This window comes from Eschrichtius robustus, chromosome X (genome assembly GCF_028021215.1).
Source record: "Eschrichtius robustus isolate mEscRob2 chromosome X, mEscRob2.pri, whole genome shotgun sequence".
Lineage (NCBI taxonomy): Eukaryota > Metazoa > Chordata > Mammalia > Artiodactyla > Eschrichtiidae > Eschrichtius > Eschrichtius robustus.
In genome coordinates, this window is record NC_090845.1 from 40,746,395 (window position 1) to 40,890,573 (window position 144,179).

Genomic DNA, 144,179 nt, shown 5'->3' on the forward strand with positions numbered 1-144,179 from the left:
GTTTGTTAATATGGTGTATCACATTGATTGATTTGCATATATTGAAGAATCCTTGCATCCCTGGGATAAATCCCACTTGATCATGGTGTATGATCCTTTTAATGTGTTGTTGGATTCTGTTTGCTAGTATTTTGTTGAGGATTTTTGCATCTATATTCATGAGTGATATTGGTCTTTAATTTTCTTTTTTGTAGTATCTTTGTCTGGTTTTGGTATTAGGGTGATGGTGGCCTCATAGAATGAGTTTGGGAGTGTTGCTCCCTCTGCAATTTTTTAGAAGAGTTTGGGAAGGATGGGTGTTAGCTCTTCTGCAAATGTTTGATAGAATTCACCTGTGAAGCCATCTGGTCCTGGACTTTTGTTTGTTGGAAGATTTTTAATCACAGTTTCAATTTCATTACTTGTGACTGGTCTGTTCATATTTTCTATTTCTTCCTGGTTCAGTCTTGGAAGGTTATACCTTTCTAAGCATTTGTCCATTTCTTCCAGGTTGTCCATTTTATTGGCATAGAGTTGCTTGTAGTAGGATGCTTTGTATTTCTGTGGTGTCTGTTGTAACTTTTCCTTTTTTATTTCTAATTTTATTGATTTGAGTCCTCTCCCTCTTTTTTTGATGAGTCTGGCTAATGGCGTATCAATTTAGTTTATCTTCTCAAAGAACCAGCTTTTAGTTTTATTGATCTTCGCGTTTCTATTTCATTTATTTCTGCTCTGATCTTTATGATTTCTGTCCTTCTGCTAACTTTGGGTTTTGTTTGTTCTTCTTCCTCTAGTTCCTTTAGGTGTAAGGTTAGATTGCTTATTTGAGATTGTTCTTGCTTCTTGAGGTAGGCTTGTATAGCTATAAACTTCCCTCTTAGAACTGCTTTTGCTGCATCCCATAGGTTTTGGATTGTCGTGTTTTCATTGTCATTTGTCTCTAGGTATTTTTTGATTTCCTCTTTGATTTCTTCAGTGATCTCTTGGTTACTTAGTAACGTATGGTTTAGCCTCCATGTGTTTCCGTTTTTTACGTTTATTTCCCTGTAATTGATTTCTAATTTCATAACATTGTGGTCAGAAAAGATGCTTGATATGACTTCAATTTTCTTAAATTTACTGAGGCTTGATTTGTGACCCAAGATGTGATCTATCCTGGAGAATGTTCCATACGCACTTGAGAAGAAAGTGTAATCTGCTGTTTTTGGATGGAATGTCCTATAAATATCAATTGAATCTATCTGGTTTATTGTGTCATTTAAAGCTTCTGTTTCCTTATTTATTTTCTGTTTGGATGATCGATCTATCCATTGGTGTAAGTGAGGTGTTAAAGTCCCCCACTATTATTGTGTTACTGTCGATTTCCTCTTTTATAGTTGTTAGCAGTTGCCTTATGTATTGAGGTGCTCCTTTGTTGGGTGCATATATATTTATAATTGTTATATCTTCTTCTTGGATTGATCCCTTGATCATTATGTAGTGTCCTTCCTTGTCTCTTGTAACATTCTTTATTTTAAAGTCTATTTTATGTGATATGAGTATTGCTACTCCAGCTTTCTTTTGATTTCCATTTGCATGGAATATCTTTTTCCATTCCCTCACTTTCAGTCTGTATGTGTCCCTAGGTCTGAAGTGGGTCTCTTGTAGACAGCATATATATGAGTCTTGTTTTTGTATCCATTCAGCAAGCCTGTGTCTTTTGGTTGGATCATTTAATCCATTCACGTTTAAGGTAATTATCGATATGTATGTTCCTATTACCATTTTCTTAATTGTTTTGGGTTGGGTTTTGTAGGTCCTTTTCTTCTCTTGTGTTTCTCACTTAGAGAAGTTCTTTTAGCATTTGTGGTAAAGCTGGTTTGGTGGTGCTGAATTCTCTTAGCTTTTGCTTGTCTGTAAAGCTTTTGATTTCTCCATCGAATCTGAATGAGATCCTTGCTGGGTAGAGTAATCTTGGTTGTAGGTTCTTCCCTTTTCATCATTTTAAGTATATCATGCCACTCCCTTCTGGCTTGCAGAGTTTCTGCTGAGAAATCAGCTGTTAACCTTATGGGAGTTCCCCTGATGTTATTTGTTGTTTTTCCCTTGTTGCTTTCAATAATTTTTCATTGTCTTTAATTTTTGCCAATTTGATTACTCTGTGTCTTGGCGTGTTTCTCCTTGGGTTTATCCTGAATGGGAATCTCTGCCTTTCCTGGACTTGGGTGGGTATCTCCTTTCCCATGTTAGGGAAGTTTTCGAGTATAATCTCGTCAAATATTTTCTCGGGTCCTTTCTCTCTCTCTTCTCCTTCTGGGACCCCTATAATGCGAATGTTGTTGCATTTAATGTTGTCCCAGAGGTCTCTTAGGCTGTCTTCATTTCTTTTCATTATTTTTTCTTTATTCTGTTCTGCAGCAGTGAATTCCACCATTCTATCTTCCAGGTCACTTATCCATTCTTCTGCCTCAGTTATTCTGCTATTGATTCCTTGTAGTGTATTTTTCATTTCAGTTTTTGTATTGTTCATCTGTTTGTCTGTTCTTTAATTCTTCTAGATCTTTCTTAAACATTTCTTGCATCTTCTCGATCTTTGCCTCCATTCTTTTTCTGAGGTCCTGGATCATCCTCACTATCATTATTCTCAATTCTTTTTCTGGAAGGTTGCCTATCTCCACTTCATTTCATTGTTTTTCTGGGGTTTTATCTTGTTCCTTCATCTGGTACATAGCCCTCTGCCTTTTCATCTTGTCTATCTTTCTGTAAATGTGGTTTTTGTTCCACAGGCTGCTGAATTGCTACTACAAGAAACTGTCCTCTACACAGCGGTGATCTGGAACCACCTTGTACCAGCTTGCAAAAGCCAAGTGTTACATTTTCAGAAAATTTTGAGACAACTGACATCACGTTGGTAACTTGAAATTGGCCATGATGAAAATATTTATACCATGGAAATTAGCAAATGGTACAAATCAGGGTCTTTATCCTCAGAGGGTCAGTTGTTAAACATTTAGCAGTATACCACTGTCAACTCTTCCAGATGGAATTTATTCCTCCTCCCCCTATACTCTCTTGACAGTCTGTAGCGCTCATTACTGTTTACCTTGCATTTTAGCTTTTAATGAATGCCTCTGTCATTGTTAGCTACTCTAGGGCAGAGAGGGGTCTCATTCATCCTTATATCTCCCACAACACCTAACAGAGTCTCTTCAATATAACAGGTACTCAATAATTTTGATGAGTTAAATGCAAAAAAAGATTCAAGTTTCCCCCTTATCCAACCTGGAGTGAACTGGTGATGTACACTGATCCCATAGGAGGTATGGCAAGTCATATGGCAATGAGTAGAGTTAGCTAATACACTTATGAAAAGAGGGGGAAAAACAATTTTAAAACATAACACAGTTTATAAGACTCCCACACATACTTTTTCTTAATCCTAATAATCATTCAATTGCAACTATCAGGGGAACATATTTTTATTCTTATAAAATGTACTTTTCTACTTGTACAGATCAAATATGAGACTTGGATTCTTTTAAATTTCTTACAGTTTGAAACAACAAAAATTGTTAACCATTTTACAAAGTTGCCTGAAAAAAATACAACTTTTAAAAAAATCTAAAACAAAATACTTATAATTGAGGAAGTTTGAGAATAAAAACATGTGAAAATCACTTTCCTACACAGCAGCATAGCAGTCTACATGCCCTAAAAAAAACTTCCCACTAAATATAACTTTAAAACCTGTTACATAAAACATTTAATTATTTGTAATGTATCAATAGGCCTTCAAATTTGTAACCATTGCTCAGAACTGAAAATTAAATTAAAGCAGAAACTCAGAGAGGTGAAGGAACCATTAATCTATCTTTGATCTTGAGAGCATTTGCCAAATCAGGTGAACTTGTGCTTAAGATGTCCTGGCCTCATAGACATAAAGGATAGGATACAAAGCTCTGAGCCCACTCAGAGCAAAGGGTCTGATAGGAGAGCACCCATATGCCTACATACATGCTTACTGTTGGAACCCAACAGACTATACCTTCAAAATAGAGTGTTATTAGACACCCCTTCCTACAAGGAGACTAAAAGAAAATACTTATATTAAAATTTGGTAATGAATGGAGGGGGAAAAAAATCTCCCTTGAGAATACATGTAACAACAAGTTATTCCTCATGTACATTGTAGCTGGAATTCACACAATCTGGATGATCCGATAAAACCTAAGGAGATTTTGTTAATGTGGTCCCCAGCTACACATGTCCTTGGTGCTTAACAGAAATAAATGCAAATCTCCTTTGAATAAACTGTTTCAACCACTACCTCAAAGAATTCTCTTAAATCAAGTTCCCCAAAATACGACCTCACAGTCAAAAGGAGTAAAACATCAAACATGTAAAGCATGGTTAAGTGCAAAGCAGCAAAAACAATGAGCAGAGAATCAGGCCCAGAATGATGCACATGTTGAATTAGAAACACCATAGATTTTTTAAATAGGTTCAATACTTTTAAAGATATAAACGAAGGGGTTAAAATATAAATTAGGAACAAAAAGCTATGCAAATGGACAAGCAGATTTGAAAAAAAACAAAGCATTTCAAAGTGACAGAAATATAACTGAAAAAATTTTAAAAACTCAATTAATGGATATAACAGCATATTATAAATAACTGATAAGAAAAAAAGTAAAATAGAAGAAGATCTGGCAGAGCACTCACTTCCGAGCTCAGGCAAAGTGCGGAGAGCGAGCTTGGGGTGGAAGCGAGCTAGGCTGCGCCCCCTGGAGCCGCAGGGGGCTCGGCGGGGTTCCTGGAAAGCAGCTGGGAAACCCAAGCGAAAAGGTTACAGAATGCCCAGAGCCAATTAATATGCACACATTTGCAGATGGTTTTGAAAGAAATTAATGCCGTGTGCTGACAGGGTCTTGGTGCTCCGGCCTGGTGTCAGGCCTGAGCCTCTGAGGTGGGAGAGCTGAGTTCAGGACACTGGACCACCAGAGTCCTCCAAGCCCCACATATTATCAATCGGCAAGAGCTCTCCGAGAGATCTCCATCTCAACCAAAAGACCCAGCTCCACTCAAAGATGAGCAAGCTACAGTGCTGGATGCCCCATGCCAATCAACCAGCAAGACAGGAACACAACCTCACCCATTAGCAGAGAGGCTGCCTAAAATCATAATAAGTTCACAGACACCCCAAAACACACCACCGGATGCGGCCCTGCCCACCAGAAAGAGAAGATCCAGCCCCACCCACCAGGACACAGGGACTGTTCCCCTCCACCAGGAAGCCTACACAACCCACTGAACCAACCTCACCCAATGGGGGCAGACACCAAAAACAATGGGAATTATGAACCTGCAGCCTGCAAAAGGAGAACCCAAACACAGTAAGCTAAGCAAAACGAGAAGACAGAGAAATACACAGCAGATGAAGAAGCAAGGTAAAAACCCACCAGAACAAACAAATGAAAAGAAAATAGGCAGTCTATCTGAAAAAGAATTCAGAGTAATGATAGTAACAGTGATCCAAAATCTTGGAAATAGAATGGAGAAAATACAAGAAACATTTAACAAAGACTGAGAAAAACTAAAGAGCAAACAAACAATGATGAACAACACAATAAATGAAATTAAAAATTCTCTACAAGGAATCAACAGCAGAATAACTGAGGCAGAAGAACAGATAAGTGACCTGGAAGACAAAATAGTGGAAATAACTACTGCAGAGAGAAATAAAGAAAAAAGAATTAAAAGAATTGAGGACAGTCTGACACCTATGGGACAACATTAAACACACTGACATTCAAATTATAGGGGTCCCAGAAGAAGAAGAGAAAAAGAAAGGGATTGAGAAAATATTTGAAGAGATTATAGTTGAAAACTTCCCTAACATGGGAAAGGAAATAGTCAGTCAAGTCCAGGAAATGCGGAGAGTCCCATACAGGATAAATCCAAGGAGAAACATGCCAAGACACATATTAATCACACTATCAAAAATTAAATACAAAGAAAAAATATTAAAAGCAGCAAGGGAAAAACAATAAATAAAATACAAGGGAATCCCCATAAGGTTAACAGCTGATCTTTCAGAAGAAACTCTGAAAGCCAGAAGGGAGTGGCAGGACATATTTAAAGTGATGAAAGGGAAAAACCTACAACCAAGATTACTTTACCCAGCAAGGATCTCATTCAGATTTGACAGAGAAATTAAAAACTTTACAGACAAGCAAAAGTTAAGAGAATTCAGCACCACCAAACCAGCTTTACCACAAATGCTAAAGGAAGTCCTCTAGGCAGGAAACACAAGAGAAGGAAAAGACCTACAAAAACAAACCCAAAAAAATTAAGAAAATGGTAATAGGAACATACATATTGATAATTACCTTAAATGTGAATGGATTAAATGGTCCAACCAAAAGACACAGGCTTGCTGAATGGATACAAAAACAAGACCCATATATATGCTGTCTACAAGAGACCCACTTCAGACCTAGGGACACATACAGACTGAAAGTGAGGGGATGGAAAAAGATATTCCATGCAAATGGAAATCAAAAGAAAGCTGGAGTAGCAATACTCATATCACATAAAATAGACTTTAAATAAAGACAGTTACAAGAGACAAGGAAGGACACTACATAATGATCAAGGGATCAATCCAAGAAGAAGATGCAACAATTGTAAATATTTATGAACCCAACATAGGAGCACCTCAGTACATAAGGCAACTGCTAACAGCCATAAAAGGGGAAATCAACAGTAACACAATCATAGTAGGGGACTTTAACATCTCACTTTCAACAATGGACAGATCCTCCAAAATGGAAATAAATAAGGAAACACAAGCTTCAAATGATATGTTAAACAAGATGGACTTAATTGATATTTATAGGACATTCCATCCAAAACCAACAGAATGCACTTTCTTCGCAAGTGCTCAAGGAACATTATCCAAGATAGATCATATCTTGGGTCACAAATCAAGCCTTGGTAAATTTAAGAAAATTAAAATCGTATCAAGTACTTTTTCCGACCACAACGCTATGAGACTAGATATCAATTACAGGAAAAGATCTGTAAAAAATACAAACACATGGAGGCTAAACAGTACACTACTAAATAACCAAGAGATCACTGAAGAAATCAAAGAGGAAATCAAAAATACCTAGAAACAAATGACAATGAAAACACGACGACCCACTAGAGACGTGGATGGATCTAGAGACTGTCATACAGAGTGAAGTAAGTCAGAAAGAGAGAAACAAATATCGTATATTAATGCATATATATGGAACCTAGAAAAATGGTACAGATGAACCGGTTTGCCAGGCAGAAATAGGGACACAGTTGGAGAGAACAAACGTATGGACACCACGGGGGGAAAGTGGTGGTGGGGGGTGGTGGTGGTGGGATGAACTGGGAGATTGGGATTGACATATATACACTAATATCTATAATAAAATGGATAGCTAACAAGAACCTGCTGTATAAAAAAATAAATAAAATAAAATTCAAAAGTTCAAAAAAAAAAAAAAACCCACAACAACCCAAAACCTATGGGATGCACCTAAAGCACTTCTAAGAGGGAAGTTAATAGCACTACTATCCTACCTCAAGAAACAAGAAACAAGAAACATCTCAAATAAACAACCTAACCTTACACATAAAGCAATTAGAGAAAGAAGAACAAAAATAGCCCAAAGTTAGCAAAAGGAAAGAGATCATAAAGATCAGATCAGAAATAAATGAAAAACAAATGAGGGAAACCATAGCAAAGATCAATAAAACTAAAAGCTGGTTCTTTGAGAAGATAAAGAAAATTGATAAACCATTAGCTAGACTCATCAAGAAAAAAAGGGAGAAGACTCAAATCGATAGAATTAGAAATGAAAAAGGAAAAGTAAAAACTGACACTGCAGAAATACAAAGGGTCATGAGAGATTACTACAAGCAACTATATGCCAATAAAATGGACAACCTGGAAGAAATGGACAAATTCTTAGAAAAGCACAACCTCCTGAGACTGAACCAGGAAAAATAGAAAATATAAACAGACCAATCACAAGCAGTGAAATTGAGACTGTGATTAAAAATTTTCCAACAAACAAAAGCCCAGGGCCAGGGCTTCCCTGGTGGCGCAGTGGTTGAGAGTCTGCCTGCTAATGCAGGGGACGGGGGTTCGAGCCCTGGTCTGGGAGGATCCCACATGCCGTGGAGCAACTAGGCCCGTGAGCCACAACTACTGAGCCTGCGCATCTGGAGCCTGTGCTCTGCAACAAGAGAGGCCACAATAATGAGAGGCCCGCGCACCGCGACGAAGAGTGGCCCCCGCTTGCCGCAACTAGAGAAAGCCCTAGCACAGAAACGAAGACCCAACGTAGCAATCAATCAATCAATCAATCAATTAATCAATAAATCTTAAAAAAAAAAAAGTTGCCCTTTATAAAAAAAAAAAAAAAAAAAAAAAGCCCAGGGCCAGATGGCTTCACAGGCAAATTCTATCAAACATTTAGAGAAGAGCTAACACCTATCCTTCTCAAACTCTTCCAAAATATAGCAGAGGGAGGAACACTCCCAAACTCATTCTACGAGGCCACCATCACCCTGATACCAAAACCAGAGAAAGATGTCACACAAAAAAGAAAACTACAGGCCAATATCACTGATGAACAGATATGCAAAAATCCTCAACAAATACTAGCAAACAGAATCCAACAGCACATTAAAAGGATCATACACCATGATCAAATGGGGTTTACCCCAGGAATGCAAGGATTCTTTGATATATACAAATCAATCAATGTGACACACCATATTAACAGATTGAAGAATAAAAACCACATGATCATCTCAATAGATGCAGACAAAGCTTTTGACAAAATCCAACACCTATTTATGATTAAAAAAACCCTCCAGAAAGTAGGGATAGAGGGAACTTACCTCAACAAAATAAAGGCCATATATGACAAACCCACACCCAACATCATCCTCAATGGCAAAAAACTGAAACCATTTCCTCTAAGATTAGGAATAAGACAAGGTTGCCCACTCTCACTGCTATTATTCAACATAGTTTTGGAAGTTTTAGCCACAGCAATCAGAGAAGACAAAGAAATAAAAGGAATCCAAATTGGAAAGGAAGAAGTAAAGCTGTCACTGCTTGCAGACAACATGATACTGTACATAGAGAATCCTAAAGATGCTACCAGAAAACTACTAGAGCTAATCAATGAATCTGGTAAAGTAGCAGGACACAAAATTAATGCACAGAAATCTCTTGCATTCCTATACACTAATGATGAAAAATCTGAAAGAGAAATTAAGGAAACACTCCCATTTATCACTGCAACGAAAAGAATAAAATACCTAGGAATAAACCTACCTAAGGAGACAAAAGACCTGTATGCAGAAAACTATAAGACACTGAAGAAAGAAATTTAAAATGATACAAACAGATGGAGACATATACCATGTTCTTGGATTGGAAGAATTAGCATTGTGAAAATAACTATACTACCCAAAGCCAACTACAGATTCAATGCAATTCCTATCAAACTACCACTGGCATTTTTCACAGAACTAGAACAAAAAATTTCACTATTTGTATGGAAACACAAAAGACCCCGAATAGCCAAAGCAATCTTGAGAAAGAAAAATGGAGTTGGAGGAATCAGGCTCGCTGATTTCAGACTATACTACAAAGCTACAGTAATCAAGACAGTATGGTACTGGCAGAAATACAGATCAATGGAACAGGATAGAAAGCCCAGAGATAAACCCAGGCACATATGGTCACCTTACTGTTGATAAAGGAGGCAAGAATATACAATGGAGAAAAGACAGCCTCTTCAATAAGTGGTGCTGGGAAAACTGGACAGCTACATGTAAAAGAATGAAATTAGAACACTCCCTAACACCATACACAAAAATAAACTCAAAATGGATTAAAGACCTAAATGTAAGGCCAGACACTATAAAGCTCTTAGAGGAATACATAGGCAGAACACTCCATGACATAAATCACAGCAAGACCCTTTTTGACCCACTTCCTATAGAATTGCAAATAAAAACAAAAATAAACAAATGGGACCTAATGAAACAGAAGCTTTTGCACAGCAAAGGAAACCATAAACAAGAGGAAAAGACAACCCTCAGAATGGGAGAAAATATTTGCAAATGAAGCAACTGAGAAAGGATTAATCTCCCAAATATACAAGCAGCTCATGCACCTCAATATTAAAAAAACAAACAATCCAATCCAAAATGGGCAGAAGACCTAAACACACATTTCTCCAAAGAAGATATACAGTTTGCCAACAAACACATGAAAGGATGCTCAACATCACTAATCATTAGAGAAATGCAAATCAAAACTACAATGAGGTATTACCTCACACCAGTCAGAATGGCCATCATCAAAAAATCTACAAGAGGGAGGGGATATGCGGATATGTGTATACATATAGCTGATTCACTTTGTTATATAGCAGAAACTAACACGACATTGTAAAGCAATTATACTCCAATAAAGATGTTAAAAAAAAGAATAAGATCTGATGAAATTATTAATATCTCATTAAAACTAACACAAGGAGAAATGAAAACTAAACAGCCCTATAATCATTAAATATTTTACATCAGTAGCTAAAATGTTTACCACAACTTTTGTTCAAGGTTAAATTCCTTTCACAGTTGACTTCAAACACACATGGAATATATATATTTTTAAATTTACCATATACTGGCATATAAAGCAAGTCTCAGTAAAGTCCAAAAGATTCCTTAGACCAGTGGTCCCCAACCGTTTTGGCACCAGGAACCGGTTTTGTGGAAGAGAATTTTTCCACGGACGGGGGCGGCAGGGGGAAGGATGGTTCAGGTGATAATGCGAGCGATGGGAGCAATGGGGAGTGGCAGATTAAGCTTCAGTTGCTTGCCCGCTGCTCACTTCCTGCTGTGTGGCCCAGTTCCTAACAAGCTGCGGACCAGTACCGGTCTGCAGCCTGGGGGTTGGGGACCCCTGCCATCGACTATCTTCTCTGACCACAAAACAATTAAGTTAGAAATCAATGTTATAAAGATAATTTTAAAAATCCAAGTGTTACAGAATTAAGAAATTCACTACTAAATATCACATAGGTCAAAGAAGAAATAATATTAAAAATTAGAAAATATTTATAATTGAATTATAATGAAAGGATTTTATATAAAATTATGTGGGGTCCAGTTATAGCAGAACATACAGGGAGAGTTTAAGCCTTAAATACTAAAAGTGATCTACAGATGCAATGAAATTCCAATCAAATGCCAAAATGATTTCTTTTGGAAAATTGATGAACTGATTCTAAAAAATTTATGTGGGGGCTTCCCTGGTGGCGCAGTGGTTGAGAATCTGCCTGCTAATGCAGGGGACACAGGTTCGAGCCCTGGTCTGGGAGGATCCCACATGCCACGGAGCAACTAGGCCCGTGAGCCACAACTACTGAGCCTGCGCATCTGGAGCCTGTGCTCCACAACAAGAGAGGCCGCGATAATGAGAGGCCCGCGCACCGCGATGAAGAGGGGCCCCCGCTTGCCACAACTGGAGAAAGCCCTCGCACAGAAACGAAGACCCAACACAGCTATAAATAAATAAATTAATTAATTAATTAAAAAAAATTTATGTGGAATTTTATATTGCCAAGAAAATCCAAGACTTCTGAAAAAGAAGTTGAGAGACTTGCCTTATCTGAAATCAAGAGTTATTATGGAGCTACATTAATAAGACAACAAAGTTTTGGCCCACAGATAGACAAATTGACCAATGGACCAAAATAGAGGTCCAGAAAGCATCTATTTTATATGGAAACTTGGTATATGGCAAAGCTTTTATTGAAAATCAGTGCAAAAGGGAGAGCTAGTTCAATAAATGTTGATATGACATTTGGCTCTCCTAACAGAAAAAGAATTATATAGGATTCCTATCTCACAGCAACCAATTAAGTTGAATTTAAGACTCAACTGTGAAGACTGACTAATAACACTTTTAGAAGAAAATATAAGATTGTCTTCTTGAGTTCTGTTAACGGGAGAATTTCTTAAAGACACAAAAATGTAAATAATAAAGGTAAATATCTATAAATTTGACTATCTTAATTTGACACCTTCTAGAGATACTATAAAAGAATGGAGAGGGTGTCCCTGGTGGCACAGTGGTTGAGAATCTGCCTGCCAATGCAGGGGACACGGGTTCAAGCCCTGGTCTGGGAAGATCCCACATGCCGTGGAGCAACTAGGCCCGTGCGCCACAACTACTGAGCCTGCGCGTCTGGAGCCTGTGCCCCGCAACAAGAGAGGCCACGACAGTGAAAGGCCCGTGCACCGCGATGAAGAGTGGCCCCCACTTGCCGCAACTAGAGAAAGCCCTTGCACAGAAACGAGGACCCAACACAGCCAAAAATAAATATTAAAAAAAAAAAAAGAATGGAGAAAAAAAGCCACAAATTGAAAGAACGTACTTGAGGCAAACATAAGTGACACAGAGTTAGTATCTAGACTATATAAAGAACTCCTACAAATAGGTAATGAAAAGATAAGTATCCCAATTTTTAAAGAGAGAAAATTTTTAAAGAGACACTTCATAGAAGAGGAAATATAAGTTACAATTAATAACATGAGGTAGCAATAAATTTTATCAGTAACTGGGAAAAAGCAAATTCAAACTACAAAGAAATAGATACCATTATATACTGACCAGCTGGCAAAATTTTAAAAGGTTGACAATATCATACACTGATTGGTGGCGGGGGGCGGGTATGTAATACAACTTTACAACTACTTTGGAAACAAATTTATCAGTAGTTGGTAAAGTAAAAGGTTCATACCCGGTGGGCCAGAAATTGATTACTTTATATAAATGTCCTAGAGAAATGCACATACATCTTAGGATGCATTTACAAAAATGTTTATGTTTGTACTGAGCATTGTTTGTAATCTCATAAAAGTGAAAAAACCCCAAATGGAGATCAGCAGTAGGATGGAAAAAGAACATTATGACATATTCATATTATGGAATAGTGCTTAGCAGTGTAAATGGATGAAATGCAGTTGCATGCAACAACGTTCATGAATCTCTAAAGCGTAATGCTCTGCAAAAAAAAAAGAAAAAGAAATTGCAGAATGATGTATTCAGTATGTTCAAAGCATACAGTTTAAAAATCACGTGACATTAAATAATTTTATTTTTAGGAATATAACTATATGTGATAAACTAGAAAAAAAGCAAGGAGTTACTTCTGAGTTGGGGAGGCAATGGGGTTGAGATCAGAGTGATTCTCACAGAGGATCTCATAGATATTATTCTTTTTCTTAAGCTGGTTGGGGAGTTACATGGGTGTTCCTTGTATTATTGCTTTTCTCTTACATATATTTTCTAAGCATTCTTCTATATCCACTCAATATTTACTAAAACAATGTTAACAACACAGAGAAACATGAACATGAATGTGAATTTCTGTGTTTACATGGGCAGATTGCTGGAGCTGACCTCCTAGGTAGACTAGGAGTATGATCTGGATATATTACAATAAGTTCTCAGTAGACTGTGCCTGATATTTAAAACTTAAGAGTACTACCTTTGCTCAAGCATTACTCTCTCCACATTAACTTTAGAACATGCAAAAGGCCACAGGGTATGTAATTTCTGGACTCTTATTCACAAGGTCAAAATGACTTAAAGAAATCAGCATGCATTCAGCTATAATTTTTGTTTCCTGCATCATAGAAAGTAGAAATTGGTAAGTAAGGTTCTGCAGCTTTGGAGGAGAAAGTGCTGGAGGTCTAAAAAGAAAACAGCATTTTTCTGGTTGAAAATTTATGAACTATTGGACTTCCCTGGTGGCGCAGTGGCTAAGAATCTGCCTGCCAATGCAGGGGACACGGGTTCGAGCCCTGCTCTGGGAAGATCCCACATGCCGCGGAGCAACTAAGCCCGTGAGCCAAAACTACTGAGCCTGCAGTCTAGAGCCAACGAGCCACAACTACTGAGCCTGCGAGCCACAACTACTGAAGCCTGCATGCCTAGAGCCAGTGCTCCGCAACAAGAGAAGCCACAGCAACGAGAAGCCCGTGCACCGCAATGAAGAGTAGCCCCCGCGCAGCAACAAAGACCCAACGTAACCATAAATAAATAAATAAATAAATAAATAAATAAGAAAATTTATGAACTATTGACATGATTCTCTTCCTCAAACAGCTACTTTTCTCTCATTACAGTAGTTCATTCTTATTGGTACTGAATTTCTCATTTTTTTCTTGTAATCTAACACAACTTAATGTGCTTTTGAGAAATGTTGAGAAAGAAACCAATTTGCCTGAATGTTGACAGTATTAAAATCAGTAAGAAAAATAGGCATATATGGATTTGGGTTTGAATAATTAGTATTTACAAATCTCCTTCTCCATTTTTGTACTATGCCTTGATGTGAAATTCAATTCTTTACTGCCAAAACTGGCTGTAGAGAGAGAAAAAATATGTGTGTTAAATTCATTCCAAATATTGAGACAGAGTAGTATTACCTCTGCCAAACTGAGGTATTATTTGAAGGTTTGGGTTCTTAAATATTAATACATTCCTAAAGTACATATTGAAGTATAATATATATTCTATTTGGATTCTGAAACAATATTGACAATTTCCAGTATGTACTATGTTTACTAATACTCAGGAAAATAAAGAATAATTAATGTAAATAAAAACAAATGGATGTTATTCTTTTACATGATAATTCTCCTACAAGGGGTGGGGAGTGGGATGGGAGTGGTGTTTAATGGGAGTAAATATGGGAAGAATTCTACATCTGAAGAGGAATCTATTGGAAATCAAGAGTCTACAAATTCAATTATAGATTTAATTAGGTTGTGTAGCTACAGCAACTGAGGCCCTTGTCAGAAATATTCAATGATTGGCTATATAATCACCCACTTCTGCCCAACGGAGGAAGAGAGGAGAGAAAAATATTATTTTTTTAAAAATATCGGGGAAGAATTAAAGAACCATGGATTAGTCTCAATGAAATAATGTTAGATTTACCCATGATTCCAGAGCTAATGTCCCTTTTAAAAGCCTCAATTCTGGGCTGCTTAGAACAGAGGGAAAGCAGTGCCAGCTCTGGAGCCTTGTTATGTCCGTGTGGTGACTCTACCATGAACTGGCTCTGTCATTGATGGCACATGGTTCTGTCCCACTGGTATGAGTCTGTGTAGTGTCCCATCAACACCACTTGTAAACACTGGAAGCAAAATAAAGACACTAGTTGCACTTCAAGAAAAAAGATTACTGAGATTGTTTGGTTTTCCTAATAACTTTGTTTCCCATACAGTTTCCTTAAAGTTATGAATTAAGAAAATGAAAATTACACTGTCAGGAAAGGACACAACTGTTCCTCTTCCTGTCCTGGAGGTGGCCTTTGTCCCCATATAGCCTCATTAAACTCTCACAGCCATCCTGCGCAGTTATCTGTTATCATCCCCATTTTACAGATGGGAAAATGCAGGAGGTCAACAGACTTACTCAAGATCATCCAGCTCTCACTTAGCTGAGCTGAAACCAGGCATCTGCCCTGAGTCTCTAAAGGAGAGAGAAACAAGCACAAAAATATCAAATTGGGGCCTAACAGACATAGATTGTTAACTAAGAGTGGTATTTCCTCAGAGCAAGATGCTATTGATAGTGGTAACACATCATGTAATAAACTTGGCTGATATTTACTGTGTATTTACTGGGTATTGTCAAGCCTTGGGCTCAGTGAATTACATACACTATCTCAATTTATTCTTAAAAGAATCCTGCAAGGTAGGCAAGTTATCAACATCGTGCAAATGATGAAAAATTTCAGAGAGAATCAATAGCTTAAGGGCAGCCATCTGCTTTTGGATAGGAGTAGGAGTGGTTGCAACCTATGCCTTGAATCTGCATTTGCATTGTTCTTAAGGTTTTATTTAGATTGTTTATTACAGAAGCTTTAAAATATCAAAGTTTTCCAAAGATGCTTCTATTCATTCTAGGTCACATTTCACATTAGACCTAGAGAACATACATTTTGCTGTTGCAATATCCTTTTCTTTTCTTCGTGGTATCACTTTTGGAGATGGCAGCAAAAGAAGCTTTTCCTCACTCCTTGGTACTGCCACTGGTTGTAGAGCTGGGCTTCAAGGCCCAATTAGTCTGAGTGGCTCTGCCCTCTGTCCCCCAGGCTCCAAGTATTCTTGTCTTTCAAATACTATAGCTTAAAGTGACTTCAATGCATGGAGGAATTTGAGAAAAATGAGAATGGCTTTTCCATGGCATTATTTCTTGTTTTAGTTATCTATAGCTGCATAATAAATCACTCTAAACTTAGTTGTATTAAAAACTATTGCTGTTGTTGTTGTTGTTATTATTATTATTATTGTCTTTCTCAATTCTAGGGGTTGACTCAGCTCGGCTAGGTGGCTCTCACTTGGGGTATTTCTTGCAGTTACAGTCAGATGGTGGCTGGAGCTGGAGTTATCTGGAAGACGTCTCTGTGTGGCCCGAGCTTTCTCATAGCACGGCACCTGGGTTCTAAGAGCAAAGGTCCCAAGATAAGTGGAGAGCCAGGTGAAAGCCTTTTATGATTTAGTCTGGGAAGTTACACAGCACCACTTTTGTTGCATTCTATTAATGAGAAGCAAATCATTCAGGCCAGCCCACATTCAGGGAGAGGGAAATTAAGACTCCACCTCTTAATGAAAGAAGTGTCGAAGAATCTGCAAATATGATTTTACAACCACTACTCCTCTCTCACTGATGAAGACAGGAAATCCTGTTGTGATCTGATCAGCAGGGTTCTAAAGGATAAAAGAGAGTATATACCAACAAAGGAAACAACTCTGTGTGCAGTGATTGTTTCATTAAAATACTCAAAGGAAGTTTACTGTCTAACCAAGACTGTTCTAAACTTTGCATGAGAACAGCTGTTTCCCCTCTGTCCCTAACCCCAGCTACCAAAGCCATCAGCTGGCCAATGTTACCATTTTTTTCTGGAGAGTGCCCTTTATTCAATCCCTGCCTTTCTCTTATTACTATGTAAACTCTTTGCTGGTAGACACATCATACACAGCTGTGCTATCTGGCTATTCACTGGAGCTGGCACAAGGCCCACTCTCCTAGCCTACTCCCTGAAATCTTAGAATCCAAAAGGACCAAAGGCTTGGGTGATTCCAAGTTTAGCCTTGCGATGCTCATGTCTAATGGGGTTCAGAGTACCTGATGTTCATGATATTTTGTATCCTTTGTGCCTGAATAGCCTCTTGAAGTTATTTACAACTGCTACACATTTATTTTTAAATGTTGAGCAATGCACTACAAAAACATATTGTACAAATATTCAACGAAACTACCACAAAAAGGTCATCACAGGTCTGAGTGATGTGACTGAATTCTGAGACCAGTGGAATATGTGCAGAGTGGTGCAGGCTACTTCTAGGCCTGGCCATAAAACACCCTATTTATCTCACTCTCTTTCCCCTCTGTGGAATTCTTGCAGGCCAAATATTGAATATGATAGAATTACAAGGAAGCATTAAAAGATGGAAGAAACTTAGGTTCATGAATGGCCGTGTCAAGAAAACTCATCCCTTACTGACTGTATTAGACTATGATACCATGTCAGAGAGAAATACAATTTAATTTAATTAAGCCTTTGAGATTTCAAAAAGTATAGGTTAGGGCATCACATTCACTGACTACCATCTATCCCAGTTATTTTGGTAGCATAGGAGTACAGTACAGTCTGGTACATGGGAGTTGAGGGGCAAATGTTCTCCCAAAACCCAGGAATAGTCCACTGGATAAAGTAAAGAGGAAAGAAATAATACATGAACACGTCTAGTGATGATCTTTAAGTAAAAACTATAAAATTGCTTAAGAATGTATATTACCATTCCGGAGGTAAAGAAAGAGCAACCTACCTCACAGAAGAAGAGCAAGGGAAAGAAGAGAAAGTCTGTGAGTATCTTGTTAAGACACAGAGCAGAGTTTACATAACTGATTGACCTCAAGGTTGCCGGGAGTAGAGGCAGAGATGCTCTGTGGGAACTATTCCCAGGTTAGCATATTTCCAAAGTGGAAGGAGAAACAGAGTCCCCTGTAACTTCCACCTAAGTCAATGTCCTTGACTTCCTGTGAGTGTAGTGAAATGCATATATGTTTGGAGGGCGAGGAGGAACTGAGCTCCACTAGAGATCAATCACTGGGAAAAAAAAGTCAGTTTCTTTTGTCCCTTCCCAAATTATACCATGTCAGGGGTTCCCTACTCTGTCATTTTGTCATATTCGGCCTATGGAAGAGAATGTCGGGGATACCATGAAACCAAATGTAGACCAAGTATATTTTCATCCATTTGACTTGTGAGCTTTGATTAAATTATTCATAAAGCTTCTTCTTGCTCTTCTGAGAACATACCTTCCTTATGTGTTGGACATTTACACCTCTATCAACATATTGTAAAGAGAAGTAGGCATAGATATAGATATAGGTATAGATATAGATATAGATATACATCTGGAACATCTAATCAAAAGCAAGAACGGCTACTCTGTTCAACCTTGGAAAGTGCTGTGCATCCCTTGCAGAATGTCCCTGCCAGTTTCTAGTAGCAGCACTTCTACCACAGGATTAAGGACCTAATAAGACTAATAAGACCTAAATTAAATTGCTTTGCAGTTTTTCACTGTCTTTCAAGTGAAATAGTACCTCCTACTACTTTCTGATAATCAGGATAAAATTCCAGTACACATCAAGCACTTAACCAACAATTTATTCTTAAAGTAATTTTATATGGGATTTATGGACCAGAGTCCATAGCTCAATCATCTAATCTATTTCCTTATTTCCAATGTTTATTTTACTGTTCTGAGGGAGAAAAAACACAAACGTTAATAAGAGACTCCCATCAGAAATCATTTATCAGTATTTGTATTTGATGAGGCACAAAATCACACTGGAAGTTTGACCTTGCAATGATGGATGTTTGGGTCAACTACAAAGCACAGACTATCCATGGGCTCATATTGTAGAGTCTACTGGTCCCCTTCCCATTAACTGACTCCCAGAACTCAGTAAGTTTAAATTCCATCATTCCTATAAAATTTTTGAACTCTAGCTTAGTTCTGGATATTTGGACACTGTGTAGTAAAGAATTAACCTTACCCAAAAAGAGGTCTGGTCTTGGCCCTCATCTCCTGGGAGGTGATCTCGAGCTCTTGGAATGTCGTGTCTGATAAGAATGTCTTTGTTTACCTAGGGAGCCTTGTGCCACACTAGATAGTCTGACAATGTGACTTGTGGTAGAAACTCTGGGCATGTAGTATCAGCTTGACCTGCAGAGGGGCTGGAGACTAAAGGCCAGCCATGTGTCAGGAGTCAACCATGTTTCCGTGATTCAGCTCCAGTAAAAACTCTGGACAACAAGGCTTAGGTGAGCTTCCTTGGTTGGCAATATTCTGTGTCACACATATTTGCCAAGAAAAAGTAATGCTGTTTATGACTCCACTGGGAGATAACAACTGAAAGCTTCATACTTGGAACTTTCCTAGACTTTGCCCCATGTGTCTCTTCCCCTGACTGATTTTAATCTGTATTCTTTAACTATAATACACTGTAACCAGGAGTATAGTAGCTTTTGGTGAGTTCTTTGAGTTCTTCTAGCAAATTATTGAAGCTGAGGGCGTTCTTGGGGACCCCGAACACAAAATTGGTATCAGATGTGAGGGTGGTCTTGGGAGGTCCCCAAACTTACAGTTGGTGCCAGAAGTGACAGTGGTTTGGGGAATCCCAAACTCTAGGAACACCATGCCAAATGTTTCCAGAATGAGTATTTCTGATCAAGTATATTGTGCCATAAAAGGGAACAATTACTGGCAAACCTTGATTGACTACACTGTCACTTCCTAGGATACTGCATCCCTAAAAATTCCTTGCTCTCTCTGTCACTAACTCTTTATAGCAGAATGTCCACAATCTCACAGAAACATATCATAAAACTAGTTTTCAGATAAAATAATGACTCAAAGTTTTTTCACAGTGGTTTTCACCTTGTAATTGGGGATGGGTTCCTGCAAAGAACAATGGCCTCAGGATATAATTAAATTATACGTAATTGTGCAGCCAGAGACAAATGTATTGTGATAGCTGTTAGCTAATGGCATCTCATTTGCTCCCCTGTACTTTCTCCATTGAAATACTCATAAAGAAAAGCCATGGAGAGGAAAGTAAGTTGTAACAATACTGGAAATTAATCACTCCCAGACTGTAGGAGGAATTTCTATTAAAAAAAAAAAGCAGTTTGAAAAAACTTAATGTGTTAGTCAAGTCTAAGTCAAGAAAACAGAAACATCTCTAGGCTTTTCAAAAAGGAGAGATCTAATAAAGGGAATTGGTTACACAGTCGATGGAAAAACAGAGAAGCAAAACACAGGAGAGTGAGACAACTCAGAAGTTGGCAAGAGCAAGAAGCTCCTAGGAAGGGATCATCAGGTGAAGGCTGGAATCAAGAAAGGATCTGCAAGGTGAAAGTGGATGGAGCTGTCTGTTGAAAGCTGGTGCTTTGAAGGGGCTGGAGTCATGAAGGAGCCACAGTCCCTGGCAGAGGCAATGCCTGAAGCAGAGAGAGAGAGAGAGAGAGAAAGAAATACCTTGACTTCTCATTTCTTCCCATATTTCAATCTCTCAGTAGTGTCTCTCTTTCACAGAACCTAACCAGAAGCCACCTGACATGGAAATGTGGGGAAGCCAGCCTGTAAGGGTCTGTTCCCTGCAATCTAGAGCAGAGTAAGGGAAGGTGAACAGTAGAGCTCAAAGAAAATAGGCAAATGGCCAGCATACTACTGGAGGCTCAGGAACAAGCTAACTTGTGGGTTTAAAAACCAAAAATGTATAAAAGAGAAAGAAAAAATGTCTGCCAATTGCCATGAGGTACCCACCACCCTCTCTCAGAGACATGGAACCAACCCAACCAGGAAACAAGATAGCAGCCAATATAGCATGCATACAAGTTGACCAGTGCTGTTCCACTCCATATAGGGCCTCTAAAAAAAATCTTTTGAAGACTTCAAGTTCCTAGAACTGAAACACAGGCAATGATCAAATACCAAGAGAGTGGTAAATTGCCGTCTGAAATCTTAAGCTGGAAGAGATGCAGCAGGGCTAGGCATGCTAGAATCTATGGGATTTTAGGCAATATTTTAGTGAGATAAATAACTTAAATAAATAAATTCATACATACATAAAATAAAAGAACCACAAAATCCTAGAATGCTTCTATGTAACCAGGAATTAATTAGTCTCCATAATGTAAATTCACAAGAGCAAGAGAAAATCCCTTCTTGGTTAGGAGAGGCACAATGGATTAATGGTTGCTGGACTCCAGATATTTGGTTAGGAGCTACAGACATCAATTGTCATTCAGCTAAATATCACAAAGGGGGATGCTCTTAGCACTCGATTGGACAGTGAGAGAGGATAAGGGGACTCTACATTGAGCCTGGATTAAACGTTATCATTTAGTGATAAGTGAAAAAAGTGGGTCCTGACAAAGAGTTTTTGAGGATATCAGGCAACAGGAATATTAACTTGAAGGGGCAGGAGATAATCATACTTCCTTAAACCTATGTTACATGTTACAAAGACAACTTTTGGAAAGAAAGCATTGGTTGTTCTCAAAGAAAATTTAGAAAAACCATACAGATTGTAACAAGAAGATAAAAAGTGAGATGACAGGAACACTGGCTGAAGTGACAAAGGACAAAGGACTGGATGAGACATATGCTCAGTTGAAGAGGGAAGTAGCTGAGAGAGAAAAAGACATCAAGAGTTAGAAAAATGTAATGATAAAATTTTAATTCACAGCGCAGTCAGGAAAGAAAAGGTTTAACACCACAGGAAAGCAAATCAGTGATGAAGAACACAGATTTGAGAAGGATTCACTGCAGATGGGAAAAAAATAGGCAAAAGATGATATCAAAGAAAGAGAAGAAGGTCAGTATGAAGACAGACAAGAGCATGGAGACTTACTTTCCTGAAGAAAATCAGTGTTCCTGAAGAATAAACAAAGGAAATAATGCAGTAATCGGTGGTACAACAGAAGAAAACGGTCTTCGATTGCTGAGTACAAAGTATGATTAATGAATAGACACTCATATCTGACATATTCTGGTGCAAGTTTTGAATTTTGAGAAAAAAGAAAAATGTACCTGGGCAGACAAAACAGGTTACCTAGAAAAGAATAAGAATCTAACCAGCCTCATATTTCCCCCCTACCATTAAATTCCAGAAAGCAAGCAACAACATCTACACAATTTTGAGAGGAAAAAGTTTAGGAGTTAAAAGTTCTTTTTCAGGTGAATTTGCTATTGTAATAGATGCTGTAGATCTCTCACTTCAAGACAGAAACACTCATTCTATCAACTGCTGGCAGTGCTGGCTGCTGAGGCCTCATAGCTGCATCTCTCTCTAGGAATTGTCTTCAGCAGGTGGGAACCCAAGATTACGCTCCTCCAGAGGGCAGACGACCCACATAACTGGTCCATGCAGAGGTACGAAGGTCTGGCCCCTTGTTCCCAAATTTGGGGAAACTCTGAAGGACCATCCCATCTCCAGAGCTTTCCATGGGGTTGGCTGAAGTCTTTGTCGCAACTGCCTGACAGTTCATCTGCCCCTGCCCATCCTGCTTCCCTCACAGTCCTACAAATCTCATTCTCAAGATCACTCGCCAGTCAACTTCTGGTATGTAGATCTCTGTCTGAGTCTGTTTCCGGGGAACCTGCCCTAAGACAATATTCATTTAACAAAAGGAAAAGACGTATTCCAGTACCAGTTGAAGAATGAAAATAAATAGCTTAAGAAAGAAAGTAGTGGTATAATACTCTGAATTTAAGCACTGAACTGGTTAATCATACAGTTATTGTTGGAAACAGGCTTACAAAAGAGAATGAAAACATAAAAAATAATTTTTGAAAGAGATGAGATATAAATTAAATATGTATTTAGTGATGATTGCCTGGTTCTGAAATTCCAGATGACATGTTCTAAGACTGGGAGGTATGGAAGGAAGAGCTGGGAAAAGAAAAGAGTTCTACATTTCTTATTTTACATAGGTAGCAGTTGAGGTTGAAGGAGTCAAAGGATACTACATATTGCCTGAATTGAATAAGTAGGTAACTACGAGATAACTATAAACTTAAATATGATTCTGACATACTTAGAAGCACAAAAGTTGAAAAAAAATGCCCACTTCTGTTGAAAATATTGAAACCTATTTATTATCATATACTGTCAGGAGAGGTACACATTGATAAAGGCTTTCTGGAGATATATCTATCACTTCCAGTTATATGGCAATCTTTCAATGTAAATGCTTACTCTGGAGTATAAAGATGCATGGAAAGTTTATAGAAGCATTTTTTTGTGAGTGAAAAATTGGAATAACCTAAAACTTATCAGTATGAAAGCTATGAATTAAGTTATTATTTATACAATGGGATATTATGAACCTACTAAAAAAGAACCAACTCTATTTAAAGGTACTACTATAGATTGATTTCCGTGATATCAAAGAATTAAAAAAAACAGTTATAGTATAATGTATACTATATAAATACATTTATGTATAAACCCCCATTTTAAAAAACTGTATATTTGACATGTTCACATATGTGCCTAAAAGCATAGAAAGGAACTGGAAGGATAATCACCAAACTGGTAAAATTTCCTCTGGGGGAAAAATGAAACTGACAGGCTTTGTGAGACTGAGTGGGGCAATTTGCTTTATCTACATTCTTGGAATTTTTCACAATGGTAATGTATTCATGCATTACTTATATATTCCAAAATGTATAAAAAGAACATTTTTTCATAACCAGGAAAGGCTTGATTATTCAGTAGCTAATGTTAATAATACTGGCTGAATATTTTGAAGTAATGTATAGATCTTTCCATCACAAAATATATCAAAATAAACTCTTGATGGATTAAAGGGTTAAATAAAATGGAACAATGAAAAAATAAAATTTTCAAACAAATTTTAAAATATGTGTATATCTAAGAGAAAAGAATTTAAGAAAAAGAAACCAAAAAATACCCTTCAAAATAAATGGTGAATTTAAGAAAAAAAAAAAAAAACACATTTGCCCATTTACAATTAATAAGAACAAGGCATCTATTGTGATTGCATCACAACTGTGACTCTGGGAGTCCTGGTAGCCAAAACAAACATTCAAAACCAGAACAACAGCAATAACAAAAACAACAATACAATGGAATTAGAATTCCCATTCTTCATAAGTTAAAAAAACCAACAGCACTTCAGGGGAAGTGAAACATTTACTCTAAAATATATTTCTGAGATGGAAGACACTGGGTGATGTTGACAAGAACATGTCTCTCATATTGAAGAGTGGACCCTGTAACATCACTCACTGAAATCTGAAGACGTAACACCAAGACACAAGTCAATGTAAAAAGCTTCATAGTGGAGGACAAGACAGTTCAGTACAATTATGTAGCTTTAATGGTCTAACTTGAACCAGGCGTAAGTTTTAGGCTATCTAGCAGAATAGATGTCCTGAATGCCCTTTCAACAATCCTCCATAAAAACCAATTCTTTCACAGGGCTTTTGATAAAATTTGTGAAGTGGGCTCTTTATATCATACTGTGTTTGAGAATATAAACCATACATATGAGTATCACATGAGTAGCAGCAATTATTAGAAAAAAAAGTAGTTCAAAGGAGGGACAGGTCACTTTGTATTGGCATAACAGGGGTAAACTATATGCTGGAGCTATGCTTTGAATAAGGCTTTAGAGGATTAGGAAAGTTTTCAGAGGTTGAAGTTTGGGGGGATGGGAGTAAGTGATGCATGCCTAGGAGTGGGATAGCTGTAATGAAAAGCATACTAGACTTGAAGTTAAGAAATCTGGGTGATAGACTGACAATCTATGATAGGCATGAAAGAAATAGCTGAGCTGAGGAAGTAGAAGGAAAATCTGGTGGAACACTAAAGTAGATCTGCTGAATTGAAGCAGAAGACAGTAAGAGTTGAGAGTGGGTTGATTTGGACCATGAAGTGATAGCAGTCAATATGCTACTTTCTACTGTGCTTCCAGATTCCACACAAGGTTCCAGGGAAATGGGCAAGAATAGCACATTCTTTTGTAAATAAGCTGTAAAGAAGCTTCAAAATCATTTAGTCAACTCATTAATTTCAAAGAAGAATCTAAGGTCCACATCCAGAGAAGTAAAGCAAATCACTCAAGTTGACAATGTTGGAGGCAAAGCCAGGATTAGAATCCAGCAGTCTGATTTTCTTAATTCATAGGTTATTAATAAGCTTTTATACTGAGGATTTTCCTCCTGTAATGTTGTTTTTATGAAGCCAGAACCATGCTGAAAAGATGCTAGACTACTGGATGATGAGGGAGATCCTAGATGTTCCTGATTCAGCTAAGCTCTGTGCAGAAATCATTATAATTTTTGGTCTTTAAATTTTGAGGTTGTTTGTTACACAGCAACATTATCTGTAACAATGGAGAGACGTGACTAGAATATTTTCTAGGCTTCTTTTCTAGCAAGAATCTGTCCTACCCCATTCCTATCTTCTCTTATCCCAACAAGCTTTCCCCCCAAGAGGCTGATTGTCCCATTACTGTTTGCTCTCCCCAGAGCACTCCCTATTTCTCAACCCCACTATCTCAACGGAACCTTCTCTATCTCCTTTACGCCTAGGTTACACATTGTGTAAAAATGAAAACATGACAAGTAGATGCCATTTCTCACTAATAAAAGCACAGCAGGAAGAAGACTGGCCCTGCTCCATCTCATTACCACAGTCATTAGCCAGCACACAGGTAAGTAATTACCAGATGTTGGATATTCCTCAGATTTCTCCTCTCTCAGAATGCAGGGAGAGGATGCTCGGCCATGGGTCACTGACAGTCTTCAGCAAGTAACCCTTCTAACCTTTCCTCCTCCGTATCCCACCTCACCCCTCTCCCTTCATCCGTGGTGGTCTGTGAGGATGGACCCCTGATCACACCAAATGCTGCAGGCAGACCTAGTGCTTACACTGCCTATGTAGTTGTCATCACTTCAAAAGTTCCCTTGGGGTCACATCATGGGTTGATTTGGGGGATAGAGAGGGAAAGGAAGGCAGGAGTTCACTTTCTTCTATTTCATATGTTAGAGTTCCTCTACAAATAAAACATCTCAAAATTACAACCCTAAAGTTCAGTTCCCCAAAGCTCTCAAAGAACTGAACAGAGCCAAATTTTTTGAGGGAAATCAATCTTTCCTAGGGAGCTGCATACAGTGCCATGGGTCGGGGGCAACCCAACTTGAATAAGCAAAGGGACGTTGTTTCACAGAGGTCAGTTCATGACTATCCTCCTACCCCTGAGATGGCTTTATATCTTAATTTTATTTTCTGAGAAAATGGTTCTGTAAGATATCAACAGGTTTAAATAATATTATCTCACACACGGGGGAGGGAAGGATTGGGAGATTGGAATTAGCAGATGCAAACTACTATGTAGAGAATGGATAAACAACAAGGTCCTACTGTATAGCAGAGGGAACTATATTCAATAGTGGTAGAAGATGTGATCTATCTATCTATCTATCTATACACAGTGGAATACTACTCAGGCATTAAAAAGAATGAAATAATGCCATTTGCAGCAACAGGGATAGACCTAGAGATTATCATGCTAAGTGAAGTAAGTCAGACAGAGAAAGACAAATATCATATGATATCACTTATATGTGGAATCTAAAATATAACACAAATGAACTTATTTACAAAACAGAAACAGATTCACAGATATAGAGAACAGTCTTGTGGTTGCCAAGGGGGAGGGGAGGTGGGGGAGGGATGGATTGGGAGTTTGGGATTAGCAGATGCAAACTATTATATATAGAATGGATAAACAAGGTCCTACTGTATAGCACAGGGAACTATATTCAATATCCTGTAATAAACCATAATGGAAAAGATATGAAAAAGGATATATATATGTATAACTGAGTCACTTTGCTGTACAGCGGAAATTAACACAACATTGTAAATCAACTATGCTTCAATAAAAAAATATTATCTCACACATATTAACTCAAAAAAAGCATCAGTGTCTCACACTCACAAGGATCTGAAAGAAGTTTAGATGTTCACCAGGAAACTTCAGTGAGCATGGTTAGGAGGCATTTTGACTGTTCTTGTTTGTTTCTAGGGAACTTAAAACATTTGAAAGAGCTTCTCTCAGAATGTAGAACTGAATGTGAAAAGCATCTGGGATCCTGAGTTAACTTTATAGACAAATCAAAAAGGCTCAGAGTTAGGAACAAATTAGTTACAACCCATCAGCAACAAAATTCCATTTGCTGTCAATAGAGGTGTGCTTAATATTGGGGATCAACAATGCCCTGTAACTAGCCTTAGCTGGCTTCCTCACCTCTTCTGCACTTCATGCACTGACTTGGTGAAACAGGATTTCGCCTTGGGCAATTTTAGTAGGGTGTTCATATAATTTATCATACAAACTAGGGAAACTGTGAGAGTAAAAGCAGTTTCCACTAACGATTACTCCATGACAACAGGCATAAAACGGGATTGTCCTGGGAAAACCTGGATGCACAGCCTCCCTAAATTTGGGGGCTATAAGAAAGGCCTCTGCACTAAAAAATATCCCCGCAACTTCTTTCTTTTTAATTAATTTTTATTGGAGTATAGATGCTCTACAATGTTGTATTCGTTTCTGCTATACAGCAAAGTGAATCATTTCTGCGTATACATATATCTCCTCTTTTTTAGATTTCCTTCCCATTTAGGTCACCACAGAGCCTTGAGTAGAGTCCCCACAATTTCTTGTCACACTCTTTACTATAGGAGTGCCATTACAGAGAATCCTTTTAACAGGCAATACCTTCAAGGAGAACAGCACTTGTTTTTTTACCAGTCTCTCCTTAATGTAAATACGAACATGAAGTTCTTACTTTTTGACAGCTGACAAAAATCAAAGCACTGAATAAAGAAGAATTTTTTAAAAGGAAGGAAAAGAGGTAGAACAACATCACTAGGCGCTATTTTAGGAGGATTGGACTGGTAGGGTGCCCATGTTGGGAAACCACAACAGAGCTAGGTTTCTGACTCCAATCAGAGAAACTAAAAAAGGATATAAGAAGTACAGAGGGTAAACTCCATTTAGGGTACAAACTTTTCTCAAGCTATCCCAGGCAATCTTTCTTACGTTAAGGTTTACCCACCCCATATTCAGTGCTGACACAGACAAAAGAGTGTTGAAATGGAAAACCTAGGAAAAAAGCAACTGAGGTTTATTGTATTTGATAGTTTACTTGCACTAGATAAAGCAGACCTAAAAAAGCTGAAACATGAAAAAATAATAAAAATTAAGATAATTAAATTCATATTGTCAGTGGTGAAAATCTAGTGAATTAACCTGCTCTGATACCAATTTCTTAAAGAGGTCCTCTAAAGTGGTATTTTTTTGAGTTAACGCTGCTGCTTGATTCTGAGGTGGTAGAGAGGGTGGGTGGGAAGTAGGGGGAAGGAGAAGTGGGGTCCTGGAACTTACTGCAGAAGCTACATTAGCCAGCTCCATTACCACACATATTGCCAACTTGAGTAATGGAAACTTATACAGGTTGATTAATAATTCAACAAGTTGGATTCAGATGGGGTCCTTCAATAGATATTTACATATAAGCAAAGGTCTGGTGTCCATATTTAGTTTCTACCCTCTTCCCCCGGGGAACTGGTACAGCATGATTTGAATTGGCTTTAGTTCATTTTGTTAAATAAACATTTTATTCTGAAATACTTTTAGAGTTACAGAAAATTGCAAAGGGAGTACGGAGAATCCCTATATACCCCACACCCTGTTTCCCCTATTACCAACATCTTATATTACTATGGTATGTTTGTCACAATTGATGAACCAATATTGATTCAGTATTTACTAAATTTATTCAGATTTTCTTGTTTTTTACCCAATGTCCCTATTCTGTTCCAGGATCCCATCCAGGACTCCATATGACATATAGTCATCATGTATCCTTAGATTCCTCTTGGCTATAACAATTTCTCAAACTTTCCCTGTTTTTGATAATCTTGAGAGTTTTAAGGAGTACAGGTTAGGTATTTTATAGATTATCTGTCACTTGGGATTTGTCTGATGTTTTTTCTGATGATTGAACTGGGGTTATGGGTTTTGGGGAGGAAGATCACAGAAGTGAAATGCCATTCTCACCACATTATATCAAGTGTGCATACTATCAACATAACTAATCACCGTTGATGTTAACCTTGATCATCTGGCTGACATCGTGTTTGCCACATTTCTCCAGTGTAAGCTACTCTTTTTTTTTCTCCTCTCTTTCCATACTGTACTCTTCAGAAGCAATTCACTAGGTGTAGCCTATACTCAAAGAATGAAGAGCTATGTTCTACCTCCTTGAGGTAAAGTAGCTACATAACTTATTTGGAATTCTGCCCAGAGGATTTGTCTATTCTCCCTCATTTGTTTGTTTGTTTGTTTGTTCATTCAATCATGCACATGCTTCTGAGAGGGGAGACACTGGGTGATGTTGACAAGAACATGATAATGTAACACTTCTTTGTTTTATTGCTCAAATTGTTCCAGCTTTGGCCATTGGGAGATCTTTCAGCTGATTTCTGTGTCCCTTTGACATACCCCGTCATTGTGGTTCGTTTTGTTTGAGTACTTCCTTACTCTCTGGCACTACAAGATGCTCCAGGTTCATCTTGTGTATTTCCTGCCCCAGCCCTAGAATCGGTCATTTCTCAAAGGAGCCCTGGTTCCTTTTATCGGAGCATGGTATTAGAAATCAAGATCTGAATTTCTAAATTTGTTTTGAAGGAAATTTTAAGGGAGTCTTTTCAGTTGACATGTTACTAGCAGTGTTTGTATTGCCTAGCTGTTTTTATTTTATTTTATTTATTTATTTATTTGCCACACCACACGCATGTGGGATCTTAGTTCCCCGACCAGGGATTGAACCCATGCGCCCTGCATTGGAAGCGTGGAGTCTTAACCACTGGCCGGCCAGGGAAGTCCCTGTTTTTATATTTATTAAAGAAATACAGTTTTAGGATGCATGGTGATGTTGGAAAATAACTCTTTGGATGCTAAGAAGTGAAAAATTATTGAAGATTTAAAGGAAAGTTTTAATCTCATTTTAATATATTCAAACAAGAATTTGAGAAGATGAATAAGGATTGAAGAGAAGAGGGGGGAAAGAAGATGCCTAGAAAATGGCATGCAGGTGTTTTACTGATTGGTTGACTGATTACTAATATGTTGTTGGCCTGTACAATATTTGAAAAAAATGAAACATACTTCTTCAGTTGAAGGTAAATCCTGAGCCTCCCACAGGGTAAGAAAGGAATGTTTCTGTTCCTAAATTCTAGTGTTTCAATGGCAGCACCAGGATTTTTATAGGTTAGACCTAAGAGTCCCAAACTGGATGGAAAAGTGCTAGGAGACATTTCTTTGATTGAGAAGACATTCATTTATCTTTATCAAATATGTAAGCAGGGGATTTATGAGTCATCTTTACCCTTTTACTGGTTGTATAACCATGGACAAGTTGTTTGGTCTCTCTAGACTCATTTCCTCATCTGCAGAAATGTAGGAACAATAATACCTACCTCTGTGAGGATTAAAAAATAAACTAAAATGCATAAAAACTTAGCAAAATACATAGCATAAAATAAATGCTAATAGATGCTTGTTATCTTTCAACGAATGAAGGCAGGCTTTTGGTCCCACTGGCCTCCACGTATGCCAGAGCACCATAGAAACTACCGTTGATCTGGAGCACCATGGTAGGAGATTTAAGCATAAGTGAGATGAACCCCAACACCCCAATTTTTCCATTAATGAAGCCCCTTTTAGGTGGGAGGAGTGGGAGGCTAAGGGGAATGCATCTTAGAAAAATCACATTTCATAATGTAGCCAAGACATTTCCAAAATAATCAGGAATCTGACATGAAAGTCTGGGTATTAACTCAGTGCCCTTTTTTTCTTCCCCTTCAGAGGTAGAACAGATCCCCAAGATTAGTTTATTACTTTCACTTAATACAGTATCCCTAGAGACACACTTTCACAGTCTGGAAGCAGACCCACTGCTACACTGCAGTGGGGTGGGGGAAGGAGTAGAAGGCAAGAGGGAGGTTCTCTGTCACTAACTGCCCGATTGATTGCAAATGATCATGGCGTACTGCTGTGAGGGTTCCAGGGTGTGTTCATTAAGAAGATGATTTATGTTCTTTATGACCAAGGTGATTTTAGTTTGGGTTTTACAATACGGCATTTGCGCAATTCCATCCCCCCTCGAAACCACCTTAGCTGAGAAGTCTTACTGTGTTAAGAACCGCAAGCCTGCTACAGAAAAAGGGTCTTTAATATTTAATAATAGGCAGGCTGTAGCTTTTAAGAACATGCTATCATTGTGTCTAAACGCAGGCACTATAACCCAGGAGACCAAATAACACGTAGCTGCTAGTCTCTCCCCTTTTCTTTGTAAAGTATTTCTGTGAAAGTGTCCCCCATCATAAGACTTAAGACACTGCCCAGAAGTAAGTTGGAGTGGAATGAGCACGGTCTAGGAGTAATAGAGCTAATCTCTGTTCTAGCAATACTCTAACCTTGCCATTTGGGTAAATTACTTCTCTTGATATAGTTTTCTCATTTTGAAATGCTATAATCAGGACTCAAACTCCAAACTAATAGCTGTCAACCCCAAATCCAATCCTCTTTTCAGTATGCCACCTTGCCACTATTTTATAGCTATTTAAATTTTTTGCTCCTTCATCCAAAACACTTCATCTTTTCCTCTGTTATAGCTCTAGTCAATCACGGACAGTAGAATAGTTATTTATACATGACAAAGATAGTCTTTGCTTGCCTTGATAGTTCTACCATTTTGTATAGTATTCAATATATGGTAAGTGGTCAATTAATGCTCATTGAATTGATGACCCTTATGCTTTTAACTGTTTTCTGAAGTTTTTAAAATTAAAATTTGTCTTTACTCCCACCAAGGATATAGTATGCATTGTGGCTTTTCATACACACTACTGTGCTTGATTCTCTCTCTATCGCTAATCCTCAGCCATTTGCGCAGTATGCTGCTTGAGTAACCCTTGTTTCTTCAGGTCACAATATATGAATCTGGGGAGGAGTTTTAGTCATGTGCATAAGAGTAGTAATTATAATGACAGTACTCACTGGATTGGAGCAGCCCACCAGAAGAGTTGCTAGGTCCTCAAGCCTTCCTCTACCCAAATCCCCTTCATCCTCCCTGGCTGAATCAGTATAAGCTCATGACTTCCTATTAGCCTTTACAATTTCCCTATTGCATCTGTCAGTGCCACGTTTTTCTGGCTTTATGGGGCTTTAATTATCAGGTGTCACATTAGGGTTTGTTATCATCTGCACTGCCAATATGGACCCAGTGTCACCAGGTCCTTTGCTGCTCTATCCCTCCCACCTCAACACACACAGACACACACACACGGACTGTGTTCTCAATTGGGAGGACTCTCTTACCACCAGGATTTCAGCTCTTTTAATTAAGAGTTTACTTTCCCAATTTTATGCATACCTCAGCCTCCTATAGACACATAGATCAGCTCTCTTAGGACAAGTCAGGAGATTTGAGGATGTCATCTGATACTTCACCCAAAGCTGGTATCCCTTGCCAGTACCTGGGCATGGAACTTGGGGACATCCATTAGTTCTATTATTCCCTACTTCAAAGTGTGTCAACTGGCCTTTTTCAGGACACTCACTCATCCAGAGGATGAAAATAACCTTTGCTACCACTCATGTTCGAGCCTTAAACCTAAGGTCTAAGGATGAGGCCGTCAGTCCAAAGTCCCTTGCAGGTTCTTTTCCTATGGCTCATCAGGAGATCACTCAAAATGACTCCTGTTGCTCTGTCTAGAGTCGGGCATGCATATCTGCTCCCCAACCCCACACTCTCCAAAACGTTCTGTGCAAGAAGTTTTTCATCTTCCCTGAATCACTTTAGCAAAGAACTGCATAGTACATATTTTCAAAACTCAAGCTCAGATTTGCACAGTTATGTTTTCTTCAGAGAATATTTTTTAAAGGTTTTTAAGCTATTTAGATGCAACCTGAAATGTCAAAACTCTTCCATGCTTTTAAAAAATAATCGCGGTGTTCATCGCAATGCTAAAAATCAGAAACTTAGTGCTAGATGTTAAAGATTTACAAGCTATTTCTGCCATTTTCTCTGAAACAAATTCCTCTCCTCTTTCCACCCTCCAACCAAGGGCTGATCCTTGGCCTCAGTCCCTTCATTTTTTGAATGAAAGATTTTCATATAACCTTCTTCCAAAAGTCCACAAGGAAACCACTGACAAGCCAAAGAAATCTGAATGGGGAACGTGTAACATGTCACTATGATTAAGGCTTCTTATGAATGCTGGTGGAAAACCTCAGTGAGCAAGACATAAAAAACCAGTCAGTTAAACAGAGGTCCCATTACTGGTCTCTCTGTGATCATACAAACACACTTTGGGAGTGTTTGCTGTTTTCTGTTCCTCTCCCTCTATTTTCTGTGACATGTAAGTGCATAGGGCCTGACCCTGACCCACAGCAATTTACATCAGATAGAGTAGTCTCTCTGCCTCAGTAGGCATGAAGAGGGGAAGAGACGGCTGGTAAAGCAAATGGCTCTTCAATGAATGCTGAACCAACTCCCTAGAGAAGGAGGGTAGAAAATTAATATGGGGACCAGACCTTTACCTATATCTGAATATTTATTAATACAACAGACATCTGTGCCACCACAATGCTTCTGGAGAGCAAATCCACCCCTTCCCAAGATGCTGATTGCAATGTTTTCCAACGTTGGGTGCTTGCCAGCTTCTCTAGTGGTTTTTCCTTGACTTTGGGCTCAACTGCATAGGTTGTATATGGTTATATACAGTCTATTCTCATTATTCACAGTTCTATAAAGTTGCCGGGAACTCTGAATTAGCGAATAGTGAACCACTGCTCTTAGGGGAAACACAAGATAAGGTTTCTGAGGGCTTCTGGTCACAACATTTTTGTCAATTGATCCATACATAACCTTTGTTTTTTGTGTGTTTAAAGACACCTGATATTATATATATTATTGATCCACTATATTAAGCTTATGGTCAGCAGCACTATAACCCGTAACTCATGTCTGAGCAGAGCTTATCCAAACGCACATGTTTTCTCTGTAAGGTACATCACAGCTTTCTTGTACTTAGGAACCCTAAAGAGCACTTCAGCACTATGCTCGAGGGCCATTTTCAAAGTAAAATCACCAAAAAGAAACACAAAAATATGAAAAACGTGGCACTAAATAAATTGTGAAAAGGAGATTTATTTATAGTATGAGAGCCAAAACAAGAAGGCAGAGAGTCATCTTGTTCAACCTCAGCTGAGAATGTGAGTTTCAAGAGGCTCAAATAGTTCACCACTCTGCACATGTCCATGAATGACTGTGCAAGTCTCACAATTATTGATTTGCAGGCTACAAATAAATTTTAGGGAGTAGGTACATTTGCAAATACAGAATCTGTGAATAATGAGGACTGCCTGTATATTAATTGTATAAATGTGAGTTTACAATTTTCAACCAGGTACATCCAGTGCTGTTTGAAGCCCAGAGAAAGTGAGCAAGCAAAATGAAGCTAGCCCAGGAGAACACGTTTATAGCTTCATTGCTATCAACAGCCAAGGAAGAAAAATACATACCTACAGTGGTTAATAATAAAGGTTTGCACTTAAATTCAAGGCTCACACACTTAATACTTAGCTTATTCATTAATTTTCTCCGTTCTGCAAAATATGGGTGAACTAAAGCAACCATTGAAGGATGAGTGGCCTTGAATATGTCATAATAATGATAATATTTATCGCTTAATTGTTGCTTATTATATAAAGAATTACTATGCTAATCACTGTAATCATTTAATTTGTACAATGTTCCTGTGGGACAAGTATTACCATCCCCATTTTACATCAGAGGAATCCGTTCCTTAGAGACATAAAAATGTGATGAGGTCATACAATTAGTAAACAAAATATCTAGGATTGAAACCTAGGTGTTTCTGATTCCAAAAACCAATATTTTAAACCAGCATTCTTGAAATCAGCATCATCTGGGAACATGTTAGAAATGCAAATCATCAGGTACAACTTCAAACCTACTGAAGTAGAAACTCTGGGGGTGAGGCCCAGAAATCTGTGTTTGAAAAAGCCCACAAGGAGATTCCAATGCATGCTAAAGTTTGAGAACCAATGCTGTAAACCACTATTTAAGTCTATTTAATTTTACGTATTGCATTATGCTAATTACCTAAAATTAATGTATTCTTAAAATTAAGTTTATAATATAAGAATAGGTATAATACATTTTTAACAGATATATTGGAGGAAAATCGGCATAGAATAAACTGAACATATTTAAAGTGTATAATTTGTAAAGTTCTGACTTGTGTACATACCCATGAATGTGCCACCACCATAGAGATGGTGAACTTATCCATCACTCCCAAAGTTTCCTCATCCTCTTTGTAACCCCTCCCTTCCATCAAGGCCCCATCTCTCTCTCCCCAGGTAACCATTCATCTGCTTTCTGTCACTATAGATTCGTTTGCATTTTCTAGAGTATGATACAAATGAAGTCATGCAACATGTATTATTTTTGTCTAACTTCTTTCCTTCAACATAATTAGTTTGAAGTTCACCCACCTTGTTGTTTGTATCAATATTTTATTTCTTTTATTGCAGAGTAGTATTTTATTGAATGGACATCCCACAATTTATCTATTCATTTCTTGATGGACATCTTAGTTGTCTCCACTTTTTGGCTGTTACAAGTAAAACAGTTATGAACATTTGCATACAAGTCTATATATGAATTTGTGCTTTCTCTTCTCTTGGCTGGATCGTATGGTAGGTGTATATTTAACTTTTCAAGAAACTGCCAAACTGTTTTCCAAAATGGTGGTGTTATTTTACATTCCTACCAGCAATTAGGACAATTCCAGTTGCTCTACATTCTTACCAACACTCAATATGGTTAGCTGGGTGGTTTCATTTTGTTTTTAATTTTAGTGATTCTAATGTTTGTACCAGTAGTACCATTGTAGTATTAATTCACACTTCCCTAATAAGTAACGGCAATGATCATCTTTTTATTTGCTTATTTGCCATCGGTATATTTTCTTTGGTGAAGTGTCAGTTTAAAACTTTGCTCATTTTTATAAAACTTTTTATTTTGAAATAATTTTAAATTTACAGAAGATTTGTGAAGCATACAGAGAGTTCCTATATATCCTTCACTCAGCTTTTCCTAACGTTAACATCTTCTATAACCATAACACATTTATTAAAAATAAAAATTTAACATTGGTACAATACTATTAGCTAAAATGCTGACTTTTCCCAGATTTCACTTAGTTCTTCCACTAATTTCCTTTTGCTTTTCCAGTTTCCAGTTCCAGATACCTCAGCTCATTTAGTTTGCATATCTCCTTAGTCTCCTCCAATCAGTAGCTGTTTCTCAATCTTTCCTGGTTTTACATGACCATAGCACTTTTGAAGAGGACAGGTCAGATATTCTGTAGAATGGTCCTTGATTTGCGTTTGTCTATTATTTTCTCAGGATTTCATTGGGGTTGCAGGTTTGGGGAATGAATACTAGAGATACAAAGTGCCCTTCTCATCACATCACATCAGGGGTACATGATAGCAGTATGAATAATCGCTGGCATTGTAAACCTAGACCACTTGGTTAAGGTGATACCTGCAAGTTTTCTCCTCTGTAAAGTTATTCTTTTTCTCTTTTTATACTCTGTTAGTTAGAAACAAGTTACTAGGTCCAGCTCACACTCAAGCTGAGGGGAATTAAGTTCCATCTCATGGAGACAGGCATAGCTAAGAATGTGTGGCCATATGTTAAAACAACCATGGAAATTCATAAATATAATTAATTTTATACAATTGTATATATAATATAAGAACTAATAAATAATAAATATTATGGGGGAGATATATGTAGCTACTTGAATATGGTCTCTCTCTTCAAAGATTCACCTACTAACTTTAGCCTTGATTAGTGGCTCTTTCCTGCAGCAGTTTTTACTGTGTTATGCTAATGGTGGTTTTCTATTTGCCTCATTCCCTCTACACTTCTTATTTGGAATTCTCCGGGAAAGGAGATTTGTCTCTTCTCCTCCATTTATTTACTTTATCATTAATCTTTAAGTATCATTTAAGGCATGTATATTTATTTTATTCTTTGGGTTATAATTCAATGCTTTGTTATTTTATTTATTTTGCTGCTCAAACTGTTCCAGATTTGGCCATTAGGGGGTCTTTCAGGCTGGCTCTTGTGTCCCTCTGACATGCTTTTGTTTGTTCGTTTTGTGAGTACTCCCTTGCTTTCTGACACAAGATAAGCTCCAAACTGATCTTGTATTTTTCCTGACCCGACTCTACTATCACTAATTTCTCCAAGGTGCCTTGGTTTCTTTTACTGGAGAGTATTATTTAGAAACCAAGATCTGGGCACTGAGTATGCACCTTATTCCTGGGGTGTCATTGCTACTAGGCGCTTTTAGTAGACAGAGCTAGAAAATATATGTATGTACGCTGGCCCATGTATACACACATATATAATTATTCCTGTTTAAATATATATATGAGTATAGCAATATGAGTTCACATCAATACCTCCAACTCTAATCCAGAACCCCAAGGTTCATTTTCACCTTCTCCCTTTGCCTATCTGTAGCTTCTCTGACAGTGAGAAACCTAGCTCCCATTATCTACAATTTATTTACTTATATGTTTAATCACAGCATACAAGCAACCAGCTTCAAAATAGCACTCTCATGTGAAACACATTTACCTACTAGAGTACAGTATTTATATACAATTCTTTTTGTTTTTAGCCTTGCAATAACCAATCAAAGCACAGCATGGTTGATATTTTTATATTCACATATAGTAATGTTCACTCTTTGTGCTGTACATTTCTATGAGGTTTGACAAACGCATAGAGTCATATATCGATTACCACAATATCATATAGAACATTACATCACCCAAAAAATTCCCTTGCACTTGCTCATTTTTAACTGGGTTGTTCATTTTCATATTATTAGGTTTTGAGCATATATTTTAGATTCAAGTCCTTTAATAGATATATGCCTTGAACATATTTTCTCCTAGTCTGCTATCTGCTTTTCCATTCTCTTAAAAGAATCTTTCTAAAAGTAGATTTTAATTTTGATAAAGTTTAACTTATCAATTATTTATTTTATAGGTCATGCTTTTGATATCATATTTAAGAAATCTTTGCCTCACCGAAGGTCACAGAGATTTTCTCTAATGTTTCTTTAGAAGTTTTATAGTTTCAGGTTTTACATTTAGGTCTGTGAGCATACATAATAGCATATCCTATTCTTTCAGCACCATTTACTTACTAGAGTAATGTAACTACTTACCTTTTTTTCCACTGAATTACCTTTGTATTTTTTTCAAAAATTAGTTGTCAGAATATGTATGGGTCTGAATATAAATGCACTATCTTATTCCACTGATCTAATTGTCTATCTTGACACCAATACCACACCATCTTGACTACTATAGCTTTAGAATAAATCTTGAAATGAGGTAGTGTTAGCCCTCTCATTTTTCTTCCTTTTCAAAGAGGTTTTGCCTATTCTAAATCCTTTGAATTACCATATGAATTTTAGGATTAGCTGGTAAATTTCTACAAAATGGTTCACTGAGATTTTGATAAGGACCATACTGAATCTATAGATTAATTTGGGGAGGGTTGAAATATTAATATTGGGTCTTTCAATATATAAACAAGCTATATCTCTCCATTTATTTAGGTCTCTAATTTCTCTCAGCAACATTTTATAGTTTTCAGTGTATTTTTGACAGATTGATTTTGAAGTATTGATATTTAATATTTTATGCTTTTTAAAAATTCTAGTTATTCATTGATAGTGTATAGAAATAAAATTGATTCATATATACTGATCTTGTGTTCTATTGTACAACTTACTAAATTCACTTTTTAGTTTTAGTAGATTTTTAATAGATTCTATTGGACTTTCTACATAGATGATCATGTTTTCTGTGAATACAGTTTCAGTTCTTCCTTTTCAATATGTATGCCTTTTATTTCTTCTTCTTGTCTGATTTCACAGCCTGGAACCTTCAATGCAGATTTAAATAAAATGGTGAAAGAATGAGGCAGGAAATGGTTGGGCCCCAGGCTGAGCAGTTGGAGTTCGTCTCCTGTGGACAGATACTCCAAAACAGCAGGAGGGAGGAGATGCTGAGCCCTGCCCGCATAAGAGATAAAAGACCACATATTCCTGCTTCTCGAAGTCAAGGAGACCTTCCCGACTACACATGCACACAAAGGCTCCTTGAAGGTCAAAAAGGGAGGGGGCACCACCCCATAGTAGGTGATATCAACCTACCCATAGGCCTCTTCGCTAGAATCCGTCCTGGCTAAGAGATGCGCATGCACACGTGGGAGGTGCGAGATAAACCTGAGATAAACCAAATACGGACTCAGAACCAGGCAAAGCAAGACGATTGGCCAAAGGAAACCAGGAAGGAATGTTCCATATAAGTGATTCAAACTACCATGAGGGCGCGATTCCCTCTCAATCTGCCGTGTGTCTATCCACACCTACCCTTTTTCCTCCTAATAAACACTTCACTTGCTTCATTACTTTCCGCCTCTATGTGGAAATTCATTTCTACACAGCTGATGGGCCAGGGCCTTGTCACTTACCGCTGGTGAATGGTGGTCTGGTGGCTAGGATTCAGCACTCTCCCTGCTGCTGCCCGACTTCAATCTCTGGCTGGGAACCGAAATCCCGCTTCAAGCCGCTGCAGGCCGAGGCCACCCGAGATTAAGAAGACATTCTGTCTTTTTCCTGATGGTAAGGGAAAAGAATTCAGTATTTCACCATTAAATATGATGTTAGTTGCATCAATAGATTATTCATAGATGCTCTTTATCAGGTTGAAGTTTCTTTCTATTCCTAATTCTCTGAGAGTTTTATCAGGAATTGACATTAGATTTTGTTATATGCTCTTATGTGTCTATCTATATGCCTTTTATATTTTTAGCTTGCTAATATGGTGAATTCTATTGATTAATTTTCAAATGTTAAACCAGCCTTGCATTCTTGGGCTATACCTAATTTCATCATAATGTACTATAATTTTTATATATTGTTGAATTCTGTTTGCTAAAATTTTAGTTAGAACATTTACATCTATGTTCATGGAGAGTATGGGTCTGTTGTTTTTTGTTGATTTGTTTTTGTTTTTCCTGCAGTGTCATTGTCTGGTTTTGGTATCCAGTATTTGGTAATACTAGAAACATATAATGAGTTGAGAAGTATGCCCTCCTCTTAGATGTTCTGAAAGAGTTTGTGTATGATTGGTTTTACTTCTTCATTATATATTTGATAGAATTAAGCAGTGAAACCATCTGGGCCTTAAGTTTTCTCTGTGGTAAGGCTTTGAATCATAAATTCAATTTATTTAATAGATATAGAGCTCTTTGGGATATATTTCTCTTCTTGAATGAGCTTTAGTAGTTTGTGTCTTTCACTGAATTTTTCCATTTCATCTAAATTGTCAAAATTATAGGCATAAAGTTGTTCACAATATTCCCTTATCATTCTTTAAAAATCTAGATTATAGAGTGATCTAACTGCTCTCATTTCTGATATCGGTAATTTGTGACTTCATATTTTCTTCCTGAACAGGCTGGCTAGAGGTTTATCAATTTTATTGATCTCCAAAGAAACCTTTTGGTTTCATCCATTTTCTCTATTGTTTCTGTTTTCTAGTTCATTGATTTCTGCTCTAATATTTGTATTTCCTTTCTTCTATCTATATTGAGTTTTTTGTTCTAATATTTTAAGGTGGAAACTGAAGTCACAGATTTGAAAATGTTTTGTCTTCTAATATAAGCATATAGGACTGTAAGTGTCCTCCTCAGTGCTGCTTTAGTGGCATTCAACAAATTTGTATACGTTTTGTTTTCATTTTCATTCAAGTCAATAAACCTTTGAATTTCTCTTTTTATATCTTTTCTGAACCATGGGTTCTTTTGAAGTGTGTTATTTTGTTTCAAAATATGTGGGGTTATTCCAGAAAGCACTCTGATATTGATTTCTAATTTAATTCCCTTGTGGTCAGAGAACATGCTTTATCTAAATTGAAACTTTTAAAATTTATTGAGACTTGTTTTATGGCCTGGAAAATTATTTATCTTGATAAATGTTCCATATGCACTTAAAAATAATATTACTTGGAAACAATTTGATCTTTTGGGTCTTGTTTTTATGATTTATAGTGCAACTCCAGAGCAGTGATCAATCTAAGGCTAAATATTCCCCACCACTGAGTCAAGATCTTCCTGAGTACTTTACCTAAAGTTCCATGAATTATAAATTTTCCAGTCTGGCTGATGGTAGCAGGCACTATTCTTGGCCCTGTGTGAACACCGGGCATTGTTCTAATTCTTTTGGAGGGTCCTTGACCAGTCTGGGAGAGTTTCCTCACACACATGTGCTCATCAGTATTCTGCTGAATAACTGGGAGAGACCCGCTGTAAATCTCTGAAGTTCTTTTTCTGCCCATTTCTCTCTTCTTTGGTATTTTGTCTTCTGAGCTTTATCTGTCTCAATGTACCTAGAGAGCTGGATTCTTCTCTGAAATTCTCTAAAATTCAGAGTCTGCCAAGCTCTATCTCAGTTTCCCTTCTCTTTACCATGGCCTGGAGACTCTGAAGGCTGTAAACTGAGGGAATCTTAGGGCTCACTTTGTTTCCCATTTCTTAGGGCTCACTTTGTTTCCCATTTCTCAGGGATCACTATCCTTCATTGCCTATTGTCCAGTGTCTTTAAAAGCTTTGCTTCATATATTTTTATTAACTTTTGGGTTGTTTCAGGTGGTAGAATAAATATAGTCCCAGCTTGACTAAAAGCAGAAGTTCCTCCTTCTCTGGTATAAAACTTCGGTTTTAAATGAAGAGTTGAATTTTCTGCATGTCCTATATCAAGAAGAAAATCTAAACAGAACTACCTGATCTAACATGCTGTTAATCACCTCTTCTATAATATTAAGAAGAATTTCTTTAAGAGCACTTTCCAAGATTTGGTCATCTTCTGCAGATTCAGATTAATAGAATAAAATTACTTATTCAGATGGACCATTTGCCTGAGTTGGATGAGATCATATGTCTATATTTAGCTGAGATTTAGTGTCTGCTTGCAATCAAGGATAAATCTTCCTGAGCAGAGTTACTGGCAACTGTCTGCTCTATTCAGCTCTATGGAAGGTAACAATTCCCTGTCATGGTATAATTTACATTCCATACCTTCATTAAAAAAGGGTAAAGAGCTCCTTTCCCAGCCCAATTTTCTCAGAAACATCATAATCAGTTTTAGAGCCTCGCTTCCCTTCATGGAAACCCAAGAACTATAGAAAATGTTTTGCTCAAAACCAACAGCTATATTCATTGTTATGAACTGAATGTTTGCATGACCCCCAAATTCTTATGTTGAAGCCCTAACCCTCCCCCCCGCCCAGGGTGATGATATTTAGAGGTAGGGACTTTGGTAGGCAATTTGGTTTAGATTAGGTCATGAGAGTGGGATCCTCATGATGGGATTAGTACCCTTATAAGCAGAGGAAGAGGTAGACAGATCTCTCTCTCCATGAGCACACACTGAGGAAAGGCCATGTGAGGATACAGCAAGAAGGCTGCAACACAGGAAATGGGCCTTCACCAGACACTGAATCTGCCAGCACCTTGATCTTAGATTTCCCAGACTCCAGAACTGTGAGAAACAAATGTTTGTTGTTTAAGCCACCCTGTCTATGACATTTTGTTTTAGCAGCCCAAGCAGACTAAGACATATAATATAAATGCAAGGAATTCTAATTTCAGAACTGTCCAGAATTCTGATGGGCGAATTAAATACTCAGCCTATAACTTTTTGGTCAGCAGTATTAATGTAGCAATATTGGACTAACTTACAGAGATGCTGTATGGAGTAATCTATAAAACACTTGCATAAAGCAAGGATAAACAAGACTGTTTTAAAATTGGGTTACTGATATTTTCTAAAAGATTTTACATAAAACCTCAACTTAGGACCCAGGAATTCTTACACAATTATTAGTAATATTGCATTTCTCTTTATTCCTCCACAAGAATGACAAGAATGTTCTATTTATCGAGAAGACCCTATTGCCATGTTGACTAAGTGCCAGGTAACCTATTATACTCACTCGAGTGTCCAAGTTCAATCAGAACATCACAATTCTTTACCCTCAGGAATTCTGGCCAAGTGACTGAGGTGGAAGTCCTTATACAATAGGAGCAAAAATACTTTGGTTCTACCCTATCAAAATGAAAAAAATAAGAGTATCTAGAAGGGAACAGTTTACCTAGTTGGTTACGAGGGATTCATAGGCCTAGAGCTGGAAATGACAGCTCCTGGATTTTAAAACAGCTGTCTTTTTCACAGTCTGTTTTATTTTGCATTTGAGGTTTGAAATGTCCACTGGCTATGCCAAGTGGAAATTTGAGGCAATTGTCAAAATGATTCAGGGAGAAATGCATGCAACCAAAACACATCACAGAAACACAGCCAAACCCAAACATTTCACTAAAAACAGTGAACTATGGATTTGCTTTTGCCTGAATTATTTAGATAATTTCTTCATTTTTTTTCTCTTTGATTTTCCAGTAAAGACATGGCAAGAGAATATTCATTTCAACAATGACTCCTGTGTCACACAGAAATATAATTAGAATTAAATATAATTCTCCAATAAGGAAATAATTCATTTAGGAAGAAGTCTTTTTTTTTCAGAGAGCATTGGTCAGCTATATTTTACATCATCTTGAAATGATATTCCTGGTTAATTCAGAATTTAAATTCTAAAATTAGTTAAAGGTAACCTGGCTTCACCTATTTTCATGCTGGCACAGTTTGCCTATCATTATAGTTAAAAATGACCGTCAATAATGATAATCAAGACCTGTGTCTTAGGTCTGGCTTTAGGTATATCCAAATATGTGCAATGACTGGTGGCTATCAGATATTAAATTTGCTTACATAGCCTTAAAATCATTGATTAGAAAACTATAATATAAAGCTTAGAAATATGAGTTTTCTTTGACTCATGAAAATGGAAACAATAGAATAAATGCAAAGAACAGAAGAAACTAAATAATAAACTTAAGAATAGAAATTAATGAAATGGAAACTAAACAGATAGTACTGCCAAAGAAAAAGCTTTTTTTGGAAAAGATTAGTGAAATAGATATACTTCTGGCTAGACTGATATGGGAAAAAGAGAAAAAAAAATTTATTATAAAATGGGGTCACTATGAAAGATATAAATGCAAATGTAGGCAGTAAAAGAAAAGCTCAAATTTCCTAAATACAAAAACAGTAATGCAAAGCAGAAAAAAGTCAACAGAAAAGAGTAAAACAAAGTAAATATAACAAAATAAAAATAAAAGTTATAGTATAAATTAATAATGTTGAAAGATATCAGTCATGTCAATAAATGTGAATAAACTAAATTTACCTGTTAAAAAAAGATTTTCAAATAGGCACATAAAACAAACCTAACAATTTAAAGGGATGAACAAAAATTTACCACACAAATGAAAAAATAAGAAAATATAATGTTACAATCTTTTTACCAAATTAGAATTCAGGCCCAAAAGCCATGAGTGAAACAGCGAGAGATTCTTTATAAAGGTGAAAGTCACAATGCAAATTAAAGATATAATAGTTATGAATATCTATGTACCAAATAATATAATAATCACCTATACAGAGCAAGAACTATAAGAAGTGCAAGGAGAAATAAATAGAAATGCACAATTAATAGGAGACTAACACAACACTCTCAGTACAAAACACATAAAGTGGACCATAAATAAGTAAATGTACTTTAGATATATATATCTAAAAGATCTAAACAAAAAAAGCAATAAGATATACTGAACATCATACCCTGACAATAGAAAATGTAATTTATTCTCAAGCACACTAGATCTTTTTCAAGAATTGATGGTATATTAGGACACTATTCCAAAAGATCAGTTGGTTTCACAAAGTACAAGTATTAAACAAACAATACAAACAATTAAACAAGCAACAATTAAACAAACATACTGTATGATCACATTACAATAAAACTAGAAATTAAAATACGAGCCACAAACAGAACAAAACAAACAAGCCTTTCATCTGGAAATTTAAAACCTTCTTATCAAATCTTGATGAAAAGTAAACACACAAAAAATTACAGAAACTTTGGAAAATAATGGTAATGAAAACACTACATAACAGAACCTATTAGGCACATTTAAAGCAGTGATCAGAAGAAACTTTATAATACTAAACATCTACATCAATAAAAATAAAATAATGAAAATAAATTAATTAAAGGTAAGAAAAGCAAAGTAAACCAAAACAAAGCAAAGTAAGGAAATATTGAAGATTAAATTAGAAATTAGTAGGGTAGAGAACAGGAAAATAGTAGGTTAAATTAATAAATCAAAATCCTACATCTTTGAGAAAATCCAAAAATTAGATAAATCACTAGTTAATTTAATCAAAAAGGGAAGAAGCAAACAGATAAGAAAATAACAAGAGGGCAATTACTGATACAGAGGAAACATACTGTAAGAATCTACTTTGTATACCTCTTTGCAAATAAATCTGAAAAAGGTAGATTAAATCATTTCTTATAAAAATACAGTTTACAAAAAAATGACCCAGTAGAGACAGAAAGCTTAAACAGACCAATTTCTATAATTGAAATAGAAAAAGTTACCAAGAAATTACTTCTCATAAAAGCACCTAGCTCAGATGATTTCACAGAGCAATTTTACTAAACTTTTAGAGACCAGATAATCCTAATGAGACATGCATTTAAAATGAAGGAAATTTTCCAAATTATTTTTATGAAGCAAGTTTAACACCGGTCCCATAAAAAATTATTGGACCAATATCACTTATGAATATTGATGCAAAAATTCAAAATAAAACATTAGCAAACAGAGTCCAAAGCCAAATGATATTTTTGAAAATTATGTACCATGGCAAACTGTTGTTTATGCCAGGAATGCATTGTACTTTTATATGATTTATTCTGCATTCTGCAATGTGTTTAACTAAGTGCTATTATCAGTAAGAGAATTAGAGAGCTCAGCTTGCTCTCAGGTGATTTGCCTGTAGTTATTCTTCTCTTAAATTTTAGTTACTGGTGCCTACTCAAATGTTCAAAATTTCTTCTAAATTTCAGTATGACCCACAATTAAAATTAAATTATTTCCTGACTGAGTTGCAAGTCTCAAAAATTTGGCAACAGTGATCTTTCTCAAAAGGCATCACTTTTAATAACTATCAGAAAATTGAGGCCATTAATTTCAAAGCAGTTTTCTAGAGACATCCGTGCCAAAGAAAGATTGGGAATAATTGAGTTGCTATGTGATTATGAGTTTTATCTTATATCATAAATATTGGACTAAAATGGAAAGTCTTAGAAAGAAAAATATACCTTTATTCATAAAGTCCTTGGACTGCTTATTTAAGGAAATCATCTAAGTCAGGATCTAAAGGAATCAATAAATTAAACTGACAATATTCTAAATAAACAGCAACCTAATTAGATAACTTACCAACTGATGATAACGTTGAGGGTTTATTGTCCTTCTTTTAGGGAGGTCTAATAAAAATTTGTCTATTGGTTTTCGAGAGCTGTACCTATGATATGGCAAATCAGAGGCAATGTGCCACAGTTTGGGGTCCCTCCTGTTGCTGTTTGTTGAGCAATAACTTAGGAAAGGGGGTTAGTGGCAGAGAAGGTGATTTTTCCTGGTGGCCTTTAATAAGATGTAAGATGTGTACACACAATTAATTACCATACCTACCACAGAGCTTACTACAAATCAAAGCATGCTTCATAGGACTTTTTCCATTTCTGTACGAGCCCATTTGGATGTTTACTGGTGACCTAATTTCTTTTCAAGGTTGTTCTTGATGTTAATATAAATTTGCTTTTATCTGTATAGTACTACTGAGGACAAAGGGAAATGGAATGACCTCTGTAATTAGCCCAAAGGCCACCACCTCTGAAGAACGGTTCTGAAAACTCCACTCACATAAAGTTCGCTCTAAATATTAACTTTTGCTGCAAGTTTCTATGGCAGACTTGGAAATAAGGATAACGTGTGAACTAATCTCTGTTACCCTTATTAGTGGTCCATCCAAGTTGAGTGTAAAAATAAGGCAAACTGATAAAAGGTGAAGTCACAATATTCGTCTCTGTGAATAAATCGTTGGTTTATAATACTTTAAACCAAAAACAACAAATATTTTTGAGCAACCACAAAGTAAGATATGATGCCAGACAGGATGGTGGGCAGGCTTTATTTCTTGTGTTGAAAAACGTTCATTTATGTTAAATGCTTCCCGTAGTAGACACTGATGATCCTGTCAGATGCCCTCGATTCTTTTTATCATTCTGGGCAAACTTCTTCTGCTTCGAGATCATTTTGCTTCCAATGTTGGACACCTGAGACACCTTGGGGGACTGCCCTTGGGTTACGGAAATCACTTTGTTGCAAATTGTTTTATTGCCTGGAGCTTACTTCCCTCCCCACCTCCCCACCTCCCCAGGAGGGTCTTTGGCCAATAACTAGCTTCTGAAAAAGTATGAAAGCCCAGACCCCTTGTTCCTGTCTGGACAACTTCTAAGGAATAGCACACTCTTCAGAGTTCCCCTAGGCGATCAGCTCCTCTTGATGGGGCTTTGAAATCTGAAATTATATCTTTACTTGTCCTCTTCACACGCCCTGCCCTGCTTCCTCCAGTTCTTAACTGGTTTCTTCTGGCAGCATGTCCTTAATTAATCCCTTGCACATGAATCCTCATCTCGTAATCTGCTTCTGAGGGACTCAACCTAAAACACCACATCCACCCCAAATTTAAGAACTTAAAAATGTGCAAAACCCCGCTGATTTCCTAGAAACAGACAGTTAAAAATTCTTTAAAAACATTCAGAAAGCAAGCAATGACAATTTCCTTGAATAGCTAATTGTGGGAGATGGAATGAATCATTGGGCCATGATGTCCAGCAGAAAGGATTTATCTCAATATGATATCATTCTTTCTGCATATAAATATATGTGGGTGTGGGACAGTGGAAAAACACACCAGGTTTGTCAAGGGCAGAAGCACAAGTGAGAAGAAGGTGACTGTGTACAGAAAGAGCTTTTTAATAGCTCTTTTAAAAAATCCAACAAGAGAAAAATATGAGAAAGAAGCTGAGAATAATGAAATCATTTTCATTCACTCCAGACTTCCCATTATCTTTGTTCTCACTCCATTTTAGGAGAGGCATCTTTTTTTTATAGTGTTTATATGGTATAAATCTGGAGAGTAAAAAAAGAGAAGTAAACTGGCACTTTATAAAAACGTTTTTATAAAAAACTTAAAATACTGAAGAGAAGCCAAAAGAAGTAGATCCAATGATATATTTTAATTAATCTACTGAGTAGGACTTCAGCTCTAACCCCTGGAGATACAGGCAAAAAGTAGTAAAACCTAAGAGCACAGAAGAGAAATAGCCACTTAAACACAGAAGCCAAACATGGACGATCACTATTCTGAAACACAGAATGTCAGTGGGATGGATAGGGCATACTGCCCTGCTTGAATGAAAGCTTTACTAGGGCAAGAAATGGGTCTGCTTTGCTCACCACTGGAACATTGTGAACTACCTACATATGTTTGTTAGGTGGATTATTGTATTAGTTAATTACATTATTATTTTATAATTTATTATAATAACAATAGATTTTATTTATAGTTTACATTATATGTGTATTATGTTATTTATATTTATAATGTATACTATACTTTATACTATATTTTATTTATAATTATTTTATTTATAACAATCTACTAATGAATCATTTTATTTATTAATTACATTATTGTTTAATACTTTATTATACTAATTTATTATCTTAATTGATTTTTATTTAATTATTTTAATTAGTTGATTATTTTATTGATTAATTTAAAACATAAGTCTGGGTTATTTCTTTACAAAGAATAGGTACCCTATGATTTGGCACATAATGGGTACTCAAAAATATATGTGGAATAAATAAACTCTTGATATCACAACTGGGACACACGGCCCGGTAAGTATGATTTCACTCATAAGAATAATGGAAACAAATGTTTTAAATCATGACTGTCTTGAAAAATTTGAGATGTGTGAATCTGATTGGCCCAACCTGGCAAAAAAAGAAAACCTCATTTGCCCAAAACCTACAGAAAAGAAGTATCCTGTGTCCAATTTTAGGCCTGAAAAAGGCCTAATACTGACTTTCCAGCTTCCCACTTAGCCCAAATAGTTAATAGTAACAGGAGTGATTATTGTAACCTAAGTTGAATAAATACTGGAAAATTTTTAAAGATTTTTAAAAGATGAGAAGAGTCGATATAATTTCACAGGTATCTTTGAGATTAAGTATAATGGGGTTTATGAGAATAAGGCAAAGGAATAGAACAATGAATGCAAGAGAGCTTTTCAATGTATGGTATCTAATCTAGTCAATACACAATATCTAATATGAAGAAGAGGCATATTGGATATTAAATAACATTAAGAAACAGCACTAAGAGTGAAGATACATTCTTAAAAATTTTAAAGGAATCCTATGCCTTCAATCAATCTATGATACGTAAAGTGTATTTCTTTTATCTCCTTATGAGTCCCCATATTCTGCTATCTACTCCCTAATTTCCCCTGGCAGATTCCAGACCCAAGCTTTGGTTCATAGCTTTGATGCTTTTTACTGGCAATGTATAGTCCCAATAACAATATACATGCCATCCCAATTAGAAGAGAGTTTGACAGTCAATTTAGAATAGTAACATTTTCTTTACTTGCATAATGTGGCATAAGTATATTTAATGGAATTCAATCTCAATTCAGTGGATATCTACTCAAGTTCAGTAAGAAATACTGTAGACTATCTATTTATCTATCCCCATCTTAAAATAAAGAAACTGTATTGTAATTATATTAATTAATTCACTCACACAGACTGCTTCATACCAATCCATGGAGGTAGTTCCTATCCCCATAGGATAGATGAGAAAACTGGCTCTCAAAGAGGATATGACATTTTTGTACTTTCCCAGAGTTTATGGTTTCTGCTCCTGCTTGGATATCTTGGCCTATCAGATGGCATTTTTTAAAAGGCTACAGTATAAGAGCTTTATAAAAATCTCTATTATGAAATTTGTCTTCTCCTTAAATAAGCAACATCGTCCCCTCTTGTTTAATGAAAACTGTTACTAGAACAAATTAACTCCTGGGCTTCCCTGGTGGTGCAGTGGTTAAGAATCCGCCTGCCAAGGCAGGGGACATAGGTTCAAGCCCTGGTCCGGGAAGATCCCACATGCCGCGGAGCAACTAAGCCCGTGCGCCACAACTACTGAGCCTGCGCTCTAGAGCCCGCGAGCCACAACTACTGAAGTCCGCGCGCGCCTAGAGCCCATGCTCCGCAACAAGAGAAGCCACCGCAATGAGAAGCCTGCGCACCGCAAAGAAGAGTAGCCCCCGCTCGCTGCAACTAGAGAAAGCCCACGCACAGCAATGAAGACCCAACACAGTCATAAATAAATAAATAAATTAAATAATTAAAAAAAAAGAACTAATTAACTCCTTCTTGAAAAGTTCAGTTAAAATGCTTGCCTTCTTTTAGCGAATTACAATTCTCAATGCTGGCTTTCTTACAGCAAGAAGAAAACAGAAAGGAAAAACCATGAGCCGAAAGGGAAAAAGGAAAAAGAAATAAATGCTATGTCCAGAGTACACCTGGATGTGAGAAACACCATTCAACCAAACCGCCTGTAGTCTCAGGTTGAGTTTTTTTCTCCAGGAAAGCAGAAGTCATTGGTTCTCTCCAGTCTTGAGAGGTGGTGTTTGCAAGGATCAAGGAAATGAGGGACAGGGGGTTAGACACATTTCAGCATTTAGGTATTTTATTTCTCCTCTAACTGGACAAAAACACCCTTGGCTCCTAAGAAATACTTTATTATACGTGACAATTGGATGAACATCGGGTTACAGACTAAAAGCAGCTGTTGTAGGTCAAACAGCAGAATATCACTGAAATCTTGAATGTACTTTCCAAAGATAATTAATAGTAACATATGTATGCCACTCTTGGCAAAACTTGAAAATCAATCACACCTAATTGAATTTTAAAAATTTATTTGGGAAAAAAATTATTCTAGCTTGTGAGGTCAGACTTCTTCAGCTCAACTTAAATTACCTCCTCTATTTCTCAGATGTATTATCTTGTGTTAGTGAGTGAGAAAGTAAGGATGTGTGTTATTGCTTTGTTACTGTTGCAAAAGAAAACACTGCTTCAAAGGACAAAGAATCAAAACGAGAAACCGGAACTTCCCTGGTGGCGCAGTGGTTAAGAATCCACCTGCCAATGCAGGGGACACGGGTTCAATCCCTGGCCCAGGAGAATCCCACATGCAACTCAGCCCATGCGCCACAACTATGGCGCCTGCGCTCTAGAGCCCACGAGCCACAATTACTGAAGCCCGCACGCCTAGAGCTCGTGCTCCATAACAAGAGAAGCCACCGCAATAGGAAGCCCGCGCACCACACAAAGAGTAGCCCCAGCTCGCCACAACTAGAGAAAGCTCACGCACAGCAACGAAGACCCAACGCAGCCGAAAATAAATTAATTAATTAATTAATTAATTCTTAAAAACGAGACCCTTCCCTCCCCCTTAATAAAAAAAAAACTATACATCTATGAGGGTGACCATAAAACACTCAAGTAGCATAAAAAGATGATCCTTTAACAAGTAGGTATGCTGAGTCTTGACATGGCAGCCTGTAACTGAGTCCTTTTGGATTAGAGGAAGAGAGGTTTAGCATGATTAGAGGAGATTTATACACGGTGTGATGTCAGGAGCATCAGAGACAATTCTGGAACTAGCAGATCAGCGAATTTCTAAGCACAACATTACACAACAATTATAGATAAGAATGCTCCTACTACTGAACTTGATTTTGTTTAAGGACCAAGATATGCCTAAATCCAAGCATTTGGTCCACAGAATCCTAACGTCCACCTCTCACATTGCTTAAATAATAAATAAAATTTGAGAGAAAACAGGTGAAATAACCATCAAAGCCACCATCAAAAGCCACCATCAAAGCCATTGGAAAATAGTTCCCTCCTCTGATATTTAGCTTGTTTATTTTTTCTTGCTACTCCCCATACACATAATTGAGTCTGGTAATTCACTTTTGAAAATACAGTTAATAACCCAAAGCCAGTTCACTGTGGCAGTGACAGGACACCAACAAATGACCAGAAGAGCAATTCAGTCTTGACAAAACGGGAACAAATGTCGTGATTTTTTTATGTTTAATAAGACTCTTAGATCCCTTAAAAGCTACCAGTACATTAGTTTCTGTCTAAGAACATGAAAGTCCAGCATATATCATTTACCTAATGAGCCAGTGATTTTTCATAAAATTTTTATGTTCTTTCTCTCTCTTAACTGAAAGGCATTTGGGAGACAATTAAAGTTGATGATTTCCATGTGTTCATTAAAAGGAAAACTAAGTTTTTTCCCTAAGATTTACTATTTTTTATATATTCTCTTTTGCTGCTTATTTTGTATTTGCAACATAGGGGATATGGAAGATATTTGTTGAATGATAATGCTAACCCCCAAAATGCCAATCTTTCATCTTCTAAATGATAAATTGCCCCCATTTCTTCCTCCTACTCACACTCTTTTTTCCATGAAATAATCAAAGATTTCGCTAGATGGGTCCAGAGTCCAACCATGTCTTCAAGTGCTTTTAGACACACAACCCTTGTTAATTGTCACCAGAGATTAGATTGTTAACTGTCACAAGAGATTTAGGTAGCAAGGCAAACCTCTTCTTCAACATTTCCTTTGTATCTTTTGGACTCCTGCTTTCTTCAGATGTACAGAGCCCAACATCAGTTTTTATACCACTGATTCTGTATTCCAGCATTATCTGCATTTGCATGACAGCTGAGAGTGGCTAGAAGTATGACAAAGCACTGCCATATGGAAATATTTCTATTTATGTGCACACCTTCTTTGAGTGGAGCTCATTAGTGTGCAGTCTGAAGGAAAAGAACTGAACAAGACAGCCACATGACTGCTGTGAAAATTCTGTCATCCTTAACAGGCCAATTTCTGCCTCACTCTCCACACCTACTCAGACATCTGGCAGCAGTCCAACCCTTACTAACTGAGTAGCTTGGGACAAGTTCCTTTGCTGCTCTAAGCCTTCTTTTTTCTTCTTTTTTAAAATTTTTTTATTGGGGTATAGTTGTTTTACAATGTTGTGTTAGTTTCTACTGCACAGCGAAGTGGAGTTCCCTGTGCTGTACAGCAGGTTCTCATTAGTTTTCTATTTTATACATATTAGTGTATATATGTCAATCCCAATCTCCCAATTCATCCCACCCCCGCTTCCCCCCTTGGTGTCCATACATTTGTTCTCTACGTCTGTGTCTATATTTCTGCCTTGCAAACAGGTTCATCTGTACCATTTTTCTAGATTCCACATATATGCTTTAATATACGTTATTTGTTTTTCTCTTTCTGACTTACTTTACTCTGTATGATAGTCTCTAGGTCCATCCACGTCTCTACAAATGACCCCATTTCATTCCGTTTTATTAAGCCTTCTTTTTCTTATCTGTAAAACAAACATAGTAACAGAGCTTGGCTGATCAAATTTATTTTTAAGAATATTTTTTGGAATTAATTCACAATGACAGAAAAGTTGTCAGAAAAGTACAAAAAACTCCTGTATACCCTGTTTAAGCCACTGAATATATAGTAATTTGTTTCACAGCCATAGAAAACCAATACACCAATGGACCTTTTTCTTTTTAATGTTGCATATTTCCCCATGTCATGACACTCCCACTAGACTTTATAGTAAATGTTTCTACGGAAAACCCCTTCTACTCATGATCAACTAGCCCATATTTCAGCTTATGTCTTGGTCCCAAGGAGTTCTAGAGAGTGCATACATGTATTTAAGACTCTAAGAGAGAATTCAATGACATACTTCTTTCCCATCCCAATCTGAGGCCTGGCATTAATTTGTAGACAATATCTGCTCTTGTCATCTTTGTTTCCTCCTTTGGCTAGCCATCTTCTCACGTATCCAGAAATTTATACCTTTGCCTCAACCATAATGCAAAATAAAACAAAAAAGAATTATATCTATAGCTGATTAATTCTGTCCCTTCTGAGTTGAATCTTGATTACTCTTCTTCCAGAGAGTAATCTTATTCAAGGCTCTTCTCTCAAAATGGATGAATAAGAGTTCAACCAAGTGAAGAAGGGGAAAGAGAATGATCTAGGAACAACTTCAGAGTGTACAAAATCCCCATGATGGTAGGGCGCATGCGAATGAAGGCAGAAGTGGTACAGGATATAGTTGGGGAGGTAAGATGGAGTCATACAATGCAAAATCTTCATGGAGAACGTTAAAAATTTAGCTTTTTAACCTAAGAACAATAAGATGCTGAAGGGTTTTAGGAGTGTGGGGGAGGTGGCATGATCAAAGTACCCTTTGAAAAAGATGAGTCTGACCAAAGTGAATGAGAATATGGTGAATACATAGACAACAGTTATGAGGCAACGAAAGAAGCAATCTAGTGAGAGATTATGATAGCCTGGATTAGTGTGATAGCAATGAAAATGAAGACAAGATGGAGGTAACTACAGAGAGGATCCGAAAGTTACTGCTCACCATTGTTTCTTACACATTTCATTTCTCTCATCTTGGAAAAATTTCTGATTTAATTTTAATTTGCCTGGAGAATTTCCTCAGTTTCTTTAGAAAGGATGCATAGTTAAGATACTTCCTGGGCCCTTGCATGTGTAAAAATGTGTCAGTATTGCCTTCATAAGGCAATGAGATCATGGGCTGCCATATTTTTCTCTCCAAATTTTATAAATGAGATACCCTAACTTCTAGTTTTATATATATAGCAGAAAAGAAATATTTTTCCTTTTGATTATCTTCCTTCTTGTTTTCACTTTTTTTTTCCTGTGTGAAAGTTTCCAAGATACTTTATCCTAGAATTTCACCAGATATATCTCTAGGAGTGTATCTTTTGTTTCTTTAATCCTGTTTGGTACCCAACGATCATTTTGGATCCAAAAACTTGATTACTTTTGAAGTTCAGATAAGTGTTTTCTTCTAAAATTTCTGGAATTATTGCTTCCTTTCCTTCACTTTTTACTTTCTTTCCTAGAATTCCTATTCTTAGCAAAAATCTCTTGGCTTGTTCTATAACATATTTCCTTTTTTTACTCATGATTTCTATTTCTTCATGTTTTGCTTCACTTTTTGAGATAGTTTCTATATTTGAACTTCAAATCACTTATTCAGTTTTCAACAGTGTCGATTCCATTTTTTCACTTCTTTGAAATCTTCAAATTCACAAATCATTTTCTTTCAATTTCTCGCATCTTTTTGCTTTCTCATGATTTCTTTGTTGTATTTCCTTTATTTTTCATAAGAAATCTCATCACAGATTTTTTAAAGTTTTCTTCTAATTTTGTAACTCCTCTCCTTTGAACTACTAAGTCCCCTTAACTGACCTGTGAATCACATGTCCACTCATTTCAGCAAGTGGAGAAATCTCTCTGAGAACCATTGCCAGTAGTGATGTTGGGGCCTGTCAGGCTATGGTAGCTTTGCAGAAGAATGAGGTTAGAAGTTTTTCATGTTTAACCACTGGTGAAACAACTGGGCTGATAGGTCCTGAAGACTCTATCATTTCAGTCTTATCCACGTGTGAGCTTTGAGTGGCTGTCATTTTTTTGCGTATTGGAAGGGGAGCAGTTCATAGCAGCAGTCCCCCTCGGGGGTAGCAACATCCATGGGATCAGCAGAGTGGCTCAGGGATTTGGTGGTGAGCAGGAAGGAAGGGCTGATCTCCACGGGTTTAGGGGATCCCTACACTCCGCCATCTGCCCTCTCAGAGAGCCTTGGAATCAGAGCTCCTTACTCCAGGCTACATCAGAGAAAATGGTTTCCTCCCTCCTGGTGATTGAAATGAGGCTGCAACAATGATGCCTTCACCTCCTAGCCTGGTTTCTACAAGGGCATCTGGGAAGCCTGAAGATTCCAGATGTATAGGATCCCTTCCAGGTTCCTACAATAAAACATGGTCATCTCTACACCACCTTCCCCGCTCCCACCCCAAAGACACGTATATACATAAGCTTTAACTTACTGCTTGATTCACTCCAGCAGGAAGTTGAGGGAAATAGGAGTAAAAAACACGTGCTCAGGCTGCCATCTTCCCAGAATCCTTCCTCTTGGGTGGTGGGATTTTTTTATTTTTATTTTTTCCTTTCATGTATACTAAAACTCCCTTGAAGGCAGGGACATTAGGTAGATTATTTTTTAAGACAAATTGTATAATGAGGATAGGTTAATCCAACTCCAGTTGATTTCCTTAAAAGCACTGATGGCATTCTAAACATGATTCGTAACTGGTAAGCGGGTGAGCCAAGCAAAAACACATACCTTGGAAATAACAACTAAGAAATATGGTCACATTAGCACCAGAAATTGATTTTTTTTCTCAAGCTGTTCGCCAGTTTTGCATTGATTAGTCGTTGTCCTTGAAAATCAAGATACTATTGATCTGCATCCAGTACTTAAAGGGTTCTCGAGAAATATTTGTGGATTTTGATGAATTACATATAAGACTGTGGTAGACAGGTCTACACAGTTTTCATCGTTTAGATTTCTTAACTCTGTGCATCTTTCTTTCCTTATCAACTGACATCACCCAGTTAATAAAACCTTTCTGATTCCCAAATCACTTCTAAGAACCTGTGGTTTTGAACAGTTTCATGATAAACTATCTCAGGAAATGCTTGACCTGCATTAAGGTCTTGAGTGTCCTAGTTCCTTAGTTGATCAATAGAAACATTCTCGAAGATGCATTGTTGAAAGTATAAAGTACTTAAGCCCATAATTTTCTTCTGCTGTGAATGTAATTGGCTCCCATTTTAAGCAAAAGCACTTTGAGAGCATAAGAACAATGAACACTGCCTCTCTTTGGATACAGGAATAGGAACAAGGACACTCTAAACAAAGTCAGAAAGGAGTGGTAGAAATAAGAATGAAATTGGGACAAGAGGTATGTTTTCAAGATTAATTGGCTCACTACTGCTATGGCTAAAAGAATACAGAATATCGCTAAATGTTAAGTAAGGAAAATTACCAAACCACCTAAAGAAGCATTCTGTGGAAGAGTCAAAGGTTTATAAAACTGAACAGAAAGACTCTATTCTCCCTTCTTCCAGTACAAATAAAATGGAGGGATTTTTCTTTTTCTTTTCTAAGTTTAAATGAGACTAAAGAGGCTCAGGTGGTCCTGAGAGCCTTGGAATTGAGATTATTGTGTAGAGATGACAACTAGAGAAGTCTCAACCTGAGGTTCGACTTAATTGGTTTCTGTCTACAGGACCCCGTATTATTTATCCCAATATGGTTCTAAAATTCTCTGCTTCCCTGCAAAGTAGATGTTCCTGAAGATTACCTCCTGCCTACCAGCGTGAGCCTCTATTAGTTGAAATGTTTTGTAATAGCTGTTGCTTCCATTTTAGCTCAGCTGGATTCAGGAAGGGAAGGGAGGCGGGTAGCTAGGGTGGATTTAGCGGGGACACGGGGTTATATTTCACTGACATGTGCTTTAGGAAATAGTTTTGTGTGATTCCTTCTTGTCCTCATAAAAAATTCTGCCACCACACTGGGCACCAGTACTCTGCTTAGAACCTGGCAAGAGAAACCCCTGATCTGGAACTCTAGTTTTAGACAGTCCCATTCTAGTCCTCCCCAAACTGTACCCTACTACACACGGTGAGGAGTCCATGAAGCCAAGGCGTCTGAGTATTCTAATTTGAACCAGGATTTCCAGATTTTTATGAAAGTATATTTGTCAAGATAGGAGGATAAAATATATTTTATTTTGCTTTTTGCTAGCTTGCTTTATAACATTTATATTTTAGATAGTTTGCGGGCCTTCATTTGTACTCCTGACCTGGTCCCCACAAATGGTAGAAATGGGCCTGCTTGTCCCTACTCCTTTAGGGCAGGAGAAGACACTGCCTGACCAGTTCTGGACCAGTTCCAGTGCTGTTCCTTTCCCGTCTCAGAACAAGACTTTCAACCTAGTGTGTGTTTCTGGCTCTCCCACTAACTAATTGGGGGACCGACGCATGCTACTTCCTCTGAGTCTCGGTTTTCCCATCTGTAAAACAAGAAGATTGAACAAGATGAGCTAAAGGTTCCTTCCAGTTCTTCCACCATAAAGGGTGGCAAAGACTAGATAGCTATTCTTGACTTTTCAGGGTTTAGTGGGGTCTTTAAATACTTTTGAACCAAGGCTTCTGCAGGTAAAGCAGAGTGGGTCCTCAATACCTATGTGTGTCATGAGTATGCAATGGAGTTGCACTAGGCCTCACCAATTTGTGCATATGCAAATGAATTTGATAAGACTGAGAACCTGAGTTTTACCAGTTTCTACCTATATGCTTAAGGTAAAAGCCCTTGCCCTCAAAATTTCATCCAACTGTTTATGGGCATTCCCAGGGTTTCTTAATAGTTCTCAGGTTCCTTCACTCTAAGATGCCATGTTAGTGTCTGCTGGAGAATGCCTTTCCCCTTGACCTTCTACACTGCACCTGTCGCCCCTGTGGGTGACAGACAGCATGAATAGTGATGCCAGGGCACCATCTCCTCATGCCTCCAAGGCTACAGTCCTACAGAATGAGGTGTGCACCACGCTGATAGAGGAATGCCCCTCTGCCCTTCTCTTCCTTTTATTTCCTAATTTGTTCCTGAGATAGGAAGCAGGGTGAACAAGCTCCACTCTCTCACACAGTCATATGAAAGCAGAGTTTCTCTCGAAAGGACTCAGACACAAAACCAAGGACCACAGGACAGACCCTGACACTGGCTCCAGCATCTCTCCCCAGGTACTGAATATCCTCTGGCCCCTTCCCCACATAAATATCAATCAGGCAGATGTCCATGGATTACTGGCCCACTAACCTATTAGGTATACCAAGTATGTGAACACAACCGGGACAGAACAAGTCAGTGAATGAATGAGTGAGTGAGTGAGATAACTAAATACCAGGAAAATGATGGCATACAGTGCTATTAGGCTGACTTTCCAAACATCTCAGAAATTCATTCAGATCCATATTGCTTGTGGAGATTAGCTGTATATTTTAGGCCTCGGCGAATAGTTCTTGCATTTTGGGCAACAGACAAAGTTAATCATTAATATTCACTCAGTACTTATGATGTGCCAGAAACCGGGATACACATTTATGTGCATTATCTTTTTTATTCCTTTAGGTCAGGGGTGGATAAACTTTTTCTGTAAATGGCCAGACAGCAAATTACTTTCAGTTTCGTAAGCCATAACATCTCTGTCACACTATTCAGCTCTGAAAGCTGAAAAGTAAACACATGTAGATTAGGCTGTGTTCCAATAAATCTTTATTTACAAAAACAGGTTGCAAACTGAATTTGGCCCACAAGCCATAGTTGGCTGACCCTTGCTTTATGAAGTTCATGAGGTTGGTGCTGTTTGCATCTTCATTTAACAGACAAGGATACTGAAGCATAAAGAAGCTAAGCAACTCACCCAAGATCCCAGATACCAAGGAGTGGAACTGGGATTTGAACCTAAGCAGTCTGGTTTCAGAGCTCACACTCTTCAGTACTGAGTCATTTCTGGCACTTGGCAGTAAGTTAGAGACTACCCTTAGGTGGAGAACTTAAGGGCTGGGACCTGCCTGTGGATCTGGATTACCGGTGGGCTTAATGTTTCCTTCCTTAATCATCATCATTGCCAACACAGAGCTTGATATATGCTGATCATCCGTTTTAAAAAAAAACAGGCAGTAACAAATGAAAGGTCACTTTTCTTGCTTTGAAATATCAGGAATGGGTGGTGTGTACTCCATCTAACAATGCTTAATTACAGAATTGCAGTATTCATGACTTCTTAATTGCTCTAAAGATATGATCTCATTTACTACTCATTAATTTCCTTTCCAACACATCCCCTCGAGCCAGCTCTACCTTTCATAAGAAAGCATGAGTCAATACTAGTAATAATAATAATAATAATAATTCTATTAACAACACATTTATATCATACGACTCTAAGCCACTCACTCTTCTAAGCACTTTGAATATATTAATTCATTTAATCTTCACAGCAAACATTTTACAGATGAAGAAACTAAGACCTGAAAGTTGCTTGGCCAAGGGTAAAATACCAGTAAGTGGCACAACTAGAATTTGAATCCAGGCAATCTGGATCTGGAACCCATGCTCTTAATTACCATGCCTGACAGCCTTTCAAGGAGGATTTTTAAATATCTTAAAAGCTAAAATATGTCATTTTGGTAAGTCCCCTCTGTGTACATGGAATGTAAATTGCATTTCATGATCTATTATGGAAGACTCCTCTACATTCTTCCTTATTAGAGAGGTTGTAACGTTCCTGGAGTGTGAAGGCAGGGGGTAGCCCCCATCACCAGTATCTCTTGCTCACTCCTTTTTTTTTTTGGCGGAGCCTCGTGGCATGCGGGATCTTAATTCCCCAACTGGGGATCCAACCCGTGCCCCCCTGCAGTGGAAGCACAGAGTCCTAACCACTGGACCGCCAGGGAAGTCCCTCTTGGTCACTCTTGACACTGGTAATTGCAGATGCCAGTGCAGATCCCCTGAGACAATTTAGAGGAGTGATTATTTGAGTGTGTGTGGGAGTGGGGGGGTGGGTAGAGTATAAGGCACCTCAGGAATGTCCAGGGACAAGGATGGGGGTATATTAACATTGTGAAACGGAAGCATTTCCTTTCTCACCTCAACAGTTTTCTACCACAAATTTTCTCTCTTGAAACTTTATTCCCTTCAGAGATGCCGCAGGTAGTGTTGCTGGGCCACTAATAGCTCCTTGGAGTTTACCATTTCCTTACGTGCAGTCCAGCTTCTCACTGCCAGCTTCTGTGCCTCTTTGCCTGCGAACTCACTCTGGCCTCCTAAGTCCTCTCTGCCTACAAGCTTGGCAGAGTGAAAGCACCAGGGAGCTAAGCAATGATTAATGAGAGCTGGTGTAGAAATACTCCAGCATCATTACCCCTCAGGCAGAATAAATTCTGAGGCACATGTGTTACCTATGGCTCTCAGAACTCAAGAGAATTAAGTTCCAGCTGTCCAGAGTGGAATCTGGCTTGGTAATTGTATCATTCAGGGTTCCACCAGAGAAAAAAACGCAATCATACATGTATATAATTCTTTGCAATAAATTTCATACGCACACATCACATGTGTGTATATATGTATATATATATGCATATATACATATACATATATGTGATGTGTGCGTATGAAATTTATTGCAAAGGATTGGCCTATGCAATTATGCGACTGTGGAACCTGGTGAGTCTGAAATCCCTGGGGCAGACCTTTAGGAAGTGCAGGCTAGAACTCTCAAGCAAGAGCTGGTGCTATTTGCACTTTACGAGTCCAGGTGTCACATCATTGGGAAGCCTTGCTTCACCACCTCACTGTCCTATTTGGATTAGGTGCTTCTCCCTCTGAGCTCTATCACATTTGTCTCATATTTATACGACAGCACCTGTATTACAATTGTCTGTCTGCTGCTTGAGCACAAGCACCATTATTTCTTGGTGCCTACCTTCTGATTCAGTGCCTGACACAAGATGGTCAACAAGTGTTTGAAAAGAATTGAATGAACCCAGCCAGCCCCTTGAATCACATCATTATGTGCTTGCTTTGAACTGGGAGGACCCAGAATATATTTGTATTTTAAGTGTCATAATGTTCATGGAGTAACTATTATCCCCCATACAGGGCTTTTAGGTCAACCTTTTCTTCTGTGTATTTACCTTGTCGGTGACATTTTTACAAACAGAAGAAATTTTTCCCCATGTTTCCATCTTCCATATCAGCCACCTGGCTCCACTCCTAAGAATAACCCACAAGTTTTTTATATTTGTAGATTTGCAAAGTAGCTTTCATGAGTAAGAGTGCCATTCATCTATGAGAACCCAGCAGAGTTTTCTGGAGGCAGCTTGCCAAGAAGGCCAAGATGGTGAGTGGTTCCAGCTCACTGAACCATCCATTGGAATTTTCCATTCTAAATAGAAATGATGGCTAAAAATGGTTTTCAAAATGGTAGACTTTCAGTTGAAACATGAAACTTCTCAAGGTATGGCCTGTATATGTGGGATACCCTTGCCCATTTCCCTGGAGAGAGATCCACTTCAGCCTTACCTATAGGTTCACCTTATTCCCCACTTTGAGATGTAGCCTCCTGCGTGCTGGGTGAACGTGAGTAGAGGAGACAGGATGGAGATCCATCCTACCACAAAGTCCTAAACCTTAATGAGAGAGGAAACCTGGCCCATTCTTAATGCGAATGGTATTTCACTGTGCATTGTTCTAGCAGAGCTAATGGTAACAATAGCAGCAGCTACTACTTGTCAAGCACAACTTGCCAGACACCCCACTGAGACGTTGCCATACATGACAGCATCAAATCTTCACAATCAGCCTGTGTGGTAGATTCTGTGAGCCCCATTTTACAGCTGAGGAAACTGTGGTCACACAGGTAATGAATTGGGGGAAATTTAAGGAATCTGAGTTCCATTCTTAGAAACTCTGATTAAATAAGACTTACTGTGAGTCCAGCTCTGACCTTTTGCTTTAATTCTAAACCTGGCTCTCTATCTTGACAAAAATCTGATGAAGATGATGTCTCTAACTTTAATTTATTGAGGCCCTACTATGTGCCTTGTGCTATGCATTTTAACCAAGCGATGGTGCCAATCTGCACCAGAGCCTGGGATCTTCCCACCACAGAACAGACCCCTGTTCCCTCAAGGATGAGGCTCAGGCTGGCTTTCTCCAGTTGTCCTAGTAATTGTGGCCTTGCCCAGGGACCCCAGCCATGTGACTGAGAGCTGGCTTCCTTCCCAACCCCTGCTGCCTCTATTCCAATGGAATCTCTGCCCACCTTTTGTCCCAGATCTGCTGTGGCAGATCTTCTGAAACCATTGGCTGCCTGTCTGCTGAGCATCCCACTGCTACCTCCCTGCCCCCAAGCAACTGGCTCTGCTACCTCCTATCACCTGACCTTATGCTCCCCTGTCTGATTGGTCTCCCCCCTCACGTCCGTCTGCACTTGTCTGTGAGCAGCTGACCCACTTCCAGTGAGGGATGTCTCGTTTTTCAGGTTGAAGCTTCAGCTGGCTCCTCTGGCCTCACCCCAGCTTTTGAGGTCTGAGAGCCCATTCTGAAGAACTAGGAACAGCCTTCATCTCTAAGATCCGTACAATCATGAATGACAAATCAAGACATAAAGACTTTCTTCAAGATCTGATTCAAATATCACTTTGGAAGTGACTGAACCCCCAAAGTACTTTATATTTACTTCTCTTGAGGCACACAACAATTTCTGTCATATTTAAGCATATTTATACCTTACACATTTAACCTTTCCATTCAGAATACACACCCAGGGCAGAAATGAAGTGAATTCATATTTGTGTTGCTCAAGGTAATAGCAAAGTGGGGAAAAGCTAGGTGTCTTGAAACGTAATTCCCTCAATGACTCAAATAATCTTCAGTCAAGTTACTAAATTCACAAACATTTAGAATTTGTCAAGGAAAAGCATTTTTCTCATATAGAAAATATTATTAATAATGAAAATCACACTAAAATTTACTCAGAGTATAGCTTATCCTAAAGAATGACATGAAGTGATAGATATGTTTTTCTAAGATTTGTAAAATCGTTGGCTTTGTAAACTCATACACAGTCAAACTGTGAAGTCCTGTCTATTAAAAGCATTTATTCTATATTGAAAATGCTCACGATTCAGCATAAGCAGTAAATGAATATTGAAATGCCGGTAAAATGTGAGTCAAACTCTGCTGAGTATAATCGAGTACACAACAGTCAAAGAGAAATTCACTGTTATGTATTGATCTGTTTTACCTGAGTCATTTATTTGGGACAAAAAGAAATCCTGCCATTATATCTGTGAAGTTAATCAAACACAGTAACCCACCACACACTGACAATACTGTCAGTCTCCAGTCGATTATAAATAAAAAATGGCCCTCCCTGCTACCCTCCGGATAAGTGGGCTTATTTTCTCACCATAATCACCTGAAGTCTTTGTAATTTAAAGGCCTAATTTTCTGCCCTCGTTTTCATAAAGACTTTTATAGCAGGCACAGTACACTCCAGTGCATAAGTAATGTATCATACTCTTGGTACATGCAAAGATTACCTCATTAATTACAAAGAAAAACGATAAAAGAGGCCATCTATTTTCTGCAACCTGTTCACAGAAAGTGCCATAAGTGGGCATTTAAAATTATTTGGGTGTACATAAGATTATCTTAAACATTTGTATCCAGTATTACACATACAGTGTATTAAAAGACCAACATTATTATAAGGTTTATTTGAAAAAGAGCAGATCCTTTCCTATCCCTCACAAGCTGATTACTACTCTTAGGAGACAACCACTTTCAACTACTCTGGCGCTTTTGACTTTGGTATATAACATCCACTCTGGCGCTTTTGATTTTGGTATATAACATCCCTATTGCTACTTCTTAATGTTTTTCTCTTTTCAATATTATTTTGGGGGGAGATTGACATTCTGTTTTACACTATTATTACAAGCTTAACCTAATTGTGGATGGAGCCATGCACTGTCCATGCTTGTATTTGATTTCTTGTAAACCTATTTTTTAAAATTTCCCTGAAATTAATACAGGTGACCCTGAAGAACACAGGTTTGAACTGCGTGGGTCCACTTATACACGGATTTTTTTTTAATTTTCTTTTTTTATTGGAGTATAATTCCTTTATAATATTGTGTTAGTTTCCGCTGTACAATGAAGTGAATCAGCTATACGTATATCTATATCCCCTCCCTCTATGGACTTCCCTCCCACCCAGTACTACACCATCCGGGTTGGCTGAATCCATGGATGCGAACAGCAGACACAGAGAGCTGACTATAAGTTATGGGCAGATTTTCAAGTCTGTGGATGGTCGGGGCACTCCTAATCCCAGCATTGGTAGATATTATGGGGAGAATTTGAATCCCCCAACTTCCCCCCTTCAGGACTGAGTCACTCATTCCCCCAGCTGCTGGGAGTATTGGCAGCTGAAGGTTCTCTGCTAAGACAACCTGGCCCAGGGTCAGGCCCCATCGCCTGGGGCCACCTGCACCAAGTGACTTCCTTCACACCCCATGGGTGTTGATTCGTAAGGCACTCCCCTGTAAACTCCCTGCAGGCTGATCTCCATCTTTGAGTTTACTTTTAGGAACTGACCCAAACAGATGCAGCTGAAATTGAGTACTGGGGGCAAAAGCAAAGTGGCACCATCACAAATCTCATTCTTCCCAAGGCAGGATATTTGAAGGACCAGGCATCAGACTGTGCAGGTTTGCAACTTAGATTTATGGCCTACCAGCTCTGTGGCCTTGCCCCATTTCTGTTCAGTGTAATTTTATCTTCCTTCCTCACATTTCCAATGGCAGTGATAGCATTGCCTATGCCAACCTAGGGCAGGGGTTCTCAAACTTCACCTACACCAAAATCACATAGGGGGCTTATTAAAGCACAGATGGCTGGCTCCCACTGGTAAAGTATCTGAGTCAGTAGGTCTGTGCAGAGCCTGAAAATTAGCATTGCTAACAAGTTCCCAGGTGATGGTGGTGCTACTCGTCTAAGAATCCACTATCACAGGGTTTTGTGAAGATAAAAAGACATGTGCAATGCACTGAGCTTGGAACAAGTCAGTGCTCAAAAGCCTGAGTTGTCTTTGTTGTTGTTGGGAAAAGCTATACTTTTACACTCATAGACTTTGAACTGAACTTCTGTGCCTAAGACAGTTTTAGGAATCGAGAAAAGCAGAGAGGAACAATGATATCCAAGGAGCACACGGTGGCAAACAAAGTCCGTGGACCACAATGAACCAGAGATGGCCAATTATAAAAATATCACAAGAATGGTGAAGACCGACAAGCTGAAGGACATCCTCTCTCAATGGTGTAAACATAACACCAACTGCATCTCTGACTAGGCCCCCGGTCTTGTATAGTGCCATCAACAAGTCTACCCGAACTCACTCTTCTCCTTTTCGAATCCCAAACCTACTAAAGCAGGGCTTGTGGAGGGGAGGTAGGGCATGGTCTAGTTATTTCAGGCTCAACTGCTTTATCTCACTGCGAAAGACAAGCTTAATAAATCAAAATATTCTACGGGCTAAATTTTTTCCATCATTACACTTTCTACTCATGACAAGTTGCATAATTCCATTCATGCAATTAGCTATATGTCAATTTAGAGGACCCCTCCCTCAAGTCTGCCTAAAAGGTGATTCCATGAAGTCTCTGCCCAAGGTCGTGAACAATATCTATTCATTGGCCACATCAGAAAACAGTAACTTGGAAAAGCAGGAATTAGCGAGGATTTTAGGTTCTTCCCTACAACATTTCTCTGCAGGTCTGATCAAAGAAGACTTAGATTCACATCTAGCCAACATTTTCTGAGCACCTACTGTGTGTCAGGCCTTGTGCTAGGTACTCGTCTAAATGTATCTTGTGTAGTCCCCACAACAATGTGCAAATCTAATGTTCTGTATTAAGCTGATAGAGGCTTGATATTGTAATATAGTGGAGTAAAATCTGCAGCAAATGTGGAAACATCAGAAATCTCCACTCATCTCTTATTTGCAGTGAGTAATTTGATCTTTATTTTAAAGAAAGATTAATTTGAATGTCAGAGTCTGCACACTTTCATTTTGGTCCTTTCTTTAATATATCTCAGTAGCTTGCAAACCCTTATGCTCATAACAATTAATATAAAGGACTGTACATCCAAAAGCAGATGTGTCATACCTTCCAGTGGATTTAAGGATCTTTTAAGGATATTTTTGACTATAGGGGATTTTTTCATCTTAAAAAGTTGACCTTCAAAACTCATTTCTACATAAAACAAGAATTTTAGGAACATTTTAAGCCAAAAATTTCTGACTATCTGAATCCTAAGCATGTCAGAATGACATTTGCTTTCCTTTTATATAGTACAGGGATGGACCTCAATCAGGAATAAAACCTAGGGGGCTGGGTGGTCCTAAAGCTAGAGGGATGGCCGTAAAGAAATGGCACACACTGTACCCAGACTTGAAAAAAACCTTCAGGTTTATATTGGAGTTATTTTCATCAATTTGCTCAACGAATATTTATGTGGTATAGACTACATGGCAGGTACTGCTCTAGGAGCCAGGAATACAGCAGTAAATAATGCACAAATTGCTGCTTTCAGGTAGTTTACATTTTAGAATCAGAAGAGACAAATAACAAGTAAACAAATACATATGTAATATGTCATGGTGTATTTCATGATGTGAAGTAGTTTAAAGGCATAGAAGGCTACACTAGGGGATGTTATTTTATTTAACACCATCAGAGAAAAAGGAGAACCAAGAGAATGATGGCCCAGAAACAAAGTGAAGAAGATAGTCTAAAAAGGAGAGAGCGATCAGCTGAGCTGTGTGCACAAAATAGATCCAATAGGTGAAAATCGAGAAATAATCACTGGATTCGGCAACACGAAGGTCACTGATGACCCTGTAAGGAAACTTTGGTGGACTGGTGGAGATGGAAGCCTAATCAGAGAGAAAATAAGAGAAGACAGAAATAAGAAACAGGACTTCCCTGGTGGCGCAGTGGTTAAGAATCCGCCTGCCAATGCAGGGGACACAGGTTCAAGCCCTGGTCCGGGAAGATCCCACATGCCGTGGAGCAACTAAGCACACGTGCCACAACTACTGAGCCTGCGCTCTAGAGCCCGCGAGCCACAACTACTGAAGCCCGCGCACCTAGAGCCCGTGCTCCGCAACAAGAGAAGCCACCGCAATAAGAAGCCTGCGCACCACAACGAAAAGTAGCCCCCGCTCAGCGCAACTAGAGGAAGCCCGCGTTCAGCAATGAAGACACAACACAGCCCCAAAATTAATTAATTAAAAAAAAAAAGAAATAAGAAACAATGTTTGTTAAAACGGCAACAGAGAAATGGTACAGCAGTCAGAGGGGAAATGTGAGGTGAAGGGAGAGAAACGTTATTGTCTGTTTGCGTGTTGAGAAGACTGATCCAGTGCTGAGGGAAAAAATAATAAGAGAAAGAGGAGGACAAATCCTTGAGCAATGCCCTTGAGTAAGAAGTCAAGAATGGGATCTCATGCACAGGGGGAGGATTTGGCCTTGCGTAAGTGGATAAAGAGCTCATTTGTTGTGACACAAGGGGAGGTGCAGAGTAGTGGTACAGTTACAGAAAACTGAAGATGACTTTGGTGGGAAGATATGAACCTTCCCTTTTGAATGTTCCTATTTTCTCAGAGAAATAAGAAACAACACCATCCTTTGACAATGAGAAAAGGAAGGAGGTATTAGTGGTTGTGGAAAGAGAAAAAGGCATGATAATAATTATCTAAAAGAATGGGAGAATGATGGACTTGGAAAGAATAATGGAATTCCCCAGCAGCTCTAAAGGTTCACCCACCGTCCATACACGTGTGCACCGCATCTGGAGAGCTGGCTGGGTTAGAGGCCGTCTCTAGAATGGCAGGTAGGATGGAGGTCCTAGGATGCTGGACCTCTATCTGAGGGCATGCTGTGCTATTTCCTGCTTCATGTAACCATCTTCATAAATTTCTATGACCTTTGCCATTAAAGAAAGTTGACATCCTCTAGCAGTGACTGTTTGCATGTTTGGATCAATCATGCTGCTGTCCATTGTGACAAGCAAGCAGGGAGAGACTACCACAGCATTATTCTTCAGGCACCTTGCCAATACAATAAAGTCAGAGACCCTCCTTATTCATGCTCCAGGAATGAAATAAACAGTTCTGCCTGCTAGAAATGAAAAGCATTCTGCTTGAGCCTCAAAGCCAATATGTCTAAACCCACACTGGATTTCCCCTGCTCCAATCAAGTTTTCCTCCTAATTCATGGCCTGACTATACACTTAGCTCCCTGAATATCATTAGATCCATCTAGGTAAGAAAAATATCACTACTTTGCCTCTAAACCTTTGATGGCTCCTCATTTCCTAAGTAAGTTTTAAACTCATTAGCCTCACATGGACAACGCTTCTCATATGTCCTCACTCATCTCCACCCCTCCCCTTCTCACACTCTTTGCCCATCCGTCTTATACCCTAGACCTACTTTACTGGTTGAACACCTACCTCATGAGGTAGTTTAGACTCCCAAGAGAAGCAAAGTAACTCAGCTGCTTTTGACAGGAAAAGCTTTAGACAACTTCCATCAAAATCCTTGCCTTAGATTATCTAAGTGAAGAACATCCCACCACGTGTGCCTGGGAAGACTTTCAAACTCATTTCCCACATACCACTGAGGCTCTCAAAATCTCTTTATTGTAGAGCAAAGCCCAAACTAAAAGAACTTCTAGAACTGACTCCTTCTTGTCAACATCTCAACTGTGGTTCTAGGGTATTACGCTTCAATTTATTTCAACTACGATAGTATATGTTTTAAAAATTCAGTTTTAGCATTGTATGGGTTCAGATCCTCCAGAAAACAAGCACCAAGATTGAATTAGAAGCACAAGACATTTACTGGGGGGAAACGCCTGTGATAGATAAATGGGTAGGGAGCAGGAGAGAGGAGAGACAAGCAGAGTCTTCAGACTGCAATGTAGGTCTGACAACTGTGAAATAAATTCTGCCACCCTTCAGTGTAAATACCAGTAATCTCAGACTGCAGCAGAATCTTGGACAGGCCAATGGGAAGCCCCGGAGCAGACTGCCCATCAGAGAAGTTCCGTGTCAGGCAGAACTGTCCCGCTCTGGTGCTCCCCTGTTATCAGTCCTTGGTGGGAACAGCCTGGGGTGGGTGTAGCCTCGGTAGGAATGTTGCAGCAGATTCCAAAGGTGCAGCAGCTGGAGGCTGTCAGCTAATAGCACTCCTTCCAGAGTGTTCTCTCTTGCAAAACAATCTCTGTGTGCACCTCCATGGCTGCCACAATTATTTACTTTATGTCTATTCCTAATTTTCTCTTTTTACAATCATTACCAACAGACAAAGTTACCATCTTCTGAATTTCTACAAATGTTTGTACATCAGGATCTTTACTGGCACTGTTGCCTCTCCCTCTGCCTTTCCTTTTCTTCTCCGTCTCATTATCTTCTACTCAATCTTGAATCATTAGTCAAATAATTCTTCCTTTATGATGTCTTGCATACCCCAGCTTCCTTTATGTCCCCCATAGATCTTGGCAATGCTTCAGTAAAGCATTTATAATATTTTAGTAAGTTGTTTACAATGCTAAATTTGAAAACTCCTTTAGAGAAGGAGCCGTATTTTATTTATTTTTGTATCCCTAACTCCATGATTTCCAAACCGTATGCCCAGGTGTCTCAGAGTACTTCAGTGAAGCATGATACAAGGAGTATCATGGGGTAATGTAAATTTTTGACAAAAACAGAATGACAGCATAAACTGTAACTATTAAATTGCTTGGGTCTAACTACTTAGTAAGTGGAACTGATAGGTATTTCTTTCGGCATAGGGTTTCTGTGAAAAATTCACTGAGACACTAAAGGTTCTGTGAACTGAGAAAGTTAGGGAAACTCTGTCTTAACTCCCAATAAGCACAGTACTTGGTACATAACATCTGTTAGGTAAATGACTCAATTATTGATTTTAGATCAGTTATCTTACCTGTGAACATTTAATCAGCACATACTCTCTCTGTGGCAGCCATTGTGCTAAGGACTTTATATGCCTTATGTCATTTATCCTTCCAACAGCCCTTTGAGGGAATTAATATTGTTATCTCCATTCTAAAGATTGGGAAACTGAGACACAGAATGATGAAGTAACTTTCCCAAGTTCACACAACTGAAAAGGTATGGAGCTGATATTCCAAAGCCCATTCTATTAACTACCACACTCTAGATAAAATCTCCCAAAAGATTTTCAAAATAACAAGTGAAGTTGATGGAAAATAACAGAATCACATTCACTTTATTACATTATATATAGAGGGGCCTTTTGAGAGTTAAATAGATGAATTCATTATGGGATACCTCTTCAACAACTACTATTGAGTGTCTGCTGTGTGCAAAGTGCTATAAGGGACACAGAGATGAAATAGTTCTGAAACTGACAATTTTGAAACAAAGATAAAGTCATTTTCACAACAGTTTCATATTTTCAAGCTACTTTGCTATTCTGATCTCAGTCTGCCAGTGAACTTTTTGTCTTACATCTACATTTTTCAGAGAAGTTCCTAGGGATTAGTTTTATCCATTCAATTAGCTTCTTCATACTAGGGTTGAAATTTTTACTGTCAATACCAGCCACTAAACTTGCCCTATCTAGGTTTCAGCAGCTTTGGGCAACTGAAAGAGGATTTCCCATTCCCTATTTCCTCACCTTCCTAATTTAAGAGGGACTCCTAGTTGATAAATTAACAGCAGCAGCTGGTATAGGGATCAATGCATTTTAGAAGTAGGTTCAGCAGCAGGTAGCGGGTGGTGTTCTACTGCCCTCAGTTGGCAGAGATGGGGAGTACCAGAAGAACAAGTCACCACACATAGGTGATTCTTCAGGTAACCAGCATCGGAATCACCAGGGGTTTTTTGACATGAAGTCTGGGACTCCACTACTGACTCCCCAAATCTGATTTTTGTAGAATCTTCCTTCCAAGTGAGTTTCACACTCCCCAAAATTAAACTAGGCCAAATCCACTATATCTGTGCCAAAAATTCAGATTGACCTATACATTTATAGTCTGCCATTGGTTAAGGTGAAACTATGGGCTACAAGTCTTAACACTGTTCTGACAGATGGGAGAGCTGGTATTTAGTTAGGATTCTGATGCTGACTCTGTGTATAACCTTTAGCAAGTCACTTAACCAGTCTGAGTCTGAGATTTTATTTGAGTTATGTACACTGATCTCTTGTTTTACAGTCTTGAGAGTCTATGATTTTATTTTACTGAGCACAGTCACATAATAATCTCAGAGGCTATTACTAGACCCTTAAAAAACACAGGAAAAAAAGTATTATAGACGACGTATAAAAATAAATAATATAAACATAAAACCCTAGAAATATAGAAGAAAACTTTTAGAAGGAACCATTTTTAGCTATGCACAAGCACACATCGAAAGCCTTCTGGAATTTTGTATGAATAAATGTAAAATAAGGGGTTTGCTTTTATCTTAATGATTACAATAGCAATAAAAGTGGACCAGACTGAGTCAATATCTATGTGAAGAAATTGATGAATTTTACGTTGTCTTATGTGATAGATGTGATGCTATTAATATCAGTGAAGACATAAGATAAATTGAGGAACACAGAAAATAACTTTATCATGTGTAATCATATTTCACTGATTGATTATATTTTAAATACATTTAATTTTTTAGATGTAACCATGCAAGTTTAACTTCTTACCACAAATATCAATGCAATATTGGTGATGAGTTGAGAAGATGCAAACACTGGCTTTCCAAGTCTGAAATTCCTATCTTAGAACATTCAAACTATCAGGAAAAGTAAAGAACTAGCTAGAGAAGGGTAATGTATACTCCTGACTGAGAGTTCCAAGTGGAAACTAAGTTTTCTAATTTCCCTCCTACCTTCATGGTAGTATGGAAGGTTGCGATAGAAGCCAAAAGCTTGACCACATTAAGCTTTTTAGAATCTACCTTCTTAAAACAGAAGGCAATTTTTTGAGATGTGGCTGTGGAAACACATCTCTGACAGTTTCTTGATACTTTAAAAATAGATATAGAAAACTACAGACAAAAATCTCTTGTGAACTTAGAAACAAAATTTCTCACAAATCCATAGGCAGAAATCCTCAACAACATACTAACAAACTGAACCCACCAATACACAGAATTAATTATACACCACAAATAAGTGAGGTTTATTTCAGGAATGCAAGATTGGTTCACCATATGAAAATTAATAAATACAATCTACAATATCAACAGAGTAAAAAAGAAAATCATATGATCATATCAATCAATGGAGAAGAGTATTTGATAAAATTCAAAACTGATTCATGATAAAAACTCTCAGTAAATTAAGAATACAGGGAAACTTCCTCGGGTTGATAAGGCAAATCGACCAAAAAAGAAATCTATAGCTAATATTGCACTTAAAGGTTAAAGACAATGTTTTCCCCCAAGATTGGAAACAAGGCAAGGATGTCTACTCTCATCACTTGTATTCAATATAGTACGGAAAGATCTAGCCATTGCAATAGAGAAAGAAAGGTAAATGAAGGCATCCAGATTGGAAATAAAGAAATAGAACTATCGTTATTTTCAGATGACACCATTGTCTATGTAGAAAACTGCAAGGAATCTACCAAAAAGCAGCTAGGACTAATAAGTGAGTTTACCAAAGTCATAAGGTACAGGATCAACACACAAAAGTAAATTATGTTCTAAATATTAGCAATGAACACATGGAAGCTAAAATTAAAAACACAATACCATTTATAATTGTGAAAAAAAGGAAATCTAACAAAACACATAGAGAATCTGTACACAGAAAATCATAAAACACTAAGGAAAGAAAGCAAAGAAGATCTAAATGAAAGCACAGACATATCATGTTCATGGATTGGAAGACTCACCATAGTAAAGATGTTAGTTTTCCTCAAGGTTTTTTGCAGATATAGATAAGCATATTCTAAAATTTATATGTAAAGGCAAAGGAACTAAAATAGCTAAAACAATTTTGACAAAAAAGAATAAAATGAGATGAATCTGAGATTACAACTTACTATATAGCTTTGGCAATCAAGACAGCTGGAGAAATAAGAGACTCATAGACCAACAGAACAGAATACAGAACCCAGAAATAGACCAATCCAAATATAGACAATTGATTTTTGGTAAAGTGCAAAAGCAATTCAATGGAAGAAGCGTGAATTTTTTCCAATAAATGGTGCTAGAACAATTGGACATCCATAGGTTAAAAAAAGTAATTTTAATCTAATCCTGACACTGCATACAAAAATTAATTCAAAATGGATCATAAAGTTAAATGTAAAATATGAAACTATAAAAATTTTAGAAGAAAACATAGGACAATGTCTTTGGGACCTAGTTCTAGGCAATGACCTACTGTTTAGACATGACCCTAAAAGCATGTCCCATTAAAAAAAAAACTTCAGTAAATTGGACTTCATCAAAATTAAAAACTTTTACACTGCAAAAGACCCTATTATGAGGATGAAAAGACAACTACAGGCCGAAAGAAAATATTTGCAAACCATGTATCTGAAAATGGCCTTAGATCTAGAATTTATAAATCAGTCTCAAAACTCAAGTTTTCTTTTTTACAAATAATTCAATTATAAAATGGGCAAAAAACATGAAAGTACATTCGCACAAAGAGAAGATAAAGATCGCAAGAAGCACAGGAAAATGTTCAAAATCATTACCCATTAAGGAAATGGATATTAAACCACAACGGTATGTCACCATACACCTTTTAAAAAGCTAAAATAAAAACTGCCAATAATGCCAAATGCTGGCAAGTATGTGAAGGAATTGGATCTCTCATACATTGCTGGTGGGAACGTCAAATGGTGCAACCACTCTAGAAAATGGTTTGGCAATTTTTACAAAACTAAACATGCCCTTACAGGACCCAGCAACTGCCCTGTTGGGCATGATCTTAGAGAAATGAAAATGTATGTTCACCAAAAGAAACATGTACATGAATATTCATAGTGGCTTTGTTCATAATAGCAAAATACTAGAAGCAACCCAAATGCTCTTCAATAGGTGAATGGTTGAAAAACTCTGGTACCTCCATACAATGGAATACTACTCAGCAATAAAAAGGAATGAACTAATGCTACATGCAGCAACTTGACTGGACTTCAAGGCATTGTGCTTAGTGAAAAATGTCTCAAAGGTTACACATGTATGATTCCATTTATATAACATCCTTGAAATGACAAAGCTATAGAAATGAAGGACAATTTAGTGGTTGCCAGGGGACAGTGACAGGAATAGGGTGGTGTGTGGGTATGAATTCTAAGAGGTAGTATAAGGGAGTTCTTTTGTGGTGATGGAACAGTTCTGTATCCTGATTATAGTGATAGCTATAACAATCTATACATAAAATTATATAGAAATACACATGCACACACATACATGTAAATGTAGGTTAAAAAGATGGTGAAAACTGCAAAAGGTCTGTATTCTTGTTAACAGTAATGTACTGATGTTAATTTCCTGGTTTGATTTTATACTACCTATAAGCTGTATAAAATGCCATCATTAGGGAAAGCTGGGTGAAGGGTACATGGAACCTTTTGTAACTCTTTTTTCAACTTCTTACGAGTCTATAATTATTTCAAAAGAAGACTTTTAATGTAGATGTAACGAAATGGAGTATTACTGCACAAATATGCATACCTGGTATGTTTCTGAGGCCCCAGGATTATTTACTCCCTAGAAAAATTGAAGAACAGGCTCAGGTCCCAGGTAGTATTGGATGATCAAAAGATTCTTCATTATAGTAAGCAATTCTAGCTTCTGTGCAAAATCAGCAAGTCAATTTGGCAGAATTAGACAATGATTTAATATATTAAGGCCCTTCATAATCATTTCTCAGTCTATCTATCCAACCTCAGCTCCATCCATCTACACATATGGCATGACACAGTAATTGCAGTGGACTACTTTTTTTTTTTTCCCTTAGACAGACTACATCATCACAGCTCTGAGTATTTTTCCTGCTCCCTTTTTCTAGGAAGTCCCTTCCCTCATTCTCCACTGGTGAAACTCACCTCTCAGATACTCTTCCTTGTTATACGATTCCAACCTGGCCAGGCAAAATTATTTGCTTCCTCTTAACTGAAGAACTTACCACATTGTAATGTAGAGTTTTTGATCAGTTTAAATCTGCCCCAGAGATCATAAGTTACTAGTGAGAAGGAATCATATCTTACTTATCCCTAAAATACAGTGTCTGGCATCATGCTCAATAGATTTTTTTGATGAAATTAATTTAATGTAATTAAAATGAAGATTGAGGAATCATTGACTTTACCAGCTAGCACATGGGTATTCTATGCGAATAAAAAGATTTAGAGATAATAAGTTTGGAAAAACAGATCCCTTCCCTCCATACAGATAAGCCAAAAATTAACAGAAGTCAAAGACCCATTAATGGCCTGGATTAGACAAGACTTGGCACAAAAATAAGAAAGGAAGAAGACCTTTGTAAAGAGAAAAGTGAAGGTTACTCTTATCCAATTTAAAGGGTTCATAATATATAGGTAGGAGGAAAATGGAATCCCCAAGACACTAAGACACATGATGTTATTTTCCCACTTGAAAAAAAAATGTTGATTCATTGTTGATTGTTGTTCCATAATAAACAGACCAGTTGTGTGTTTAACTTAGACTCTGAGACCACCAGTTGGACCAGTTGATTACTCAAATCCTCAGGTGTGACTAGTATTTTAAAGCGACGAAACTGAGTTATTTGTAGTGAGGTGGATGGAGTTAGAGTCTGTCATACAGAGTGAGGTAAGTCAGAAAGAGAAAAACAAATACCGTATGCTAACACATATATATATGGAATCTAAAAAATAAAAAAAAATGGTCATGAAGAACCTAGGGGCAGGATGGGAATAAAGACTCAGACCTACTAGAGAATGGACCTGAGGACATGGGGAGGGGGTAGAGTAGGCTGGGACGAAGTGAGAGAGTGGCATGGACATATGTACACTACCAAACGTAAAATAGATAGCTAGTGGGAAGCAACTGCATAGCACAGGGAGATCAGCTCTGTGCCTTGTGACCACCTAGAGGGGTGGGATAGGGAGGGTGGGAGGGAGGGAGATTCAGGAGGGAAGAGATATGGGAACATATGTATATGTATAACTGATTCACTTTGTTATAAAGCAGAAACTAACACACCATTGTAAAGCAATTATACTCCAATAAAAAAATAAAGCATTAGAATACATGTTAGGGAAGAATAACAGAAGAGGAGATGACTATAACATTTTAAACTTATGTATCCCTACCTTTGAAATATATCCAGAATAAAGCCGATTCTCACTACCACCACTGCCACCATACTGGTCCAGCCCATCATTGTACCTCATCTGGACTATGGAAACTAGTCTCCCGGCATAACTGTTCCGTCTATTTTCAGCTCAGGGGTCAGAAATGATAAGGTGTAGTCAACTCTTATCACTCCTCTGTTGAAAACCTTTCAAGTGCTTCCCATGTTCCTCATAGAAAAAGTTAAAATTTTTCTATGGTTTTTGGAACTCTACAAGATCTGTCTCACCATACTATGGCCTGCTAATCTTATCACCTACTACTCTCCCCCCCTCACTCACTCTGCTCCAGCCATACTTATCTATGCCTCAAATATTCCAAGCACATTCCTTTCTCAGGGCCTTTGTCCTTTCTTTCTCCCTGCCTGGAATGTTATTCCCCCATACAGCTCTTCCACTAAACCCTGCCTTCTTGCAGTTTACTTAACAATCATTCTCACTCTAAAATTTCAACTTACTACCTTGCCAATTACTGATATACTTTTTCTCCCTAGCATATATCCCTACCTAACACATCATATATCCGTATTTTATTCATTTACCTTATTTTCTACTCTCAGTAAGACACACATTGCTATCTTCATCAAAATTCAAAATAAGGACTGCTACTTCACTCTGTGCCAGGCACTGTGATGAGGCCCTTGTGTGTATTACCTCATTGGATTTCCACACTCACCCTGTAAGATAATACTATCCACATTTTTCAAATTAGGAGAAAGGCTTAGATTACTGGCATTCCTAGTGTATTTGAAATCTGCGTGTCTCCTTTTTTCCTCTCCTCTCCTCCATATGACACAATTATTTTCAGTAAAAGTCATATAATAGTCAACAATAATTATTATTTTCTAAATTCATCCTTTAGATTTAAAACAGAAACAAGTTAAAACAAATAAATTTGAATTTTAAAGACCAAGTGAAGTAGCTCAAGTTCTTTGGTTTTTGGTTTTTGGTTTTTGCATTTATGATCACTTTACCATCATTGTTTATTTCAAATCTACTATTTAAATACAGGAACATGGAATATGTAGTACCCCAGGGACTGGAGATATGAATGACACAAAAAGTGAATTCAAATGATTCTGAACCTTTACTTACTCTCTCCAAAGTCTGTACAAACACATGTAGCCGAGTCTGTGTGTGTTAGAATAACAGAGGGTTTTCAAATGTAACTTCCATGTTAACTTGGAAACTTGAAAGTAACTTCCATGTTACTTTCTAATGTAACTTCCATGTTCAATGCTTGTTAAAAGATAAGAAAAATGTGCTTACGTATCACAAATGTAGATATAAAAGTCATGGAAGCTAGAAAAAAAAGCTCCCAGAGTTCAAAAAAAGAGAGAGAGAGAGAGAGAGGCAGAGAGAGAGAAAGTGTCCCCATGAATGGATGTCATGACAGATAAAGAATTTGAGATAAACCTTCAAGTATAAGTACGTCTGAGAGGTGGTGATGTGGGGAGGGCTCTTCCAGTGTAAGGTACCATAGGGGAAGAGGCAGGAAAAAGCCCAGCGTGTTTTAAGCTTATGGTGAGCACTCTGGTTTTACTGGTACCTTGGGTGGATACTGGAGTAGTGGAATAAGAGAAACAAGTCTTGCACTATGTGAGTTGGAAGAGGCTTTACAGATTAAACCCAACTCTATCATTTTATACCTGAGCAAACTATTGTGCAGGTTGTTCACAAGTCTTCAATCTACTCCCTTCCCATAAAGGACAGTCTCTGTCATCCCTGGACAGACACTAATCAAAGGGTTATACCCTTTGAGATAGGGCTGTAAGAGGCCCTGCAAGAGGGGCCTTAAAATCACTACAATCCCCATTCAATGTATAATACTGCCCAAGGAGTATGTTTTCCTCACCATTTCCTGGTCGAGGGGAAGTAGCAGAAGTGAGGCAATGCGTAGCTAGCAACACTGATGTGTGTATGTGATCACTGACTGGGTCTGGAGAAAAGAAGGTTTATATTACCCCAGAATTTTCCAAACACTCAGGTTTACGTATTTACACAAAAGTCCTACAGTGCTGTCTCCTCCGGGACTCAAACTAGACTTGGCCGTACTGGCTGCCCGCTTTATCACCAGTATTGTCCTCCCTGATGCTTCTTGACACAGGTTTATTTTCGTCCATGTATGCACAAGCTTTATTACGCTTCTCTGATGAATATTGGGAAAGGAACTAGACATTTACTTTCTATTTTACCTTGTAGTTGGCGTTACATTGACCTGTTTTTTCACTATCCTTGTTCTTTGCCATTTGGGGAGAGACTAGTCCACAACAAAAACCAAAGCAAACACCACTTATTTCTAAAATTCTATTTGATTTTGAACATATTAATATATTTTGTGGTTAGTTTTATCCCGTATCATTTACTCCCCAACACAGTAACAAATAATTTTGTCAGTTAAATATATTTTTAAAGTAGAGGCCACTGCTATTTGGACTCTGAATCAGGCTCCACCTGTGGCACCATTTTCATTTCCACCAGAAACCAGAAACGATGCTACTTCTCAGGGCAGCTTTGCCGTATTAGCAGATCCCAGCAATCAGAGAAAGGTGAGATTTCAATAAACAAGCAAAGTTTTTATTTTTTATGATTATGGTGGAAATAGTATCTTTAATAAATATATGCTTGACTTAAATATTTGAAGTCAGAATGTGAAAAACAATAAAGGGCATGCAAACATCAAGAATATTTCAATTGTGAGACTTCAATATCAAGTTATTTTAAAAAAAGAAAAAGAAAAAGAAAAAGCTAAATCATTGGATTCAGATATCTAGTCTCATATTGGTAGGACCAGTGCATCAGTTAACTTAATACTGACATTCTTTCTGCTGTTTTCCAGCATGTTTGGGGGATATTTTGTTATGTGTTATAAAATCTTTTGATATTAGTTTCCATGTTCTAACACATTTCATAGGTAAATATGAATAACATTTAGATTATTTAAAATGGCACAAGACTGGCAAAAAATAAATGTCTAACAGGGTAAGATCAGTAAATTGTGACACTACCCACATAACTAAGATCTATGCAGATACTAAAAACAAACCAGCTACCTGAACTTTCCCTAGCAATGCTCTACTCATTCATTCATTCAAGAAATATTTACCTGTGATCCATTTTGTGCCCAAAGCTATGCTAGATGCTGGGAAACAATGTTGAGCAAAACAGACATGGCCCCTGTTCTTATGTAGCTTCCTCTTAATTGACCAATAAATCATATAAATATATACTAAAAATTTATGATAAAACAATACCACAGAATGAAATGATAGGTTGATTTGAGAGAATATAACAGGGGTGCCTGATATCAAAAGAGATAAAGGTTTCTTTCCTCAAGTAACTTTTAGGCTATAATAATGTTAATGCACAGTATTTTAAAATTCTCCATATTTTTAACTTTTTTTAAAAAATTGAGGTAGAGTTGATGTAAAATATTATATTAGTTGCAGGTGTTCAACATAGCAATTCAAAATTTTATAGATTATATTCCATTTAAAGCTATTATAAAATATTGGCTACATTCCCTATGCTGTACAATATATCCTTGTATCTTATGTACTTTATACATAGTAGCTTGTGCCTCTTAATCCCCTACCCCTCTTTTTCCCCTCCCCCTTCCCTCTTCCCACTGGTAACCACTAGTTTGTTCTCTATATCTGGTTGGGTCTGTTTCTGTTTTGCTATATTTCATTCGTTTATTTGTTAGATTCCACATATAATTGATGAGATACAGTATTTGTCTTTCTCTGTCTGATTTATTTCACTGAACACAATACCCTCTAGGTCCACCTATGTTGTTGCAAATGGCGGAATTTCCTTCTTTTTATGGCTGAGTAATATTCCATTGTGTATATATACCACAACTTCTTTATCCATTCATCTGCTGGTGGACACTTAAGATGCTTCCATATCTTGGCTATTGTAAATAAAGCTGAAATGAACATTGGGGTGCATATGCCTTTTCAAAATAGTGTTTTCATTTTCTTTGGATATATACCCAGGAGTGGATTGCTGGGTCATATGGTAGTTCTATTTTCAGTTTTCTGAGGAACCTCCATACTGCTTTCCACAGTAGCTGCACCAATTTACATTCTCACCAACAGTTTCCTAGGGTTCCCCTTTCTCCATTTCCTCACCAAAATTTGTTATTTGTAGACATTTTGATGATAGCCTTTCTGAAAGGTGTGAGGTGATGTCTAATTGTTGTCTTAATTTGCATTTCTCTGATGATTAGTGATATTGAGCATCTTTTCATGTGCCTGTTGGCCATCTGTGTGTCTTCTTTGAAAAAATGTCTATTCAGGTCTTCTGTGGGTTTTTTAATGTGTTGTTTGGGTTTTTTTGATATTGAGTTGTATGAGCTGTTTACATATGTTGAACATTAACCCCTTATCAGTCATATCATTTGCAAAAGTTTTCTCCCATTCAGTAGGCTGTCTTTTCGTTTTCTTGATGGTTTCCTTTGCAGTGCAAAAGCTCTTAAGTTTAACCAGGTCCTATGTGTTTATTTTTGCTTTTGTTTCCTTTGCCTTGAGACAAATTCAAAAAAATATTGCTACGATTTATGTCAAAGAGTGTTCTGCCTATGTTTTCTTCTATTTTTTATCGTTTCCAGTCTTACATTTAGGTCTTTAATTCATTTTGAGGTTGTTTTTTTTCTTTGTATATGGTGTGAGCAAATGTCCCAATTTCATTCTTAGTTAGCTGTTAGTTTTATTGATATTTTCTATTTTTTTTTAGTCTCCATTTCATTTATTTCTGCTCTGATCTTTATGATTTCTTTCCTTCTACTAATTTTTTTGGTTATTTTTCTAGTTCTGTTAGGCCTAAGTTTACATTGTTTATTTGAGATTTTTCTTGTTTCCTGAGGTAGGCTTTTATTTCTATAAATTTCCCTCTTAGAACTGCTTTTGCTGCATCTTACAGATTTTGGATCATTGTGTTTTTATTCTCATATTTCTCCAGGTATTTTTTTTAACATCTTTATTGGAGTATAATTGCTTTACAATTGTGTGTTAGCTTCTGCTTTATAACAAAGTGAATCAGCTATACGTATACATATATCCCCATATCTCCTCCCTCTTGCATCTCCCTCCCACCCTCCCTATCCCACCCCTCTAGGCGGTCACAAAGCACGGAGCTGATCTCCCTGTGCTATGGGCTGTTTCCCACTAGCTATCTATTTTACATTTGGTAGTGTATATATGTCCATGCCACTCTCTCACTTTGTGCCAGCTTACCCTTCTCCCTCCCAGTGTCCTCCCATTCTCTATGTCTGCATCTTTATTCCTGTTCTCCTGTTTAAATTTCTTCTTTGATTTTTTCAGTGACCCATTGGTTGTTTAGTAGCAATTGTTTAGCCTCCCTGTGTTTGTTTCTCTGCAATTTTTTTTCCTTGTAGTTGACTTCTAGTCTTATAGTGTTGTGGTCAGAAAAGATGCCTGATATGATTTCAGTTTTCTTAAATTTACTGAGGCTTGTTTTGTGACCTGACATGTGATCTATCCCAAAGAATATTCCATGTCTACTTAAAAAGAATGTGTATTCTGCTGCTTTTGGATGGAATGCTCTCTCTATATATATCTATTAAGCCCATCAGGTTTAATGTGTCATTTAAGTCCAGTATCTCCTTATTAATTTCCTGTCTGGATGATTGGTCCATTGATGCAAGTGGGGTGCTGAATTCCCGTACTGTTATTGTGTTGCTGTTTCTCCCTTTATGTCTATTAATATTTGCTTTATGTATTGAGGTGCTCCTATGCTGAATGCATGTATATTTACAATTGTTGTATCTTCTTCTTGGAGTGATCCCTTCATCATTATGTAGTGTCCTTTTTTGTTTCCTGTTACAATCTTTGTTTAAAACTCTATTTTTTCTGATATAAATATTGCTACCTCAGCTTACTTTTGATTCCATTTGCATGGAATACCTCACTCCATCAACTCACTTTCAGTCTGTGTGTGCCTTTATATCTGAAGTGAGTCTCTTACAGCATATACATTGGGGAAGTGGCCTTTTATAGAAGACGTCTGGTGTGTCCCAGCAGCATACTCCCCTCTGGTCACCAGAACTGTAAGTTCTATGGGTGCCCCTTATATTGGTTATGTGGGTTTTTCTGTTGTGGCTGGCTGTCTACTGTGGGCAGTCTGGTAGGTGTGGCTGTCCCTCAGTCTGGTTGGTCGTCAAGCCCTGTCTTGTGTGGAGGCTACTGGCCACTGGTTGGCAGGGCTGGGTCACTATGCAGCTGGCTGCTGGACTGCAGCCGTTCCTGGAGCTTGTGCTGTCTCACTGGTGGGCAGAGCCAGGCTTTGGGGTGGGTGGTTGCAGGGTCGGCATTCCTGGATCTAGTGTCAGCCTGCTGGTGGATGGGGTCGGTTCCGGACGTGGCTAGCTGCAGGTTCTTGGGTATCCCAAAGCTGGTACTAGCCCACTGATGAATAGGGTTGAATCCCAGGATGGCTGGCTGAGGAGTCCAAAGTATCTCAGAGATGGTGTTGGCCTGCTGGTGGGTGGGTGTGGTCAGGGCCCAGGGGATTCCAGGGCTACTGCCTGCACCTTGATGTGTGGGGCCAGGTCCTGGGCCCTCTGGTAGACAGGGCCATGTCCAGGGCAGTGGTGGGCTCAAGCGATCTTAAAGCAGCCTGTCTGCTGGTAGGTAGGGCTGCGTCACTGCCCAGTTAGTTGTTGGGCCTGAGGCATCCCAGTACTGGAGCCTACAGAATGGTGGGTGGGGGTGGGGCTGGGGCCCGAAGCTAATAACATAGAGGGAGGATTCCAAAATGGCGCTTGCCAGCACCAGTGTCCACATGGTAGAACAAGCTCCCCAAAATAGCTGCCACCAGTGTCTATGTCCCCAGGGTGAGCTCCAGTTGCCTCCAGCCTGTCCAGTAGACTCTCCAAGATCAGCAGATGGGTATGAGCCAGGCTCCTTTCAAATTACTGCTCTTGCCCTGGGTCCTAGAACATGTGATATTTTGTGTGCACCCTCTAAGAGTGGAGTCTCTATTTCCCACAGTCCTCTGGGTCTACTGAAAGTAAGCCCCACTGGCCTTCAAAGCCAAACGTTCTGGGGGCTCATCTTCCTTGTACAGGACCCCTGGGCCAGGGAGACGTATGTGAGGTTCAGACCCCTCGGTCCTTGGGGAGAACATCTGCAATTGTAGTTATTCTCCCATTTGTGGGTTGCCCACCTGGGGGTATAGGTCTTGACTATACCCCAACTCTGCCCCCTCCTACTCATCTTGTTGTGGTTCCTTCTTTATATCTTTACTTGTAGAAGGTCTTTTCTGGTAGGTTCTGGTTTTTCTCATTAGTGGCTTCTCTGTAAATAGTTATAATTTTTGTGTGTCTATGAAAGGAGGTGAGCTCAGGGTCTTCCCACTCCACCATCTTGGGAACTCCTTGAGTCTGAAATTTTTTATATTTTCAAATTTCAAAGTACTTTATATTAGTCATTCTTTTTTGTTTTCACCACGTTATCTAAAATGTTCTGTGGAAACAAATAACTTAATGATAGATGAGCCAGAAAACTAGGGGAGATGTATTATTATCTTTTACCTTAAATATTACAAAACTGAGCCTTAAAGTTTATGAAATTGATTTTAGGATCTATACAACAGGTATACAAATAACTACAGAATTTCTTCTGAACATTAAAAGCTTGATAAAAGTTAGGAGGTTTGAGATATTCCTTTAATGTTCAAAACTAGCACTTTAATAAGAGACATCAAATCCCACAGCCAAAAGTGCTCGATCTAGATTAATCTGGACAATTTCTTCAAGAGATCATGTTATTTATCAGTACTATGTATAATTCAGTGTATCACACACATCTGCAAAACAATAACAATTTACTATAGAGGAAGGGCATCAGCACCAGCTGAGAGTGTTATGCATACTAATTTATAACCACTGCACTTAACACCTACTTGATAAACATGAAAACTACAAAGTTACCTTTCTTTTTAATTAAAAGGAAACATAGAGAAGTTAATTGACTATTCATTCATTCACTTAGTGAGTATTTATGGAGTAGGTATGGAAGGTACTGTACTAAATCATCAATGATCAACCCACATCCCACCTTTTTTGAAGAACAACCCTGCCTACATTAGGAAGATATTACTGGGAAGCCAGTGTCATAGTCTGTCCTTCATATTCAGTGGCCCATCTTAAAGTTTTGTATTGTTACAGGTACCATTAAATATAGGCATATGGGACTCTCGGGGATGGGGATAGGGACTTTCAGGTAAAGTGGGAAGTCACTACTCTGAAACATTGTGAATTTAGAGGGAGCCATTGACAAACTATTTCGCAACTGCTTGTGCTTGTAAGACGAGGTATCATTAGGAAAAGCCACATAAAGCTGTTGCAGCTGTGTTATATAAAAAGTGGGGACAATTTAATAGAAAATGTCATCCTTTGCAGAATGTTGATTGCCTATTTTTTTTCCATAAAGCCTTCTCATCAGAGGGGCTCCAACAGCTGTGAGAAGGCATCCTGTTATTGATGTTCCCAGACATCCTGGTGTACAAAGCTCTCCATGTGCTGTTTGGCATCTAAAACATTCTGCTTTTTTTTCCTTTTTTTTCTTCATACTACACTATGGAATATGGAATATTTCCTTCTTCTGAGGATGGAGCAAGGCACTAGCTTTTTGACACTGGAATTTCAGTGTAAACAAGAAAAACATCTGCTGAAGCCATGAGGTGCTATTTTTCTGCATTCTGGATCAAGGGACCCTAAAGCTACAACAATTCTATAATTCTGTAATGTTAAGGATTTCTCCTTAACAGATAGCAGTCATTACAAGTTACTTCAGGGCATAACTCTTCAGAGGCTAAGATGAGAATCTGTCCCATGGAAAAAAGAAAAGAGATTTGATGGAGAAGAGGCAGGGTCAAGGTCTTTTTTAATCATGTTAGAATTCTACAACTTGAAAGTTCTATTTTCTTATAATTAGTTTTAGAAAGGTGACTTGGTCATAAATTTTACATCATAAAAATCACCGGGCTTCAGAAATTTAATAGCTACATGTCTTCACTGAATTCAAAATAATCCCATAATTCTTGTCAAATGCTTTACATTCAACAATTTAGAGTTTATCATCACTAAAAGGATAATGGTTTATGCTATTTGGGTGTACAAAATACTGCAAACTAAATATATCATGCACTGTCACAGCCCAAAATAAATGTCAGTGCCATGCACGTAGTGGGTATTTATTTGTTCATTAATTTATTCCTTCCATAAATATCTATTGAGCAGCTCCTATGTCTTAGGTACTATTCTAGGTGCTGAAGATGCAACTGTGAACAAGGGAAACAAAGTTCTCTTTTCTCATGGAGCATACCTACCACCCCTTGAAACACACACACACACACACACACACACGCACACTCTGGTGTTAAATGAAGGAGTGACATACTTTATGGGCTGTACGGTGTGCTAGACAGACTTCAATGAGCTCCCATGATTCCCATCTCCTGGTATTCACACTGAAGGGTGGCAGAATATGCCACCCCCAAAATATACTTTGTTGCCATAAGGATTATTTTAATCTGATTATTTTGAGCAACAGCAGACATACGAGAAGCTCTGAAAACAAATTTGAAATTACCCTTTTGTAAGGGATATTTACATTTAAAAAGGAAATTTCCCATTTGTAAGGGTATCTTCCTCTCTGTACCAGAAAGAGAGGATGACTAAATCACAAGACATTCTTATTAATGGAGAAGGCACTGACTTAAATCTTCATAACAAACCTTACTCTTGTTTACCATACTTTTCCAGATCACCTCCTCATAAACGGCTTCCCCCACATACCTCTTTCTTCTGTATTTGGTTGAATATAGTAGTTAAGCCTGAATTCTAAGCCACCTCTGAGAGTTACTCATTCTTCTGAGTATCACTTATGTATACATGAGGTGTACATGTTAATAAACTTCTGTTTGTTTTTCTCTTATTGATCTGTGTTCTGTTACAGGAGCCCCAACTGAGAACTTAGAAGGGCAGAAGGAAAATAATTTTTTCCTTCCCTACAACACCTTTGTGTAATCCTTTCACATTGGGTGTGGGCAGGATCTGTGACTTGCTTTTAACCAGTCCAGTGTGGCAAAGGTGGTGGGATGTAGGTGATCATGTGTATACGTGATTACATAAGCATGTAGCACTCGTTTTGCTAGCCTCTCTCTCTCTCTCTCTCTCTCTCTGAGTGTGCGCGCGTGTGTGTGTGTGTGTGTGTGTGTGTGTGTCTTTCCGCCACCAACTTTGAAGAATCACACTGCTGACTGGGTTCATGACAAGTTACTCCAAAATATGGCATCTTGGCTATTGAATAGTTTAAGGTGAAGGAGTTTGAAAACACAACAGAAGCAGGAAAGTCACTCTGACGTTCCCACCTACGCTTCTCCCCTAAAGCAGGTTAGAAAATCCTCATGTGAGAGGTGCCCTCCCTATACCCAGAGAACGGGAGCATCCTTATCTACAAATACAAAGGGACACTGAGAAGAACCTGAACAAACAGGCCTTGCTAAGTTTCCCCCAGCTTCCTACACTTACCTCATACTCTCTGACCTCTCCTATTTCTCCACAACTGTCCACTCTTCATCAAACCTAGCATAAAAATACTAAGGTCTAACTATTTCTTTAGGTCTTCATTCCTTTATGAAGGCTTCCATGTCACATAAAAATTATATTAAATACATTTATATGCTTATCTCCCATTAATCTGTCTTAGTTTAATTTTCAGACCCAGCCTGGGATCCTAAGAGTCAAGGAAAGCATTTTGCCCTCCTACACTGCCATGAATCCTACAGCCTCAAAGAAAATAATTCTGCCAATAACCTGAGGGAACTTTGGAACAGATCCTTTCCTAGCTGAGCCTCTGATGAGAACCCACTCCTGACTGACGTCTTGATTGCAGCTTTGTGAGACACTAAGCAGAGGATCTAGCTAAACCGTACCTGGACTCCTGAAACACAGAAACTGTGAGATAATAAATGCACGTTGCTTTAAGTTGCTAAGTTTGTAGTATTTTGTTATATGGCAGAGAACATTAATACAGACAGAACTGTGATCTTGCTTTTAGGTCATAGAGATAACTATCACTCTAAAATACTTCAGTCATTTTGGATAATTATGTCTTTGAAAAAAATATTTTTAAAAGTATTGCATCATTGGATCAAATAACTGTTTTGTGTTAATATGTTTGTCACACAAATCCTTGTGGCCTATACTCATCTGATGGAATGGGCCAACCACATAGGACCAGCCTTGTCTTTACTGAATGAACTAATTTACAAATAAACCCATGCTGGTCTCATTTCTGCTCCCCACTCAATGAGCCAGGACGATGGGACCATCTAAATAGCTTAACCATAAATAGCTTAATGTGTACAGACCAATTTACCAAGAGAGTTTACTAACCATCTCTCATAGTCCTCATCCAAAGTCAGTGAGAGAGGAAATTTCCCCATGTTTACAATAAGGAGCCTGAGGCTGAGAGAACAAACTAAAATCATATCATTAGTAAGTGGCAAAGGTGGGACTCAAACCACCAAACAAATCAGGAAGACAATGCATTGTTCATTTTATTCCGTCACAGCTACCAGTACAGGAAATCAAGTGCTCTGTCCCTGCATTTTTCCCTGAGCCAGCAGAGCCTTTCGAAGCAGACTCTGAGCTGAGGTAGCTCCCCTACTCATTCCTTCACAGAAAGTTTAAGCCAGCATCAATGCTCTCCTTTCAATTAGAAACAGCTACAAGCAACACACGTACAAAACGGAATGAACAAAAGGGAGTATCTCCTCCAAGTAACTGATTTAGTCAAAACCATTAGCAATGTTCCAAGCACTGTGCTGGGTACTGGGAATAGCAAAATGAGGAAGAACTGTTCTTTCTACCCCCTTCCCCCCAACACACACACACACCACTACCACCACCACCAGGAGCTTTTAGTTTAGGAGACAGAGACTTACATTATTTCAATTTGATGCGCTGAGTCCTAAGACAAGGCACTAACTGTAAGGGTACTTTAGGACCACAGTGGACCAATGAAGCTACCCATGGCTTTCAGGGAAGTCTTCTGACAGAAGGAGCCTTAGTGGAGGTCTGCAAAGGCAAGTTAAGTTTCAATTATGTGTTCCAGGCAAAGGAAATCAGTAAGCAAGGTATGGAAGCAGGAAGCAACTTGCAGTGAACAGGAATGCTCAGCAGTTAAGTGTGAATAATAAGTGAAGCACGAGGCATGAAGTAGTCAGAGAGTAGACAATAAAAATCATAGCTTAAAATATTACGCTAACCCTAAATTGCATGTGTATCTGCCGTATGCCAGGCTCTGTGGTAAGAGCCTTACCAACAGAAAATAATTTAATTCTAATAACACCTGACATAAGCACCGTTAGCATCTTCATTTCTCAGATGAGGAAACTGAGGCTGGGAAATGTTGAGTAACTGGCACAAGTTCCCATGGTTAATAACTGGCAGAGTTGACATTTGAACCTATTTGATTCCAAACTCTTAGCCAAATCCCACACTGCTCTTCTAGGTAGGAGACAGGTCTGAAGAACATTGTACTACATCTTAGCCAACAGCAAGGGTCATAAATCTTTCTGAAGTGAAGGACCAGATCATAAATATTTTAAGCTTTGTGGGCCATATGGTCTCTTGCAACTACTCAACTCTACTGTTGTAGCAGGAAAACAGCCATAGACAATACAGAAATGAATGAGCATTGATTGTGTTGCTATAAAACTTTATTTACAAAAACAGGCATCAGAATGGGTTTAGCCCATGGGCCATAGTTTGCCAACTCCTGACATATAGGAAACCATTAAAGGGTTTTAAGGAAGGAATGGATGTGATCAGTTTTGGATAGTGCTGTTCTAACAGTCTGGTTCATGCCAGAAACACTCTCAGGCCATCCCAGTCTAGATGAAATGGCTGCTTCTAACAAGTGTCAGCAACTGGGACTCTGTGTCCTCATACTTTCACTTCTCATTCATTTTGTCCCTTTATTCTACAAATGTTTATTGAGGTCCCATCATGATCCAGCCACTGTTTAGGCACTAGGGATATAAGAACAAACAAAAATAAAGTTGTTTCTCTCACGATGCTTATATTCTAGTGGGAGGAAGATACACACACACACACACACACACACACACACACACAAGCAAATAGATACAGTATGTGGGTTATAATAAGTGCTATGGAGAAAAGAAAATCAGAGATAGACAACACCGGGAGGGCCAATTTTATATGAAGTAATTAGGAAAATCACTCTGATAATGGGATATTTCAACAAAGACTTGAAGGAAATGAGAGAATGAAATAAATATATTAGCAAGTTTAAAACCCATCATACCTGGACCATTTGAGAAATAGCAAGGGCGTTGATGTGGCTGAAGTTGAGTAAAGATGAGTGGGGTGTGACAGGAGATGTGGTCAGACAGGTAGCCAAGGGTCAGAGCAGAATAAGAAGGTCAAACAAGGGATATTTAAAGAGTTTTGAGGCCTAATTTAAGATGTGACTTTCAGTGGCAGCCAAATTGGGCTTGGGGAAATTCTGCGACATAATAGCTTAGTACTGGGGGACACAGGGTCTTGAAGAAAGCCTTGATAAGCACACTGTTGTTTGGTAAATGAATTGTTTTCCAGGAGAGCAGACTGTTGTCTCAGATAAACTGACTTGCAGGAATTTCCTGAAGCAAAGAGTGAAGCTATTTGTTGGCTATAGTCCTTGGTTTATAGTCTTTTCTTTCCTGGGCAAGGTCTTCCTGTAGCAAATAACTAAGTCATGTTGACACAGGTGATCTCAGTTCTTAGTCCCAACTGCTGTGTCCTGTTGGTGTAAGTAGACACGTCTCACATGTTTAAAAACATATTGCATCATGATATGTGTAATTACGTTTCAAAGTACAAGAAAGAGACCGCAATTTCTGAACACCTATGCTAGGTACTTTTCATGCATCATCCAATTTAGTTTTCTCAATAATCCTATGAGATTAAGTACTACTTTCCAAAATTATAGATGAGAAAATTGAAGCTTGCAGAGTTCATGTGCCCACAGTCACATAACTAGAAAGCAACAGAGCCAGAACTAAAATTCAGGTCTTATTTTCCTCCAAAATCCATATGCTGAACCATTGCAAAACATTACCTCCTGTAAAACAAAACAAAAAGCAGCTCATTTCCAATTGTTAAGTTAATTAAACAAGGAGGCCATTAGACTGATGTGGCTCTCATGCCAAGGTGCCTACACAAGCAGACCAAAACCTCAGCCTGTAAATGCCTCAGGGTTACAGAATTGAAACATAAGGACGACCAATCACAAACAGCCAGCTAGGCTTTAAGCTACAGCCAACCAATAATTTCCTTAGTTTGCTTCTGTCTTTTCTCTATAAAAGTCTCTCCCCCAGTTTCTGTCAGTGGAACGCTCCTAGCCATTTCCGGTTTGGCACTGCCTGACTGGAATAGAATTTTTGCTCAGCTAAACTCTTAAAATTTGTATGTGCCTCAGTTTACCTTTTATAATTTCTTTATTTATTTATTTTTGGCTGCGTTGGGTCTTCGTTGCTGCGCGCGGGCTTTCTCTAATTATGGCGAGCGGGGGCTACTCTTCGTTGCGGTGCGTGGGCTTCTCATTGCAGTGACTTCTCTTGTTGCCGAGCACGGCCTCTAGGCACGTGGGCTTCACTAGTTGTGATGCACGGGCTCAGCAGTTGTGGCTTGTGAGCTCTAGAGCGCAGGCTCAGTAGTTGTGGCGCACGGGCTTAGTTGCTCCGCAGCACGTGGGATCTTCCCAGGCCAGGGCTCGAACCCATGTCCCCTGCACTGGCAGGCGGATTCTTAACCACTGCACCACCAGGGAAGTCCTCAGTTTATCTTTTAACACAATCGTTCAAGGAAACTAGTCTGTGATTATGTGAAACTTCTCAATCCTAGGTCTAGAAATGCAAATTATCTAGTAGAAATGAGAGAAGTTCTGAGAGGAGCCTAGTTTAAAAAGCTGGTCTCCCTCACAGAAAGAAGTGAGTTGTTGCTATTTGGAAAGTGTAGGGAAGGAAAATATCTTTTCTCTCTCCACTGGGACCCCTGGAACAAAAGACAGATTAACAAGGGGAAAGCATACACATTTATTTAATATGTTTTACATGACTCTGAAGCCTTCATAAGGAAATGAAGAAATGGTTAAAACTGAGTGTTTCTGTGCTAGGTTTGATGAAAATTGGACAGTCATGGAAAGATATGATAGGATAAAGATTATGGGGTAAGTATAGTGAAATGGGCAAAATTTTGCAGGGCCTGTTCTTTTGGATTCCTCTCTGTTCCTCTCCATCTTTGGAGGTAAGGATGCTCCTTTCCTCCAGGTAAAGGGAGGGCACCTTTCACATGAGGGTTTTACAACATGCTACAGGGGAAGATCGGAAAGTCCTTACTGCACCCGCCATTTCTCAAATTCCTTCAGCTTGAAACACCCAATATGCCAAGGTGACATATTGTGGGGTAGCATTCCTGAACACTGTCAAATGAAAATATAAGGGGATGTACAAAAGTTGAGGAAGAAAATGCCATCTGTTGTTTGTGTTTCTGTAGATAATAGAGGGAGGGGTATGGCCTAGCAGGTAAAAAAAAAAAAAAACACAAGCTACGTAGTTCTTTATGGAGTAGGGGAGAGGACAATCAGAATGCAGTGTTAGATAACAGTAATAATTTTAAAAAATAATAATAGTAATTTATAAAAAATAGTACATAATAAAATAATACAATATAAATGATAATGTATTATATCCTTACAGTGTGCTAAAATCTTCACATACTTGTCTCATTTAACCCTCACCTTCACCCAGTGAGGTAGGAATTACTGTGGTCCCTACTTCCCAGATGAGGAAGTTGGGGCACTGAGCTTCTGGTCCCTCACCCTGGTCACATAGCCACCAAAAAACCTCAAATAGAGGCCTGCCTAGGCTCAATGCTATGCCTTCCACACACTAGGTCAGGTATGCCCTAACTCTAGACATGAGATCTGAATAGAATTGTCAGAAACGGAGGCTCTTCCCACAGTCAAGTTCAAATATGCAGCTGCATTGATGCATTTTAACCTCCAAAAGCATCAATCACCAGAGGAAGCACAGGGGTAGTCTGCAACCCTGCATTTCAAGTACAGTTGGAAGGTGATTTCAGCAAAGATTTTAAAATCTAAATCAAGTAAGACAAGGAAGCTGGGATAAGCCACAAAATTTAATGTAGAAAAAGGGCCACAAAAGGAGACCTTTGCATCTCTTTGGGGTTTCCTTGTGTGTGGCTGGAAATGGGGAAGAAGGCGACCCTAAAGGGAGCTCTGTGTGTGATATAAATGACCACAGCTCAATGCTTAGGAAGCCATCTTAAAGGGATACATTTCCTCCTTCAGGGCCAGAGGGGATAAGAATAGTATTACTATTACATTGAGTGCTTACTGCATGCCAGGCACTGACAGGGTTCTAAGTGCTTTACATACATTATCTGATTTGATCCTCACAACACCTTTGATGAGGCACAAGTAAGAAAATCAGCCTTGCTTTAGAGAATCAATGGAGAAACACAGTGTAACTTAAAAGTGAGTTACATGAGAGGAAAACTGCTGTATTTTCACAAAATAAAATTAGGAAAATAAAGACAAATGTCTGTTGCTTATGGATTTCTATACCTTTATATAATTGCTGGAGAAAGGGATTTTGAAATTTACCCATATTGAATTGCACCTATTATTTTTCAGTTATTTATTGAAATGAGAAACTACTGTATCACATGCTCCCCCCTCCCCCAAATTGAATGGCATTTCTATCAGATCAATGGTTAGGGATTTTTTAAATAAAAACAAAACAAAAGAGGGACAAAACAAAACAAACTAAAAACACCTCAAGGTCTCTAAACAGTTTCTGGATAAATGAGTGTTCTTTAAAATATCTAAGTAAATATTGAATAAAACTCAAGCAGAGAGAGAAAGAGAATATATATCTTTTTATAACTATAGAAGTGATCAGGGATACATTGCATATGTATAGAATGATCTTTTTATCTTATACTGAAAGACTAAGGCAAAGAGATATTTCTTCCCATATGAAATCAAATCCCACCCTTACCCAAAGGAAAGGAAATGTAAAGTGAAGAAAATTCCATTTTAAACAAAATCGAGAAACAGCCACAAAGCCAAATGCAGTGTAATTTGAACTTAAACCGGGGTAGATGCCGAGATAGACGTAAAATTCTGCAGACATTAGGGAGTAATTGATAATAATTATCGAGCATGTACCACATGCCAAAAATGTTCTAAGTGTTCACTAATTTAATCCTAACAACACGGAGGCAGGTACTATGACTATCCTCATTTAGAAGCAATGAAACAGAGGAACAGAGAACATAACATGCCCAAGATCACACAACTACTAATTATAAGAACTAGAGTTAAAACTCTGGAATTTGAGTAGAGCACAAAGCTCGCCAAAAACAAGTGGAATATAAAAAGAAACGAAATTGAGTTATTTGTAGTGAGGTGGATGGACCTCGAGTCTGTCATACAGAGTGAAGTAAGTCAGAAAGAGAAAAACAAATACCGTATGCTAACACATATATATGGAATCTAAAAAAGAAAAGGTTCTGAAGAACGTAGGGGCAGGACAGGAATAAAGACGAAGACATAGAGAATGGACCTGAGGACATGGGGAGGGGGAAGGGTAAGCTGGGATGAAGTGAGAGAGTGGCATGGACATATATACACTACCAAATGTAAAATAGACAGCTAGTGGGAAGCAGCCGCATAGCACAGGGAGATCAGCTCCGTGCTTTGTGACCACCTAGAGGGGTGGGATAGGGAGGGTGGGAGGGAGGGAGATGCAAGGGGGAGGGGATATGGGGATATATGTATACATATAGCTGATTCACTTTGTTATAAAGCAGAAACTAACACACCATTGTAAAGCAATTATACTCCAATAAAGATGTTTAAAAAAAAAAAAAAAAAAGAAGCCTGTAGCACAGAGGTTTTACTGCAAGACTCCCAAGCCAATCTTGTCAGCCCGAGCTGCACAATCCATGTAAACCCATTCTGAGATTCTGGATTTAAATCCAAGCAGGCTAAAGCCTCGTGTGCCCTTCTCACACAGTTCTTCAGCAAACATACAGTCTATAACACGGGTCCTGCAGCATATTTTGAAGATAGCTTTTATACTGTTCAACCCAATACAGATTGTTCACAATGGCGTTGGTTGGTCACTGGAAAATAATGTAGGGAGGTGGGCAGTGCAGGGAGCCCTCCTTCACTCTTTTAGCCAAAGGCATGAAATGTTTAAATATAGCAAAATGAAACGTTTAAAACCTGAAAAGAAACCATGAGAGACAGAGACAGAGAGAGAAAACAATTTCATCTTCCCTAATGTGAGGCAGGGCTCTGCATGAAATGAGGGATTCCCACTGAAGGACAGCAGAATATGCCACCCCCAAATATGCCTCTTTGGCATAAGGATTATCTTGAACTGATAACAAAAAAACAAAAAACAAAAAACAGCAGACACAGGAGAAACTCTGAAAACTGAATAGACGTCTCTTTGTAAGAGACGTTTACATTTACGAGGGAAATCTCCTTTGTAATCACGTCTTCCTCTCTGTACCAGGAAGAGGAGGATGACTAAATCTCTAGAAACTCATCAATGGGAAAGGACCTAAATCTGCATAACAACATTCCCCTTGCTTACCGTGCTTTTCCTGATAACCTACCATAACTGCCCACCCTCAACATCTTTTGTCTTTAGCTGAAGAAGGTATTTAAGGTGGTTTCTTGGGCCATTTTAGGGAGTTACTCAATTTTTCTGGGTATCTCCCATGTACACAGGAGGCATATGGGTTATTAAACTTCTGTTTGTTTTTCTCCTGTTAATCCGTCTGTCATTGTGGGAAGCTTGGGGATCTCAGCCCAGAACCTAGAAAGGTAGAGGGAAAATTATTTTTCCTCCCCTACACCAACAATAGGAAGAGGGTGAATGCTGAACAGCTGCAATAATGAAAGTTGTCCACTACAGCATGTCTTAGCAGTCCATAGCAGCTGAGAGCATGGGCACTGCAGTCAACAGACTGAAGTCAAACATTGTCCAGTATTTGCCAGCCTGTGACTTGACTTCTTTTCTTAATGGCGGATTCCACCAGAGAATTAAGCCCTAAAGCAATCAATGGACACAATGCATTAGTTTCTCTCCTTTGTACCTAGAAAGAACTGAGAAAATAGTCACTCAAATCTTTTGTTTTTCCTAGGGCCTAATTCTCTCACTAAATCCCTTGAGAGTGGTTACAGGCTGAATAAATCATTTACCCTTTCTAAGCCTGTCTTTTCATTTTAACTTCTAATGTGTGGGTAAAATTTTTACCTTGTTCATATTTTTTAAAGAGGATTGAATGAGCTAAGACATCTAAAGCCCATGAAACAGCACAAGACACAATAAAAAATGTCACTGTTATCAATATCACATTCATATTTGTATTTTCTGCTTCTTCCTGTAATACAGGTGCTCAGTAAATAGTTGAGGAATGAACAGATGTATGCATGCATAGAGTTGATCAGTAGTGGACAGACAGGAGGCAGAAAAACTGTTTGGAACCTGATGTAATAATAAGAGAAAAAGATAAAGAGGTTTTTGAAACAGGGGGACAGTAGTGAAAGTGGAGAGGAAGCAGCTTTCTGAAATGTCGCTCAGATGGTTCCACAGGACTTGGAATCTGACAGGGTATGGGGAGTGGCAATAACTCAGAATTGTGAACTTCGATAACTGAATGAATGAATAGCGGTGTCATTCACAGAATGGGAAAAAATTCCAGGGGGAGGTGATGTACTGAGTTTAGGACATTTGGGTAATTAATCTGAAAAGGAATCTGAAAGAGTGGATATTTATTCAAAAAGATCTCTTGTTAAACCCAAAGAATCTGCCAATCAGGATTGAATCAATTAGGATTTCAAGAAGGGTGCCACATATAGCGGTTTGGTTGTATGGTTGCAAGTCACAGAAACAATTCTAAGCACCTGAGGAAGAAGAAGCAGGAGGGTACAGGAATTTATTTTTGTAATATAGGAAAATACTGTGGAATGAATTGGGAAGAATATAGCAGAGCCTCAGAAAGAGATTATAGTTCCAAAGGAAAGCCATCAGATATGCAGGAAGGACTGCCTCCTGGTCTTTTCCTTGTGTTGGCTCCTTATTCTTTACCTAAGATCAGCCTTTTCTGCTACCCAGGCCACATGCTGGGAGGTGGCCATGCCACCTATAGCAGATGTCAGTGTTCCACCCAGCCTTCTCCAATCCCCTTTTGTCCTTTTTGTGGATCCCTTGGCTTTGGTATACTTTCCCTTCCAACAGTTAGCACCTGTGACTGTTTAGAAGACAGCCAAGGGGGACACTGAAGTCCTGTTTGCTGGATGTAGCAGAAATGGAAGTGCCTGGGAATTTACATTCCCCCACCCCCAGCCCTTAGCCAATGATAATGGCTGAAGGCATCTGAATGTCATGCTTCCTTGCCTCAAATCAGGAAAACTCCATGGCATAACATATTCCGGGGTTCTGCTGTGGGATTAGACTGAGTTGCTCTACCCTTTGTGGGACTTTCGCCTCCTCCTTTTTCCTACCCTATTTCCATCTGTCCCTTACTGATTTTTCCTGTGCACACTTATTTCATGATTTATTTGCAGATGTATCCTCATTTCAGGGTCTGCTTCAGGGGAACCCAACTATTATGGTTTCAGTTGTGTCCCCCCAAAAATATATGTTAGAAATAAGATCATTGCAGATGTAATTAGTTAAGATGAGGTCATTATGTTGGACCCTAATCCCATATGACTGGTGTCCTTATAAAAAGGGGAAATTTAGACATGAACATACATTCATAGAAGGAAGACACAGAGGGAGAGGATGGCCATGTGACTAAAGTGATGTGTCTACAAGCCAAGGAATGCCAAAGACTTCCAGCAAACACCAGAAGCTAGAAGAGGCAAGGAAGGAGTCTCCCCTAGAGCCATCGAAGGGAACATGGCCTTGATTTCAGATTTCTGGCCTCCAGAATGTAAGAGAACAAATTTGTGTTGTTTTAAGCTATCCGGCTTTTGGTACTTTGATATGGCAACCCTAGGAAACCAATACACTAGTCAACAACACCCCTGCTCCCAAATTTTTACAACTCTTCTCTTTAAGAGATCAGCGTAGACTGACACTAGATTCTCTCAGCTCCTATTCTCAATTCCCAGGGTACGGATTCTGATTGAATCACCCCATCCTTCAACTATATCTAGGGGATGGAGTAGCATTGTACAAACATCAGTGTTGTGACTAAGAGGAAACAGTTCCCATAGAAAAGGGGGAGCATTCTTTGTCCCATGGAATGGAGAGACATCCCCAAACTGACCACTACAAAGAGACTTCTCAGAATGGAATTTTCCAGTCCTTCATACAGTCCTAATGACAAATTGGCACGTATCCAACAAGAACTGATGAAGGCGTTTGGTTATTTTTTCAAATTCAGAAGATGTTCCAAATTTATAGGGTTTCCAAAACATGAGATTTGAAAAAGCCTCAAAGTTGATTAATATTGCCATTTTGCTTCCCTGATTTGGCTTCTCAATGGCAACAATGCATGCTACAGAATAACATTAATTCAGAATGAACAACAAATCCTGCTGTGCAGTGAAACATGAAGTCAATTTATGTCAAATGTTGTTTCACAGAGTTTGAAGCATAGTAAACAGAAATCTTACCCATGTATCTATCTACGACTTTACTTAGCAGAACAGTATTTTCTCTTTTAAACCTACTCTAAAAAGGAGAAGAAAAGAAATGGAGTTAGGGGAAGTTTGTTTTTTTCTTATGACTCAAACTGAAAGCAGAACAGTTTGCACACTGGCTCAGAGGGTGAATTTCATTTCCACTATCTCAGAAGCAGCCAATTTGAACCTGATTCAAAGTTGACTGTTTTCAAGCAGTTACTAGTATACACGTATTTATTAATGGACAGGCACCGAGTCTCATTTTTCTTCTACTTCTCTACTAATCTAGTTATGAAATATGATGTTCAGCAATCTGAACATATGTGCAATGAGATGAAGTGTAATTTGCTTATTTCAATATCCATCCAACTTTTCTTTTTAAATAACATTTACTTTCACTTTTAGGGCAGAGGAATTTCAAACAAGGGAAACTGGCTACTTGAAGTTTCTTCTTGAGCAGAGAGAGGTAGTGGCTTTCTGATACCCTGGCTAAGCCCTTGACTATCACTGCCAGTTACCCAGAAGCAGATCCTGCAATGAAAATTCTTATGCAAGTATTTTATGAAGGATGGGTTCCTCGGAGAGCCTGGCAAGAGGAGGAAATAGGGCAGGAGAGGGGAAGAAAGCAAGCAAGTGTGTAACTTCAAGCCAAGTCCTGACCTTAGCCTGATCCTGAGTAAGTTACACCTCAGAGTTTGTGCTGTTTCCAGGTCAATAACTGGGTTGTCTAACTCTTGCACCAGTGAGTCATTGAATAACGGTTCCCCAGTGCTCTGATCTGAATGTTTGTGTTTCCCTCAAATTCATATGTTGAAAACGTAATCTCCCAGGTGATTAGTATTAGGAGGTGGAGTCTTTGGGAGATGCTTAGGTCATGAGAGTGGAGCCCTCATGAAGGGGATTAGTACCCTTATCAAAGAAACTCTACATAGCTCCCTTGCCCCTTCTGACATGTGAAGATACAAGAAGCTTACAACCCAGAAAGGGGCCCTCACCTGATCATGCTAGGACACTGATCTTGGACTTTCAGCCTCCAGAACTGTAGGAAATAAATTTCTGTTGTTGATAAGCTACCCAGTCTGTGGTATTTTGTTATGGCAGCCTAAACAAACTAACATGGGGGTTGGAAGGGCATGTGAACTCCCAGGAACTTCCAGCTTTCTTATGTTGCAACAGCAGACCCAGTAACCCAAGGGCAGGCCTCTAAAGACAGTTCAAGGTGTGTGCTGTTAGAAGCAAAACACACAGAAGCAATATATTCATTCCAACTCTGTATTTCACCTTGCTGTCCTTTTTATGACATTAAGTAGCTGTTTCTGAGGAGATTTTTTATATACATGGAGAGAGAAAGAGAGAGAGACTTTCTGTTAATGTGGTGGATTACATAAATGGATTTTCTGGTATTTTACCGCCTTTGCACTCCAGGGATACTGCTAATATAGCCTGACGTATCATCCTTTTCAAATATTGCTGGATTGGGTTTAATATTTTGTCTAGCATATTTGCATCTATATTCACGAATGAGATTTACCTTTGATTATTTTTTCTTGTATTGGCTTTGAATAGCTTTGAATATTGCAGGGGAAGAAAAAATAATATTCCCTATATCCTTCTAAGTTTTCAACTGGGAATCCTGTAACAAAAGACAGAGTAACAAGAGAAAAACCAACAGAAGTTTATTGACAGCTCTACCTCATGTATACATGGGACACACCCAGGGAAAAATGAGTAACTCTCAAAGAGATGGCTTAGAACTCAGGCTTAAATACCATCTTCAGCTAAAGACAAAAGAAACAAAGAGTGTGTGTTGGGGGGGGTAGGACGGTTATGGGAGGTTATCAGAAAAAGCACAATAAACAAAGGTAAGGTTTGTTATGCAGATTTAAGTCTATGCCTTCTCCACTGATTAGAGTTCCTTGTGATTTACTCATCCTTCTCTTCCTCGTCCCAAGAGTGAGACCCTTACAAACAGAGATTTCTCTTATAAATGCAAATGTCCTTTACAAAAGAGTAAATTCTACTGTTCACAAAGCTACTCTGCTGTCTGCTGTTTTTCAAAATAATCAGATCAAAATAATCCTTATGCCAAAGAGGTATATTTTGGAGTGGCATATTCTGCTACTCTTCAATGTCAAAGTTATACTAGCCTCATAAAATAATTTGGAGTATATTTCCTCATTTGTTTAATTGGGAAGAGTTTTTATAAGATAAAAATTATTTCTTTGTTGACGATTTTCTACAACTCCCCATCAAAGACAGTTGGACCTGGATTTTTCAAATTTGTGATCACTGATATTCCTTTAATGGTTTTTGGAGACTTCAGGTTTCTAACTTTCTTGGAATGAATTTTGGAAAGTATGGTAGTAATTAGAACTCTTAACAAATGGTCCAGTTCTCCTTCCAGTTGTCTGATAGGATTGCTTTGTACCAGGGTCTTTGAAATTATGTGTGGTCTTTTACCTTGCCTTGTCCAATGAAATGTGTACAGAAGTGATGTGTTGTTTAGTGAGCAGCATTTAATAGCCAGTGCAAGACTCTAGTGCTTTTCTTCCCTCTGCTAAGCACCTGGCAAAATGAAGCCTTGGTCAGCCTGAGTCTCTGAGTGAATATGATGATGGTCAGAGGGCACTGCCCATTAAATAATCATGTGTTATGAATGAGAAATAAACATTTTTTGTGTCAAGCCTCTGAGATTTTAGAGCTGTTTATAATGTCAACATAACATCATAATCTAGCCTAATCTAACAGATTCTATGTTATATTTTCCTAGGAATATGTACACTTTATCCAGATTTACCAATTTTGGTTGTAAAACTATTCATGAGATCCTCTTACTTTTTAGTGCCTATATCCTAGAGAGTAATAATTTTTCATTTCTGATATTATCTGCTTTTTCCCATATTTTTCTCATGTGAAATTTCTCAAATATACTACTCTTTTTGAAGAAGCAACTTCTTTTATTGATCATCTTCATTTCATGGTTGTTTTCTATATCGTTTAATTTCTGCTCTTATCACTTCACTCCTACTTTCTTTAGGTTTATTTAGCTTCTTTTTTACTAACTTTCTGAGACAGTCATTTAGATCTTTAATTTTCTGCCTTTCTTCTTTTCTGTTTTAAGGCTACAAAATTTTTTTCTAAGTACTGATTTATGTGCATCACAGAAGGTTTTGTATATCAGGATTTTACCATCATTCAATTCAAAATATTGTTGTCATTTCTCCATGGTAGTTCCTTCTTTATTCAGATGTGTCTCTAATAAATTGTGTTTGCATTATTTTTATTGTTTTACAATCTGCCTTTTTTTTTTTTTGACTGTTACTGAAATGAATAGCCCAGTTTGCTTTTTTTTTTTTTTTAAAGAAATTCACGTTCTTTTATTTATTTATTTATGACTGTGTTGAGTCTTCGTTTCTGTGCGAGGGCCTTCTCTAGTTGCGGCAAGTGGGGACCACTCTTCATCGCGGTGCACGGGCCTCTCACCATCGCGGCCTCTCTTGTTGCGGAGCACAGGCTCCAGACGTGCAGGCTCAGTAATTGTGGCTCACGGGCCCAGTTGCTCCGTGGCATGTGGGATCTTCCCAGACCAGGGCTCGAACCCGTGTCCCCTGCATTGGCAGGCAGATTCTCAACCACTGCGCCACCAGGGAAGCCCACAATCTGCCTTTTAATTGGAACATTTATTCCATTTACATTTATTATAATTACTGATAAACTTGGATTTTCTTATTTTGTGCTATTTATTCCATCATTCTGGCTTTCTTTAGATTGATTCATTATTATCAACTCATTTTTAAAAATCTTTAGTTTTCAAGTCACTCTCTCTGTTTCTCTTCTTTGTTGGTTACTTTAAAATTTTCAATATGCATACTTAACATAAAGTCTGGAACTAATCAATGAATTTATCTTCCTCCCGAATGCCACACTTTATTTACACTCCTCTGAGTTACATATTATTGTTTCCTTGTCTTTTAATTCTACCTTTTTAAAAATTCCAATTGACCTTACTATTATTGTCTTACACAGTCAATGTTTCCTCATATTTACTCACTTTGGTCTTTATTCCTTCCTGTATTTCAAACCTTCCATCTGGAAAAAATTTCCCTTAGCCAGAAGTACACTTTTTAGAATTTCCTTTAAAGAGAGGCTATTAGTCACAAACTCTCTTTCAGTCTTAAAGAGACTTCTTTACTTTTCTCACACTCTTGAAATGTATTTTCACTTGGTATAGAATACTAGGCTGGCAATTATTTTATCTCATTGCATTGAAAATATAATTTCCCCATCTTTGGCTTGTGGAAGTCTGCTCTTAAGAAGTCACTAACAGGTTAATTGTCATTCCTTTGAAGATGATCTATCTCCTTCTCATCAACTCCTCTTCTCACCCCAATTGCTTGTAAGATTTTTGTCTTTGGTATTTTACAGATTCACAATGCTCTAAATGTGTGTTTCTTTTTATATTGATATATCATATTTGTAATTTGGTGGGCTCCTTTCTTCTGTGGATTACTGAATTTAAATCATTCTGGAAAACTAACAGCCATTATCTCTTCAAGTATAAACTCTGCCTTATTATCTTTCCTGTACTTCTTGAACCTTGATTAGAAATTCTTCTTAATTTCTTTTATGTCACTAATATCTCTCTCCTTTATTTCCCATTTCTTTCCTCTTCATGCTTCATTTTGAAATATGTCTTTTGAATTATACATCATGTCAATAATTCTACCTTCACCTGTGTTTAATTAGCTAATAAATCCATCCATTTAGCTTTAAATTCAATTATTAAATTTTCATTAAATACACTTGGCCATTTTGTATAGGTTTCTGTACACTGAAACTTATTCCAAGCTTGTCTTTTATTAAACATCTTCTATGTAGTATTTTTAAATTTGCTTTTGATAATGGCAATATCTGAAGTCCAGGGGAAGGGGCATAAATTTCTGTGGACTGTTTTTTTTTCTACTGATTCTTATTCCCTGTGATGTGTTTCTTTGTGTGCTTGTCTATTATCTATTTATTTATTTATTTACTACAAGCTGCTCACTTTTTGGAAAATTATTTACATGAACTCTTTGATGTCTAGCATGAACATGATTCATACACAAAGGATTTGCATCTACTTCCACATAAAACTTGGGGAAATTATTAGTTCTCAACCACTTTAATCTAAATTCTTGAAGCTTTTCTGACCACCTAGGTGATGTAGGTTGCAAATCATGAAAGGCCTGACTCTGGTTTTCTGTCTCACTTACATTTGGCTTGACAATTTCCTAATTGTCAGTTATTTAATACTTTTAAGAATTTTGAACTTTATTTAGATTTTAAAATTGTTTTTAGTGGAGAGTGAGTCTGAATTCTTGACTGACCCCGTTTATACTCAGGTTGTTTTGGCCCAAGAATCCTGAGTTTTATTATGATGATTACATCTCACAATATTTTTACATAAAGTATAATTCTGAAGCTTTTTTCCTCTTCCTACTATTTGGGATGGGAGGGTGGTTATGTATTTGGCTAATGATCTGTTTGTTAATGATAGTGATGTATTTGTACACTTGTCCCAGAGAAAACGCAGTTCTGTTGATTATGTTCATGCTGATAAAATTTGTTGAAATGAAACTTTTCACATTAGCATTATATGTACTTTTCAATTTAAGATTGTGGAAATGGGTCTGGTAGGGCTCGGGACTTCTACTCCAAAATACGGCACACCTTGGAATATTGAATACTTTAAGTTGAAAGAGTTTGAAAAAACTGCAGAAACAGGAAGGTCACTTTGACCTCCTTCCCCACTTCACTCTTCTTCCCTAAAGCAGGTTATAAAACCCTCATATGAGAGGTGCCCTCCCTATACCCAGAGGAAAGGAGCATCCTTCTCTACAAAAACAAAGGGGCCCTGAGAAGAAGCTGAACAAACAGGTCTTGCGAAGTTTCCCCCAGTTTGTTACATTTATCTCATACTCCTTAACCTATCATATTCCTCCACGACTATCCACTCTTCATTGAATCTAGCATAAAAATCCTCAATTCTGTTTCTCTGGGTCTTCATTACCTTATGAAAGCTCTTCTGTCATGTAAAGTTATATTAAATAAGATTGTATGCTTTTCTTCTCTTAATCTGTCTTGACATCAGTTTAATTTTCAGACCCGGCCAGGGACCCTAAGAGGCTTGAGGATAACTGTATTTTCCCTAAAGGTCATAAGAATTTTAAGGGTAAGCACTAGATCTATTTTGTTACTTGATTCCTTGTACATAGCAGCTACCACAGAGTGGTACTCAACAGATATTTTTTGAATAAATAAATTAATGAAATTGGTAAAGAATCCCATTATGCACTTTCTGCTACTTCTACTGGCTACCATTAAGGTTTTTCTTTTTCTTCTGTGAGGATAAAGCTAAAAAAAATTCTGCCTAAAAAATTATACTGTCTTCTAATATAATCTAAGAGTTATTTGGTGGGTAGAGGATAAAGGAAGTAGTTAAAACACCTCAGGAGAGCAGAGTAAAGACCTAAATGTAAGGCCAGACACAATAAAACTCTTAGAGGAAAACATAGGCAGAACACTCTATGACATAAATCACAGAAAGATCCGTTTTGACCCACCTCCTAGAGGAATGGAAATAAAAACAAAAATAAACAAATGGGACCTAATGAAATTTAAAAGCTTTTGCACAGCAAAGGAAACCATAAACAAGACGAAAAGACAATCCTCAGAATGGGAGAAAATATTTGCAAATGAAGCAACTGACAAAGGATTAATCTCCAAAATATACAAGCAGCTCATGCAGCTCAATATCCAAAAAACAAACAACCCAATCCAAAAATGGGCAGAAGACCTAAATAGACATTTCTCCAAAGAAGATATACAGATTGCCAACAAACACATAAAAGAATGCTCAACATCACAGAAACGAAGACCCAACACAGACAAAAATAAATAAATAAATAAATAAAGTTTTTTAAAAAACAAACAATTCTTTAAAAAAAAAGAATGCTCAATATCATTAATCATTAGAGAAATGCAAATCAAAACTACAATGAGATATCATCTCACACCAGTCAGAATGGCCATCATCAAAAAATCTACAAACAATAAATGCTGGAGAGGGTGTGGAGAAAAGGGAATCCTCTTACACTGCTGGTGGGGATGTAAATGGATACACCCACTATGGAGAACAGTATGGAGATTCCTTAAAAAACTAAAAATAGAACTACCATACGACCCAGCAATCCCACTACTGGGCATATACCCTGAGAAAACCATAATTCAAAAAGAGTCATGTACCAAAATGTTCATTGCAGCTCTATTTACAATAGCCGGGACATGGAAGCAACCTAAGTGTCCATCAACAGATGAATGGATAAAGAAGATGTGGCACATATATATAATGGAGCCATAGAAAGAAACGAAATTGAGTTATTTGTAGTAAGGTGGATGGACCTAGCATCTGTCATACAGAGTGAAGTAAGTCAGAAAGAGAAAAATACCGTATGCTAACACATATATATGGAATTTTAAAAAAATGGTCATGAAGAACCTAGGGGCAGGACAGGAATAAAGATGCAGACCTACTAGAGAATGGACTTGAGGACACGGGGAGGGGAAGGGTAAGTTGGGACAAAGTGAGAGAGTGGCATGGACATATATACACTACCAAATGTAAAATAGACAGCTAGTGGGAAGCAGCTGCATAGCACAGGGAGATCAGCTCCGTGCTTTGTGACCACCTAGAGGGGTGGGATAGGGAGGGTGGGAGGGAGGGAGATGCAAGAGGGAAGAGATATGGGGATATATGTATATGTATAGCTGATTCACTTTGTTATAAAGCAGAAACTAACACACCATTGTAAAGCAATTATACTCCAATAAAGATGTTAAAAAAAAAAGAGTAGAGGTATTGTCGGTGTTCTTTGAAATTCTGATTAGCCAGGGAACTCCTGCAAGGAGATTTGGCTGCTGAAAGCAGGATTCCAGGTCCCCACCTCCCTTTGAATAAGAAAATATCTGTGGGTGAAAAGCATATATTAAGGAGAAGAAGGAAATGTGGTATTTCAATGTTCCTTCTGTAATAAGACACACAGACATATAATATCTCTACTATTTATGCAAAATGCATTTATTCAGCAAGTGAATAGCATTCTCCTTCTCTGTGGATACGTACAAGAATTAATTTGCCTTCCAGGGGTCCCACATACCCACAAGAGGAATGATCTCTGTATGTGAAAAACTCAAAGTAGAGAGGTATAGAGAAGGGAAAGATTTTCTGCTTGGGGGTGAGTGCATGTGGGCTGTGGGGAGGTCATAGATATATAGACATGTTGATATATTGTTTTGTATTCTTTTGCACATATGTTTTCTTCCTTGACTGTCCCTTTTACACATCTTGTTTGTTTGAAGAAATATGTGGTTTATAAGCATGTATAAAAGTTCTATATCAAGCTTCCTTCAAGATTCTAAGCAAGCAAATTCAAAGATTTCTGTCTTCTTAAAGATATTTTTAGGGGAACAAAGAGGGGCTAGGGAATCTCTGTTCAATAGGATACCAAAAAAAGAATAAGCAAACAAATAATAGAGAACCTCTGGTTAATATCTTCGACCTCCTGACTGATGGACTGATGTAGAAAGTAAGGTAAAGAACTTCCCAGCACGTGTGAATTTCATTTAGGTCTATCAGAAAATTGCCCAAGCATTTTATTAGAGATGCTATTTTCCAGAGTTTTGAAATATATTATGTAAAAATATTCTTTTTTAGATCAGGTTTGGTTCAGTTTTTCTTTTCCAAATCCCGCTTTTGACCCAAACAATCTTTAAAGATCTGGTTTTGTTAGAAAAAGGCCTATCTAATTGTTTTGGTTTTTTTGTGCTAAGTTTGTTAATTGAATTTTTGTTTAGTCAAATATAGTTTACATTTAATACAGATAGTAGGAATAAGATAGTCTCACTTAACACAACGTAGCCTTCTCAGTGGACCAAACTAGGAAATGTATGTAGATATACTAGCCCTTGTATATGCACACATAACTATCTTTCAATATATATCTATATGTATATTAAAGTAAACGTGAGGTCTTCCTGATGTCTCTGACTCTAAGCCAACACCACAAGGTTTATTCTAGTCTTCCCCCTTTGCTGATTTATAACTTCTTTCTCCAACAGTGAGAAATCTGACCCTCATTATCTATCACAATGCTCAACAAATGTTTACTCTAAAGGGCCAGATAATAAATATTTTAGGTTTTATGAGCCATTCAGTCTCTGCCACAACTCCTCAGCTTTGAATTTCATATAACTTTTCATGTGTCATGAAGTATTATTTTTACTTTGATTTTTTTCAGCCATCTAAAAGTGGAAAAAAAAAAGTTCTTCGTTTGTGGGCCGTATAAAAATAAGCTGGATTTGGCCCACAGACCCTAGTATGCTGACCCCTATTCTGCAATATATTTATTTGTTCAGTCATAGTATTCACGTAAAGTAGTTTCAGAATTGCTAACTGAGATAAACAAATTTATCAATTAGAGCAGTGTTTTCAGAGTAGTGAAGAGTTCTTTTCATCTTTGTCCTTAAGAGTCAGAATGCTATTTCCAAAGCTTTTACATCAGATCCTTTCTTCCTCATTCCCATCAGTATGATAATACTATTCTTTGAACTGCAGTTATTTTCACGTTTCACAGTCTGCATTTCAACCTGGGATTCCCCAGCATCTTGATTAATATTTTTTTAATTTGCATAGAGTAAAAATCACACTTTGCGGTGTACAATTCTATGTGTTTTGACAGATGCATAGAGATGTATCTTCTAGCGTGGTTCCATACAGAAAAGTGTTATTACCCCCAAACTTCTCTCTTGCTTTCCCAAAATAGGCAACCGTTTCTCAACCTCCACCCTATGGAAACTATTAATCAGCAACCTTATGGTCAACCCCTCCCCAAATCCCCCAAACCCTGACAACTACTGATCTATTTTGTTTCCTTATAGCTTTGCCTTTTCCAGACTGTCATAAATGAAGTCATATAATATGTAGCCTTTTGGGTCAATTTTTCTTTATTTAGTCTAAGTATTTAGGATTGTTATGTCCTCATGAAGAATTGACCCCTTTACCACTATATAATGATATTCTTTAACACTGTTAATATTATTTGCTGTGAAATCTACTTTATCTGATATTAATAAAGCCTCTTTGGCTTTCTTTTGACTAGTGTTAGCAGAGTACTTTTTTTCTATCCTTTTATGTTTAACTTACTTGAGTCTTTAGGTTTGAGGTGCATTTCTTTTCAGCAGCATGTACTTGGGTCTTGCATTTTTATCCACTCTGGCAATCTCTGCCTTTTAATCAAGTTATTAAGAATATTTACATTTAATATGATGAGTGATATGTAGATTTAAGTCTATCATCTTGTTATTCGAGTTCTATTTGCCCCGTCTGGTCCCTTTTCCCTTTCCCCCTTTTAACTCTCTTTTGATTTAATTGATTTTGGGAAGAGTCATATTTTTAATTCACTCTGCCAATCTCTGTCTTTTAATTGGTATATAGGCAGCCCTCTGTATCCATGGATTTTGCATTCATGGATTCAACCAACCGAGGATCAACAATATTCAAAAAAAATTCCAGAAAGTTCCAAAAAGCAAAACTTAAATTTTCCACGTGCTGACAATTATTTACATAGCATTTACAGAGTATTAGGTATTTTAAGTACTCTAGAGATGATTTAAAGTATGTTTAGGTTATACGCAAATACTATGCCGTTTTATGTAAGGGACCTGAGCATCCATGGATTTTGGTACCTGTGGGGGATCCTGGAACTAGTGCCCCAAGAACCCCGAGGGACAACTGTTTGAGATCATTAACATTTAATATAATTACTGATAGATTAAGACTTAAGCTTGACACTTTATTTCTTGTTTTTTATTTGTTCTCTCTCTTTCTCTCTGTTTTCTTGTTCCTTGCCTTGTGTGGATTACTTGAACATTGCTTAGAATTTCATTTTGATTTATCTACAATATTTTTAGTGTACCCTTTGTCTAGCTTTTTTAGTGGTTGCTGTAGGTATTATATATATATATATATATGTATATATATATATATGTATATATGTATACATACACACACACCTATATCACAATCTACTAGTGTCATCATTTTCAAGTGATGTATTATTTACCCATACGTTTGCTCTTTCTGAGTTCTTTTTTCCTTCATAATGTTCCAAGATTGTTTCTTTCATCATTTCCTTTCTGTTTAGAAAACTTCCTTTGGTCATTCTTTTAAGGTAGGTCTCCTGGTGACAAATTCTCTTAGTTTTTCTTTATCTGAGAATGCCTTGATTTCCTCTTCATTCAGAAGGATACTTTCGCTAGATATAGGATTTGGGGCTGACAATTTCTCAGGGTTTCCTTCAGTTTCTTGAATCCATAGGTTTATGTCTTTTGCCTTAGGGAATTATCAGCCATTATTTCTTTAAATACCTTTTCAATCTCTCCACATCCTCTCCTTCTGGGATTCCAATGACATAAATGTTAGATCATTTGCTATAGTCCCACCTGCCCCTTAGGATCTCTCTATAGTTTTTCTCTCTGTTGTTCAGATTGTGAAATTTCTATTCTTTCCCTTGTCCTCTTCATTCTGTTGTTGAACTTATCCGTTAAGTTTTTTGTTATTATATTTTTTAGTTCTAAAGTTTCTCTTTGGTTCTTCTTTATAGCTTTTATTTCTTTGCTAAGACTTTCTATGTTTTGCTTAGAAAGAGGTTTTCTATTTTTTTCACTTGTTTTGAGTGTGTTTTTGTTGCTTATGAAAACATTTTTAATTCTAAAATCTATGTTACTTCAATGTTAGTATCAATTTATATTAGTTATCTTTTCTTGTTCAGTTTGACCTCTTGGTTCTTGGTATGACAAGTAATTTTCATTGTCAGTTGACACCTAGATATTTGGGTGGGTCTGGATTCTGGATCTTTTTTAAATCTTGTGTTTTAGCAGGCATCTCCTGACACTGCTCAGGTGAGTGAAGGAAAGTGCCATCATGCTACTGCCAGGTTCTCTACTCAGCCTCTGTTCATACTTGGGAAGAAGGGTTCTTTCTACTGCTGGGCAGAGGTAGGAGTCACCCTTCCAACTTTGACTTCCCAGATACCACCATAGCTAGTAGGGGGAGGGGCACACAAGGCAAGGAAAAAGAAAACAGAGAGAGAAAGAGAGCGAGAACAAATAAAAAACAAGAAATAAAGTGGCAAACTTAAGTCTTAATATATCAGTAATTACATTAAATGTTAATGGTCTCAAACAGTTGTCCCTCGGGGTTTTTGGAGCACTAGTTCCAGGATCCCCCCACAGGTACCAAAATCCATGGATGCTCAGGTCCCTTATATAAAATGGCATAGTATTTGCATATAACCTACACATACTTTAAATCATCTCTAGATTACTTATAATACCTAATTACTGCTCACCACATGGCCTCCACTGAGACCATGGGGGATTTGCCTTGTTATGACTAAGTAGTGGTAAAAATTATGACTCTCCACTAAGCTTCCTCTGATACCATGCCAGTGGGAGGGAAAGGGCATTCCTAGTACTTTAAGGTGGAAGTGGAGGTGCAGGCTTTTCACATGGCCTCCAATGACACCACAGGGGGTGGTGGCCTTATTACCACTGAATGGTTGTGAAAGCTCTGATTCTCCATTAGGCCTCCTCTGACACCATCCCAAGAACGAGAGGGAAGGATGCTTTGTTACCACCAAGTAGAGGCAGAACTCCAGGCTTTCTATGTGGTTTCCATTGACATCATAGGGTGGAGGGATTAGGTAAGCTCATTATTATTCTATGGAGATGAGAGTAATGGCTCCCCAGTTGGCCTTTTCTGATACCCTCCCAGCAGGGGAGTTGGGATTTCTTAGCATAGTCTGGCAACTGCTGTTTCATATATTTGGCCCATTTTTTGGTTTGTTTCTGACAGGAAGGTAAATCAAGCCTCTGTCACTCCAATTTGGCTAAAAGCAGAAGACCCTCTTTTCATACTTTTTATATCAGTTTAAACAATATGCCAATTACTATAGGGTTAAACAAATTATCAGGCAGGTCTGGTTTAGTAGGTATTTAACCATTAGTTTTAAACTACAGGTTAAATCACAGTTTGAACAATGATAGCCTATTAAATTGAAATTTAGAGACAGAGGAATAAAAGGAAGAAGAGAGTTTCATTATATATCTATTAAAAGTAGATTATTAAGAACAATACCGGAGGAGCTTCAAGATGGCGGAAGAGTAAGACGTGGAGATCACCTTCCTCCCCACAAATACATCAGAAATACATCTACATGTGGAACAACTCTTATAGAACACCTACTGAACGCTGGCAGAAGACCTCAGACTTCCCAAAAGGCAAGAAACTCCCCATGTACCTGGGTAGGGCAAAAGAAAAAAGAGAAAACAGAGACAAAAGAATAGGGACGGGACCTGCACCAGTGGGAGGGAGCTGTGAAGGAGGAAAGGTTTCCACACACTAAGAAGCCCCTTCGTGGGCAGAGACTGCGGGTGGCAGAGTGGGGAGGCTTGGGAGCCACGGAGGAGAGCGCAGCCACAGGGGTGCGGAGGGCAAAGCGGAGAGATTCCCGCACGGAAGCTCGGCGCCGAGCAGCACTCACCAGCCCGAGAGGCTTGTCTGCTCACCCGCCGGGGCGGGCGGGGCTGGGAGCTGAGGCTCGGGCTTCGGTTGGATCCCAGGGAGAGGACTGCGGTTGGCGGCGTGAACACAGCCCGAAGGGGGCTAGTGCACCACAGCTAGCCGGGAGGGAGCCTGGGAAAAAGTCTGCAGCTGCCGAAGAGGCAAGAGACCATTGTTTCTGGGTGCGCGAGGAGAGGGGATTCCTTCCCTGTCTGCCCACAGAAGGCAGAGCACCACTTAAACAAATACCGTATGCTAACCTATATATATGGTATCTAAAAAAAAAAAAAAAAAAAAAAAAGGTCACGAAGAACCTAGGGGCAAGATGGGAATAAAGACACAGACCTACTAGAGAATGGACTTGAGGACACGGGGAGGGGGAGGGGAAGGGTAAGCTGGGACAAAGTGAGAGAGTGGCATGGACATATATACACTACCAAATGTAAAATAGATAGCTAGTGGGAAGCAGCCGCATAGCACAGGGAGATCAGCTCGGTGCTTTGTGACCACCTAGAGGGGTGGGATAGGGAGGGTACAAGGGAGGGAGATGGAAGAGGGTAGAGATATGGGGACATATGTATATGTATAACTGATTCACTTTGTTATAAAGCAGAAACTAACACACCATTGTGAAGCAATTATACTCCAATAAAGATGTTAAAAAAAAAGAACAATAACACATGTTCCAAGAAAATAATCACTACTAGATTTTTGTCAAAGTTTTTACTCAATTCTACATAATCAAACGTTATTCCACTGATATTGTTCAACAGTCTAGTTTCATAAAGTCATCTATTTCTAGAAAAAAATAGTCCTGGAAATTCTGCATCTTAAGTTCCATATAGGTTGAGTCTCCCAGGTATCAGACTATAGTGGTGACATCAGCATGTATGCATGAGTTTATTCCCTCAAACCTAACTACATTAAAATAGTCAAGAGTCTCTGTTATCAAGTCTTGTTATCTTGGATATTTTGTTCAGAAATATTTGCCAATTGGCAACTTTTGGCTTTGGTTTCAGATAAATGTGAAGTGAGAGCAGAAATCCCTGTCTGATGAAACTATCACTTTATTCCTGGAACTCTATCAGAGTGAAGAAGAGTGAAATCTCTCACTGGGGCACAGTGCTGACGCATGTGGACCTCCCTGTAACATTTCATACCAACTTAGTTGATTATTATGAAGGTAAAAATATGTTATGGTAGCAGAGTAATTGCTGGATTTAGAACACCTTTGTATCTCTCCTGTAAAATGTGTGTCATAATCACTAACATTTGATAAGAATTTTTAAAATCTGGGAATACATTTGTTTGAGAAGTCAATGTGTTGATAATATGTCACCCCTTGCACATGAATAAAAGTGGGACTCTACACATATTAAAAGGATTAACCACTATTAAAAATATCTTTGTTTTACAGCACTTGTCTTGCACAAAATTAACCTGGGGGAGGTTGCTTCTTCTTTGATTTGATGGTTTTTCCGAATTTTGCACCCTAGGAAAGGACAACTCTTACCATTCTGTTGAGCCAATTAAGAAGATAATAAGCATACCAAGCAAACCCAATTATTTCTAACACCCCTTCTTGCTCATGAGTGCCACTTTCTGGGTTATAAGATGAGGAGAAATCCTTTGGTGCTTTCTAGCAGCTGTCTTGGGAGCAATGAATATGGTTAGAGTGCAAAAAACACCTTTTCAATCGTATTATTCTGAATTTGAGGTCTGAACTCAGAGGAAAGCAACATCTTAATAGTTTTCAGATGATAGTTCACTTGTTCGAGGACAAGAAAGGTCCAGAGAGTAGCAATACCATATAAAAACCGTAACAGAATTTTTTTCATAATAAACATTAGGAATTTAGTTCTTCATGTCAGGTTTTTACAGTTGTCTACAGTTATGGAATTCCCCAAAGCATAAATAGCATAAAAATTAACAGACTCTTTTGAGAATGCACAGTCAGGTTGGATGAGGCAAAAATCACCGGCCATCTGGGTAGAATACACTGAAAGCAAATAGTAACTTTTTATTGCTTCACATTCAGAACAGACAGTACTCTAACGACATTTGATTTTGTCTTCTGAGCTACCAGTATAGGCATACCTCATTTTATTGCAATTCTCTTTATTGCGCTTCACAGAGATTGCGTTTTTTACAAATTGAAGGTTTGTGGCAACCTTGCATTGAACAAGTCTATCAGTGCCATTTTCCCAATAACATTTGCCCACTTCGTGTCTGTATCATATTTTGGTAATTCTCACAATATTTTATTTATTTATTTATTTATTTTTAACATCTTTATTGGAGTATAATTGCTTTACAATGGTGTGTTAGTTTCTGCTTTATAACAAAGTGAATCAGCTATACATATACATATATCCCCATATCCCCTCTCTCTTGAGTCTCCTTCCCACCCTCCCTATCCCACCCCTCTAGGTGGTCACAAAGCACCGAGCTGATCTCCCCGTGCTATGCGGATGCTTCCCACTAGCTATCTATTTTACAGTTGGTAGTGTATATATGTCCACGCCACTCTCTCACTTCGTCCCAACTTACCCTTCCCCCTCCCCATGTCCTCAAGTCCATTCTCTACATTTGTGTCTTTATTCCTGTCCTGCCCCTAGGTTCTTCAGAACCATTTTTTTTTTAAGATTCCATATATATGTGTTAGCATACAGTATTTGTTTTTCGCTTTCTGACTTACTTCACTCTGTATAACAGACTCTAGGTCCATCCACCTCACTACAAATAACTCAATTTCGTTTCTTTTTATGGCTGAGTAATATTCCATTGTATACATGTGCCACATCTACTTTATCCATTCATCTGTCGATGGACACTTAGGTTGCTTCCATGTCCTGGCTATTGTAAACAGAGCTGCAATGAACATTGTCTCACAATATTTTAAACTTACTATATTTGTTATGGTGATCTATGATCAGTGAACTTTCATGTTATTATTGCAAAGATTTCGACTCCCCAAAGGCTCAGATGATGGTTAACATTCTTTAGCAATAAAGTATTTTTAAAGTAAAGTATGTACATATTTTAGACATAACGCTATTGCACACTTAATAAACTACACAGTGTAAACATAACTTTTATATGCACTGGGAAACCAATTAGTGTGACTCTCTTTATTGTGATATTCACTTTATTGCAGTGGTCTGAAAGGCAGCTATGCTAATAATCACTATACCACCAGCGCCTCAATTGCAGTGGTCTGGAACCGAATCTGCCAGATCTCCAAGGTATGCCTGCATTTCCTCTCACATAAACATAAATTTTTAAATAAATAAGCAAATAAAATAAACATGTACGTATACAATCATACTAAAAAATGAAAGATTATCATTTTTTGAAAATTTAAACTTCAGCTTTTAACATTTGTAAACATATAAGAAAGCACTTTTTTTATATGGGCAAATATGTTTACATATAGGTGAGAATATGTAAATTAAAACTATTATTTGGTGACCAATTACTTTGCTCTTTTTGTCTCTATTCACTTTGATTTCTTTAAAATTTTTCCAGGTAACGTAAGATTATTAATTAACTACACCATTATAATATTTATAGAAAGATGTAAGTTGCAATTGCAAGATCCTTAATAAATTGTGAATTAATTAAATAACAATGCAATCACTGTTGATATTTTTAAAAATGACTTATCAAAAATTATAACACAATGAAATTTTATTCACACAGTGTAAGTAGAGTAGTTCCAGGGTTTATGTATTTTGAAACATTGGCTGGAAGTCACAAGAACAAAAAAAATCAGAAGGATATTAGTTAGTATAATACAATTTAGTTGAGCATCTATGTTTACATGTTCCTAAAATTTTTGTCAGCAATGATCACTTTTCTGACCCATAAGATAAGTATAGGAAAGTCCCGCTCAGACTATTTTGTAAGAAAATAAAATTAAACATTGTAGGGCTTCCCTGGTGGCGCAGTGGTTAAGAATCCGCCTGCCAATGCAGGGGACACGGGTTCGAGCCCTGGTCCAGGAAGATCCCACATGCCGCGGAGCAACTAAGCCCATGCTCCACAACTACTGAGCCTGCGCTCTAGAGCCCATGAGCCACAACTACTGAAACCCACACCTAGAGCCCATGAGCCACAGCTACTGAGCCCACATGCTACAACTACTGAAGCCCGTGCGCCTAGAGCCCATGCCCCTCAACAAGAGAAGCCACCACAATGAGAAGCCAGTGAACCGCAACAAAGAGTAGCCCCCGCTCTCCGCAACTAGAGAAAGCCAGCACACAGCAATGAAGACGCACCGCAGCCAAAAATAAACTAAATAAATTATTTTTAAAAAGTCTTTAAAAAAAATTAAACATTGTATATACTTTTTTATATCATATTCTACACTGTAATAAAATCAGAAAGAACATCTGATTTTACCTTTTTAAATTAATTACTTTTTAAAAATGAAGACATTATTTTTTAGAGCAGTTTAAGGTTCACAGCGAAACTAAGAGAGAGGAAAAATACAGAGATTTCCCATATATCCTCTGTTCCCACACATGCGTAGCAGCCCCCATCATCAATGTCTCCCAACAAAGTGGTACATTTGTTACAGCTGATGAACTTAGATTGACACATCACAATCACCCAAAGTCCATAATTTACATTACAGTTCACTCATGATGCTGTATATTCTATAGGTTTGGACAAATGTAAAATGATATGTATCAATCATTATGGTAACATACAGAGTATTTTCACTGCCATAAAAATCTACTATGCTTCCTCTCTTCATTCCCCCAACTCTTGGCAACCACTGATCCTTTTACTCTCTTCATAGTTTTTCCTATTTCAGAATGTCATATAGTTGGAATCATACAGTACTTAGCATTTTCAAATTGACTTTTTTTACCTAGTAATATGCATTTAAGTGGCCGCCATGTCTTTTCATGGCTTGATAGCTCATTTCTTTTTAGTGCTGAATAATATTACATTGTCAGGATGCACCGCAGTTTATACAATCACTTACTGAAGGACATCTTGGTGGCTTACAAGTTTTGACAAATATGAATGAAGCTGTTATAAAGATCCATGTTCAGGTTTTTGTGTGGGCATAAGTTTTCAGCTCCTTTGGGTAAATACCAAGGAGAGTGATTGCTGGATCATATGGTAAAAATATGTTCAGTTTTGTAAGAAACCTCCAAGCTGTCTCCCAAAGTGGCTGTACCATTTTGCAGTGCCACCAGCAATGAATAAAAATTCCTGTTGTTCCACTGACACTTGGTGTTCTCAGTGTTCTGGATTGTGGCCGTTCCAGTAAGTTTGTAGTGGTATCTTGTTTTAATTTGCATTTCCCTGATGACATATGATGTGGAGTATCTTTTCATATGCTTATTTTCCATCTGTACATCTTTGGTGAGATGTCTGTTAAGATCTTTGACCCATTTTTAATCAGGTTTGTTTTCTTATTGTTGAGTTTTAAAGATTCTGTATGTATTTTGGATAACAGTCCTTTATCACATGGGTCTTTTGCAAGTATTTTCTCCCAGTCTGTGACTTGTCTTCTCATTCTCTTGACACTGTCTTTCATGGAACAGAAATTTTTAATTTTAATGATGTCTAGCATATCAATTATTTCTTTCATGGACTGTGCCTTTGGTATTGTATCTAAAAAGTCATTACCATACCCAAGGTCATCTAGGGTTTCTCCTATGTTATCTTCTAGGAGCTTTATAGTTTTGTGTTTTACATTTAAGTCTGTGACCCATTTTGTGTTAATTCTTGTGAATGGTATAAGGTCTGTGTCTAGTTTTATTTTTTTGGATGTGGATATCCAGTTGTTCTGGCACTCTTTGCAGGAACACTATCTTTACTGTATTGCCTTTGCTCCTTTGTCAAAGATCAGGTGACTATATTTATGTGGGTCTATTTCTGAGTTCTTTATTCTGTTCCATTGATCTATTTGTCCATCATTTTGCCAGTGCCACACTGTCTTGATTCCTGTAGCTTTATAGTAAATCTTGAAGTCAGGTAGTGTCAGTCCTCCAAATTTGTTCTCTTTCAATATTGTGTTGGCTATTCTAGGTCTTTTGTCTCTCCATGTAAACTTTAGAATTAGTTTATCAGTATCCACAAAATAACTTGCTGGGATTTTGATTGAGACTGCATTGAATCTATACATTATGTTGGGAAGAAGTGACATCTTAAAAATATTGAGTCTTCCTATCCTTGCATGTGGATTATCTCTCCATTTATTTAGTTCTTCTTTGATTTCATTCAGCAGAGTTTTGTAGTTTTCTTCATATAGATCTTGTACATATTTTGTTAGATTCATACCTAAGTATTTCATTTTTGGGGTGTCAATGTAAATGGTATTGTGTTTTTAATCTCAAATTCCACTTGTTCATTGCTGGCATATAGGAAGGTGATTAACTTTTGTGTATTAACCTTGTCTCCTGCAACCTTGCTAAAATCTCTTATTAGTTCCAGGAGTTTTTTGGTCAATTCTTTTGGGTTTTCCACATAGACAATCATATCATCTACAAACAAAGACAGTTTTATTTGTTTCTTTCTAATCTGTATACATTTTATTTCCTTTTCTTGTCTACTGCATTAGCTAGAACTTCCAGTATGATTTTGAAAAAGAGCAGTGAGAGGAAATATCCTTGCCTTGTACCTGATCTTAGTGAGATACTTCAAGTTTCTCACCATTAAGTACTATGTTAGTTGCAGGGTTTTTTGTAGGTTTTTTTTTTAACATCTTTATTGGAGTATAATTGCTTTAAAATGGTGTGTTAATTTCTGCTTTATAACAAAGTGAATCAGCTATACATATACATATATCCCCATATCTCCTCCCTCTTGCGTATCCCTCCCACCCTCCCTATCCCACCCCTCTAGGTGGTCACAAAGCACCGAGCTGATCTCCCTGTGCTATGCAGCTGCTTCCCACTAGCTATATATTTTACATTTGGTAGTATATATAAGTCCATGCCACTCTCTCACTTTGTTGTAGGTGTTCTTTATCAAGTTTAGAATATTGTAAATAGCTTTTAAAATAAATGTAATAATAGTTTAATTTGTATATGACTTACTATAAGAGTAATAAATTTATAATTCTCTAAGATTTATTACGTAATATTAAAACTATTCCAATTTTGCTTAAAAGTCTTCATTTAGAACATTTTCTTGAAATTGGCCTGATACCAATGTTCATTCCATTGTTTCTTATCTTAGTAGCCTAAAGTTACCTAAAATTTAATTGCTCCCTTTTGAGCACACTTTTTTCTTTTTTATTTCTCCTTTTTTTGTGTATGAGTTCTTGAGACTATTCTAAATATGCATATTTAAATGTACATAAGCTAAGTCCCTAGACTAATTAAATATGTGCTCCATTAAATATGATAAATTTAACAATCTTGTTAATTTCCCTCCAGATTAAGTGATTTAGTTTCACAAAATTACATAACTAAGGAGGTGGATCCCTTGATGTTCCACCCATATCCCCGCTCATTGAAGGACTTGCCCCAGCTTCTGGGAGTGATATAAGCAGGAAGCCCACAGCTGTCAAGGATATCTCAGCTGCAGGGAGCCACAAAGTTACTCCCACTACCCTGATCCATGTGGAGATATAAATGTGCATCAATCTTGGCCCAATAGGGAACAACTTTAAAGGCCTATTCTAACTCCTAAGTGCCCCATAGGGTTGCCCAAAGTATCAGTATTTGTACGGACTGCATTACAGTTTGGACTTCTCCCTTGATTCCCCCCTACCTCCCATAGGTGTTGATCCCTTCATAGCCATCCTGCCTGCTAAACTCTAGCTCTGGGTCTACTTCCAGGAGAACCAACTTGCAACAGTAAGTAAGTAAATAGTTTGCATTAGATAATATTATTTATATCTCCATAGGTAGTCCCATTTCTTAGTCTATTCCAGTCAATCCTCTCAGTCTTTATGCTCAGCACACAAAAATAAACCCTGCCATTTTCTTTAACATCACAGAATAAGATAGTCTATTTTCATGATATCAGCTGAACAGATTTTCTGTTCTTACTTCATCTCAAGATGGATCTCTCTGTTTGAACTAAATGTTCTCATGTTGCATACAAATGACCAATTCCTTCAGTCAATTAAGTTTAATTTTTCAAAGGTATTTAAAGCAAACAGCTCTATATCTAAAATCTCTCTGGTCACACACACAAAGAATTTCAAATGACCATTTACAGACAGAGATTAACATGTGAAAAACTGCTGGGCAAATTATACGATTTTAGCTAAAAGGAAAATGAAAACAAGACACAAAGTTTTTGCCAACCAAACACAGAATAACTTCCTGAAACCAAAAGAAATAAATGCGTACTTACCCACCCCATCTTTGCTAGGGTCTTTGGTCATCCCTTAGTAACATAATTAATACACTGACCAAAAGCCTATGGAATTAAACCCAACTTACCTTTTCTCCAGTCCTATGACATCCTTCCAACATCAAATGACCTTTCCAGGCACTTATAGGAGCGGCAGGGGTAGGGACATTCGATGTAATTGCCCAAACCACAGGGAAATCCAGTACTCTGGCTCCAAACTTCCTCTCCAAGTTTTCAGTGTCATATTTGATGTGGTATTACTTGATTCAGAGCTGTTCTTGCTTCACTCTGGTAGGCTGTTGTGAGTTGAGCTATCTTGGTAGGGCCTCCAAATTCTTAAGGAAAACATATATGACAAATTCATTATGTCAATGTTTTATTTTAAGTGTGATACAAGAGATTAGGCCTCTAAATTAGCCAAGTAAAAGATTTCACTTTTCGTAGATATACAGGAAAAAAAGACTGATTAGGAAATCATTGTTAGACTAGATACAAGACGAAAAAGAACGCTTGCTTAGAGATGTTTAGACTGCTGCCTGATAGATAGCTGGCTAGGTTAGTAAATAACATTATCAATTTTTAAAATTTCATTTAGGTCTATCAGAACAGTCTCTAAACATATTATCAGGAATAATCATTACTTCCCTGAAAGAGTTTGGGAATTACATCACACTCAGTTTGAGTCTTTTTTCCTTACTCATCTCTAATCCAAATTCTCCTATCCATCAAGATACAATTCAATACTTCCTTTGGAGATGAAAATGGCATTCCAGGGAGGAGGTGGAGGATAAGAGTGGAGAGATGTGGTTGAGAGGGTGGGTATACAAAGATGTAGAAGAAGGAGGAGGCATGGCAATGCAGAAGTCAGGATGGGCTCTGCCTAAGTCAGGTGGGCACTGCTTAGTAGGGACACATGGGAACATGATTCCAACAGTAAGGAAAAAGTTACACAGGGCCTCCACATTTTCTCAAGTGGAAAAACTACTGTTCATTTCTTCCCCATTCATGTTCACTTGGTTATTGACTATGCAAGAGCACTTTATTCATGTACCTTCTAGGCCAGGGTAAGCCAGGGAACCTATGACCTGGTGGTTTCCTGGTCTCATGTTTTTGTACCATAAAGGGGTAGCTATTTACAGCTCTTTGATAGATTTGTGATTAGAGTAAAGATTTTACCAAAATTCCACTGAAGTACATGGTAAGTTGACCTATTTTATCCTTTGCAGTTCAGTAGGGTGCACTTTTTGCACAATCTCTTGCTCCACAGGGAGAAGTGAATGACGGAGTACTTTTAAAGGTTCCAATTGATTATGGAAAAAAATCCAGACTAATGAACCCACTACTAAATTTTGTCTATCTTCTAGCTCTAAATTTGTGCTAATGAGAGAATGATATGGTAATCACTAGTCAAGTGTGGCTACTTGAATTTAAATTTTAACTAGTTAAAATTTTTAAAAAATTGATTTCTCAGCCACACTAGCCACATTTCAAGTGCTTGGTAAACACACAACAGTAATAGTAATAACAGATAATAAATAATATTATCTAATGCAAACTATTTACTTACTTACTGTTGCAACAGGTTAGTGTCTACCATATTGGACAGCACAGATTTATAGAATGGATATATCACTGCAGGAAGTTCTATTAGAAAGTGTTGCTATAAGTGATGAGAAAGCATCTCAAAAAAATCTGGACTAATACGCCCACCACTAAATATCTTATGTCTATATATAGATCTATACATATAGAAGGTGTGTATATATATACATATATATATATATGTATATATATATGTACACATACACACAAAGTCTCTATAACAGGATATTTTAATTAAAAACAAATGGTCCGAGTTTGGGGACACCTTCAAGATGGCGGAGGAGTAAGACATGGAGATCACCTTCCTCCCCACAAATACATCAGAAATACATGTACATGTGGAACAACTCCTACAGAACACCTACTGAACGCTGGCAGAAGACGTCAGACTTCCCAAAAGGCAAGAAACTCCCCACGTCCCCGGGTAGGGCAAAAGAAAAAAGAAAAAACAGAGACAAAAGAATAGGGATGGGACCTGCACCAGTGGGAGGGAGCCGTGAAGGAGGAAAGGTTTCCACACACTAGGAAGCCCCTTCGTGGGCAGAGACTGCGGGTGGCGGAGGGGGGAGCTTCGGAGCCACGGAGGAGAGCGCAGCCACAGGGGTGCGGAGGGCAAAGCGGAGAGACTCCCGCACAGAGGCTCGGCGCCAAGCAGCACTCACCAGCCCGAGAGGCTTGTCTGCTCACCCGCCGGGGCTGGCGGGGCTGGGAGCTGAGGCTCGGGCTTCGGTCGGATCCCAGGAAGAGGACTGGGGTTGGCGGCGTGAACACAGCCTGAAGGGGCTAGTGCGCCACAGCTAGCCGGGAGGGAGTCCGGGAAAAGGTCTGGAGCTGCCGAAGAGGCAAGAGACCACTGTTTCGGGGTCCGCGAGGAGAGGGGATTCAGAGCACCACCTAAATGAGCTCCAGAGACGGGCACGAGCTGCGGCTATCAGCACGGACCCCAGAGACGGGCATGAGGTGCTTCCATGTCCTGGCTATTGTTTAAAAAAATGGTTCTGAAGAACCTAGTGGCAGGACAGGAATAAAGACGCAGACGTAGAGAATGGACTTGAGGACACGGGGAGGGGGAAGGGTAAGCTGGGACGAAGTGAGAGAGTGGCATGGACATATATACACTACCCAATGTAAAATAGATAGCTAGTGGGAACCAGCCACATAGCACAGGGAGATCAGCTCGGTGCTTTGTGTCTACCTAGAGGGGTGGGATAGAGAGGGTGGGAGGGAGATGCAAGAGGGAGGAGATATGGGGATATATGTATATTTATAGCTGATTCACTTGGCTATAAAGCAGAAACTAAGACACAATTGTAAAGCAATTATACTCCAATACAGATGTTAAAAAAAATTTTTTAAACACCCAAAAAAACCAAATGGTCCACTCCCAGTTATGATAATGCACTAATATATTCCCTTCAGCTCTCTCATATTTTTATATGCCACTTTGTATTCTCCTGGTTTTACTTAACATTATATCGAACATCTTGTTTATGTTTCTACATAATCTTAATTATCATTTTAATGCCTGTATAATATTCCATCATTTTCATGTACCATAATTTATTAAACCATTTCTCTAATGTTAGACATTCTCTTGGTGCTTATTCCTTTCTTTATTCTGATTACAGTTACAAGGCTTTTTTCTGTGTGTAAATGTTTCTGTTCTCCTCTTATACTTCATAAGTAACTCCTCTATTCACATATGCTTTATGAGAGAGATTCTATTTATAGCCTTCATAGTGCCAGGAATATAAAGCTGTCTCTGACTAATTTAATCCAACAACACTCAAAACAAATAGGTTATGGAAGGCAGTAGATTTAATGGCTATTTAGAATGTGTGTCTTTGGCAGATGACCTTGATTTAATTGTGCAATTTTCATTATGCTGTAGCTTTTATTCCCTTATATTCTATAATGTTTTTGGCCCCAGAGACAGTCTCTAGAAGAACAGAAGTCATGTGAACCAGAAAAAACCGCTGTCAGACCCCATTTTAATTTCACCTGCAGGCTCAAACCCCCGCCAACCAGAGTTTTATTCCTGACAGAGGTGGGATCTGATGACCCAGTAATATCTATTCTATGCCTATGCTCCTCTTCAATTTCTCTCCACTTACATCTAGAACCAAGATCCAGGATTCCACAGACATCTTTATGGCCTCTTATCCAGGCCTTGAGTTTGCCTTAAAACTCAACAAAGACTGGGGCCCCTACTGCTTCATCAGTTTCTTTGCAATATTTGGTCTCCAGGACTAGGGCTTGCTTTACCTTTTAAGGTAAATTTTAGGAGGGGCCCAAGGTCTCAGCCTTGAGTCTAGGGTTCAAGGGTTAACAATCACACAGGGCCAGACAACTGAAAGGACTCACAACATTTCACACCTAAGGCTTTAATAAAGATAAGTATAGCAGGAGAAAGAAAGTATAGTCAGTCATTGAGGGGTTTGATATGTCCAGGAGCACCTCCTAGAGTTCTCTCAGTTACAGAAGATGTGCTTTGCATTCAAATTATGGACCACAAAGATATGTGCAAGGTATCTTGGTTTCAAGGAAGCCAAGATACTAGTTTACTGAGGGGTCTTTAACACACTACTTGTCACAACTAAAACCAGACTGTGTAAATGGCAAAACCAGGTACAAACCATCAATCTATAGATCCCTAACTGATGCAGACAAGCCAGTACAGGATGTCTCCAAGGGAATTTCGAACTTTAAGAAGCACATTATAAATCATTAGCTAGTACATTTCATCCTTATCTTAACCAAGGGTCAGTACCAGACTTTCAGGCAACCCTGGAGACAAGCATAGAGCTATCTCAGTCCAGGTACAAGCTAACTCTATCCTCACCCAGAGACATGGGCTATATAGAGATCCTCAGCACTTTGGTTTCTTCCTTCTTTCTCCATTGTTTAAAGCAACAAATACTCCTGTGTAACATAAAGTTTGGTGAGGGACACGTGTCAAGTCTCACAAAAGTTGCGTGGGCATATTGCCTTTCTTAAGGTTGAAGGTATTCAACTTGGGAAATCCTTTGAACTTCAATTGATTAATTTATTGAATAGACAGAAGAGGTTAGAATAAGAAAAAACATCTGGGAGTTATATTATCAGAGGGACTCTCATTTGCCATTGGAAAAGGGCTGCAGGGCATGCTATCTCAGATGGGTAAGTTGTTATTCAGTTCACAATCTTATCCAACTCTGAAAGAGAAAAACTACATAGAAATCTTTTCAGCAACTTCTCTGTGGCTTCTTTTCCTCAAATGACCACAGAAAACTAAATGTGCTGAACCACACTTCCATAATGGTATTTGGCTGGAAACCTACTGCTGTAGCTTTTGTGTTTTTTGGCACTGTATTACTTTGTGAGGGCTGCTGGAAAAAAGTACCACAAATTGGGAGGCTTAAATAACAGAAATTCATTCTCTAACAGTTCTAGAAGCAAGTCTGAAATCAAAATTCTAGTGGGGTCGGTTCCTTCTGAGGGCTGTGAGGGAAGGATCTGTTCCAGGCCTCTCTCCTTGGCTTGTAGATGGCTGTCATCTCTCTGTGTCTTCACATTATCTTCCCTCTATGTATCTCTGTCTCTGGGTCTAAATTTCTTCTTTTTGTAGGGACACCAGTCATATTGGATTGGGGCCTACTCTAATGACATCTTTTTAACTTTAGCTCTGTAAAGACTATCTCCAAATAAGGTCGAGTTCTGAGGTACCGGGGGTTAGGTTTTCAATATACGAATTTTGGGGGAACACAATTCAGCACACAAGAGGCACATATCAAAAAGCAGGCTGCTTCTCAAAGCCTCTGCAGCAACCTTTTTCTTTTTGTACTCTTCTTCTTCCTCTTGACATTAGTGTTTTTAGGAAAGGTGGTGACTGATGCTGCCTTGTGTCATGAAGAAGTTATTTCCTGCTGGCCAAAATAACAAGACATGTATATAAAGAGGCAGACATAACAGATAGCCTTCTGGACAGGAATCAACTGTGACATAATTAGAGACTCATGTCTGTTTTCAAAACAGTAACCAAGACAGCTTGGTTGCTATGAGTGACTATTCAATGCCAAAATGGCACATGAAGCCCTTTATCTCCTAAAATGAACAGGAAGGCTGCTTATCTGTGCTTTGAGGAGGGCAATTAAACAATGTTTTACTGCAATTGACTGAGAATTGTTGACTAACAATTGTTTACTAATTGCTTACTAACAATTTAGTAAAAATTGTTTTATAATTTATTGGTATAATTACCAATAATAACATAATAACAATAGTTACTCTTGCAAATATACAGTTTTATAACATACATATTGGAGTCCATAAAAATGTTGTAACTATCCTCTTTAATTGTACAACAAAAATATATTATAAAAATTTAAATTCCTTTCACAAAAAGATGTTCAAGAAGGGCAGAATAGTGATATTCACAATCATATTCACTTTCCACTTTATGATTTTAAACAGTATTTGTACCCAGGTGGTAGTGATATGCTATGGTCAAGGGGCCTAGTTGGAAGCAAAGGCTATAGGCATTTTCTGTGAAGAGATCCTAGAGCTCAGTCTCTTGGCTCTATCATTTAATTAGAAATGTTCTCTTCCTTGGTTTCTAAGCATAATTTCTTTAAAGTAGCCATATGTAACAGCATTACCATTGGAAAATATTTTAAATAAAATTTATTAGTTGCAGCAACATGGACGGACCTAGAGATTGTCATACTGAGTGAAGTTAAGTCAGACAGAGAAAGACAAATATCATATAATATCGCTCATATGTGGAATCTAAAAAAATGGTACAAATGAACTTATCTACAAAACAGAAATAGAGTCACAGATGTAGAAAACAAACTTATGGTTACCAAAGGCAAAGTGGGGTGGTAAATTAGGAGACTGGGATTAACTACTAGATATAAAATAGATAACTAATAAGGACCTACTGTATAGCACAGGGAACGCCACTCAATACTCTGTAATGACCTATATGGGAAAAGAATCTAAAAAAGAGTGGATAAATGTTTATGTATAACTGACTCATTTTGCTGTATAGCAGAAACGAACACAACACTGTAAATTAATACTCAAATAAAAATTAATTAAAAAAATAAAAATAAAATGTATTAGCGTATGTCTAGAGTATGATTTGGTTACTTTCTTACATATCTTTAACTATTTCTTTTCCTTTACGAGTTCATGTGAGGAAAGTACAGATGGAATATTCTCCAAGATCAACGAGACCCTGGGTGCTAAAACAAACCTTAAAGCTTAAAAGATATGATATGATCTTAGCTCATAATGGAATTAAACTAGAAATCAATATGAAAAAGATAACAGGAAAATCTTTAAACACCTAAAAATTTTTTTAAAAAACCAATAATCCATGGGTCAAAGAGGAAGTCTCAAAAAAAACGAAACATATTTTTAACTGAATGGTAATATAAGATATCAAAACTTGTGGGATGCATCCAGATCAGAGCTTAGAGGGAATTTTATAGCAACAGTGTTTACATTAGAAATGAAGAAGAGTCTCAATAATATAAGTTGCTACCTCAGGAAACTAGGAAGAGAAGAGCAAAATAAACCCAAAGCAAGAAGGCGGTGAGAAATAATAAAGATAAGAGCAGAAGTCAAAGAAATGGAAACAGAACCAGCAAATGCCAATGGTTGTAGATAAAAGAAAAAACAAAAAATCCTACTCTCTCTAGCCTAAGGACTAGGAAAGAGGCAGTCTAGCAAGAGAGAAAACTTTTAGTAGCTGTTCTACTACAGCCAAACATCAAGGAAAAAAATCTGTGGCCTGACCTCTATCCATAGCAGCAGTGACTAAGAGGGAGCCTAGACATCAGACTGTAATGAGGCAACCCAACCCCCTGCAGGTGTGGTGTCAGAAAAGGTCAAGAACAGAATTGGGACTTTCATCCACACTAAGCAGTACAAGTGACCACAACCCCAAACCATGGAGTCAGTGGAAACCATGCAGCAAGCATGGGCTCCCTCCATCATCTGGTAGCAATGAGGCACCCCTCCTCCACTCCACTGAGGTGGTATCAGAGGGGGCCTAGTGGATAGTTTGGATTTACAACACTGCCCAATGGTAAGAAGGCGGCCCACCCACCCGACGGTGTCAATGGAGATCATGTGGGGAGTAGTTAACAAGGCACCCCTACCAGTCCTAGCCAGGGAGACAACAGTGGAGGCCTAGTGAGAAGTTTGCCCAGCAGTAATGATGAGCTCCCTCCTCCTCAAGTATCAGCCAAGGCTAACTGGGAAAACCGGACTTCTACCTGCAACTGACAGTAATGAGGCAGTGTTCTCCCTTCCTCTCTGAAGTATCAGAGGAAGCTAACTGAAACAAAAGGCTTATATAAGATCCAGATTCTCACATAACATGCAAAATGTCTAGGTTACAATAGAAAAAAATCACTTATTCCAAGAACCAGGAAGATCTCAAACTGAATAAAAAAGACAACCAATAGATTTCAGTGCAAAGATGACAGAGATATTAAAATTCTCTGACCAAGATTTTAAAGCAGCCATCATGGAACTGCTTCAACAAGCAATTATAAACATACCTGAAATACACCTATGAATATACTTAAAATGAAAAAATAGAAAGCCTCAGCAAAAGAATTGAAAATCTCAGTAAAGAAATAGAAAATATAAGGAAGAATCAATTAGAAATTTTAGAACTTAGAAATACAAAATCTCAGTACATGGGTTCAAGAGCAGAATGTAAGGCAAGGGGAGAAGAATTACTGAACTTGAAGAGAGAACAACAGAAATTACACAATCTAAACAGCAGACAGAAAACAGACTTAAAAAAAAAGAACAGATTTTCAGAGACCTACTGGAAGATAAAATAAGATCTAACATTTATGCCATCGAAGTCCCAGAAAAAGAGGAGAAAAGGGTGGGGCTAAAAAACTATGAAATAACAGTAAAATAATAGCTGAAAACTTCCCAAATTTGGCAAAATTCATAAATCTATAGGTTCAAGAAGCTGCACGAACCACAAAGAAATTCATGTAAAGGCATATCATAGTCAAACTTCTGAAAACCAAAGACAGAAAAACAATCTTGAAATCAGTGATACAGAAACAACTTCCCTATATTGGGACAACAATTCAAATGACAGAGGATTTCTCATTAGAAAACACAGAGGCCAGAAGGAATTGATACAACATTTTTCCAGTGCTAAAAGAACTGTAAATCCACAATCCTATTTCCAGTAAAAAATTCCTTTGGGAACAAAGGAAATATAAAGACACTCTCAGATGAAGGAAAACTAAGGGAATTTGTCACCAGCAGACCCACCCTAAAGGAATGGTTGAAGGAAATTTTATTAAGAGAAACAAAATCATTAAAGAAAGAATCTTGGATTACCAAGAAGGAAGAAAGAACACAAGAAGAAAAAATATAGGTAAATACATTAACTTTACTTCTCCTCTTGAGTCTTCTAGATTACATTTGGTGATTGAAGGAAAAACTATAACAATGTCTGATATGGCTCTAGATGTCTGTGGAGGAAATATTTAAGGCAATCATATCATAAAAGGGAGACAAGGTTTCTACACTTCACTCAAACCGGTAAAATGTCAACATCAGAAGACTAAGTTATGCAGAGCAGCCACTGAAGATGCTATGCAAAAAGATACACTCAAAATCACTATAGATAAATCAAAATGGAATTATAAAATAGGTTCAAGTAATCCACAAGAAGGTAGGAAAAAGAAAATAGGAACAAAACACAGAATAAACAGAAAAAAAAACTCCAGCAGATTTGAGCCCTAACATCTCAATAATTACATTAAATGTAGGTGATCTAAATATGCCAATTAAAGACAGAAATTGGTGGAGTAGATTAAAAAATATGACTATATGCTCTCTACAGGAAACTCTCCAAATATAATGATATAGACAGATTGTCATATCATGCTAACATAAATCAAAAGAAAGTGGAGTGGCTACATTCATTTCAGAAAAAAAGAACTTCAGAGTAAAGAAAATGACCAGAGACAAAAAGGGACACTATATAATTATAAAAGATTCAGTCCACCAAGAAGATAAAGTAAAATGTGTATGCACCAAACAACACAGCAGCAAAATACGTGAAGACAAAGGCTGAGAGAACTGAAAGGAGTAATAGGCACAGCCAAAAGATAAGAAGACATCACCATCCTTCTCTCAACAACTAACTGAACAGTTAAACAGAAAATCAGCATGGGTATAAAATAACTCAAAGGCAGTATCAACTAAGAGAATCTATTTGACATTGAACACTCCACCAACAACAGCAGAATCCACATTCTTTTCAAGTGGCAATGGATAGCAAAACAAGATAGCCCCTTAAAACAAATCTGAACAAATTTAAAGAACTGAAATCATACAGCGTGTCTCTGACCACAATGAAATCAAACTATAAATCAATATCAGACAGATAACAGAAAAATTCCACACTAAAAACCATGCTCCTAATTAATTTGTTGGTCAATGATAAACCTCAGTGGAAATTTTTAAAAACACATTGTACTGGATGAAAATGAAAACACAACATATCAAAATTTGTGTGACATAGCAAAAACAGTGCTAAGAGGGAAATTTATAGCACTGAACGTGTACATCAGAAAAGAGGAAACACCTCCAGTCAATAATCTAAGATTTCCACTTCAAGAACCTAAAAAACAAAGAGAAAAATAAATTCAAAATGAGCAGAAGGAAAGAAAGAACGATAAAAACAAAAAGCAATGAAACTGAAAACAGAATAACAATAGAGAAAAATTAATAAAATACAGAGCTAGTTTTAGCTTTTAAGAATCCTTTGGGAGGAATAACCAAGATGGCGGAGTAGAAGGACGTGCTCTCACTCCCTCTTGAGAGAGCACCAGAATCACAACTGGCTGCTGGACAATCATTGACAGGAAGACCCTGGACTTCACCAAGGAGGATACCCCACGTCCAAGGACAGAGGAGAAGCCACAGTGAGACGGTAGGAGGGGCGCAATCAGAGTAAAATCTAATCCCATAACTGCTGGGTGGGTGACTCACAGACTGGCGAACACTTATACCACAGAAGTCCACCCACTGGAGTGAAGCTTCTGAGCCCCACGTCAGGCTTCCCAACCTGGGTGTCCGGCAACTGGAGGAGGAATTCCTAGAGAATCAGACTTTGAAGCCTAGTGGGAATTGATTGCAGGACTTCGACAGGACTGGGGAAAACAAAGACCCCACTCTTGGAGGGCACACACAGAGTAGTGTGCGCATCGGGACCCAGGGGAAGGAGCAGTGACCCTGGGGGAGACTGAACCAGATCTACCTGCTGGTGTTGGGGGATCTCTTGCAGAGGCGGGGGGTGGCTCTGTTTCACTGTGGGGACAAGGACTCTGGCAGCGGAGGTTCTGGGAAGTGCTCCTTGGCGTGAGCCCTCCCAGAGTCTGCCATTAACCCCACCAAAGAGCCCAGGTAGGCTCCAGTGTTGGGTTGCCTCAGGCAAAACAACCAACAGGGAGGGAACCCAGCCCCACCCATCAACAGTCAAGTGGATTAAAGTTTTACTGAGCTCTGACCGCCACAGCAACAGTCAGCTCTACCCACCACCAGAGCCTCCCATCAAGCCTCTTAGATAGCCTCAACCACCAGAGGGCAGACAGCAGAAGCAAGAAAAACTACAATCCTGCAGCCTGTGGACCAAAAACCACAGTTACAGAAAGATAGACAAGATGAAAAGGCAGAGGGCTATGTACCAGATGAAGGAACAAGAAAAAACCCCAGAAAAACACCTAAATGAAGTGGAGATAGGCAACCTTCCAGAAAAAGAATTCAGAATACTGATAGTGAAGATGATCCAGGACCTCGGAATAAGAATAGAGGCAAAGATTGAGAAGATGCAAGAAATGATTAACAAAGACCTAGAAGAATTAAAGAACAAACAAACAGAGATGACCAATACAATAACTGAAATGAAAACTACACTAGAAGGAACCAATAGCAGAATAACTGAGGCAGAAGAACGGATAAGTGACCTGGAAGACAGAATGGTGGAATTCACTGCTGCGGAACAGACTAAAGAAAAAAGAATGAAAAGAAATGAAGACAGCCTAAGAGACCTCTGGGACAACATTAAACGCAACAACATTCGCATTATAGGGGTCCCAGAAGGTGAAGAGAGAGAGAAAGGACCAGAGAAAATATTTGAAGAGATTATAGTCGAAAACTTCCCTAACATGGGAAAGGAAATAGCCACCCAAGTCCAGGAAGCGCAGAGAGTCCCATACAGGATAAACCCAAGGAGAAACACGCCAAGACACATAGTAATCAGAGTGACAAAAATTAAAGACAAAGAAAAATTACTGAAAGCAGCAAGGGAAAAACGACAAATAACATACAAGGGAACTCCCATAAGGTTAACAGCTGATTTCTCGGCAGAAACTCTGCAAGCCAGAAGGGAGTGGCATGATATACTTAAAGTGATGAAAGGGAAGAACCTACAACCAAGATTACTCTACCTGGCAAGGATCTCATTTAGATTTGATGGAGAAATCAAAAGCTTTACAGACAAGCAAAAGCTAAGAGAATTCAGCACCACCAAACCAGCTCTACAACAAACGCTAAAGGAACTTCTCTAAGTGGGAAACACAAGAGAAGAAAAGGACCTACAAAATCAAACCCAAAACAATTAAGAAAATGGTCATAGGAACATACATATCGATAATTACCTTAAACGTGAATGGATTAAATGCTCCAACCAAAAGACATAGACTGGCTGAATGGATACAAAAACAAGACCCATATATATGCTGTCTACAAGAGACCCACTTTAGACCTAGGGACACATACAGACTGAAAGTGAGGGGATGGAAAAAGATAATCCATGCAAATGGAAATCAAAAGAAAGCTGGAGTAGCTATACTCATATCAGATAAAATAGACTTTAAAATAAAGAATGTTACAAGAGACAAGGAAGGACACTACATAATGATCAAGGGATCAAGCCAAGAAGAAGATATAACAATTATAAATATATAGGCACCCAACATAGGAGCACCTCAATACATAAGGCAACTGCTAACAGCTATAAAAGAGGAAACTGACAGTAACACAATCATAGTGGGGGACTTTAACACCTCACTTACACCAATGGACAGATCATCCAAAATGAAAATAAATAAGGAAACAGAAGCTTTAAATGACACAATAGACCAGATAGATTTAATTGATATATATAGGACATTCCATCCAAAAACAGCAGATTACACGTTCTTCTCAAGTGCACACGGAACATTCTCCAGGATAGATCACATCTTGGGTCACAAACCAAGCCTCAGTAAATTTAAGAAAATTGAAATCATATCAAGCATCTTTTCTGACCACAACGCTATGAGATTAGAAATGAATTACAGGGCAAAAAACGTAAAAAGGACAAACACATGGAGGCTTAACAATACGTTACTAAATAACCAAGAGATCACTGAAGAAATCAAAGAGGAAATAAAAAAATACCTAGAGACAAATGACAATGAAAACACGACGACCCAAAACCTATGGGATGCAGCGAAAGCAGTTCTAAGAGGGAAGTTTATAGCTATACAAGCCTACCTAAAGAAACAAGAAAAATCTCAAGTAAACAATCTAACCTTACACCTAAAGAAACTAGAGAAAGAAGAACAAACAAAACCCAAAGTTAGCAGAAGGAAAGAAATCATAACGATCAGAGCAGAAATAAATGAAATAGAAACAAAGAAAACAATAGCAAAGATCAATAAAACTAAAAGTTGGTTCTTTGAGAAGATAAACAAAATCGATAAGCCATTAGCCAGACTCATCAAGAAAAAGAGGGAGAGGACTCAAATCAATAAAATCAGAAATGAAAAAGGAGAAGTTACAACAGACACCGCAGAAATACAAAGCATCCTAAGAGACTACTACAAGCAACTTTATGCCAATAAAATGGACAACCTGGAAGAAATGGACAAATTTTTAGAAAGGTATAACCTTCCAAGACTGAACCAGGAAGAAACAGAAAATATGAACAGACCAATCACAAGTAATGAAATTGAAACTGTGATTAAAAATCTTCCAACAAACAAAAGTCCAGGACCAGATGGCTTCACAGGTGAATTCTATCAAACATTTTGAGAAGAGCTAACACCTATCCTTCTCAAACTCTTCCAAAAAATTGCAGAGGAAGGAACACTCCCAAACTCATTCTATGAGGCCACCATCACCCTGATACCAAAACCAGACAAAGACACTACAAAAAAAGAAAATTACAGACCAATATCACTGATGAATATAGATGCAAAAATCCTCAACAAAATACTAGCAAACAGAATCCAACAACACATTAAAAGGATCATACACCACGATCAAGTGGGATTTATCCCAGGGATGCAAGGATTCTTCAATATACGCAAATCAATCAATGTGATACACCATATTAACAAATTGAAGAATAAAAACCATATGATCATCTCAATAGATGCAGAAAAAGCTTTTGACAAAATTCAACACCCATTTCTGATAAAAACTCTCCAGAAAGTGGGCGTAGAGGGAACCTACCTCAACATAATAAAGGCCATATATGACAAACCCACAGCAAACATCATTCTCAATGGTGAAAAACTGAAAGCATTTCCTCTAAGATCAGGAACGAGACAAGGATGTCCACTCTCACCACTATTATTCAACATAGTTCTGGAAGTCCTAGCCACGGCAATCAGAGAAGAAAAAGAAATAAAAGGAATACAAATTGGAAAAGAAGAAGTAAAATTGTCACTGTTTGCGGATGACATGATACTATACATAGAGAATCCTAAAACTGCCACCAGAAAACTGCTAGAGCTAATTAATGAATATGGTAAAGTTGCAGGATACAAAATTAATGCACAGAAATCTCTTGCATTCCTATACACTAATGATGAAAAATCTGAAAGAGAAATTATGGAAACACTCCCATTTACCATTGCAACAAAAAGAATAAAATACCTAGGAATAAACCTACCTAGGGAGACAAAAGACCTGTATGCAGAAAACTGTAAGACGCTGATGAAAGAAATTAAAGATGATACCAACAGATGGAGAGATATACCATGTTCTTGGATTGGAAGAATCAACATTGTGAAAATGTATATTCTACCCAAAGCAATCTACAGATTCAATGCAATCCCTATCAAATTACCAATGGCATTTTTTACGGAGCTAGAACAAATCATCTTAAAATTTGTATGGAGACACAAAAGACCCCGAATAGCCAAAGCAGTCTTGAGGCAAAAAAATGGAGCTGGAGGAATCAGACTCCCTGACTTCAGACTATACTACAAAGCTACAGTAACCAAGACAATATGGTACTGGCACAAAAGACAGAAACACAGATCAATGGAACAAGATAGAAAGCCCAGAGATTAACCCACGCATCTATGGTCAACTAATCTATGACAAAGGAGGCAAAGATATACAATGGAGAAAAGACAGTCTCTTCAATAAGTGGGGCTGGGAAAACTGGACAGCTACATGTAAACGAATGGAATTAGAATACTCCCTAACACCATACACAAAAATAAACTCAAAATGGATTAGAGACCTAAATATAAGACTGGACACTATAAAACTCTTAGAGGAAAACATAGGAAGAACACTCTTTGACATAAATCACAGCAAGATCTTTTTTGATCCACCTCCTAGAGTAATGGAAATAAAAACAAAAATAAACAAATGGGACCTAATGAAACTTCAAAGCTTTTGCACAGCAAAGGAAACCATAAACAAGACGAAAAGACAACCCTCAGAATGGGAGAAAATATTTGCAAACGAATCAACGGACAAAGGATTAATCTCCAAAATATATAAACAGCTCATGCAGCTCAATATTAAAGAAACAAACACCCCAATCCAAAAATGGGCAGAAGACCTAAAGAGACATTTCTCCAAAGAAGACATACAGATGGCCACGAAGCACATGAAAAGATGCTCAACATCACTAATTATTAGAGAAATGCAAATCAAAACTACAATGAGGTATCACCTCACTCCTGTTAGAATGGGCATCATCAGAAAATCTACAAACAACAAATGCTGGAGAGGGTGTGGAGAAAAGGGAACCCTCTTGCACTGTTGGTGGGAATGTAAATTGATACAGCCACTATGGAGAACAATATGGAGGTTCCTTAAAAAACTAAAAATAGAATTACCATATGACCCAGCAATCCCACTACTGGGCGTATTCCCAGAGAAAACCGTAATTCAAAAAGACACATGCACCCGAATGTTCTTTTCAGCACTATTTACAATAGCCAGGTCATGGAAGCAACCTAAATGCCCATCAACAGACGAATGGATAAAGAAGTTGTGGTACATATATACAATGGAATATTACTCAGCCATAAAAAGGAACGAAATTGAGTCATTTGTGGAGAAGTGGATGGATCTAGAGACTGTCATACAGAGTGAAGTAAGTCAGAAAGAGAAAAACAAATATCGTATATTAATGCATGTATGTGGAACCTAGAAAAATGGTACAGATGAGCCGGTTTGCAGGGCAGAAGTTGAGACACAGATGTAGAGAATGGACATATGGACACCAAGGGGGGGAAACTGCGGTGGGGTGGGGATGGTGGTGTGCTGAATTGGGCGATTGGGATTGACATGTATACACTGATGTGTTTAAAATTGATGCCTAATAAGAACCTGCAGTATAAAAAAACAAACAAACAAAACAACTAATAAAAAAAATACAGAGCTAGTCCTTTGAAAAGATCAATAAAATTGAAAAAAACTCTACCAAGACTTGACAAAGGAAAAATGAGAGAAGGCACAAATAACTAAGTCAGGAATGAAAGACTGCATATCATTATACACCCTGCAGACATCAAAATGATAAGGAAATACTTGAAACAACTCTATACCCATAAATTTGACAAACATGTACAGGATCTGTATGCTGACAGTTACAAAATGTTGATGAAGCTAATCAAAGAAGACCTAAATATGTGGAGAGACATACCATATTTATGAATTAGAAGGCTCAACATAGTAAAGATGTCAATTATTTCTTAATGTATATACTGGGCTAAGACAATTTCTATCAGAATCCAAGCAAGTTTTTTTTAATAGAAATAGGCTTATTCTAAAATTCATAGGGAAAGGCACAGGCCCTAGAATAGTTAAAATAATCTTGATAAAGAAGAATAAAGTTGGAGAACTCACTTTACCCAATATTAAGGCTTATTTATATAGCTCCAGTAATCAAGACAGTAGTATGGTATTGGTAGAGAGACACATTGATCAATGGATTAGAGTAGAGAACACAGATATAGCTTCTACACAAGTACAATCAACCAATTTTTTTTTTCCTTTTTGGCCATGCAGTGCGGCATGCGGGATCCTAGTTCCCCAGCCAGGGATCGGGCCCACGCCCCCTGCATTGGAAACGCGGACTCTTAACCACTGGACCACCGGGGAAGTCCCACAATCAACCTATTTTTGACAAAGGTGCAAATGCAGTTCAATAGAGGAAGGATAACCTTTTCAACACACGTGGGAGCAGTTTGCCCTCCATAAGCAAAAAACGAACCTTGGTTCTTCACACCTCATGCAATGATTAACCTAAAATGGATAATGGACTTAAATGTAAAACTATAAAACTTTTAGAGAAAAAAAAGGAGAAAGTCTTTGGTATCTAGCACTACACAAAGAATTTTTTAGACCTGATACCAAAGCATGATCCATAAAAGGAAAAATTAATAAACTAAAAACTTTTGCCCTGTGAAAGCCATATGAAGAGGATGAAAATACAATCCACGGACTGGGAGAAAATATTTGCAAACCACATGTCTGACAAAGGACTATTATGTAGAATATAAAGAACTACCCAAACTCAACAGTAAGAACACAAACAATCCAATTAGAAAATGGACAAAAGGCTTGAAGACACATTTCACTAAAGAGGTTATACAGATGGCAAAAAAGCACATGAAAAGATGTTCAACATCGTTAGCCAGGGAAATGTAAATTAATACCAAAATGAGATATCACTATACACCTACCAGAATAACAACAAAAACAACAAAATGATATAGTACAAAATGCTGGTGAGGATGTGGAGATCCTGGATTACCTGAATTGCTGGTGGAAATGTCAAATGGTACAGGCACTCTGGGAAACAGTTTGACAGTTTCTTATACAACTGAACATGCAACTACCACATGACCCAGAAATTGTACTCTCTGGCATTTATCCCAAAATTATGAAAATATGGCCACACAAAAACCTGTACATGAATAGCACTTTTACTTGTTACAATCAGAGACTGGAATCATCCCAGATATCCTTCAGTGAGTGAATGGTTAAACAAACTGTGGTATATACATACTCAGCAATAAAAAAGAATGAACCATTGATACACCAAACAACTCAAACGAACATCTGGGAGATTACACTGAGCGTAAGACACCAATCCCAAAAGGTTATATACTGTATGATTCGATTTCTATAACATTTTGAAATGCTAAAATTTTAGAAGTGTAGGACATATTAGTGGTTGCCAGGGGTTGGGATTGAGGAAGGGGGTCACAAGAGGGAGGTGGGTGGAATTATAAAAGGGCAATATGAGGGATCCTTGTGGTGACAGAACTGTTCAGTATCTCGACTGTGATGATGGATACACAAACCTATACAGGTGATAAAATTGTATAGAATTTAATACATACACATACAAATTAGGATGAGTAAAACTGGACAAATCTAAATAAGATTGGTGGATTGTATCAATGTCAATATCCTGGTTGTGATATTATATTACACTTTTGTAAATTGTTACCATTAGTAGAAATTGGGTAAAGGGTACAAAGGATCTCTCCACATAATTTTTTTACAACTACATGTGAATATACAATTATCTCAATAAATTTTTTTTTAAGTTGTGAAGTACCAGAACATACACTTCACCAAAGATCATATAAGGATGGCAAATAAGCACATGAAAAGATGTTTAACATCTTTATCCATTAGGTAAATGCAAATTAAAACCATGAGGAGACACTACTACATACCTATTACAATGGCTAAAAAAAAAATACTGATAATATCAACTGCTGGCAAAGATGTGGAGCAACTGGAATGCTCATACATTGTGAGTGGGAATACAAAATGGCACAGCCACTCTGGAAAATGGTTTGGCAGTTTCTTATAAAGTTAAACATACACTTAATTATATGATCCAGCTATCTTACTCCTTGATATTTACCCGAGAGAAATGAAAACGTATGTTCATACAAAAACTAGTATATGAATGTATTTGGCAGCTCTACTTGTAATTGCCCCAAAACAGAAACAACACACATGTTCTTCAAATGGTGAATGGATAAACAAACAGTAGCATATCTATGCAATGGAATACTACTCAGCAATGAAAAGCAACGAGCTACTGAAACATGGAACAACATCAATGAATCCCAAAGGCATTATGCTAAGTGAATAAAGCAAGTCTGTAAAAGTTACATACTGCCTGATTCCAATTATAAGACATTCTGGAAAGACAAAGCAGATCAGTGGATGCCAGAAGCTGGGAGGGGGAGGAGAGTGAGACTATAAAGGGATAGCATGAGGTCATTTTCGGGGCGGGGGGGGGGTGATGTGTTCTGATTGTGGTGGTGGATACATGAATCTATGAGAAATGTCTACCAAAAGAAGGGGCAGTAAAAAGAAATGGACATGGAATATTTGATAATCAATAGCCTTTTCCAGCAATTTGCACTCAGTCCTTTGGATGACTAAGAGTAGTGACTGAGAGACTTGAAGACTTAGTGACAAGTTACCTATACACTGTGTCTTGATCTCAAATCTCTATTCTGCCTGTCCAGGCTGTTTGAGAACAGGGATTAGAGATGAGGTTTCAGTTGCCTTTTCAAGATTCTGGTTCCTTTCTTCACACATGACATAGAAAGAAAATTATATGATACTCCTTTTATATAGTGCAAGCTCCAGTTTTCATGACTTTTTCTTCTTATCTGAAAATTGTATGTTTCCACGGAAGGCTTTTTAGTTTCCCTCTCACATAAACAGTTTGCCTTCTTTGAATGGAATTTTATGCCCCTTGAATTTTACAGAATGCTTGTAACTAGCAAAGACAAAAAAATCTTATTGTTACAAGTAGTGACTTAAAGTCATATTTTAAGGTAGTCAAAATATTTTTTTTTAAATAGCTCTTTTTCCTAAAGAGTTTGAATCCATAAACAAAATGAGATATTTTTTTTGGCCTACAATTTAGATTAATTTCATTAAAATTAATTAATTTCATTAAAATTTCATTAAAACCACCACCAGCGTGGTTGTTTCCTCCCTATTTTTAAACCGTTTGCTTGTTATAGGTTTGATGTTATATGTTCATTTTGAAATAAATTTGAACAGCAGGAATTGCCAAGGATTTAGGAGTATTACCAAGTTCACTCACTTTGTTGAAAATGACATCAGAATTAAAGGATTCTCTTTCACTTTGGTCTTCTACCCACTTCCAAATTGAAATAGGAGTGTCTTTGGAATAGTTTGCCCCCTCATAATTTAGAAGCCCTGTTCTGTGTGTACCTGCCACTCACTGGACCCTAAGAAACACTTTATTGAGCTAAAGAAGTCGAGCGGTCATTGTCATTTTCAGTTAAAAGCGCCATTTTGCCTCATCATATCACTGCCAAGTGTCATCACTGCTTTTAAAACCCCAAGTAATCAATAAAGCCTTCATGGATTAATTGCATGAGTAAACAAGTTTTCCCATTATCATGTCCAAACATAAAATGTACCTCGACTTTTCATTCACTAATTCCCCTATGAATTCAGTAACTATTTCTACATAATGGAAACACCTGAACATTATGCTTATTCATTCAGATAAATGTTTATTATTCAATTATCAGTGTGTACCATAAAGATATCCCATCTATCATAGTGATGCACTGAAGGAAATTAACCACTTTCCAGAAGAAGTTATGATCTGCCTCTGTCTGCCAAACTTGGCTCCATTCATAAATCAATACTTAATAAATGCTTTCAATGGCTGATGATAAAAATGACTTTGTATAACTGAAAAGGCAATAGGTTTTATCCACCTTTTATGGCTGTGACAAGAGATACAGAGAAAATAAGAAATTCCATCTCTAATAATACAGTGAACCATTATCAGATCTGAATATAATGATAATATCCAAATTTGCAGTCTTTAAGACATTTAAGATTCTGATAGAATAAAGCATCTTCATATGCTTTGATTATCCCAACACCACAGTAGTTTCAGGACAGTAGTTGGTTTTAGGGAAAGGGCAGCACCAGGAAATGATAAGGGTCTTTGAAATAAGGTTTGCATGATTTCTGAATGTAATCTTTCCTTTCCAGAAAGAAATATAAACAGCTATGAGAAACCAATTGCAATAGATCTTGATCAAACTTGGCATTTACTTCAAAACAGATATTCTGTCCATAAACACCAACGCCTACCTCGTGTATTGAATGGAGCATAAAGCATTTTAATGAAAGACATTTTTGAAACAATAAGCAAGAGAGGGGATGAAAACAAATCAGACATAATTAAAACCTTGTGGCCACATGTGAACTGAAGTATCTCTAACCCTTGGAGGTAAGTTCTTCATTTGGAAGCAAGTGTCAGGCTTTGCATACTAGAGATTTGCAGAACAAGGGGCAGACAGTTTTCATAATTTTATCACATTTACAACAAAACATTTGCAAATGTTGGCTGTTATCTTTTCATTTGATTTTTCTCTGAACCTCCCTTACTTCAGTAAACACAGATTTTATAATAACAGTGTATTTTTTCTTAGCTGTCTCTCAAGCTTAGCAGAGGGGCCATGTACCCATACATTACTCATTGTGCTTCAAAATCTCATAACCCAGGAAAGCAAATTTCTCTTTATTCTCCAGAACTAATTTCAGGCTTAGAGCACAGAAAATCCTCTGGGCCGCTACCATTTCTGAAAAGACAACTAAGGCAGTGATCACCTGGTAGGCATGTTTAAATAAATCACTTTGCTTTGCTTTTTGTTTTTGCAAGATTATCACATCTTCAAGAAGGAAGATTGATTGAAGGAAATGATGGGGACAGGTTCTTTATTCATTCAATGAAAAGGTCTCCAAAGGGTTTAATCTTTAACTTGGATTTGAGAAATGTTAAGGGGGAAAACAGATCTTTCACAGTCAGGTTGTAACAGTGATTACTAGAAATGTGATTTTTGTGTATTTTCTACAATGTCAAATATTGATTCATAAGCTTTTAAAAAAAAATCTTAAAAATTTTCTCAACCCTTAGAGCACTCATAGTGTCTGCCTAAGAACCTGACATAGTTATTTTATCTTATTCTAATTTATTTCAAGTAAGAATGTAGAAATTGACACATGCCCTAAATATGATTTGTCTTGCTTTGGTCTCCTTTCAAAGCAGACTCTGAGGTGAGGATGTGGGTGCAAATACTTTATTTGGGAGGTGAGCACAAGAAGCAGAAGTGAGGAAGTGACAAAAGAAAAGAAGAAAGCTACGGATGGACCTAGAGATTGTCCTACTGAGTGAAGTAAGTCAGACAGAGAGAGACAAATATCAGATATCGCTTATATGTGGAATCTAAAAAAAGGGTACAAATAAACTTATCTATAAAACAGAAACAGAGTCAGAGATGTAGAAAACAAACTTACGGTTACCGGAGGGACGGCAGGGGGAAGAGGGATAAATTGGGAGATTGGGATTGACATATACACACTACTATAAATAAAATAGATAACTAATAAGGACCTACTGTATAGCACAGAGAACTCTACTCAGTACTCTGTGATGACCTATATGGGAATAGAATCTAAAAAAGAGTGGATATATGTATATGTATAGCTGATTCACTTTGCTGTACAGCAGAAATTAACACAACATTGTAAATCAACTATACTCCAATAAAAAGTAATTAAAAAATAATAAATAAAGAAGAAAGCTAATAAAGTATGTGTTCCTCAGCAGTTAACACTGTGGGCAACCAGAACTTAACCTTGCCAGGGAACCTCTGAAAAACCATGTGGAATAGACGTCCCAAGAACTGGGGGAGAGGAGGGGAGGGGCTGGGGTATTTATTCCCAGATCCCATCCCTCATTGGTTGAGTTCTTCTCAGGTGGCATGAACTCCCCCATACCTCCATGTTGTGACTGTGTATGGCAGACCGGGCTTCCATGCTGGAGAAAATCCTCAGCCAGGAAAGAAGACAGACACAGATGCTTAAGTTGGGAAGCTAACAGGTACTGAGAATTGTGTTTATTTGCAGCTCCTGGTGA